The sequence below is a fragment of the Panthera onca genome, chromosome A1 (genome assembly GCF_046562875.1).
Source record: "Panthera onca isolate mPanOnc1 chromosome A1, mPanOnc1 haplotype 2, whole genome shotgun sequence".
Lineage (NCBI taxonomy): Eukaryota > Metazoa > Chordata > Mammalia > Carnivora > Felidae > Panthera > Panthera onca.
Window position 1 is genome coordinate 121,467,732 of NC_138339.1, and position 142,974 is coordinate 121,610,705.

At 45.0% G+C, this 142,974-nt stretch overlaps 4 protein-coding genes and 1 long non-coding RNA gene across 16 annotated transcripts; 2 read left to right on the forward strand and 3 right to left on the reverse strand.

Moving 5' to 3' along the window:
- Positions 1–45,458: 45,458 nt before the first annotated feature.
- Positions 45,459–56,957, forward strand: GNPDA1 (glucosamine-6-phosphate deaminase 1). Its single transcript, XM_060635869.2, has 6 exons — positions 45,459–45,582; positions 49,194–49,295; positions 50,945–51,127; positions 52,154–52,338; positions 53,992–54,166; positions 55,762–56,957. The coding sequence occupies exons 1-6, from the start codon at positions 45,459–45,461 to the stop codon at positions 55,860–55,862; spliced, it is 870 nt and encodes a 289-aa protein (XP_060491852.1). The 3' UTR covers positions 55,863–56,957.
- LOC144616937 (uncharacterized) lies at positions 45,577–61,474 on the reverse strand. The gene is made up of 5 exons (XR_013556859.2): positions 59,025–61,474; positions 53,897–57,406; positions 51,058–51,234; positions 47,315–47,450; positions 45,577–45,798 (listed from the first exon to the last, which is right to left on the reverse strand). It is a non-coding gene; the product is annotated as an uncharacterized LOC144616937 (long non-coding RNA).
- A 5,260-nt stretch (positions 61,475–66,734) lies between these two features.
- On the reverse strand, positions 66,735–85,010 carry RNF14 (ring finger protein 14). 10 transcript variants are annotated; one of them, XM_060635878.2, is made up of 11 exons: positions 84,546–84,891; positions 84,091–84,168; positions 83,851–83,986; positions 82,362–82,537; positions 79,963–80,130; positions 78,743–78,894; positions 75,347–75,874; positions 74,247–74,475; positions 71,314–71,486; positions 70,302–70,432; positions 66,735–68,150 (listed from the first exon to the last, which is right to left on the reverse strand). In XM_060635878.2, exons 5-11 carry the CDS (start codon positions 80,114–80,116, stop codon positions 68,093–68,095), a joined length of 1,425 nt encoding a protein of 474 aa, XP_060491861.1. In that variant the 5' UTR covers positions 80,117–80,130; positions 82,362–82,537; positions 83,851–83,986; positions 84,091–84,168; positions 84,546–84,891; the 3' UTR covers positions 66,735–68,092. The 10 variants fall into 10 exon arrangements, with proteins under 10 accessions (XP_060491861.1, XP_060491860.1, XP_060491862.1 ...); XM_060635877.2 differs by lacking the exons at positions 84,091–84,168; positions 84,546–84,891 and adding an exon at positions 84,898–85,010; XM_060635879.2 differs by lacking the exon at positions 84,091–84,168.
- Positions 85,011–95,143: 10,133 nt separating this feature from the next.
- Positions 95,144–108,428, forward strand: PCDH12 (protocadherin 12). Its single transcript, XM_060635871.3, has 4 exons — positions 95,144–98,332; positions 101,362–101,459; positions 103,321–103,472; positions 107,935–108,428. The coding sequence occupies exons 1-4, from the start codon at positions 95,453–95,455 to the stop codon at positions 108,426–108,428; spliced, it is 3,624 nt and encodes a 1,207-aa protein (XP_060491854.1). The 5' UTR covers positions 95,144–95,452.
- A 3,613-nt stretch (positions 108,429–112,041) lies between these two features.
- On the reverse strand, positions 112,042–127,936 carry DELE1 (DAP3 binding cell death enhancer 1). Of its 3 annotated transcripts, none has more exons than XM_060635873.3 (13): positions 127,477–127,936; positions 126,708–126,822; positions 126,488–126,611; positions 124,377–124,524; positions 123,276–123,437; positions 122,933–123,021; positions 122,735–122,831; positions 119,904–120,046; positions 118,707–118,865; positions 118,513–118,605; positions 115,851–116,016; positions 115,087–115,317; positions 112,042–113,012 (listed from the first exon to the last, which is right to left on the reverse strand). In XM_060635873.3, exons 1-12 carry the CDS (start codon positions 127,505–127,507, stop codon positions 115,088–115,090), a joined length of 1,557 nt encoding a protein of 518 aa, XP_060491856.1. In that variant the 5' UTR covers positions 127,508–127,936; the 3' UTR covers positions 112,042–113,012; position 115,087. The 3 variants fall into 3 exon arrangements, with proteins under 3 accessions (XP_060491856.1, XP_060491855.1, XP_060491857.1); XM_060635872.2 differs by lacking the exon at positions 112,042–113,012 and adding an exon at positions 113,771–114,348 and having other exon boundaries at positions 127,477–127,935; XM_060635874.2 differs by lacking the exons at positions 112,042–113,012; positions 118,513–118,605 and adding an exon at positions 113,771–114,348.
- Positions 127,937–142,974: the final 15,038 nt, after the last annotated feature.

The following is a 142,974-nucleotide window of genomic DNA, read 5'->3' on the forward strand; positions in this document are numbered from 1 at the left end:
AACAAGCCACCTGGCTTTCAGTAATATAAAGATAATGGCTCTGCCAGGCCTCCCTGAGGGCCTATTTGGATTAACCAGTTAATGGTTATATACTAGTTAGAGTAGGCAAAGGGCCCAATAAAATCTCTACCCAAGCCTTTTTAATATAGAACTGAGCCCCTGTAGATGATAAAAAATGTTAAAGGAAGATCAAGTTCTTTCAGTTTTACTGCTTTAATTGAACCCTTTGGCAGTCCTAGGCCAGTCAAGAAAATAATAGCATGCCCATGTTAATTAGACAAATTGACTCTGAAAGACAACACTAATAATGTTCTTAAAACCTGAATTAATTTTGGTAACCTCAAGTGGAGGGCAGGCATTGGATAAATATTTTTTGAAGGACTAAACGCACAGATTCAATGTTTAGCCAAGCACCTACTACGTGCCAAACAGTGGATTACAAAGATCAGGATTTAAAAAGCTACCTTTCTGGGGCACCTGCATGGCTCAGTCAGTTAGGCATGTAACTTCGGCCCAGGTCAAGATCTCATGGTTTATGAATTTGAGGCCCTCATCAGCCTGTCTGCTATCAGCAAGGAGCCTGCTTTGGATCCTCTGTCCGCCCCCCTCCCTTCCCCATGTGTGCACATTCCCTCCCTCAAAAATAAAATAAACATTAAAAAAATAATAATAAATAAAAAGCCACCTTTCTGATGTCAATATTTTGCCTGGAGATTGGGAGTGACACCATATCACTCCAAATGTGGATTTCTCCATCAACAAGTTCTTGCACAATCAGCAGTATAAAGCAAACTATCAAAGTAAAGAAAATTATCAAAAAATTTCTCAAAGCAAAGAGAAATTGAAAATTTGATAGCAGTTCTCTTGGCAGAATGGCCCTGGAAGACAGAAATCTACATTTGCCAAACACAGGAAAAATCACAGAATTTTCAGGAGCTATTTTGATAACAACTATAAAATTTAAAATATGCAGAGTATTTTCATCCTTTAAAGGACTATATCTACCCAGATTTCCACAAGGCAAGAATAAATAAGTTCCCAGTTGGAGGTGAAGGTCACATCTCAATTACGTAACACTCTCTTGTCAATACTTACCTGTTTGGAAAAGTATGTGAAATGTGCAAGTTTCCGTAGAAATAACCAGGCATTTGTCCAGCTGGTTTCCAAACTGGCTAGACCTTGTCAATCAGTTAATGCCTTACCTCCTGTGAGATAAACACATGAGAAGTCACTGTCAGGCTACTGTATTTTCTCAAACCCTAATTTGTTCATGCTTTTATTCATTCAACGAAAATAAATTGAGGGCCTACTGTATGCCAGACGTTGTTCTAGACATGAATGAAACATGAACAAACCAAAGGTCACCTGTCTTCCTAGAACGTACATTTTAGCAAATGCTTTCAATTCCTAATAGAACCTAATAGAACCTAAAGTGTGCTTCAACTGGTAGTTTTAACAAAATGAAATAGCCTTTTGGGCTAGTACTCAGATTTCCTTATGTTGATTCACTCTCTTGGCAAATACTAACTACTGGGCTATCCCGAAACAATACAAATATCTATTGAGATGGCAATCATGATTTCAAGGGAGCTGACTGTCTAAATGGAAACACAAGACATTTACAACAACGACAACAACAACAACAAAAACAAAGAAAACACAACCCAACACTACAGGGCATTAAATGCCATGAGCAAAGTGAGTAGAACACTGGGAAATTTCAGAGAAGAAAATTCATCTTCATGGAGAAGGTAACTAGGAGGCATCTGAATTAGGATTTAAAGGATGAGTATGATAAGCACAGGAAAACGAGAGGAGGGTGGGACACACTAGGATAAAGGATTGTCTGTAAATGATCAAAAGTAACATCTTATTTTCTTGAGGCGCCTGGGTGGCTCAGTCGGTTGTGTCTGACTCTTGATTTCACCTCCTGTCATGATTTCATGGTTCATGGGACCTAGTCCAGAGTAGGGCTCTTCACGTTGGGATTCTCTCTCTCCCTCTCTCTCTCTGCCCCTCCCCTGCTTGCAGGCACGTGTTCATGTGTGCATTCCCTCTCTCTCTCTCTTCCAAAATAAATAAATAAACAATTTTTCTTTTTAAAATAACATCTGTGGGGCTGGGGAGGGGGGAGCTCAGTTGGTTAAACGTCCAACTTCAGCTCAGGTCATGATCCCACAGTTCGTGGGTTCGAGCCCCGCGTGGGGCTCTGTGCTGACAGCTCAGAGCCTGGAGCCTGTTTCAGATTCTGTGTCTCCCTCTCTCTCTGCCCCTCCCCCACTCCTGTTCTGTCTCTCAAAAATAAATAACATTTTAAAAGTAACATTTTCTTAAATATGTGATGGTGAAACAAATCTCTGAAAGCTGCTATGGATTGAATGGTTGGGTCTCCCCAGAATTCATATGTCGAAGCTCTACTCCCCAGTGGTCCTGGAAGTGGGGTCTTTGAGAAGAAATCAGGTCATGAAAGTGGAGCCCTCCTGATAGGGTTAGTGCCCTTACAAAAAGAGTCACAAGAGAGAGACGATCTCTCTCTCTCTCTTCCTGGTGAGGATACAGCAAGAAGGTGTCATCTATAAACCAGGAAGAGGGCTCTCACCGGAACCCTACCATGCCTGCACCTTGATCTTGGACTTGCAACTTCCAGAACCCTGAGGAATAAATATCTGTTACTTAAGCCACCTAGTATATCTTGCTACAGCAGCCCAAAGGGACTGACACAAAAGCAAACACTTCAACCTTGCTTTCAAACTTTTTTATCCAAATCAAGTTTAGAGCAGTTGTTGTCTTCAACTCAACTGAATGCTCAGGGTCAACCTACAATGAAAAGTTAAGGGTGGAAAATGGGTTTCTTTCTTTCTTTTTTTCTCTTCAGTTTATTTATTTATTTTGAGAGAGAGATAGAGAGCAAGCAGGGGAGGGGTAGAGAGAGAAGGAGACAGAAAAGCCCAAGCAGGCTCCACAATGCTAGCACAGAGTCCGATGCTGGGCTCGAATAACTGTTGAGATCGTGACCTGAGCGGAAACCAAGAGTCAGACGTGAAACTGACTGAGCCACCCAGGCGCCCTGAAAATGAGTTTCATCTCACATGTTCACTATGGAACTGGCAGCTAGAAGTACTGTGTGGCAAGTAATTCTGAGGCTTCATTAAGAGGCAGCAGGAAAGGACCTGTGATTGATTACTGATGTCTGCTGCAGGCACAGGCTTCAGATGTGGTGGGTGATTTATTTGCCATCCCTGGGTTAAGGTCAGACATCTGATTTGCTTAGGGAGGAATGCTGTGTCATAGTGGTTTTTAAACTGTTTTAGCAGCAGAACCCTTTGTTCAAATGAAATCTTACTCAAATTCCAATAGTTTGAAGAGGAGAGCAGTCCTCATTGAACAGGAAAGTTGGATGTCTAGAGTCCCAACCTCCCCCTCCTCATTCACAGTGGCACCAGGAGCACAGCCTGAAAAACCACCACTTTATGAGACTGTTGCTTTCTGGGTTACAAGACGAACAGCATTTAATTTGTTTGGCTCATATTCAATTCCACCAGAAGGAAGATAATCCTATTTTACAGATGCAAAAACTGAGGTCCAACGAAGTTAACTGATAAACCCGAGGCTGACAACAGAAGGTTACTAATGAAGGCAAGAACCAGAAGCCAGGCCTCCTCCCTCTTACAGGACCGTGGTGTCACCGTCTGTGACTCGGCAGCTCTACCAGAGCTTGCCATGGGCTGAATACCAGAGACCTCTGAGGAAAAGAGCTGGGTTGAGTTGAAATAAACATGAGAAAAAGAAGATGGTCCTGCCTCTCTGTCTGAAATTCTGCCTCGCTCTGCCCTCCCCTACATATCTTTTCCACCAGCCCTGTTGTCAGTGACACTTTAGAGGTCTGTATCCCTGAGCAGCTCAGGGCCCCCGGGGGCTCAAGTTTCCTTCTCACTTCCTGAGACTTACAGGAGAGGTAACAACCTGAGCATGACCCCTCCTCCTCTCTCCTCAGCTATTTCTTTTCTTTTTTTTAAGTTTACTTATTTATTTTGAGAGAGAGAGTGCGCATGCGTGCATGCACGAGTAGGGGAGGGGCAGAGAGCGAGGCATAGAGAGAATGCCAAGCAGGCTCAGTACTGTCAGCACAGAAGCCCCAGGAGGGGCTCAAACTCATGGACCTTGAGATCATGACTTGAGCCAAAGTCAGACGCTTCACTGACTTAGCCACCCCGGCACCCCTCTCCTCAGGCCCCAAAGGGCTGACGTAGGGTGGTCACAGTGGGTCCCCCACGTAAGCCACTTTACAAATTATACAGCGCTTTTCTCGTCTCCCCAAGCCCACCCCACCACCTCATCACTTGTAGCCTGGACTACTGTGGCAGCCTCCCTCCCCACCTCTTCTCCCCTCTTGGGCTCTGGCCTCACCATGTTCCCTTCAACTTCCCACACTGCAGGAAGCCATCTTTGAATAATGCAGATCCGGTCATGCCTCTGTCTAAAACCCTCCAGCAGCTTCCCGCTGTCCTTAGTTCCTCATGGAAAGACCATTTAATTAGGACAAAGCGTGTGTGTGCATGTGTTGCAGTGTGTGCATGCACTCTCAAAAAGGAGGGTGGTTTACGATATTTAAACTGGGACACGAAAGTACTATAGGCAAAAAAAAAAAAAAAAAAGTACTATAGGCTCCCTAGGATACACAGCAAAGTATATTTATTTAGGTCCTGACTCATTCCACAAAGGAACTGGAGCAGCTGGGTATATAATATGTCTCCTGGGCAAGCAAAAACAGGATGCTTTCTCAGCTATGTTTTGGAAACGTCAATTCTGTGGTATGAACCAACTACAGTGTAAAATAAAAACAAATTAGCGTCTTATTCTCTTAAAAGCCCTGAAAGGAAAGGAAAGGGCATATATCTGCAGAGGTGCTCTATCACAGCATCAGGATGATTTCTGGATCACTGAATGGGCATTCTGAGGTGCATTAGGAGAAACGGAGTCAATACCTAACACAGTAGGCTGTGTGTCAGTATTTTCCTAGCACTGGCTGGCCCCTAGGTCCTAAGTCAAGAGGGCTGCAAAAAAGCAGTTGAATTAAGACATGGGCAGAGGATCTGAAGAGACATTTTCCAAACAATACATGCAGATGGCCAACAGGTCCATGAAGAGAGGTGCTCAACATCACTCATCAGCAGGGAAATACAAATCAAAACCACAATGGGATATCACCTCACACCTGTCAGAATGGCTACTATCAAAAAGATGAGAAAAAGAAAGTGTGTTGGCAAGGAGGTGAGAAAAAGTGAACCTTTGGCACTGTTGGTAGACATGAAAATTGGTGCAGCCACTACAGAAAACAGTATGGGAGTTCCTCAAAAAAAATGAAAAATAACCACTATATGATCCAGCGATTCCAGTTCTGGGTATTTATCAAAAGAAAATGAAAACACTGACTCCTCTTCATTGTAGTATTATTTGCAATAGCCAAGACATGGAAACAACCTATATCTATGGATGGATGAATGGATAGAGAAAGAGAATGGGTGCGTATGTGTTTGTATATGTACACACAATGGAATAGTATTCAGCCATAAGAAAGAATGAGATCTTGCCATTTGCAACAGCATGGATGGAGCTTGAGGGCATTAGGCTAAGGGAAATAAGCTAGTCAAAGAAAGACAAATACCATATGCTCTTACTTATGTATGGAATCTAGACAAAACAAAACAGTAAGTTCATAGACAAAACAGAATGATGGTTGCTAGAGGTGGGAGGTGGCAAGCTGGGCAAAATGGGTGAAGGGGGTCAAAAGATACAGACTTTCAGAAAAAAAGCACTTACTATAAATTAGGCAATACATAATATTTCAAAATTCCAAAGGTACAAACATGCCTGTAATAAAGCCTCCTTCTCATCCCTGTCTTTCAGCTGCCCTGTTGCCCTCTTCAGAAGCCCTCTTCAGAAGCATAATAGTCCATGCATACATTAGCCTGCATATTCACAGTTTTTATTTTCATTCAAATAGTGGAATTATATTCCCAGTGTCCTTTGCCTTGCTTTTTTCCCCCTACCTTGCTTTTTCACTCAACCATTTATCCTGAGACCCAGTTTCATTACATGTGACTGTCATGAACAGTGACTGGGCTGTGTCCTTGGGATTCTTCTTGGGCCTGAGGGATTTTGTTCCCACTAAAACAAAACTGTCTGACTTGGGGCTGGGGACTTGGGCCCATATTTACTCACATTCACTGACCCTGGAGCTCATCATCTAGAGAAAGGCAGTTGCTGTGCGGGACCAGCGGGGCAGTACTTGGGGTCAGACAATCAGAACCAGCCCTCCTCTGCACATCACTCAGGGACACTGGCTTATTTTTTAGAGCTTTTAAATAATTTTTAATTACATAGGAAATGCACAAATATATTTCTGTGGAAAAAAACGTTTGAAGAATTCAGTTGAAGTAAAAAAGCCAGCCCCTTTGACTCCCCAAACACATGTTCACTGTCTACACAGAAGGGTCTACCGTAGCTTGGGTGTTTTAAGACTTTTGCTCTGTGGGGAAGATTGTTTTGGTGTGTTTTCCTACGTGGGAATCATAGTCTTTACACCATACAAGTTGCTTTTCTCATTTAACATTTTGTCTTGGCCCTATTTCCACTTCAGAGTATGGAGTGGGTACTTTGTCCTTTGTAACCACCACATTACGATTCTATTGTATGAATGTATCATAGTTGATGTAAGGATCTTCCCTCTGATGAGCATTTAGGTTGTTACTAATTTTTCAATATCCACATCAACTGGCTTCTTTCACAGCATATGGGAAGGCAGCTCCCTTTCCAGGATTTCTGAAGATTCCAAGCCACTTTCTGTGACCAAGTCCTGGTCACTTTCTGTCCCTGTCCTGTTCTTGAATCCACTAGGGGCTTCTCTATTCTTGCCTCTCCCCCCATGCTCATTATTGCAACTCTTGCTTCTTTATCATCCCAACACCAACAATTTCACTAAGGTTTGCTGGTAAAGGAGAGGGGTCACAGCACAATATTGAACAGGAAACACATTACAACAAATACCAGGCATCGTTCTTCTGGAAAACTCCTTGACCACTGTACCTTGGGGAGGAGCCACTGGCTGAACTTCTCGGGCCCCTACAACTTGCCAGGTTATCTCCTCTCTCACAAGGGCCCTCTGCCATCTTTTAAATTTCATTGGCCAAGGAATAGCTGCTCAATTCCTAGTGCTTTATTCTTACCTGGCATGGAAATTTTACAGCATGGTTAACAGTAACTCTGCTACTTGCTTCCTGTGTGACCTTCGATAAGTTACATAGCCTCTCTCAGCTCCAGTTGCTTATTATGTAACAGAAGCTATATTAGAATGTATTTAAAGCCCTCAGCACAGCATCTGGTACATTAGCTCATATCATATCCCTGAGGCTATCACCTCTCACACTGGGAAATGACCCATCAAGGTGTTTCCCTCTCGAAAGAGCAGTTACTGGCCTAAGTGAGTTCTACCACCAAACTATGACATCCAGCAGGTGTTGTGTGGTTGTTTTTTCTTTTTAATATTTTATTTTTAAGTAATCTCTACAGCCAACGTGGGGCTCAAACTTATAACCCTGAGATCAAAAGTTGCACACTCTACCCACTGAGCCAGCCAGGAGCCACCCCCTCTGCTTTTTTTTTTTTTTTTTTTTAGATTTTATTTTTACCAGCAGCAGGTTTTGAAAAGAAGTGTTTTCTTCTCCATTAGTGGGTTGTAGAAAAGCTCCCTTTCAGCTTTACTCCTTACAACTGTTGCTTATGCAATGCATGAGTTCTTGGAGGTTCATGGCCAGCATGAAAAGAGGTCTTGGGCAACTTAAGTGTGCTGTATCCAGGCCACAGAACCGAGATTCAATGCAGTCCCTCCCCTTCACTCTCTGCCATCATCCCTCCTCCACCCAGGGGTTCAAGGCAGACATCTGGGAGTCACCCTTGTATTCACTCTTCCCTTACCCCCACCCTTAGGCTCCCACCAAACCTGGCTGGGGTTACATGCAGATTCTACAGCCCCAGTACTCTGAGCCAGGACACCGTAGGCTCCCCCACCCCCACTCCCACCGCTGCGGCAGTCCATCGTCCGCCAGGCTAGCAGAGGCATTCGAAAACATAAACCAGACCATTTCCCTGTCCTGATTAAAACCCATCAGTACTTCCTGTGGCCTTCAGAGTGAAATCCAAGACTCTGGCCAATCCCCTCCTACTGTTTCTCCAGCTCCGTCTTCTGGGGCCCTTACAACTCACCCCCCTTCTCCTCCTCTAACCACCATGCCACCCGCTCTGGGCCTTTGCACCATCTCCTTCCTGGAGCACACCTCACGGCCACAGCTGCCGCGGTGGGTCCCGCTCAGCTTGCCAACTGCAGGGCAGAGAGGCCTCCCCTGACCACCCACTCTAATCAGCCCACCCCTCCAATTTCTCTGGCTCAAACCACCCTGTGTATCACCTTCCAGGTCTCTTCTTGTGGATGTGTTTACTGTCTGCTCCCCACAAAACAGGGGGCTCCGCGGAGGCAGGCACGTTGTCTTGTTCACTGCCCTGCACCCCGTGGGGTGCACAGTAACCACACGGTATCTAATGGTTGAACAAACGACTACATTTACAAAGAAAATGAAGAGGAAATCTCCAGAGGAATGTGTAATTGGAAGACACACGCCAAAGGAGGGTCCCGTGGGAGCTATCTCTCCATACTGGAGCCTGGAGCCTCACAGTGAGACAGGTGTAGGTTGGAGCCAGGAGTGAGGTCCCGAAGTCCCAGGGCCTCCCATGGCCTCCTGAGACGGGAGAGGGAATGTCTCCCCACCACTCACAAGTGCCTTGATTGGCACAGCCAAAGGGCAGGGTTGCTGCCTCCACTGCTGATTTCCATGCAGCGCGGCCCTTCTTCCACCCACCAGAGAGCCCACTGAGTTGCCATAGCAACAGAGGACTGCACCAGGTCCAACAGGGATGTGTGCATCTCCCAGCACTTCCGTGAGGGCGAGGAAAAGGGGGGCTCAGTCCAGAGTTGTGCCCTTGCTCTGTCTGCCTCTGGCCTGACCTGGTCTAAGCAAAGCACTCTCCTTGGCCCCTCCAGCCCTACCTCATGGGAACATCAGAGGAAGCTCTCCCTTCACAGTCCTCTCCTCTGTTTTCTCTCTCCCGCTGTGGAAGGAAGGCCTCATCTCTGTATCCTGTCCAGGCCCACAAATTGGCCAGAAGAACAAAGGAGAAGGATTCTCTGATGGCACATAACCCTCAAAACAGTCTCAAGTATGTTTTCTTTTTAAATACAACTTTGTTAGTCTGAACGGTCATCTCCTGGAGTTTTCAAGTCTCTGTTGGCTGTCTTTTCGGTCCCCCTGAAGAAGGCAAACTGGCTTTTTAATCCCCAGACGCTAACAGCCCTTTGAGCAAGCTGCTGTGAAGCAGTTTGTAACATTCGTCAAAATAATGACAATATTATTTACCACTCTCTGAGTGAGTATGGGGCGTGCCTCACCTCTCTCAATCCTTACATCCACCCTGAAAGAAAGGCATTATAGTCCCTCTTTACATGCAAGGAAACTGAGGCCTGATCTGTCCTGGAGTCACACAGTGGCCGAGAGGCCAAGCCGCTATCTGCACACTGCACTCTCAGACTCTGAAACCCAAGCCATTGGCCACCGCTCTGCATCGGGAGGCAAAATCAGCAACATGGAGTGACACATTTTGTGTCCCCAACTCCAGCCAGCCCCGTTAGTCCTCACGTGGCCCCCTCCCGGCCACCATGGCCAGCAGTTGTTGGCTCTGGCCCCATGCCACATCACCCCCACAGGGATCTGACAGCAAGTAGCTCAGAGTGGGAACAAAGGCAGCTTTTTCAGCCCCTTCTTTAGAAACCTTGACTCCTTGCCACGGAAGCGCTCCGTGGATTGGCTGCTACCATGGCAACTGGCTGCTGGTCTCTGTCCAATTATGTCAGTCCAGAACTGCGGTGCCTCCGTGTCCATTTCCTGCCCAGGCTCCCAGCCTGCCAGTCCAGCCCTTCTGACCTCCAGGCAGTTTTGAATGCCTACGCTTTCTAATTACAGCTGCCTTTCAATTCCCTGCTCCTGATGAAACCTTTGTAATCTGCATTGAACTTCTCCTCCCCGCAGCCCTTTGTCATGCTCGGCTGCTGGCTCTTTATCTGTGGTTTATGAAGCACCAATTGTGTGCCCAGCCTTGCCTCCAGCATACTTGTGCACCTGATGGGCAGATAACTTGGACACACAAATTTCAAACATCCGGGACTCAGTGTCTAGCACCAAGCTCTGCTGCAATTGTGACCTGGTAGGAGGTCTATGGTGGCCTGATTTTAAGCCCAGATTTCTTTGTTCAATGACTCATGAGCACCTACTATGTTCCAGGCACTGGGGATACCATGTTAAACAACTCAGCATGGAACTTCACGTCTTCCTAGAGGAAAGGGGTGATAAAAGTAAACAGGTAAACAAACATGACTTGGGGAGTGGGAAATGTAGTGAAAATAGAAAGGGGCTGAGGAGCTCTGATCCTGGGATGGACATTTTCCTCTGTCCTCATCTAAGCTTCTCACTTCCAGAGGGAGGGGCACACCTGAGGAAGCAGGGGGTAGGAAGTGGTGCTTGGTGCCCAGGGGGCATTTCTGGATGCAAGTGGCAGAGACTAAACTTAGGGAAAAGGATTTTTATTTAGGCAATGATGCAACTGGGAGTCTGAGGCCCCAAAGTCATCAGGACTCTATCACCATCTTTTCCCTCTCTCTGGCAGCCAGCTTCCTTCCTTCTCTTTGCAGTGGCTTTTCCCACAAGACAGGCAGCATGGCTGCTGACAGATCCTGTGAGCTTTACTTTTTCCAGCCGCAGTCATGGAAGACAGCCTGACCTCAAGCATTCTCCCATTTCAAGACCATAAGACTGTAACTCCAGGCCACTTGTTGGCCTGGATCAGAAGTTCCCAGCCTGACTAAGCAGCCAAGGCCAGGGATGGGATCAGAGTACTAACAAGGAGGCTCCTGAGTTCTTTGTAGTTAGGAAAGGCAGACAGTACCAGGGTCCAGACCACCCTCACAGAGGGAGACCCATCAAAGTGTGTGCCCCTCCACCCCCTTCCCACACTCCTGGTTTCTTATTTTTATGGTCTCAGTTCTGTTCCTGAGAGGTAACTTTGCCCCTATGGCCTGGTTCAGTCCCAACTCAAGGTCACACTCTGCTCCGGGGACTTCTCTGCCCATCTTATCTTTGTTACCCTCATGTGTAGTCCCACCAAACCGATGCAGGACCCAAAGTCACCACTAACTCTGGTTGTTGTGTACAGCAGGTTTGACTGAAGGCCTAGGGGGTAACAGATGGGAAACACTCCATAGCTCAGAAGAAGACCAACATATGCACCACACATTGAAACAATTCTCAGTGCCTTCTATCCTTAGTGCTTACTATGAGGAAATCACATGATTTCCCTTCCTCTTTGACCTTTCTCTTGGAACTCCCAGCAGGAACTGTGAAATTCCTTATTACTTTCTAACACAGAGGTATTCAGCTATCTACCTCCACTCAAGTCAGATTCCTGAACTGACCCTGGTGTCTCGTAAAAACACGTGAAGGTGCTTTGCTAAATAAAAGAACCTTCATTCCAGGGTGCCTGGGTGGCTCAGACAGTTAAGTGTCTGACTCTTGTTGGCTCAGGTCATGATCTCAGGGTTCATGAGGTCGAGTCCTGAGTCAGGCTCTGTGCTAGACATGGAGCCTGCTTGAGGTTCTCTCTTCTCTCTCTGTCCTGCCCCCTGTTTACACACTCTCTCTCTAATAAAGAGGAAGAAGAAGAAGAAGAAGAAGAAGAAGAAGAAGAAGAAGAAGGAGGAGAGGAGGGGAGGAGGAGGAGAGGAGCTTACAGAAGTCAGGAGAGGTTTTCAACAGTCATTATTTGCTTAGCTTATCTACCAGCAAATTCTTAGGGATCCTATTCCCAATGGCCAGAGCAAGGACAGGAGGTCGGGGTGGAGGGGTTCATTCACAGAGCCGAGTTTGGCCTCAGGATAACGTGCTATCCCCCTCAGTGCTGAGCTTGTGTAAGGTTAGGAAAACTTGCATGTGGTATATCTTACCACGTCTCCTCTGATGTTAGATGGGGTTGCATGCTTATCCCTCAGATATCTTTTGAGGGATGGGCTCAGCAGGTCATACACTGGCTCAACATCCTGACGGTGACACAGAGGAAGAATGAATGGCTCCCAGACTATAGAGGTTAGTGATGCCTCAGCAAGGGACACAAGATCCCATTCAGAGAAAAGAAAGGGTAGCACAGACCCTCTCACCCAATGTCAGCTATATTTTCCAGCTGAGAAAGTGCAGTTCCATGCTTGCATTCCCAGGACCTGCTTTTTTCACTCTCGCTGGGGTGGGGATCCGAAAATGCTAGAATTCTGACAGAGTTGCTGCCTCTGAATCTCCCTACTGGATTTGTGAAGATTCAAAGATGACAGTCATCTGGGAAGCCGTGCCCTTACATGTTTCCCGCTGCCTGAAGCTATTTCTGTGAACAATCAGAGCTTTCTTTCCCTATGGCCTCAAAAAACCTACACAGGGGTAGTCTGCCCACGTAGGGCACTCATGTAGCAAGCCTTGTCTTAGAGACCAGTTTGAATGTTCTGGAGGGATGGGAGCCAGAGACAGGGAAAACAACTGTCCATTCTGCTTCTGTCCTATTCTCCCCCAAAGATTTCACATGAGGAGAGTTACAAATATCTTGATGTTCACTCCTTGTAAGTCTAGGTTCTTCTCATTATCTCAGACTTCTTGGAGCCTGACCTATTAGTGGACTCCTTCTGACTTTGTGGTCTCATCAAACTGCAGGCTGTTTCTGCAAATGCATTTGACTTTGAATATAGGGGCTAGGCTACATAGTCACTGAGATCCTTTCCCCTTCTTACAAAAGGGAAGTACTAAGTTCATAGAATGAGCACTGGGCCACAAACCAGGTAAGTTTGGGGATCTGGTCCTAGTTCTGATAAGGTGTGACTTTGCTCAAGTCACTTGCATCTTGGGGCCTTTGGTTTCTCATCCATCAAATGCATGGCTCAACAGAGACAGTTTTCTAAACCCTGGCCTTTCCTCTGTACCTTTGTCCTTTTTGCCACACCCGTGTATCACCTATGCTATCATACATGGAATTCAACATTAATATGTTGAATTACCTTTTTAACTTGGCTTCATGATACGCAATATATCCACGATATCACATATTTAATGTGCTATTTTAATTTTTTTTACCATGTGCTAAGACAAATACTTATTTTTAATTATACTCATCTGTATAATCCCTGAAACCTTCCTGAGTACCATACACATAAACCACCTTTGAGAAACACTGAATTGGAACATAACTTTGAGAATGCTCTTTACCCTTATTGTGAAATGCTAATAATCCTCAAAAGGAAAAGGAATTTCAGAAAGGAAAAAATTTGTCATTCCTAAGCCAACAGCCAGCATGACCCTTGGAACAAAATGGTCATGTTTTGACAACTTTTTCTTTCCCATCGCAGGTAACAGGACCCAACTCTGATTTTAGTTTCTGGAGGCTGAGGAATCTATAGAGCCCCGCCCACTGCTCTCCCCTTGGATTTCCACATGGCCTACTGAAGACCACAGTCCCCAAGTAGCCCAGGCCTGCCCCTGTACTAGGTGGTGGGACTGCTGTGGCCAAGTGGAAACGGCTAACTCAAATGACAGGAAGGTTGGCCTTTCATCCTAAGCACGCGATCCCAAGGTCAGAGCAAGTCTTGTTGGCTGGCAGCCTCCTCCAGTTCCCTTCACCGGCACTGCTTCCTGGAACTATTTGGATGACATAATGCAAGAGACTCACGGGGATCCTCGGCTGGAACTCTCTTCTCTGGTAAGGCACTGGCAAGCAAGAGAGAGGAGGGCTGGGCTCCTCAGGTGAGAGAGGGAGAAGAGATAACACTTCCCTGGTGAAAAAGGATACTTGCACAATGAAAGAAAAAGTGAACAAATCATCAGTCGTCAGGGGTGACCTTCCCCACTACCTCAGGGATTCCCAAATCTGGCTGATCATCAGAATCACTTGAAGTGCTTTTATAAATAAAATTCAACTATCCCTATGCTATTATACAGCAACTCCACTCCTTAGTATTTACCCATGAGAAATGAAAACATATTTGTGGCACCTTTAGTCATATTAGCCGAAAACAACACTAAAAGGCCCGTCAGTAGGTAAAGAGAAAAACAAACTGAGGTATAGCCATAGGGTAGAATACTACTCAGCAAGAAAAAAGGATAAATCCCAAAAACTTTATGAGAAGTGGAAAAAAAACAGACACAGAAAGTGAATACTGCATGATTATGATTCTACGGATATGACGTTCAAGAACAGGAATGACTCATCTATGGTGATAGAAATCAGAACAGTGGCGATCTAGGCAGGATGGGGATTGATTTAACTTTCTGGGGCTGTGGAAATGCTCTGTACCTACACATTTGCCAAAATTCACCCAATTATACTCTGAAGATCTGTGCATTTCCTCATAGGTAAATTTTACCTTAATTTAACATACATATAGATTAAAAAAAAATATATGTGGATATAGATATAGATTATATAGATTATAGATAATATATAGAGATAGATTATAGATTTTATAGATTATACATTATATAACATAATATATATAATAATTATATTATATATTATATATATTATATATATTATATATATATATATATCTCCTTCCTTTGGCCCCCATCCAATTCCTAGTAAATCAGCATCTCCAGAGGTAGAATCTGGAAATTTATATTTAAAAAAGTGATTAATCAGGTTTGGGAACTTTTGGATCCTAAGAAAGCTTTGACTGACTCTCAGTTACCAGATTTGGGGTAATCTGCTACTAGAAAGAAAGACTAAAGTAACAGCTACTGCTTATTGAACACTTATTATGTAATAACCCCACAAAGCAGGTATCATTTTCTCCATCTTACAGATTAAACAAAACAAAACAAAACCGAGAGCAAGGCACTTGCCCAAATCACACAGCTGGTAAAGAGCAAAACTACTTAGCCTAAGTCCTCTTTACTACAGATACCTCATTCTTTCCACCATTCATTCATTTATTCAAATAATCCAAGCCAAGTAAGTATCGTGTGCCTTCTTGGAGCCAAGCACTCGGCCGGGCATTATGCCATGTCAACCTCTCTGAGAAGATAGTAAGGAGGACTGATGGGTGAGCAAGATGAAGTCTATAAGGCAGCATTTACCTTTGCTTTATAGACTTGGGGAGGAAAAGGGATCCAAGTCCTCTTCTAATTTTCATTATTCAGATGGTCTAGGGAAAGTCCGGGGGTTTATGGTTATATAAGCATAACTAAAGGAAGCCTCTGTGCTGCTTACTTTGGGAACATTCCAGAGCTAACACCAATAGCAGGTAATGTTAAAAAAATGGGCTAAAATCATTACGGGATTATGAATAATTCACAGGCACCCCCTTTACCCATTACATTTTGTTCTACATAATTGCTTCCTGGGAATCTGCTCCCAGGGCAGGGAATTGGGACTATGCATGAAATTGAATATTTCTGCCTTTGACAAGTAAATTTAAACAAAATTGTGAATTAGTTTCAGTCCCCTGCTGCCTATCCCCTTTGAGTTGATAAGACAGGTCCTTTACGGAACAAAATAACCGTGCAAGCAAAAGAGTATAGTTCTTTTGAAAGAGAAGTGAGCCCCCAGTTCCTATTCATACGCAGGAAATGTTCCGAGGGTTCTAAATATGCTGGAGGATTTGGGGTATGATGGGGGACTAGAAGAGGGATGGCTAGGAGAGAATTAGAGTCAAACCAGAAAAAGTACTCTGGATAGTATAAAGATGGGACTGACCAGGATAAGAGTAATCCTTCTTTAAAAATTGAGATGGGGCACCTGGATGGCTCAGTCCATTGAGTGTCTGACTTTGGCTCAGGTCATGATCTCGTGGTTCTGTCCCCCTCTCTCTGCCCCTCCCCCACTTGTGCTCTCTCAAAAATAAATATTTTTTAAAAATTGAGATGTAATTCACATACCAAAAATTTACCTTTTAAAGTGTACAAGTCACTATATCCCAGCCCCTGGCAACCATTGATCTACTTTCTGTCTTTGTGACTGGCTCCTTTCACTTAGCATATTTTCAAATTTCATTCACGTTGTCTCACGCATCAGAAAGAACTTCATTCACTTTTATTGCTGAGTCATATTCTATTGTATGGATATACTACACTTTGTTTATCCATTCATCAATTAATGGAAGAAGTTTGGGCTATTATGAATAATCCTACCATGAACATTCATGTATAGGTTTTTGTGTGAATATACGTGTTCAATTCTTTTGGGTATATAGCTAGGAGTGGAATTGCTGGGTCATAAGATAACACCTGTTCAATATTTAACTTTTAAAAAAAATTTTTTTTAATAATTATTTATTCTTGAGACATAGACAGAGTGTGAACAGGGGTGGGGCAGAGAGAGAGGGAGACACAGAATCCGAAACAGGCTCCAGGCTCTGAGCTGTCAGCACAGAGCCCGACGCGGGGCTCGAACCCATGAACTGTGAGATCATGACCTGAGCTGAAGTCAGACACTTAACCGACTGAGCCACCCAGGAGCCCCAATTTTTAACTTTTTAAGAAAATTTATTTATTTTGAGAGATAGGGAGAGAGCAAGTGGGGGGGAGCAGTGGGGGGGGGGAGGGGGGAGAGAATGAGAATGAGAGAGAGAGAGAGAGAGAGAGTATCCCAAGCATGCTCTATGCTGTCAGCGCAGAACCTGACACAGAGCTCCGATCCCACAAACCATGAGATCATGACCTGAGTCAAAATCAATAGTCAAACGCTTACCCTACTGAGCCGCCCAGGCATCCCAACGTGTTCAATTTTTTTTAACATGTATTTATTTTTTGGGGGTGGAGGGACAGAGACAAGAAGCTGGAGGAATCAAAATAGGCTCCAGGCTGTGAGTGCAGAGACCAACAAGGGGATCAAACTCACAAACTATGAGATCATGACCTGAGCCGAAATCAAGAGTTGGCTGCTTAACTGACTGAGCCACCCAGATGCCCCACATGTTAACTTAAAAAAAAAATTATTATAATTCCAGTATAGTTAACATACAGTGTCATATTAGTTTCAGGCGTACAATATAGTGATTCAACACTTCCATACATCACCAGGTGCTCCTCCGGAGAAGTGCCTTCCTTAATCCCCATCACCTACTTCACCCATCCTCACCTCTCACCTCCCCTCTGGTAGCTATCAGTTTGTTCTCTGGAGTCTGTTTCTTGGTTGTCTCTCTCTTTTTCCCTTTGCTTGTTTGTTTTGTTTCTTAATTCCACAACACAAGTTCAATTTTTGGCGGGAAGTATCCAACTGTTTTCCATACTGGCTGCACCATTTTACATCCTCCCAACAGTGTATGAGGATTCCCCCTTTTCTAGCAATAACCTCTAGCAATACTCTTGCTTTATCTTCTTTATCAAAATTTATGTTCTATGTAGTAGTCATAGCTTATCTGAAAACCTAACCTACATTACTGGTCTCATGTGTCATCCCTCTGGATAACACCTTTACAATTTAAGAGAGCTTCCTGGAAAGAGCCTAAATGTCCATCAACTGATGAATGGATAAAGAAGATGTGGTCTATATATATAATGGAATACTACTTGGCAATGACAAAGAATGAAATCCTGCCATTTGCAGCAACGTGGATGGAACTGGAGGGTATTATGCTAAATGAAATAAGTCAGTCAGAGAAAGACACATATCATATGTTTTCACTCATATGTGGAACTTGAGAAACTTAACAGAAGACCATGGGGGAGGGGAAGGGGGGAAATAGTTACAAACAGAGAGGGAGGGAGGCAAACCATAAGAAACTCTTAAACACAGAAAACAAAATGAGGGTTGATGGGGGGAGCAGGGAAGAGGAGAAATGGGTGATGGGCATTGAGGAGGGCACTTGTTGGGATGAGCACTGGGTGTTGTATGTCAGCAATGAAACATGGGCATCTACCCCCAAAACCAAGAGCACACTGTATACACTGTATTTTAGCCAACTTCACAATAAAAATTATGTAAAAAGAAAAAAAAGAGCTTCATGGAGGTACACTAGTACATTATTCAGGACACTTCCAAATTCAAATTATCTGAAGCAAAGAGAGGATTTATTTACTCATGTAGCCGGGAAGATAATCAGGTAGGCCTACAGAATCTTAAGGGGAAATTATAGGAACCAAGGTTTCAGCTTCAGGAAGAAGTTGCCTCACTTTCTCTCTTGCCCCTCCCCCCTGAATCTCCCTCTTGTTTCTCGTTTCTTTGGTGTCTTCTTTCCATGACACTCTCTCCACCTCTCATCTCTGTCGCCTCCACTTGGCCTCATTCCATATCAGGTTCTTTCCATGTACGAGAAAGACGGCTGCCCGCTGCTCAGACCTACATCCTCCCAGTTTAGCAGCAGTGGGGATAGTTTAGACTTAGGGACGGAGACCTTCTCGCCCACCATCATGTAAGTCATGCCATCCTCGTGTCAATAGCATGTCCAGGAAGATGAAGTCTAAAATGTGTGGCCCCCACTGGCTCCCACACCCACATCTGGGGCCGGATCAGAAGAAGGGGACCTTCTCTGAGACTCACCACCTAAGCTAACTACCGCCTCCTTAGTCATTTCACCCTGTTGCAATTTTACTTTTTCCAAATGAGTGGAATGGAATCTTTTTTTAGAAAATGGAGGAACAACTTCAGTAATTGAAAGCACTTTCTATTTTACTCTCAGTGGATTCCAAAATCTGAAAAGGACTCTCAAGGGACTTCCAAAACTTCTCAAGTTAGGTTAAACACCTATTAGAGCCCACATGTTAAAAAAAAGAAAATGAGCTGAATCCTTGAATGTTAGAGCTGGAAGACTCTGTGGCGACCACCTAGTCCCCCAACTCATTTTACACTGGGAGCAACAGAGGCCCAGGATTGGTAGGGTTCTGTCTGGTCACACAGATGAAAAGTAGTAGAGCTAGCCCCAAACCCTGATGTCCAGGCCATGCCCTTTCTTCTTGACCAGGCTTCTTGTCTGCACCCTCCCTTAGGCGCACACTCAGATAAAAAAAAGTGGGGGTGGGGGTACTCCAGATTCATAGTAAGGGCATAAGAAGGACGTGCTGAATGTATGTACAGACTTCCTAGTTGCAATTTACTCTGGGCATCGCAGGGACCCAATTTATGCTGTGGGGAGGATTTCTTGCTGAAATCAGCACTGCCTGGGCCATAATCTTGCTGTGAGTCACAAACTGCACAGGAAGTATCTGAATGAGATTTCTTTAAGTGAGAGAGAAGTGAAGGGTGAGGAAAAGAAATATATGCAGGCATTTTGGGAACTGAAATGAAGAGCTGCAATCAACAGACTCACCCAACAGGAGTCCCACCCCTGTGTAATGCTCTGTGGGCAGTGCAGACGCCGTGGACACAAGCTTCTCCTTGCACACATGCTATTCAGAGAAAAGACAAACTTCTGGGACACATTTTAGAATCTTCCCCCCCCCCCCCCCATGAATGTGTAAGAGCTCTTTATACGAAGAGTTTCATTCTTGTATATCTTGTAAGTGTCCAATATTTCTGCCCAGCTTTCATTTCTCTTTTACTTGTTTTTATCTTCTGCAGTGTTTAATTGTCATATGTGATCTTATCAATTAATTATTTCTTTTGTGCTGGCTAAGCTTTGATGTCATAATTCAATATCCTTCTCTACTTCATTTTTTTTAACCGATGAAAGTCATTTCTTATAAACCCATTGAAACTTCCCTTAAAAGCCCGAGTTTGCAATAATTTGAACAAGACAGACTCCCATATCCATTCTACTTAAATGTATCCAAATTTTCTTCCAGTACTTTTGATTTGTTTGTTTTGTTTTTAATGTTTACTTATTTTTGAGAGACAGAGAGACACAGCATGAGCAGGGGAGGGGCAGAGAGAGAGAGGGAGACACAGAATCTGAAGCAGACTCCAGGCTCTGAGCTGTCAGCACAGAGCCCGACGCGGAGCTCAAACCCATGAACCATGAGATCATGACTTAAGCCGAAGTCAGGCGCTTAACCACCCAGGTGCCCCTCTTCCAGTACTTTTGTACACTTAACTATTTCAATTATCTGGGATTCAATTTGGTGCAAAATGTGAGATAGGGATCTAAGTTTTTGTTTTCTTGTTGTTTTTTTCCAAATGGCTAATCGGTTATCATAATAACACTTACTAGTAACTCTCTTCACTTCTAACTAGTAATTCTCTTCACTTCCAGTAATGTTTTCTAGCGGTACAGACTGTGAGGATGCATGCTTGGTTGCTGTTGTTTTAAAATATGTGCATAAATCCATGCCACTTTTCTCTTCAAAGGATGGAATTTAACTCCCCTCCCCTTGAGTGTCAGCTGGTCTTAGAAACATAATAAAGTAGGGGCGCATGGGTGGCTCAGTCGGCTAAGTGTCCGACTTTGGCTCAGATCATGATCTCACGGTTTGTGAGTTCGAGCCCCACATTGGGCTCTGTGCTGACAGCTCAGAGCCTGGAGCCTGCTTCGGATTCTGTGTCTGTCTCTCTCTCTCTCTGACCCTCACCCACTCATGCTCTGTCTCTGTCTCTCTCTGTCAAGAATAAATAAACATTAAAAAAAAAGAAAGAAAGAAAGAAACATAACAAAGTATAATGGATGGTGTAAGTGCTGGTGTGTGACTCATGAGGCTAGGTCATAAGCGACATGCAGCTTTCTTCTTGCTCTTTCTTAGATCATCCACCCTAGAGCAGGGCAGCTACCAGATTCCACAGCCCCCACAAGTGCAACAGGGAACCTCTGCTCCCTCAGAGCGCCCCAGGTCTGTCGGGGAGGCGCTGAGAAGAGCCTCACAAGAGCACACAAACCAGCCTATCTCTGTAGTCACCAGGCAGCTTCTTGCCTTTTTTTTTTTTTTTTTTTTTTTCTCTTTAGCACCACTGCTTCCTGACTGTGGCTTAGGAATCCCGTTGGAAAAGCATCGCTTCTGCATAAACCATTGAGAGAGGCCTTGGAGCAGAGTGTGTCCTGGAGGCTGCGGATGCAATTGCTTCTGAGCTACAGCAGGCCACGTGGGTCCTTGAGTGTCTCTGCTTTGCCCTGAATTTTGGGGTGTCCAGCTTGAATTGCTCTATCAGTTTCTTTCTATAAGTCCCTCTCTCTGTAGAGTGCTCAAGGCAATCCAAAGGAGTAGGTAGGGACACAAGTCCTTGTATCTGCTTCCAGACATTTATCGTCTCTCCCACAGAGAAATGTCCCGTTAATTAGATGGAGACATGGAGCTCCATGGAGATATGGATTAGAGCCCTAACAGCAACCAAGACGCAATGCTCTGTTATTCCCCAAACCCTTTTTATAGACCTCACCTAAGAGACTCCTTTGGTCTCTCTATCTCACCTAGTTAGCATTTACCTTCTCACAGATACACATTCCCCTTCCTTGGTCCAGATCTCGCTTCCTTAAAAAACCCAGCAGCTCCCTCTCTGCCCCAGGCACATGACCTGCCTGAGTTTCTGCATTAATAGCTGACCTAACATTCTTAGAGAACCAGTGTCTCTTGAGCATCAGATCTAGGAAGGAGCCACTCTGTGTTCTAGAGAATATTCTCTTGCCCTCTTGCCTTCAAAATGGCATTCACTGAAAAGAGATAGGGTTTTGCTGTCAAGACTGGGGTCGAAGCCGCTCAGAGAGACAGACAGGCAGCCTTCAAAACATGCATACAAGCCTTTTTAACAAGCAACTCCACTGTTGGAAAAAATTTAAAGACAAGAACAAAGATTTAATGGCAAGGGTGCTCATTACAACACCGTGTATAAGAGTGAAAAATTGCTAATAGCCTAAACGCTCAAGACTAAGGGTACTGATAGATTATGGCACATCCATAAAATGGAATACCATTTAGCTTTTAAAAACTGCCCTGTAGATGAATGTTCATGGGCATGTAAAGATGGGCATTGTACATTGTTAGCAAAATTTACTGTAGCATGTCATTTTTTTCAGTATACACACTAATAAATGTAGGATGGATATTTATCAAAGATTAACAGGAGTTGACTTGAGATGATGGGTATTTTTATTGTCTTCACTTTGCCTGTGTATGTGTTCTACACATCCTCTAGGTGGGTGTCTGTCACCTTGTAAAGAGAAGAAAATTGTAAGAATTATTTTCAACTCAAAATCTGACTGCCTCTCTACTAGACCAGCTAAAAGCAAAAGGACTGGCAAGACCAAGCGCCAATGAGGATATAGGACTACCAAAACTCTCATCCACAGCTGACAGGAGTGCAAAGTCTAACTACCACTTTGAAAAAATGTCACAGGATATTACTACAGCAAAACATGCATCTACCCCATGACCCAGCCATTCCTTTCCTGGGTATATACCAACAGAAGTGTCTGTTTATGTACACCAAGTACACACACAAAATCATTACAGCTTATCAACAATAACTTTACTAACAACAACCCAAATCTGGGAAAACACTAGTGTTCATCAGCGATAGACTGGGTGAAATAAACTGTTGCCTACTAATACCACAGAGTACTACAGAATACTGAAAAAATAAACCTCTACAACATGGTAGAACATGAATGAACTTCACAGATCTAACATTGATCTGTGTACACACATTATTTTATTTACATGAAGGCCAAGAACAGGCCAAATGAAGCTACGATAGAGATCAGGATAAGGGTTACCTGGGGGGTATTGATGGGAAAGGAACATGAGGGAGCCTTCTGGGACGCTGGGAATGTTCTATACCAGCACTGTCCAAAAAACATATAATGCAAGCTGTATATGCAATTTAACATTTTCTAGTAGCCATATTTATTTACTTTTTATTTTTTATTTCAGAGAGAGAGTGTGAGCCGGGGAGAGGGGCAGAGGGAGAGAGAGAGAATCTTAAGTAGGCTCCACACCCAGCACAGAGCCCGAGGTGGGGCTCAATCCCACGACCCTGGGATCATGACCTGAGCCAAAATCAAGAGTCAGACACTCAACCAACTGAGCCGCCCAGGTGCCCCCAGAAACCAGTGAAGTTTAATTTTAAGGATATATTTTTATTTAATATCCAAAATATTGTCATTTGGACATTTAATCACTAAAAATTATCAATGATATATATTCGTTTTTTTGTACTAAGTTGTTGAAAGTGTATTTTATACCTATAGCACATCTCAATTCTAACTAGCCATGCTTCATCTGCTCAATAGCCACACATGGCTGGTAGCTACCATATCAAAAGCCACAGGACTGTAGCTTGATTTGAGTTGTAGTTTCATAGGTATATACTTACATAAAAATTCATGATACTGTACATTTAAGATATAAAAGTGATACTTCAAGGGTGCCTGGCTGGCTCAGTCAGTTAAGCATCTGACTTCAGCTCAGGTCATGATCTCCTGATTCGTGGGTTTGAGCCCTGCATTGGGCTCTGTGTTGACAGCTCAGAGCCTGGACCCTGCTTTGGATTCTGTGTCTCCCTCTCCGTCTGCTCCTCCCCCACTCATGCTCTGTCTCTCTCTCTCTCAAAAATAAACATTTTAAAAAATGTTAAAAGTTATACTTCAATAACATAAACAAATACATTTTTATTTTATTTTATTTTTATTTATTTATTTTTTTTAACGTTTATTTATTTTTGAGACAGAGAGAGACAAAGCATGAACGGGGGAGGGTCAGAGAGAGAGAGGGAGACACAGAATCAGAAACAGGCTCCAGGCTCTGAGCCATCAGCACAGAGCCCGACGCGGGGCTCGAACTCACGGACCGCGAGATCATGACCTGGGCCGAAGTTGGCTGCTTAACCGACTGAGCCACCCAGGTGCCCCAACAAATACATTTTTAAATAAACCTTTAAAAAAAGAGGGTTTAAGAGACACTTCGAGCCAAGAGAAGCAGCCTACGGCTGCCTAGCTCAGTTGACCAGCCCTCTCTGGAACTGAGGATACCGGTCAGAGTTCTAAGGGCAACCTTGCAAGTCAGCTGACTTGACTGCACTGCACAGGCTAGATCCACGGTGTGGTGGAGCAGGGTGAAACCAGCAGGGTAATAGAAGGAAAAACAGAAACTTGTGGAGAAGGCTCCAATGCTAATAGGAGTGTGGGATGATTCTCATAAACAGAGTGCCTTCTTGCTGGGTTTGCCCCCCGGAGTTGAAGAGCATGCTGTGGGACTCACATAGAATATGGCCAGGAAAGATCCCAACCCACTGGCCAGGAAGGTCCCCATGGCCATGGCTGACATTGGTTCCACTCAAGCCTGACAGAATCTACCTCTAGAGTTTTACTTGGAACACCATAACTTACGCCTGTGCTCCTGAGATAGAGTAAATATACCTGATGATTTCTGTAACATTTTTCTCACTAGTTATGTACTTATTTAAAATTGTGTGTATAGGGGCTCCTGCTTGACTTTGTTGGTGGAGCCTCTAACTCTTGATCTTGGGGTTGTGGGTTCAAGTCCCACAGTGGATGTAGAGGTCACTTAAAAATAAAATCTTTAAAAAAATGTGTGTATATAAGTACGTGTGTATATAATGGAACATGAAATCTATGATTTCATAGATAACAACTGATTAGAATAATGCTAAAGTTTAAAAAATGACTAAAAAATATTAAGTAATAACACAGACAGTACATGGATAATAGCAACCAAAAAACTAACGAAGTGGCATGCAATCTTTGAATTTTAGAAAACAGTGCTTTATATACAATCCTCCCTTCATGAAATGATACTGGATACCCAGGCTTTTTGGGGTGGGAGAGGCAGAGGTATTTAAGGGACTGGTCCATGTGGATGAGTCAAGTAGAAAAAAAAGATGAACAATTTGTTTAGAATGTCTGTAAAGAGGCATCAGAAACTGCCTAGTTGGGGGCTGCCTGGCTGGCTCAGTCGGTTAAGCGTCCAACTTCGGCTCAGGTCATGATCTCAACCGTTTGTGGATTCAAGCTCAATATAGGGCTCTGTGCTGAGAGCTCGGAGCCCGGAGCTTGCTTTGGATTCTGTGACTCCCTCTCTCTCTCTCTGCCCTTCCCCTCCCCTGCTCATGCTCTGTCTCTCTCAAAAAATAAATAAACATTAAAAAAACAAAAACAAAACCCACAACTGCCTGGGTGGAAGTCAAAGGCAATTTTCTAGGCAAACCCAGGCCTCAGAGAAAACAACCGGGGCAGGTTTCTCCAGAGGGGTTTATGTTGTAGTCATGATAGAAATTCTTTGTTCTCCTGGGGCAAAGGACAAGGCTCCGACTCCTCACCCAACCAAAGCCCAGAGCCATGCGTTTTCCAGATCAGCAGATCTCTAGACATGGCACTTCCTGTTTGTCCGGGAGCCCTCAGACAAAACGACTGCTTGCAGGACTGATCCACGGCTGAAGGTCTGACAGAGAGCAAAGTCAGGGGAAGTGCACATCCGTAAATACTGAATTGGTGAGCAAAAACAAAGAGCAGTACCCTAACTTTGAGTGGTTGCTCCCTTTTTTAGTCTGTTAGTACATCGATTTTGGGAATTTGTCTTTTCCTATCAATATTCTGAAAGTCTTTTCTTTCTGATCTTTTTTCCTGGTTCTGACCAGAATGCTTCCCAACTTGGAAAGAACTAGCTTTGTATATCAGGGCCAACCTGCAGGGTCTTTCGAGGAAGCAAAGAAGTAGGGGTTTTAACTGGCATTGAGTTCCTCAAGGGCCCTCAGCATCCACTGAAGAGAAGCCTGTCCACCTCCAATTCAGAAAGTGCACAGGGGTTTCCGCTCTATTTCTCCATGCCCTTTGAGTCTAAAGCCCTGTGTGGAGGAGCCGCTGAAGGAACACAAAGATGTCACCACCTTGTTCTTAAAGAAGCTCAGTCCAATTGGGAGCAGAGGAGAACAAAAGTGTAAAAAAGGCAGAAGGAAGCCAAGAAGGAAGGAGCGGGCTGAGGAAAGAACCAGCCACCTTCACAGCCCCAGTCTGGTCCACAGGACAGATTTGGGGGATGAATTTTATATCCCCTCCTCCGAGCTCCCCGCCATATGGAAGAGCCCATAACAGTCGTGAAAATTTGTTTCTATTCATTGTCCATTTACAGTGTGCCAGGCACCGTGCTGAGTGCTGTCCATGCACTATCCCATTTGGCAGAGAGGTTGCGAGCACAGGCTCTGGAGCTACTCATTCAGCCAACATGTTTTATTGAGAAACTACTATGCACCAGGTGCTATTCTAGGTACACCGGAGAAATGGCAGTGCCAAGGCCAAGTTCCTACCCTAAGAAGTTACAGCCGAGGCTTCACTTGGACCAGATCTGTGTTTCAAACCTGTCTCTGCTTTTCAGCGGATGATTGATCATTATTAGCTCCTTGAGCCTCAGTCTCTAAATCCATGAAATAACCAAAAAAAAAAAAAAAAAAAAAAAAAGAAGAAGAAAGAAAAAGATTTGCCTTAAACGTCTGTGTGAGGATTACATGAAACACATGTAAAGTTCTTAGAGCAGCACCCAGCAGATAGCACAGGCTCAATTAATACTGGCTATTATTTACAATCCCTGAAGTAGGTACCTTTATTGCCCCCCCCTTTTTTTTACTGTAGTAAAATATACATAAAATTTACTATTTTAACCATTTTTAAGTATACAGTTCAGTGGCACTAAGTACATTGACACTGGTATGCAAATGTCACCACCAGCCATCTCCAGAATTTTTTCCATTTTCTCAAACTGAAACTCCCTTCCCCATTGCTTCCCGTCCCTGGCAACTACCGTTCGACTTTCTGTCTCTGAATTTGACTACCCTAAGTACCTAATATAAATGCAATCATATAACATTTATCCTTCTGTTACTGGCTTATTTCACTTAGTATAATGTCCTCAAGATTCATCCATATCGTAGCATGTGTCAGAATTTCCTTCCTTTTAAAGGCTGAATAACATTCCACTGTGCGTACAGACCTCATTTTGTTTAACCATTCATCTGTCAGTGGACACCTGGATAGTTTCTACCTCCTGACCATTGTGGATAATACTGCTATGAATGAAGGTGTACAAGTGTCTTTTTGAGTCCTTGCTCTCAATGCTTTTGGGTATATGCCCACAAGTAGGATTGCTGGTTCATATGGTAATTCCATTTTTAACTTGGAGGAACTACCATACTGTTTTCCATTCCCACCATCAGTGCACAATAGTTCCAATTTCTCCACATCTTCATCAACACTTCTTATTTTCTTTTTCTTAAAATAACATCCCATGGGTATGAGATGGTATCTCATTGTGGTTTCAATTTGCATTTCCCTACTGGTTAGTGATGGTGAGTATCTTTTCATGTGCTTATTGGCCTTTTGCATATGTTCCTTGGAGACATGTATATGCAAATCCTTTGCCCATTTTCCAGTTGGGATTGTTTGTTTTTGTTGTTGTAACCAAGTTGTAGCAAGGTGTTTTACATGCATTTATTCCTTTCTTCCTAACAATGCTCCTAGAGCCTCCTCTTAATCCTCCTGCCAGGCACAGACTCATGCCCAGCCTCCTCTCCTGGCACCCCAAAGCAAGCCAGACTGATAAATGAAACTTGCAACAGCAGCTGGAGAAAAGAAAACAAAAGCAGAAAGAAGGGAGGGAAGGTCAGCCAAAGAGATAAATAAACAGGCTTCAATTCTCTCAATCCAGGGCATGCTAAATTAGGTCCAAAATAACAGCACCTCAAATCCAAAGGAAAACTGATTCATGTGAATTTCATCTTTGAATTTCACAAGGGAAATGGGTCTTTCACATTCTAGGAGCATTCTCTCTGCCTCCCCTATGATGAAAGAGTAGCAGCAAAGACCAAAAGAAATGAGAAAAAGGGTGAGGGGCCTGGAAGGAGGGTAGGTCCTATGCAATCAGCCCCTGTGAGCAGAATCGTGTCTGGTGGAAGGAGGAGGGACAGTGATCGCTCCCCCATTGCATTCTCCAGAGGTGGACCCTTAGAGCACTAATGTAATAATTAAATTGATGTTAAAAAGTCAAGTGAGGCCATGATGAAAAGCTGTTGCAAGGAAGACATGTAAATGCAGAACAGAAGACCCCTAGGGGGTGCCTGGCTGGCTCAGTTGGTAGAGCATGTGACTCTTGACCTTGGGGTTGTAAGTTTGAGCCCCACACTGAGTGCAGAGACTACTTTAAAAAAAAAAAGAAAGAAAAAGAAAAAAGCATCTAAAAAGATGGCCATCCACAAAGGATTTTTTAAACATAATTGCTCCTCGTCGTGCCTGGGTGGCTCAGTTGGTTAAGCATCCAACTCTTGATTTCAGTCCAGGTCATGATCTCATGGTTCATGAGTCTGAGTCCCACATCAGGCTCTGAGCTAACAGTGCGGAGCCTACTTGGGATTCTCTCTCTCCCTCTCCCTCTACCCCTCCCCCCTGCCTCAAAAAATAAACTAAAAAAAAATAAAAAATAAAAATAGTTGCTCCTCTTGTGGTAGGGCCCCCTCCTTAAGGAAAGAAAAAAGAAAAAACAAACCTCAAGGCAACCTGGCTATATGCATATGTGACAACACCCCTCATGACCTTGTAACATGAGACCACTTAATCAGACTACATGTTTGTGTGTTACTATACATGGGAGACAAAGAAGTAGCAAGTATATAAAAAACTACACCACATGACATTCCGGGCTCAGTTCTTTGGGTACAAACCCAACTGAGCAGTGCTGGCCCGAATAAAGTTGCTTCCTGGAAAGAAAAGACTCAGTGTCACGACTCTGTGTGAGAATCCTGCTACACTCTGACAGTGACCCCAGCCTTACCCTAGTCTCTTTGTTCTTGATATTAGAATTAGACTATAGCTCTTCACCAAAAAACATGTTAAATGCAGGTTCATGGGCACCATCTCCAGAGATATGGCCCCCGTGTGCCTGAGATGGGGCCCAGGAACCTACCTTTTGGCCGAGCTGCCCATTGTGACAGTGATGTCAATGGTCAGAACCTGTTCTTTGAGCCCTTCTGGCTACTTTCAGCAGCAGAGACAACCCTGGGCTTTCCCCAGTCTATGGGACAGCCATCATGGTCTCCACATCCCCTTTCTCTCCCCAGATCCCAGATTCCTGAGATTGCAAACAGAAAAATTAGGGGCCGATCACTTATTTACCCCACGACAACAGCATTTTTTCCTTCTTTTTTTTTTTTATTTTTTTTTTTTTTAAATTTTTTTTTTCAACGTTTTTTATTTATTTTTGGGACAGAGAGAGACAGAGCATGAACGGGGGAGGGGCAGAGAGAGAGGGAGACACAGAATCGGAAACAGGCTCCAGGCTCCGAGCCATCAGCCCAGAGCCTGACGCGGGGCTCGAACTCACGGACCGCGAGATCGTGACCTGGCTGAAGTCGGACGCTTAACCGACTGCGCCACCCAGGCGCCCCCATTTTTTCCTTCTTAAAAAAATTTGCTTAGAGATGCTTTTAATTTTTAAGCACTGCCCCTAAGTCTTTGCCGCATAAAGAGTGTGAGGGGAAAATTTGGCAGATGGCATTTGGGGGAGAGATGGAAAGCATCTAAGAGCCATGCAAACTGATCATCACTGAGCAATGAAGATAAAGGGAGAATCATAACCTAAAGTTACAGTAAGAATAGGATTCTACATACTGGTCAAGGTCACACCCATTATAACTGTAATAATGGCTCATGAATCTCATGCCAGGCCCTGGGCTAAGTGCTTTTCACTAATTTATTAAAAATATATTTAAATATGGGGGCACCTGGGTGCCTCAGTCAGTTAAGTGTCCAACTCTTGATCTCTGCTCAGGTCTTATCTTAGGGCTGTGAGCTCAAGTACCACATCCAGGGTGGAGCACACATAAAAAAAAAAAATATATATATATATATATATATATATATATATATATATATATATGAAAAATATATATATATGAAAAATATATATATATGAAAAACTACATAAATAATTATAAAAATGTAAACAGAGGCTGCATTTACAGATGGTCTCAGGTCATTCAAGCAATGTAGCCTTGTGGTTTTAGCACATGAGCTGTAAACAGCCTTAGGTTCAAATCTTGGTTCTGTCATTCATCAACTATGTGACCTTAGCAAGAAACCTCTCCTGGCCTCAGTTTGCTCAACTGTCAAATAAAGAAGCATGTAGCTCACAGGGCTGCTCTGCTGATGAAGTGAAATGATAAATGCAAAACTCTTAGCATGGTCTCTGGTACATGGTAAAGCAACTTAAGAGTGTTTATTACCATTATTGCTGCCAGAGTAGAGTGCAAGTCCTGACCTAAAGTAGGGTGTGTTGGGCCAGTACCCACTTCTAACTTCATACATCTCCAACAAAGATCTAGAGAGATCCAGGGAACACTGCTAGGCCAGAGTAGTCACTGAGGTGGCACCCAGAGCTGGAAGCTGGCAACCTCTCGTCTTCATGCTGGATGACCCTCCCTTCACAGATGGCATGGCCCAGAACTGGCAGAAGACCTTATAAAATAGGTTGCTTCAAGAATTAAATAAACAAGCAATGCCTGGCACATAGCAAATGCCCAATCACCGTTAAGCATTATTATCATCTATAATTTTGTAAGACATTTGCTAAGAACACGACCGCAATAATAACAATTAGCATGATTGTTAGCATAGACTCTTAGAGTTTGGATGTCTTGGGTCTGGAAGCCCAGTCCTTTCACTGTTCCCTAATAACAGCATTCCACCTTGTTTTGGACGAACTTCAGCCCTCCATCCCACGGTCCTGGCAGGGCTGCCAATCACAGTCCTCTATTCCAGACCCTGACAGTCCTGTTAAGCCTCATCAGCCAGAGGCCACCAGGAAGGAGCCTGCAGTGATGCAATCATATCTCTTGCCTTGATGTGGTGAGGTGGGGCCTTCCACAGGACTGCTCGTGTTACTCTTTAGGACTCAGGATTGAGAAAAGCAGAGTTAACTGGGGATTGAAAGCTGTTGTGTCATGAGGGTGGCTGAGTAGTTGGTTGTCCTCCGTAATAGATGAGAATGGCAAAGAAGGCCTTTGTCACAGATCAGAAAGCATTGGTCACCCAAAGAGAGGTCCTTATGACATTTCATACTTTCTACGTGACTTTGGGAGAAAGTGTTTCCTGTTGGCTTTCCAGCTGGCTTTATCTTCTCTGTCCTCCTGGCTTCATTCTTGGGCAGTGCAAGCTGATTTTCACTGTCAGTCCCAGACCCAGTTTTGCTCTTTCAGCCCCAGGAGTGACTTCAGACAGAGACACTTTTGCTCAAGACATGTTACTGGGATTTGCTAGAAAATTGTCATAATGAGAATTCAAACCTCTGATGACCATAACATGAAGAAACCCGCAGGAGTCGTGCAAAGACCAACCTACAGTGACAGGCAGCACCTGTAGTGGCACTCAGGCCCTGAGCTGTGGCAGGATGCTCCCGGAGCCGGGCAGGGCGCCCTCAGGTGGAGACAAGGTCGGAGCATGGGAGCAGAGCCCCAGGGGGGTGCAGATCCATGGCTGCTGGTGCTAACATGCCTATAACGGCCTGGTGTCTTCCTGGCCTCCTGGAGGGCTGAGTGCTTAGTTACTTTTTCGATTCTGGGAGCTATTGTAATCTTTTTTCCAGGAATATCTGTTAAACCAAGCCACTCAGTTTCTGCTGCTTTCCACTCCAGAACCCTAAATGACATATCTCTTTCTGTAGGCCCTGTGTTTGCTGCTGGGGATAGAGAGGAATGGGCTGCAGTCCTGCTTGGACATACTCACTGACTACTTGTGATTAAAGGGAGTCATTATGCTCATGACAAAAAGATTCTTGCTTTCGGGGCCCCTGGCTGGCTCAGTTGGTAGAGCATGTAGACTCTTGACCTCCGGGTTGTAGGTTCAAGCCCATGTTGGGTATAGAGATTATTTAAAAATAAAATCTTTAAAAAATAAAGATTATTCTACTCCTGAAATCATTGTTGCACTATATGCTAACTAATTTGGATGTAAATTTTAAAAAATAAAATTAAAAAAAAATTCTTGGGGCATCTGGGTGGCTGAGTCGGTTAAGCATCCGACTCTTGATTTAGGCTCAGGTCATGATCTCACAGTTTGTGGGTTTGAGCTCTGTATCAGGCTCTGTGCTCTCAGCACAGATTCTTGGGGATTCTCTGTCTCCCTCTCTGTCTGTCCCTGCCCTGCTTACTCTCTCTTTCTCTCTCTCAAAATAAATAAGCTTACAAAAATCCACTCCTGGGTCCTCCCCACTCCACCCCATTTTCCTTCCATAGATTCGATGAAGGCTTTCTCTGACCCCAGCACCTGGCCCACAACAGCCTCAGCAGATGCAGTGAAGGGATGGATGGATGGACGATGGGATCATCTCCATTTCTACACATAAGGAGACAGTCTCAAAGAGGCTTACAACTAGCCCACACACCTAGTATCAACAAGTGGTAGAACAGAGATTCAAAACTACGCCAGCCTGTGTCTTCACTACACCACACTGTGTTTCTCTTGTTCGCCCTGGAAAGGAGCTCTCTTCTTTGCTTGGATAGGAGAGAGCCAAGGTACCAAGAAAAGACTCCAATGTCAAAATAGCACATTCCAATTTGGGGGTTCCTCAAAAAGGTAAACATAGACTTACCATGTGACCCAGCAATTCCACTCCTAGGTGTAAACCCCAAAGAACTGAGAACAGCTACTCAAGTACGTGCACACGCATGTTCACAGCAGTGGTTTGAGTGGTTTTTTATTTTTTAAAATTTACTGCACTCCAGCCCGTCCTAACAGTTAGCTTGCTTCAAGCTTATGCATTCCTTGCTTGCTAGCCTGTCCCTTGATGCACAGCAGAAACGACTTACTTTCCTTGACATTTGCAGACCACTGGTTGTGGGGCACGAAGAACCAAATTTTCCAGAAGATAAGCCTTCGAAAACAGCTGCCACTGATCCAGCAAGTCTGTGAAGGGTCATGTCCACATATGAGTAACCACCTGGGCACCTGCTTCTCTTGGGTGTAGCCCCCCCCTACCCTTTTCCCATGCTTTCTCCTTTAAACCCTACAGCTTCCCCTGGACAGGGAAGATGGTCTTTGACACATTAGTCTACCATCTTCCCAAGTTGCCACCTTCCTGAATAAACCAAACTTTCCTTTCCTTCCATCATTCCTCTCTTGATTTTCAAGCGGTGAGCAGGTGAACCTAAGTTTGGAACTGGTTCTCTGTCCTGTAACATTTATAATAGTCAAAATGTGGAAATAGCTCAAATGCCCATCAATGGGTGGATAAACAAAGGGTGGTATATGATATTATGGAATCTAATAAAAGAAAAAAGCATGGAGTACTGATACCTATTACAATGTGGATAAACCCTGATAACAATATACTAAGTGAAAGAAGCCAGACACAGGTCATATATTTTATGATTCAATTTATATGAAATATCCAAAATAGGTAAATCCACAGAAACAGAACACAGATTTGGCGGCTAGAGGGGCTGAGAAGAGGGAAGAATGGAGGGAAACAGCTTAATGAGGAGGTGGGTCCTTTTTGGGGTAAGGAAGATGTTTTGAAACTAAATAGAGGTGATGGCTATACACTGTGATTGTACTAAATGCCACTGAATTGTTCATTTTGAGATGGTTAGTTTCATGTTATGTGAATTTCACCTCAATTAAAGAAAATCACATTCCAAGAGTCACACTAACACTCAAACATCAAATGTCTCCCATGGTACCTCTCCCAGTCCCAGGCACACAGTAGGTGCTCAATGAATGCTTGGTGCTTTTTAACTGGTTTTTAGGCTGTGTTGGATAAGCCCTCTTTTGGAGGAAGTATGATTGAATGGCTAAGACTGCCGACAGCTGGGTTCAAGCCCCAGATCATGACCTCAGGTGAAATTCTAAACCTCTGTATACTAGTTTTCTCGTTAGTAGAATTGGAATAACTGTGCCTACCCCATAGAGTTGTTCTAAGGACTGACATGATAATGCATGCAAAGCACCTAGCACAGTCCACATAACACAATACCTTCTCAGCGAACATCAGCTCCTAGGATGACAGTGATTATCTGCTACAGTGGGTTCTGCTCCCAAACTCTGTTTTCCAGTGCTTATCATACTCTAACACATTCTGTGCTGTAGAAAACTGGTTTTGCCAGGAAAGAAGCTATTCTTCTCAAGTCAGACTGACTCTCCAGGGAGAAGACTTTCAGCTATGAAATCCCAAGGAGGCTACGGAGTACCCTTCTTGTTTGTTTGTTTGTTTGTTTCTCTCCATCAGCAACAGAGAGCTCCCAGGAAGTGAACTCTACACAGAATAATGAGAATGGTTCCCGTTTCCTTTGGCTGCCTGTGAAATTTAGTGCATTTACTGTGAGCTCTGTTTCTTGGTCATATGCTATGTGGGATGACATTGCTCTCCTTCCAGCCCCAGGCTGCTTCCTGTGCTCTGTGATGTGGAAGAGACTTGGAGATGTGGGAAACATCCCACACAGCTGGTCCACCAGCCTCAGAAGTCCACCCTAGAGCAGAAGGGTCACCAGGCTCAGGAAACATCCTGTCCACACCCTCAAACGTATCAAACCTGTGCCTTTTGTCTATGCCCAGGTTACACACTTGATTTTTGAAACCACTGTTTTAAAAATAATTACAAGTGGGACATCTGGGTGGCTCAGTCCGTTAAGCATCTGAGTCTCGATTTTGGCTCAGGTCATGATCTTGAAGTTGGTGAGATTGAGCCCTGCATCGGGCTCTGCGCTGACACCGCAGCACCTGCTTGGGATTCTCTCTTTCCCTCTCTCTCTCTCTGCCCCTCCCCTGCTTGTGTGCACATACACTCTCTCTCAAAATAAATAAACTTAAAAAAAATAAAAATAATCAGAAGCATTTAGCATAGGTGATGCACTCACAAAGGATAAAAAAAATCAAACAAGGGGCATCTGGGTGGCTCAGTCGGTTGAGCATCTGACTCTTGATCTGACCCTGGGTCATGATCCCAGGGTCATGGGATTGAGCCCCACATCAGGCTATGCACTGAGCGTGCAGCCTGCTTGATTCTCTCTCTCTCTCTCTCTCTGTCTCTCCCTCTCTCCCCAACTCATGCCCACACACACTCTCTCTCTCTCTCTCAAGGTAAAATAGATAGAAAAATTTTAAAAATCAAGCAGTATGAAAAGGAAGACTTCCTGCTCCTTTTGCTTCAGTTTCCCAGCTTTTCAGTTCTCCTCCCCCCAAGGAGATCACCACAACTGTTCTAGAATATCATTCCAGAGATAGTCTATAGGAACATGTATTTATTCCTACCTCCATGACCCCCATGCATACTTCAGCACAAATGATACCATACCTGGAGTTCTGCACCTTGCTTTTTTATTTATTAAAAAAAATTGTTTTATTTATTTATTTTGAGAGAGAGAGAGAGCAGGGAAGGGGCAGAGAGAGAGGAAGAGAGAGAGAATCCCAGGCAGGCTCTGAGCTGACAATGCAGAGCCCGATGTGGGGCTTAAACTCACAAACCACGAGATCATGACGTGAGCCAAAATCAAGAGTCAGACACTCAACCAACTGAGCCACGCAGCTACCCCTATTTTTTTTAATGTTTATTTTTTGAGGTGGGAGAGGGGCAGAGAGATGGGGACAGAGGATCTAAAGTTGGCTCTGCACTGACAGCAGAGAGTCCAACGTGGGGCTCAAACCCACGAACAGCAAGATCATGACCTAAGCCAAAGTCAGACACTTAACTGACTAGGTCAGCCAGGTGCCCCGTCCTTGTTTTTTTTGTTTTTTTTTTAAACTTAACTATGGGGGTAGTCTTTATAGCAGTTCACAGAACTCCTCCTTTTTAACTGCTGCATTATATGCCATTGTATAGATGTGCAAAACTTTATCCAACCAGTTTCCCCATGATGGGCACTTATGTTGTTTCCAGTATGCTCCTTTAAGAAGCAGGGCTATAATGAATGACCTTTTAGGAGGAAATGAGAATTACAGTTCCTTCTGTTGGGGGTTGGGGGTGGGGATTCTTCTGTTACTCTTGAACTTTCCCCAGAGTTGCCAGTTTATACAGGACATGTTCTGTATTTTGTCCTGCACGCTCTATTAACTATCTATTAACTTTCAGGATGCCCTGAACGTATTCAGCTTTTTTCTTAACCTATTTTTAAAACTAATTTATTATCATTTTATTTTTTAAATGTTTTTATTTATTTTGAGAGAGAAAGAAAGAGCATGAGCAGGGAAGGGGCAGAGAGAGAGGGAGAGAGAATCCCAAGCAGGTTCCGCATTGTCAGTACAGAGCCGACACGGGGTTCCATCTCACTAACCAGGAGATCATGACCTGAACTGAAATCAAGAGTGGAACGCTTAACCGACTGAGTCACCCAGGGGCCCCCATTTTTTTTTAATTTTAGAGACAAAGAGGGGAGAGGGGCAGAGGGAGACAAAGAGAATCTTAAGCAGTTTCCACGCTGATTTGAGCTGAAATCAAGAGAAGGATGCTCCACCAACTGAGCCACCCAGGTGTGCCATGTACTCAGCTTTTTAAAATTAAGTTACTAAAAAGTTTCAGAGTTATTTTTCCTCCACCATAATTGGTATTTAAATCAATTAAATGGCCACACTAACTGAAAAGCATAACTCTACCAATATAGATCTGGACAACCCCTTATGGTCTCCGCAGGTTTAACTGAGGTTATTATAAAAGGGAAGGCTGCAAATTAAAGGTACTTAATTTCACATTCAGGAAAGGAAAATACTGTTCTTTGGCTAAAGTCCCAAGCGGTGAACACTACCGACCATTATTAAAAAATAGCGATTTTTGTTCTGAAAATCAGCCAATCAGCGATACTCACCCCGGTAACCAGGCTTCCGAAAGTGAGAGATTCGAGGAAGGAGAACCCCATGCCTCTGAAAGCCAGCCAATCAGTGACAGCCCTGTGCTCCTAGACAACAGCCAATCAGCAGGTCCCTCATTCCACAGTCCAGGCTTCAAAGTCAGCAAGTCAAAAGCAGCCTTGCCCTAGCGATACACGAACGCAGCTGAGGGTCCTTAAATTCCTAAATAATTCCTCTTCTGAAAGTCCACCAGCTCCTTGTCACACTCCCCCCCCCCCCCCCCCCTTACAGAAAATCAGCTCTAGCTTTGTTCGGGAGACTTGGCCGTAAAAGCACATGTCTCACTTTCAAGCAAACATGAAGTTCATCTTTGTGCGTCAGACATAAAGTTCAATTTAATATTAGTTTGCAAGTATGCAACCCTTTTAACATCTGGACCCCTGTTTATGATTGGTTGTGAGATCAGACTTCGGAGTGCAGGTGCATTGTTGCACCTGTGAGCTCTTCACATTCAATCTCTTTGACTCTTGGACTTGTTTCTATTATCTATTTTTTATTTGTGTATATTTGAACCCCCCACAAACCAAAGCAACCATAAATTTTGTGAACTTTCTGAGCAAAGTCATTTAGTGAGCGAGGAAAAATTCCTTTTAAGGTTTGCACAGTGTGCAACTGGTCATTTCATATTTTAAAAATGGTGGAAAGCCACATATAAACCAGCATATGGTAACAGCTACGCATAAGAGATGTATGATTTCCTCAACTAGTGTTAAGGGGAGTGATAAACAGATTTTTTTAAAAGAGAGATTCAGGTTAAAATGATAAAATACTTGCAGCAGAAATGTAATGGACTTCCACACTGTATATCATCATCAGTCTTCAAGCTCAAATAACCATTCAAAGATACTACTGCTGAAAGGGTTTTCTGATTCTAAAATTGTAAGAAAATTTTCAAATAGTAGCATCCACTTCTATAATAAAATTGTAAAAGCTGTATTTAGTATTGTTGAAATGATGAGAGATCTAAATGTCTCACCTTATGGCATAGCCACAGTGCAAGTAATCTCAAGGCAGAAACAACTTTTCTTTCGTGCAATATTTTTCTGGTTAAAAAAGCTTGCTAATAGGGCTATTCTGAGTAGAATCTCTTCCAGATAAGACCTCAGAAAGTTTCTGCAAATTTATGCAGAAACTCTTTTACTGAGTTCATCACACACACACAGTTCACACACACACACACACACACACACACACACACACACACCCAAAAGGGCCCAGGAAACTTCTGGAGGTGATGGAGATGTGTATTACCTTGCCTGTGGTGATGGTTCACAGAGGTATGCATATGTCCGAACTCATCAAATCACATACATAAAATATGTACAGTTTTATTGTGTATATAAAAAAAGAACTGTTGAAAATTTTTTTTACTGCTTTTGTTGGAGATAATATGAACATAACTTTTGGTGAATGTTTGTATAAGGGTATAAATCCTGCTTATTCAAGGTTGAAGCACAACATAAATAATTCTATGGTTAGTTATCCTGCTGATATTCTGCATAATGCTACTCAACAGTACCTGATGTCTTTTTTTAAAAAAAAATTAATGTTTATTTCTTTTTGAGAGACAGAGCATGAGCAGGGGAGGGGCAGAGAGAGAGGGAGACAGAATCTGAAGTAGGCTCCAGGCTCTGAGCTGTCAGCACAGAGCCCAACATGGGGCTCGAACTCGGGAACCAGGAGATCAGGACCTGAGCCCAAGTCGGATGCTTAATCAACTGAGCCACCCAGTCACCACTCATGTCTTTTTTACTGAGATTGGAGTAACTGTCATGAAATTTCTCTCTTACTTCAGCATTGATACTATTCTAAGTGAGCAATTTAAGGATTTTGATTTTATTGGCATTCAGTATTCTTCATTTCTCTTACATTCAAAAACCATTAATTCTCGTTAACACACAGTTGAGAAAATCCTCCATTTATGTGAAGGACTGAGATGATACTTGAATTCTAAAGAAAAGGGTTTTTTTCTCTAAGAAATACTCTCTAAGAAGCCAGTTGTTGGTTCAAAATTCCTGTTGGCTTTTTTTTTAAATTTTTTTATTTTAATGTTTATTTATTTTTGAGACAGAGAGAGACAGAGCATGAATGGGGGAGGGTCAGAGAGAGAGGGAGACACAGAATCTGAAACAGGCTCCAGGCTCTGAGGTGTCAGCACAGAGCCTGACGCGAGGCTCGAACTCACGGAGGGCGAGATCATGACCTGAGCTGGAGTCGGACGCTTAACCGACTGAGCCACCCAGGCGCCCCCTGTTGGCTTTTTAAATAATGCATTGAATGAAGTTTACTTCTTTTTCTTTCTTTCTTTTTTTTTCTTTTTTGAGAGAGAGAGAGTAGGGGAGAAGCAGAGAGAGAGAGGGAGACAAAGAATCCAAAGCAGGCTCCAGGCTCTGAGCTGTCAGCACACGGTCCGACCCGGGACTCAAACCAATGAACCCTGTGAGATCATGACCCGAGCTGAAGTCAGTTGCTCTACTGACTGAGCCAATCAGGTGCCCCTACTTATTTCTTGTTCATAGTTTTCAGTATCAATTTGGAAGTAGGATTGTGCAAATTGAAAGAACAGCTAACAGTGTAATGGAGGTACTCCATTACTAAGGAACTTGTTGAATGTGTTAAACGAGAATTGATGAAAAACTTGTCCCTTTTATTATCAAAAATCTTCTTAAAAAGGGCATTATGTATAAACCAGAAAATAAATTTCAGTCCAGTAGATAACTATTTCAGCACCTGCCATGATTATCTTTTGAAATGGGTTTCATCCATTACAAAATTTGATTATTTTACTTGGATGTTACTCAACACTCTTTTAGCATGGGAACAAGTAGAATCAACATGGGTAACACAGAAGAAAAAAGGAACAAAAATTGAAGACCATGCTTCTTTTTGCTGGTGGACATTTTACAAAATTATTGATCAAGAGATGCAGTGGAATCCTGCAGAGTTGGAAAAGCAAGTTACACTGTGAAAGATGGTATTATGTGCTTCAGCCAATCACATTTGAAGAGCAACGCTCAGGGTTGGTAACATTTTACAAGTAGATGTTCCATATGCTGGCTCATAATGCTAATGCTGAGCACGATTTCTCATTAACAAATGTTCACTGGTCAGGAACAGAATAAGTTGAATGTGGGGTTTCCTGGGGAGCTCAGTCGGTTAAGCGTCCAACTCTTGATTTCAGCTCAGGTCACGATCTCCCAGTTTGTGAGTTCGAGCCCCGCATCAGGCTCCGTGCTGACAGTGTACGGCCTGCCTGAGATTCTCTCTCCCTCTCTCTCTGCCTCTCCCCTGCTCTCGCTCTCTCTCAAAATAAAAAACTTAAAAAAAAAAAAAAGAATGTGATCACTGCAGAAATCATGTTAAAATGTAAATGGAACAAAGACTGTAACTTCAGGGAATTTTATAAGCAAATTCTGCAAAATGAGGAACTATTAAGGAGAACCAAATAACCAGGGAAATATAATGAAATAAACAGGTGTGTAATTTAGATACTTAGAATTTATTTCAGATAAACAACTCTGTTTTTAGAATAAGTATGTCTCATGTAATTTTTTTTATCTCAAAGTATATGCAAATAGGCATTAGAAATAATTCAAATTTAACTGTGTCCTGTGTTTTTACTTCTTGAATTGGTGAACAACTTACCCACAGCCTCTGTGCCTCTGTGCCTTTGATAATCCCTATCTATAATGCCTTCTCCCTCTTCTTCAATGACCAAATCCTAATTCTCTTTTGAGACCTATCTCAAAATGATCCCTTAGCGATGGCTAACTGTGCCAAGCACTGTTCTAAGTGTCTTACATCTATTAAGATCATTTGTTCCTCCCCAAGGTAATTATTCTTGGTTATAATAGTATATACTATAAGGAAGATATTTTTCATATTTTATGAATGAAGCAATCAGGGCACAGAGAAATTAAGTGACTTACCAGAAGTTACCCAATCAGTAAATGGTAGAGCTGAGATTCATAGCCAGAGAGTGTGGCTCTGAAGTCCATTCCATGATAAGCCATTCACGTCTGTAGGATATGGTTGCCCTTGGAACCCAGCCACCATGTTGTGAGGAAGCCCAGGCCACAAGGAGAGGTCCTATGTGAGTGTTCCAGCCGACAGCCAGCATCAACCACCAGGCCTGTGAGTAAATGAGCCTCATGATTCCAGCTCCAGCCTGTGAGTCTTACATTTGAGGCTCCACTGTACCCTGTCTGAATGTCTAGCACATTAGAAATCATGAGAGATGATTAAAAATACATGTTTTTAAAAGGATTCTTCAGAGCAGTTTTAGGTTCACAGCAAAATTGAAAGGAAGGTACAGGGGCACCCAGGGGGCTCTGTCAGTTAAGCTTCCTATTTTGACTCAGGTCACGGTCTCATGGTTTGTGGGTTCCAGCCCCACACTGGGCTCTATGCTGTCAGCGCAGAGCCTGCCTCAGATCCTCTGCCCTTCTCTCGCTCTGATGCTCTCCCACTCACACACTCTCTCTCAAAAATAAATAAATGTTAAAAAAAAAAAAAGAGAAGGTACAGAGAATGCCCATATACCTCCTGTGCCTACACATGCACAGCCTCCCTGGTTATCACCATCTCCCGCCAGAGTGGTACGTTTGTTGGAACCGATGAACTTACACTTATTCATTGTAATCCGCCAAAGCCTATAGTTTTCATAGGGGCTCATTCTTGCACATTCCATAGATTTAGACACATGTATAGAGACCTGTATCCACCATTATAGCATCTTACAGAATGGTTTCACTGCCCTAAGAGTTCTCTGTGCTCCACTTACTCATTCCTTCCTCCTCCCTAACTGCTGGCAACCACTGATTTTTTTTTTTTTTTTTTTTTTTTTTTACCATCTCTCTAGTTTTGCCTTTTCCACAATGTTACACGTTTGGAATATTACAGTAGACATAGCCTATTCAGACTGGCTTCTCTCACTTAGTGATAACACACTTGAGTTTCCTTTCAGGTCTTTTCGTGGCTTGACAGCACATTTCTTTGTAGCCCTTACTGAACTTACTGTTTTTAGTCATTGAGTTTTGGGATAATCTATTGTGCAGCAATAGATAAGTATCCTTCCAGAATTTCCTCTAACTAGCCTCATCGTAAAAAAAAATAAAAATAAAAATAAAAATTACCTATGTTTTCACTCATCCATTCACCCGGTTATTGAACTTAACGATATATCTGGCTTCAGACATGGCTCAAATGATGTCATCAGGGTTCGGTATCTGTTTTAGATGGTTCTACTTTTCTCATTGGCAGTTCTAAGCTTTCCTGGATTTTACAGCTCCCCCAAATGTATATCCTCAAAATACCAGCATAAACCCCAAGGAAGACCTGAGTCATCTGCTGTAACAATGAGTCATGTCTTCAATTTCAAGTCACAGAAAACTCTAACAGTGACTTAAAGTTTAAACCATAAGGATATTTGTTATTTACTTAGGAGAAGTCCAGAAGCAGGAGTCCCAGCATTGGCCAAATATTAAGAAGTTCTTTCTAGCCCTCACTCTATCCTTACACTTATTGCCTCATGGTTATAACATGGCTTTTCCAGCTCCAGGCATCACATCTGCCTTCACGGCAAGAAGAAAAGGCAAGGAACAGAGACTGTTTGGCAAGCATGTCACTTTTCTCTGAAAGTAAAGTAACTTCCTAGAGCCATCTTTTTACTTCATTGTCCCGAACTAGGTTACCAGGCCACATCCTGGCTGAGGAGCTGGGAGAGTAGTTAACTTTCCAGCGGCCACAGTGGGAAGCCACAAAAGAGAAGGGAGCCTGTGAGCCGCCCTTGGGTTAGTATCTTCCCTGTCTGCCTAGCCCTGAATCAATCATGGCCAGGGGCATGGAGCTCTCTAATTGATTAGATCTTAGGCCAAAGGGCAGGGCCAGCTTCACAAAACTCACATGAACCCTGGGGACCCAGCAGGATTTTCTGGGCCTGGGGGCCAGATGTTTACTCGGAACAGGGGCAATGAAAGAGTAGAAAAACATCTGTCACAGGAGAGCTGCAGAATGTTCCACTCTATGGGTGAATCCACAATTCTTTTAATTAGCCCATTTTGGTTCTACAAGAGGACTGAAGGCTGGGTGTGGGTAAGATGAACCCCAGGCATGCAGTGGGAGGAACATGAGGGGGCAGGAGGTTAGGGTAGAGAACATTTGGAGGGTGGAGAGTGGGCTGTAAGGAAGGTGGGAGGAAATAAGGGGTAATGATGGCTGGCCATGAAAGCCAAGCTATACTACTGTATCATCGAATACTTCCAACAGATACATAAGGTCAATGTTACTAATCCCACTCAAACCCCTTGTTCCAGAAGAGAAAATTCAGAGCTGGAGAGGTTGAGTCCTTTGAGTCACTCACTCAAGAACTGGGAATTGACTACCAGATCTTTCTGATCTGTCCCTAAGCTCTCTGATTCCAGAGCTGCCAGCCTTGATATGGACCTGGAACTGGTTCCCTACAAAAAGGTAATGGGGGTTGGGGTGGAAGGGACAGGCCCGCTTAAAGTCACATGAAGTCATTCTTCCTGGACAGACCCGAAGGCAGCTGCTGATGAGCACCCCCCCTCCCCCATTTATCTGATGCGTTTGGAGACGGGGGTTGTGAAACATCTACGGTCCTCATGTGGAAATGAGATTTCTGACTGCATTTTTTTCCCCCTGCAAATTAGCTCCACCACTCCTTCTCATCAGGGCCTCACCAGACTAACACCACCTCTATCAAGCTGGCCTGGAGCTGCAGGTGGGCCCACGGGGAGCCGTGAGCCCAATGACGGGAACTGCAGGAATGTGGCCACCTAGCTCATTGTGTGGTGTGTTCCCATTTCTGTAAAATAGAGTACATTCAAGGAAAAACAATTTGGAAATGTAGTCTAAACTGTTAGCAATGTTATCTTTTTTTTTTTTTTTTTACATCCAAGTTAGCATATAGTGCAACAATGATTTCAGGAGTGGATTCCTTAATGCCCCTTAGCCATTTAGCCCATCCGCACCCCAACAACCCCTCCAGCAACCCTCTGTTTGTTCTCTGTATTTAATGTCTCTTATGTTTTGTCCCCCTCCCTGTTTTCGTATCATTTTTGTTAGCAATGTTACCTTGAGGTGGAGACCTGGGAAGACCAGGGACCTTCCCTTTTCTCTAGTATAGATTGCTGAAAAGATTAAGCTTTAAAAATAAAGCAAGAAAAATCCAATTATATTTAAAGCAAAGAGGTTGTAATATCTAGGTAAAACCATGACATCTAAAAGTTAACCTGAAGGCAGAGCTAGGCCCAACTCTAGGAGACTCGAAGGAAGCGATTCTGCTCTTCCTGCCCCCACCCTTCCCCAGCACTAAAACTCAGGCCCCAACCCCAGGCCAAGCACTGCATTCCTGGGAGTCACCTGAGGCCCCCAAGTCCCCGGCCTCCTGCACGAACCCAGTCTCCAAGCCTCGCCTCCCACGGCTGTTCCCAGCCCTGCGCGTCCCTGGAGCGGAGATGAAAGGGTGGCTGGCCCCGGCCAGGGCACAGTCCACCAGGAGCCAGGGCCCCGCAATCACCCGGAGGAGTCAGCCCCTCCGGCTGAGAGCTGCTCCGCGTGACCCGGTGCCACGTGACCCGCGCGGGGCGGGGCCGCCAGCACAGTTGCAGCCGCCGCGGGAGGTGTCGGAGTAAGTGGGTACCGGGCTGGCGGGGACCCTCCTCGCGGGTGGGCGCGGGCGGGGCCCGAGCGTTGCCCCTGCCTCTGGTCCCCGGGGACCGTGAGCCAGCGAGCTGCTGGGATCCCTTCCCCATGCAGGGCCGGAGGGGCGATGGGATCGCCATCGGGGTCGGAAAGGCACACCCGTATCCTTCGGATGGGTGATCCAGACACTTCCGCCTCTCACTCTAACTGACCGCAGTGAGAGGGTAGCAGACGCCCTCCTTGCGGAGCGGTTGCATTTTCCCCCGTACGCTGTGGGGGAAACTGAGGGTCCACAAAGCAAGCCAGGCCGGTGGGAGCACCCACTCCAGCACTGATAAGAGAACACACCTCTACAGGCAAAACCCGTGGATCTCACCTGCTCTAGCGTCCCAGTATATCACTACACCTCCGTTTATTGAAGAAGAGGCCGTAGGTACAAAATATCCAGCGGATGGGGGAAGAGGGGTCGGGAAAGAGGGCCGGGTCGAGCTACAAGGTAATTGCCAACATATTAAACACTATGGTTTACACGCATCCTTATTTATTATTCACCATCGTGAAATTTGTCAGGGAGGTACTGTCCCCATTTTCATGCCTGAGGAAACAATCTCGAAGATCTTGAGTCCTTTGACTAAGGTTCTGCCGTTGGTAAATGGAGGAACGGAGATGAGAACCCAGGTCTGTCTCACAGCAGCGCCTTCTGGTGGGTGGTGGAGGCACTTGGCCCAGCGTATTAATTCCTCTGTGAGCTGAAAGTTGGGATCTTTTCCTCTTCCTGGTTCATCAGCCTAGGCAGAGGGTGTTGCTGGGTGAGAAGGGCTTCTCCCCTCTCCCCAGCCACCTGCATCCCTCCCTTTATTCCTGTCCCTTACCACTGATTCCTTTTGTCACCTGTCCCCTACAGGACAAGATGAAGCTCATCATCCTGGACCATTATTCTCAGGCCAGTGAGTGGGCAGCCAAGTACATCAGGAATCGCATCATCCAGTTTAACCCAGGGCCAGACCAGTACTTCACCCTGGGACTTCCCACTGGTGCGTTGTGGGATAGAGAAGGTGCCATGGACTGGAGGCAGGGGGAGAGAGTGAGCATCTGGGGTTTTTAAGGGACCAGGTTCATGGGCTCATTAAGCCAAGAGACTCTGAAGGAGGGCTCTGAGGTGCTGGTGCTATGAGTGAACAACCTTGTTTCCTGGACATGCAAAACAGAGGACAGTTTCCTTTATGGTCTGGTTTAGTTGCTGCCTTCTCCTAAAGAGTTCTGGTATAGAAGGGATCCTGGTTAGGCAGGAATAACCTGATTTTTAGACTCCATTCTAAGTCTTCCCACCAGAAGTCCTTAACAGAACTGAGTCGTAATGTCTTCAGGCATACATTTTATGTAATGAATGAATTTCTGTGCATCTAAAGCGCTACTAGCTGAGCATTATCCTTGGGAGAATTGAGAAGATAGTCCACTCAAAGCATTTTCTATAATTAATTAAACACAGGACCTAAGTGAAAAACAGTCCCAGTTTCTTCATTCATTCATTCATTCATTCATTTTTAATGTACATCCAAGTTAGTTAGCATATAGTGCAATAATGATTTCAGGAATGGAATCCAGTGATTCATCCCCTACGTATAAACACCCAGTGGTCATCCCAACAAGTGTCCTCCTTAATGCCCCTTGCCCATTTAACCCATCCCCCTGCCCACAACCCCTCCAGCAACCCTCAGTTCTCTACATTTAAGAGTCTCTTATGTTTTGTCCCTGTCCCTATTTTTATATTATTTTTGCTTCCCTTCCCTCATGTTCATCTGTTTTGTAGCTGAAATTCCACATATGAGTGAATCATATGTTTATTTTTCTCTAATTTCACTTAGCATAATATACTCTAGTTCCATTCATGTTGTTGCAGATGGCAAGATTTCATTCTTTTTGACTGCTGAATAATACTCCATTGTGTGGAGTATTACACACATTGATGGACACACACACATTGATGGACATTTGGGCTCTTTCCATACTATGGCTATTGTTGATAGTGCTGCTGTAAACATGGGGGTACATGTGCCCCTTCAAAACAGTTTAACTGTATCCTTTGGATAAATACCTAGTAGTGCAACTGCTGGGTCGTAGGGTAGTTCTATTTTTAATTTTTTGAGGAACCTCCATAAAAGTCCCAGTTTCCTATGGAAAAAATCAGAATGTTGCCTTTATGGGAGGATATTTTGACCTCAGCTCCTTAAGGCAAATGTCCTGATTCTTTCTTTCTAAGTTTGGGTGGATCTGCCCCTCATTGTCCCATCCACTAGAGCAGGGACCTTCACACCTTTTCTGTAAATGGTCACATAGTCAATATTTTACACTTCACTGGCCACATAGCCTTTGTTGCAACTACTTCACTGTCCTTGTAGCTCAAAAGCAGCTGCAGACAATACATAGATGAATGTGCATGGCCGTCCACCAATAAAGCTTTATCTGTGGACATTGAAGTTTGAATTTATATAATTCTCATATGTCACAAAGTAATATTCTTTTGATATTTATAAGCCATTCTTCACTGATGAGCTGCACAAAAAGAGGGAGCAGGCTAGTTTGGGCCTGTAGTGTGAAGTTTGCTGACCTGTGCACTAGAGGTTTATGGGAGCAGTATCTACATGTATCTGGAAAACCACCAATGTCTCAAGCCCCGTGGGGGCTGCACTAACATCCTGTTTTGTAACTAGAGCTATTCTAGGTCAGAGTCTATGCTGCTGAAATCCCTCCCTAATTCCCCATCACCTGCATAATCAGATCCCGGCTCCTCAGTGTGGCATTCAGGGCCTTCCAAGAGCTGGCTCCTTCCTGTCCTGCTTGAACCAGCATGGCATGTCCATATAAGGGTTCCTTGGAACATCCCTTCTTTTAGGTGAAACATCTAAAAGGTGAAAACATCTTTAATTGGTGGAAACCAAATAAACCAACTCTAGCTAACTCAAGCAGAAAAGGAATTTATTGGTTAGATATTGGGGAGCTCACAGAATTGATGGAAAAGCTAGAAATTTGGAAAATGCACATGATGAAGCTCAGGGGAAGGATAGAGAAGCTGTGTGGCTCAGGCATGGCTGAGGCCGTGTCACAGGGACAGATTGATTATGGGGGCAGGGAGGGAACTTTCATTCATTCAACAGGTTATTTAGTGAATGCCCGCTGCATGCCAAGCTGTTCTAGGCACTGGTGATACAACAACAAACAAAAGAAACAAATTCCTTCCTTCCTAAAGCTTTAAGTGTAGTAGGAGAGACAGATAATATACAAGTCGACAAATAAAGTATGTTAGATGGTGATGAGTGAATGAGAAAAATGAAACAGGGAAAGGGGTTAGGGTGTGTCTAGACAGGGGTGGGGGTTTGCAATATCAGATATGGTGGTGGGGAAGGTCCATCTGAGAAAGTGATGTTTGAGTAAAGGCCAGAAGTGAGAGTTATGCAAATATCTGAAGGGAGAGCACTGCTGGCAAAGGGAACAGTATGTGCAAAAGCCCTGAGGTGGCATTGCAAGGAGCAGGATCAGTAAGGGTGAGAGAGGTAACCAGGGGCCAAATTATGTACATATTTTGTTAGGATTATTACTCAGTGAAATGTGAAGCCATTAGTAGTTTGTGAAAAGAGTGATCTGATTTGGGTGGGTCATTTTTCTTTTCATCATCTTATTTTTAAGAATTTCAAATATTCACAAAAGCTTAAAGAATAGTGTAGTACCATTTTCCTGGGCTCACCAGTTGTTAACACTTGCCACAGTTTCCTTCTTCTCTTCTGTCTCATGTTCTCTCTCTCTCTCTACACACACACACACACACACACACACACACACTTTTTTATGAGCCACTTGAAAGTAAGTTCCCAACTTCCTGACACTTTACCTTTAAATCTTTTGGCATGTATCTCCTCAGAATAAGGACATTCTCTTACATAACTACAATGCTATTATTATCCCTATTAAAAATCCTTCCATAATATCATCTGATATACAGACTGTAGTAACATTTCTTTCCACATCATCGACATTTATGTTTTATAGTTTTTCCCCCAATAAGCATATATCCAGACTTCATGAATATTTACTTTTTTAATCTATGGAAGTCCTGCCTTTTTCACGTGCTTTATGACATTGGCTTTTTAATGACCCTCAACTCACAGGAGTTTGCTGCTCCTCAGGGAAATCTTCTGTGAACCTACAGGCTTACCCTGATCATAGCTGACACTACTGTTTCATGTTCCCAGTCCTACAGGGTGAGCTCTTCCAAAGCGGCTGCTGTGTCTCCTGCTCCTGTGTTCTCATCACGTGGCCCCCTGCCTCACATGCTAGTTGCTCAGGGAATATCGTGTCAGTAAGTAAGGTGATGTTCACTCAGGTTACTCATCATGGTCATTTCAGTCAGCCGTGTCCTGAGCACTGGGATTCAGCAGTGAACGGGACAGACACGGCCCTGCCCTCCTTGAGCTTACAGTCTAGTGGGGAAGTAGGCATTCAGAAGCAGTTAGGATTGGAGCATTGGGATAGGACTCCATATCTGACATGTTCTCTCAGATCTGATAGGTTCTCCTTGCTGAGTAGCCCAGCTGGGCATCTTCAGGAGCTGGGAGCTAAAGGGAATTCATGGCTGTGGCCTCTCTTACAGGGAGCACCCCAATTGGCTGCTACAAGAAGCTGATTGAGTATTATAAGAATGGAGACCTGTCCTTCAAATATGTGAAGACTTTCAACATGGATGAGTATGTGGGTGAGTCTGTCTCTTTCAAGGTGTTTCCTGATTCCAGGAGAGTTGTACTCCTCCCCTTTCAGGCTCAGCCCAGGAGAAGAATAGGGAAGTCCCAGGGAGCCGGTGATGTTTAGTGATAAGCTCAATTAGCAATACCTGTCTCTTCCAGGCCTTGGTGTACTCAGCTATGAAAGCTGACCTCCTAGCTTGTAAGCAGTAAGTGATCAAACAGATATGGAAGCCTCTTGTACAGAGCAAGCATTTTTTTTTTTTTTTATGTTATTTTTGAGAGAGAGACAGAGGGAGCACGTGAGCAGGGGAGGGGCAGAGAAGGAGACACAGAATCCAAGGCAGGCTCCAGGCTCTGAGCTGTCAGCACAGAGTCCGATGTGGGGCTCGAACTCATGAACCGTGGGATCGTGACCTGAGCTGAAGTTGGACGCTTAACCGACTGAGACACCAAGGCACCCCCAGAGCAAGCATTTTAAATAAATATTAAATGAGTATCTCCTTCTTGTCTGCCTCTTCCCCAACTCCATGCCATTTCTTTCTGGAGCCAGTAATTACAAATGGGATCGTGGCTGGGGTGTGTCCCTCAGTGTCCGTGTCCTGTGTTTCTCTCCAGTGTTCATCCTCCAGCTCCCCTTCCTGCGAGGTACACTGGGAGAGGAACGGACGCTGGTGTCCCTTCCAAAGCTGAAAAGCTACACCTTGGTCTTCTATACCCGCCCCCTCCCCACCCCCCGCCAGGCCATCATTCCATTTGGCTTCTTTTTAAACATCTTTTTTTTTCAATTGTGGTAAAATCCACAAAATTCAGCATCTTAACCATTTTTATATGTACAGTTCAGCAGCGTTTAGTCACACTGTTGTGCAGCCATTCCCCAGAACTCTTTTCATCTTGCAAAACTGAAACTCTACCCATTAAACACCAACTACCCATTTCCCACTTACCCAACCCCTAGCAACCACCATTTTACTGTTTCTGTGAGTCTCACTACTCTAGATACCTTATATAAGTGGAATCATAGAGTAAATGTCTTTTTTGTGACTGGTTTATTTCACTCAACAAAATGTCCTGAAGGGTCATCCATGTTGTAATGTCAGAATCTTGTTCCTTTTTAAGGCTGACATTAAACATCCACCTTAAACATTCTTTTTCTTGGCTAAAAATCATTTTGTGAAGCCCTGAGATAATTCTGTCCAAGCACCTGGCATTGAAGTTGGGGTTCAGGCTGAGCGGGGTATAACTGTGGGTGAATGGTGAGGTGGGAGGCACGGGGGAAGGGGCATGCTTACTTCCTTTCCCAAATGGGCCAAGCCCCACTCCCAGGTTGCTAGGCCACCTCCAAAAGCGCAGAGTGGCCCTGGCCTCCAGCCTACAATTACTCTTTTGTGAAAAGGAGATCCAGATGAGGGGATTTCTCAGGTTCCTGGTGTGTAGCTACCTTGGCCCAGTCCTGTCATCACAGCAGTGGTGGAGGGTGGACACAGGGAGACCAGCTCAGACTATCCTAAGTGTCTCAGGGCCAGAGGGGTGGTGCCTAGGGCTCCCTGATGAGCATTTCCCTGAAGGAGTCTGTGAAGGTCTGGGGGTATCCTGGCATCCTCTTTGGAACGAGAGCTGTGGCCCAGCCTGGGAATGACTTAGTGTAGCCATGGCCCCACAGGCCTTCCTCGAGACCACCCGGAGAGTTACCATTCCTTCATGTGGAACAACTTTTTCAAGCACATTGACATCTGCCCAGAAAACACTCACATCCTGGATGGGAATGCACCTGACCTGCAGGCCGAGTGTGACGCCTTTGAAGAGAAGATCAAAGCCGCGGGAGGGATTGAGCTGTTCGTTGGAGGTGAGCTTGACACTCTGCAGCACGTGTCCAGGGCAGGCCCAGGGTGGTGAGGACATGTGGGAACGGGACGAGACCCATGGCTGTCTCACTGCAGCTCCTTCACTGCACTGAAACAATAGCGATCATTTATCACCCTGAGTCAGGGAAGACCCTGGAGTAGGAGCCCTCACCTTAGCTGTGCTGCTCAGTGACTGTGTGATCCGCACTTCAGTGCCTTGTTGGTAAAGTGAGACGTCTGGATTTGGACTCTCAGATTCTATTCCCTAGTCTTAAGGTTTTGTATGGATCAGTCCATGGGACTTACCTAAACAGTTCAGAGCAAAGACTCTATGTAGTTCCAGAAGATTGCAACTTGGCCCCCGCACCACTGTAGCTTAGCCATTTGAACACCAGAGAAGTTTGGTGACTTCCCCAGGGTCAGCCGCAACAGTGGAAAGAAAGGAAGAATCTAGGGTGGCCCCTTCTCAATTTGAGGTTTGTTCCTACCCTGGGCTGCCCTCTTCCATTACCGTCTGTCGCCACCTCTGGATTCACCCATGGGGGTGATAAGTTGGGACTTTTACTGCTTTAGATTTAACTCTTCTTTACTTCAAGGCAGGGAGGAAGAGGCTAATATTCTCAGCACTCATGTTCTGAGATTTTATAAACCTTGCAACCCCTGACCAGGCCATTTTTTATTTGCTGTAACTCTATCTCAGCAACAGGACTCCTGACTACTGGGAAGGAGAGAGAGAAGTTACCCATCAGTAATCTTGCAAAGCGGAAGCTATTTGGAGTGCTGCTTACTTAGCTTTCTGAGGGTGGTAGTGAGGCCACGACATCTGTGTGAGCCTCAAACAGAAATGCCAGGAGGTGGGGAGAGGAGAAGATCTTATGCTTAAAGTGTACCTGCCCAGGGTGAATGGGAAAAGAGATATGATTTCAAGGATTTTTTCAGACCCCAGGTGGGGAAAAATAGATTGTCCATTCTTGAAATCTTGGATCCCTGGGACTGACAGGCCTGTCCTCATTGTTTCTCCTGGGCAGGCATCGGCCCCGATGGACACATCGCCTTCAATGAGCCGGGCTCCAGTCTGGTGTCCAGGACCCGTGTGAAGACTCTGGCCATGGACACCATCCTGGCCAATGCTAGGTTCTTCGATGGTGACCTCACCAAGGTGCCCACCATGGCCCTGACGGTGGGTGTGGGCACTCTCATGGATGCTAGAGAGGTAAGGGCGCAAGCCGTCCACAGGCCTTCCTGGGGGGTGGGGTGGTGAACTGGCCTTTTTGTTGTTAACTATACAGGGTACCACCTGGGTACAGTTATTAAAAATGAAGACCTTACAAATAAGGCTAAAATCCTAACTGATCCCATCACTGCTCCCCCTTCCTCTTTGGAGGCAACCATTGTTCTCAGTGTGAGGGAACCCTTTTCAGCACCGCCTACTTACAAAAGGCTGCAGGTCCCCCCGCCTCTGCCTGCCTAGCTTCTCCCAGGCAGAAAGGAGCCTGGCCCTACTGATGTCAGAATATGAATTTGCACCTGCCCGGGTACTGAGAGGGACTGCTGGTTCCCTGCAGTTGGTGGAGGTCACTGTTCGAAGGGAGCTCCTCCTGCCACCCCAGGATAGTCGTGGTTCTGGGCCTGTGTTCGGGGATTCATAAATGTGGGGAGGTGTGATTTGAACTCGGTTCAGTGTGTTTTTCCCTAGAAAGTGGAGTATCATTTGAATTTTTGGTGGTTCCAATTTCTTTACTGTCTTTCATTAGAATTTTAAAAACATTTTCTCTTCCTTTCAGGGGTATATTCAGTGGGAAGCAGCTACACATTTTAGCTTCAAGTTTCTTTGCCTAACAAACATCTACATCAGTGAAAAGGGCTCCCTGTTTCGAGTGAACTTTTGTGAAATGAGTGATATTACCCACTTTCTCTTGGGTAACCTTGACTCAGTACCTAGGAGGTCACCCTGCTATTTTTGGCCTTGCAGCTTGTAAACCCTACGGTTTGAGAGCCCTCCCTGTCACGTGACGGTATTATGATCTGGGAAAGGACCTGGGTCTGGAAATCAGGAGTTCTGGGGTCCTGAACAAAGAGTCACATTCTCTCTGTGCCTCTGGTTTCATTTCTTATGAGAGAGGAACAGTAAATCCTGTTCACAAGTCCATGGTACAGTGGAATTATAATGAAAGAAATCTAGAGAGCAGAGTTCTTTACAGTCACTTTCCAGCACTTCTGTTCTTGATATTTGAACTGTTGAGGGGAGGCTGTGCCTTTGTTTTATTTGAACAAAAAGCATCACCCCAAGTGCTATTAGTCAGTCTAATACCCGGAATTGAAAGTGACCAGATTGAGGGGCAGCCTTTCTGGGCTTCAACCTTAGGAGCCACATGTATAACTATTACCATCACTTCCATGGCCCTTTGTAGATGGGGCATATCGGGACCCCTCTTGTTCAGACTGTGCTTGTGAAAACTCACCCAGCCTAGGACTCCTTGGGACCCACTGTCACAACCATTGGGATAAGGAGTGTGGGCCTTTGTCCTGCATGTCTATTCATAGTCATCATCAAAGGCATCAGGAGGCACCATCAAGTGGTGGCCTTTGGGTCAGAAATGACCTGGAGCAAGGGACTTAAATCTCCTGGAGCCCTTTTCCTCGTTCCTAGAACATGGGGATAATGATGCCCCTGCCTCAGGTTATTTGTGTGATCAGGCGCATACAGCAGGGAGCACAGTGTGGTGCAGGCTAACAATTTAAAATGGTATATTAAAAACAATGATTCTTACAGCTGGTTGGGGAGACTGGGCCAGAATTCAGGTTTCTGGACTCTGGGTTCCACTGCTCATTCTCCTCCATCACAGGCTTGTTTTCTGATCCCCAGGTGATGATCCTCATCACAGGTGCTCACAAGGCATTTGCTCTGTACAAGGCCATCGAGGAGGGGGTGAGCCACATGTGGACCGTATCTGCCTTCCAGCAGCATCCCCGCACGGTGTTTGTGTGTGACGAGGATGCCACCCTGGAGCTGAAAGTGAAAACTGTCAAGTATTTCAAAGGTGAGGGGAGGGCTGGGGCTAGGAGTTGGTGGCCAAGTTTAGGGTGTGCCAGGTGTGAGGAGTGGATCTACTTTTCTTGCTCTGGCCACTTTCATAGACAACTCTGATTTTAACAAAAATGAAACCTTAGGATCTCAGAATACAGTCAATGCTCTTCCATCCATGACTGCAAGGGTCTGTTTCTGGAAGCCTCTTTGTTCTGAGGAGGCAAAAAACCCAGTGAAATGAAAAGTTGTAGTCCAAGGGCAACGTGGTGATCTCTTGGCAGTGATAGTGAGCCTCAGGGTGTTTTAATCTTTCAAGGTCTTCTGCAGGCCTTCCCCTCTAGGTAGGCCACTGAATTCTTAGGAGGATCTTTTTCTCTTCCACTTTAAAAAGGACACACTGGGGGCGCCTGGGTGGCTCAGTCGGTTAAGCGGTTGACTTCGGCTCAGGCCATGGTCTCGCGGTCCGTGAGTTCCAGCCCCGCGTCGGGCTCTGTGCTGACAGCTCAGAGCCTGGAGCCTGTTTCAGATTCTGTGTCTCCCTCTCTCTGACCCTTCCCCGTTCATGCTCTCTGTCTCAAAAATAAACGTTAAAAAAAATTTTTTTTAAAAAGGACACACTGCTTTAAACAAACTTACGTGAAAACCCTCATCTACTAAGCAGGCATATTGGGAATTTATTCTTTGGTTAAAAGATTAACCTTTGAGACTGTGTGCCGTCATAGCGGTCACGTCATGCTCTGTACTGCTCCCCACCGTTGCCCTGTAGCAGCAGCTACAGCGCCCCATGCCAGCCCCAGAGGCCTCCCGTACCCAGCTCCAGGTCCCGGCTCCACCGCCGCTGCTACTCCCGGGGGGTCTCATGAAACAGATGGGGAGTTTGATGCTCACCGGGTGACATACTTCAACAAGCCAGATATTGACACCTGGGAATTGTGTAAAGGGATGAACACGCTTGTTGGCTATACTCTGGTTCCAGAACCTAAAATCATTGATGCTGCTTTGCTGGCATACAGATGGTTAAATGATTTTGCTAGTGCAGTTCGCATCCTAGAGGTTGTTAAGGACAAAGCAGGACCTCATAAGGAAATCTACCCCTATGTCATCCAGGAACTTAGACCAACTTTAAATGAACTGGGAATCTCCACTCCAGGAGAACTGGGCCTTGACAAAGTGTAAAACCCCATGGATGGCTTCTCAAGGATTTATTCATAATGCTACTTGATTATAAACAGCCACCTGGAATTACTGATGATAACGTATTACCTTATTTGAACAAGTTTTCCTTTATTGAGTACCAAACCATGTAATGGTAACTTGGACTTTAATAAAAGGGAAATGAGTTTGAACTGAAAAAAAAAAAAAAAAAAAAGATTAACCTTTGAATGGCCAACACCCCCAGAGACTGGATTTAAAAGTCCTGTGGATTCTAGCATTCTTTGGAAATAACAAGTTCTTTTCCTACTCTAGGGTTTTTGTCATTTGGAGCCACAGAAAAAAGATGATTTTCAGGAAGAGGAAAAATTTGAGAGCTCTTGGATATGACTGTTCATAATGGTGGAACTTGGCTTCTACCTGCCTTAACTGCTTTTCGTTTTTAACTTTTCACAGGCCTAATGCTTGTTCATAACAAGTTGGTGGACCCCTTGTACAGCATCAAAGAGAAAGAAACAGAGAACAACCAGTCTCCTGAGAAACCGTATGGTGATTAGCCCGCGCTCACCCTAGCATCAAGGACGTCCTCAGGACAGGCGAGGCATTTCTGGTGATTGCCTTTAGGAGGACACAGTTGTATTTCTCTCACCCAGTATGGTTACTCCAGACGAACGGGCATACAAATTGTTCTTGGCTCTGCAGCATGGAGCCTAGTAGTCAGAGTTTAGGGACAGGGAGAATGACTTGTTTTCTAACTTAATCAGAAAAAAAGTCTCTGAAAAATGTACTCCATAATTTTTGATGTCTGCCCTACACAAATTAGGGTTTTTAGCTTTGGTTCTCCCTCTGGCACTGTTCTCACATACAGCACACTCCCAACAGGAATTTCTATCATTTGTATACTGATTCTCAATTTGGGGGGTGGTGGGAAGGGACCTGTGTATACGGGCCAGACCTCTCTGGAGAGGCTCTGAAAGCCCCTCTTGAGCAGGTCTGCTATTTGAGGATCACTACTCCAGATGAAGGAACAAATTCTCAACCTTATGTTCAGTTCCAAGTGCCGTGGCAAGAAAGAAAAGGATTTCTTTCTTTCCCTTCTTGTTTTTCTCTGCTCTCACAGTTGGCCTTTCCGTGAACTCGGAGGATTCCTTGGGGGAGAATCTGGGTGGCCCGGGCTAAAGAGAAGGCTTTTGCTGATAAACTCAGAGCCTCAAGGGGCATGGCCACGTCACACTCCCCTCCCTCGGGGACCCTCCAGCACGGAAGGAAGGCGGAAACCCTCTTCCCAGCAGAGCCCATGTTTCTGTTCCAAGGTCTCCCTGGGGTGACAGATACCGGCACCATGTCAGTGTGCCCAGCTAAGGAGACAGGGGCCAGGGCAAGCAGCTCGCTTCGGCCTAAGTTTAGTCACAACACAACTGACATGTTCTCCTGCTTCCCTGAGAGCTGAGTGCCAAGACAACATACCAAATGCTTCTAAAGGCGCCTAATAATAGCCTTTCCTCACTTAAAATACCTTGCCCTTCCAGCCCTCTCAGGTTCCTGTGGCGTGTTCTCGTGTTCCCAGAACACCAGGAAGCACAACCGTTTTGCCCCTTTATCCTTCACCCCGTGTTCACAAAATGAGTTCATTGCTCTGCCTTTCAACTCTCTTAAGCCTTCGTGGAGTGGATGCTGCCTTCCCCTCCCTATCTCTGTGCCTGTTTGAAGCTGCTGCTTCCTTTATTTCTGGGAAAGATCTTTCAGAGACCGGCTCAGGCCTCTCCTTGAGTGCTGTGTTTGGTACCTGGTGTTCTGTCTTTAGCTTTTATACGTGATCGTGCTGTCATTCTGTCTTAGGCTAGTGGATCGATGGGCTTGTTTACAATGTGATATTTTCTATTAAATCTGATATTTTCAAATAAAACATGTCTTTATGGGTTTGCGCCCCCAGGGGTCAGAGGGTGGTCTGCGTTGATACTTATGTATTTTGGCAATGGCTGGTGAGCAAGGCTTCACATTCACTCCTCACAGCAGTTCCATAGGAAGGTGCAGTCACAGCAACTGCTCACCCTCTTCCGTCACCAGAGGGAAAAAAAAGTCATTCATAGACATGAAGCACCTGTGTAAAATGGCAGGTAGGAACAGATGAGCAATGAATTGTCATGTTCTGGCTATGCCTGGGATCCAAACAAGGATACGGCTTCTAAAGAGAATAAGGAGATTTGTGACCAAGGGGGATATAAACATTGCAAGGTATGAAAAAATAGGTTTGGATGGTTTTTTTCAGTTAGAAAAGTAAACATAATGGAACATCTTGGGTCAATATAACTAGTTGAGGTACAAGTGGAAGTTGGCAGAAGGGTTTCAATTTTTATCACTTGTATTGAGATATAATTTACGTGCCTGTAAAAGTCATCTATTTTAAATTCAATGATTTTTATTAAGTCTAATAAACACGACAACTAAACTGGAGATGCCTGAATGAACTCAGGACCTTAAAAAGATCCCTTTCCGAGGCCCATGTTTCCCTGGTGGCCCAACAGCAGTGTCATCCTGCTACAACCAGTTCTTCTGCAGGTCAAGTGGGATGTATGCCAGATTGGGCCTCTGACACTACTCAGGCCTCCTTGGAAAAGAGCTAATTACGTTTGGGGGCGGGGAATCACAGCAGGCCTGGAATATCTTGTTGCCAAAAGTAAGGGTGCTTTTAAAAAGGTTTGAGGCAGTAATGAAAGGACAAGGCAGCCAGTTTAATGGAGCTCTGAATGGCCAGGTTGTGACAATCTAATCAGTAAGTATTAAATACAGCTAGGTAAAACAAGTTCAATCTGTAAAACCCTAAGTCTGATACTCAAAGAGAAAAACGGTAATATTAAGTATAAATGGTATTGCATTTCAGGAAGAAAGGATTGAATGCGTTCAAGGTTTTATTGCATTTAGTAAAAAGTGGCAGCCTGTTGACATAAATGGGTATCACGTCTTCTACTAAATCTGTTTATAAAGGAGAGATGGATACAAAAGCCAGGCCCACTATTTCCCTGATACATCTATGGCTTACTTACTTACTTCCTTGAGGTCTCTGCTCAAATGTCATTTATCGGAGATCATCCCTTACCCTCCAATATAAAATAGCAATCCACACTCCCTATTTCCCCTTTTCCTGCTCTTTTAGTGCCTGATGTGTATTTTGTTTCCCACTAAAATGTAAGCTTCCTGAAGGCAGACCAAATACTGTTCTAACCCATCTCTATCAGTGCTTTGATATCTAGAAGGTGTCTGTTTTCGATTGAACTATAAGCCTGATAGTACCTCCCAAGAGTAAGGACCATAACAACAACCCGGGGGAAATAAGAGCATATTATATGATAATAAATTAGCCAATTGGCCTCCTAAGGAGATCTAACTTTGTAAACTTGATTCCTCATTCAAGAGAACCCAAATCCTTACTGTGAGGAGATGCTAGTGAAACATGCACATGTTTCCAATAAAGTATATTTTAACAAAATACAGAGTTATTCAAGAATGATAAATAAAACAGAACATAATAATTCAGGCTTAAAGGGAGCCTTAACACCGGCTGGCAACCACACGATATTCCCCTAGTCTGTTCGGTCTCCTCTAATTTATAAGGCCTCAAGCCTCCAACCACTCTTCCTCTAGCCTTTCTCTCAGCTGTGACCTTGAAAATCAAAGTAATCAAGACAACGTCCATAAGCTCCACCATCACGCGCACCCACCTGCCAGCCCTGCTCTCATGGTTTCCCTTCTTCCTGTTATTCGCTGCTTGTCCAGTCCCTCCACTTGTGCACTAGATCCTTCTCTTGCCTCCTTGAGGGCATCGTTCCAGCAAGACTCTCGCTCACCTGCAGCATCAAACTGTCCTGCTTTCCTGGGTCACTCCTATCAGCATACAAAACAAGCTTTAAATACAAAACTCTTCACCAGATTTGCCCCATCCTGGAGTCACCTGTACTCTAGCTCTCTCCTCCCTCCCTCTCTCTTCCAGCATTACCACCATGTATACCTTATACCTCTGTAACTGTCTCACAGTTCTGGGATATTCCGTCCCTTTAAAAAATTATTCTTTTTCTTCAAATTTCCGCTTGGAACATTTCTCATGACATACTTGCAAGTTCACGGATTCTTTCCTTAGCTGTTTTAAGTCTACGGATGGACCCCTTAAAGGCATTAATTTCCATTGTTTTTGTTCATAGCATTTCTTTTTGATTCTTAGTTTCCATATTTTGCATACATGACTCACCTGTTCTTGTATGTTGTCCACTTTTTCCATCAGAGACCTCAGTATATTAACCATAGTTACTTTAAATTCCCAGTCTGATAACTCTAGAATCTCTGCCATATCAGTCTGGTTCTGGTGTCTGTTTGGTCTCATCAGATTTTTTTCCTGCTTCTGAGCATCCTTGTATATTTTTTATTGGAAGTTTGACATGATATATATTGGGTAATAGGAACTGAGGTGAATAGGCCTTTAGTATGAGGTGTTATGTTTATCTGGCTCACAGCTAGGCTGTGTTCGATGCCTGCTGCATGTGTCAGAGGTTTTGATTTCCTTCAGTGTCCATGTTTTCAGTCTTCCCTTTCTGGTTTTCCCTAGAAATTCCTTCTTGAAATAGAGTCGGTGTGTTGCAGCTTCTTCAAAAGCTGTAATCCACTATTGTAACACTGGAGTCCTACTGATGGTATGGGACTAGGGAGAATTCTTCTGTATCTTGTCTTTTTTATGAGCCAGAGTCCTGGGCTGAGAACTTTAGAAGTTTCTTAGCCTTTTTTTTTTTTTTTTTCCTTATGTGAGAAAGGAAGGAAGGGGCTTATGCTATCCAACAGCCCTTCCCCAAGGTCAGAGAAGACAAGTAGTTTTCCCTGAGGGCAGTCTTCTGCCAAGTTAACGGAAAGCTCTGGGTGTGTTTTGAAATGGCTACTACCCCCCAGCCCCCTTACAAGAGGAGAATTTTCTGCCATCTTCACAATGAGAACCTGGGGAAGCTCCTGGAGGTAAAACCCACCAAAGTGTGGGCAACCCCTTAGAGTAACTCCCAGGAGTTTTAAACTCTCAAGCTAGCCCACACTCAGCCCCCAGCAATTCACTTCAATCCTGATTACTGGCTCTAGCTTCTCCTTTAGGTGAAGTGATCTGTGTTTTCTGCATATTTTTTCTCTAGTTTTTGTGGTGGCTTGCTCTATGATCTCTATTCTTTGATGGGTCAAAGAGAAGCTGATTTTCAGTGTGCTCAGCATTTTTTCTTGTTGTGAGGCAACCCCATTTCTTCTCAAACACACTCCAGATTTCCCCCTCCCTTCCATTGAAACATCACTTGTCAAAGTCACCAATGACTATGTAGATCGCTAATTCAATGCTCAGAGCTCCTGTTACTTGACCTATTTGCAGTATGTGACAGCTGACCACTGCTTCCTTCAAACTTCACATGGCTTCCAGGATATCACAGTCTGCTGATTTCCCCTGAGTAGCCACTGTCTACTCTGATGGGTCCTCCACATCGCCCTGAACTCTTGGCATCTGGAGTGCTCCAAGACTTAGCCTTTGGACTTCTTCTCCCCATGTAACTCACTCTCTTGGTAATTTCATCCAGTCCCGTGGCTTCACATACCATCTATACACAGACTCCCATATTTCCATCTTCAGCCAGAGACTCTCCCTTGAACTCCAGACTAGAATACCCAACTGCCTACCCAACATCTCCATTGAATTAACTGCCAGGTGTCTCAAACTCATCTGTCCAAAACTAAGTTCCTGATCTTCACCAGAAAATCTCTGCCACCTAGTTTTCCCCTTGTCAACCTGAGACAAAAAGAGCTAGGAATCAATTCTGACGCCTCACTTTCTCATATTATATATCCAATCTATCGGTGAATCCTTGAAGTTTTACCTTTAAGGTAAGTACACAATGTGACCACTTAAGAAGATTCCAACTGCAGACATGCCGGTCCAAGCCACCTGCACTTGTCACCTGAGTGCTGCAATAGTCTCCCTTCTTTTTTTAAAAACATTTTCTTGGTACTTTTTTTAAGTTTATTTGAGAGAGAACAAGCAGAGTGGGGGGGGGGGCGTGGGGTAGGGAAGGGGTGGAGTGGGAGAGAGAGGGGGAGGGAGAGAGAGGGGGAGAGAGAGGGGGAGAGAGGGGGAGAGAGGGGGAGAGAGAGGGGGAGAGAGAGGGGGAGAGAGAGGGGGAGAGGGGGAGGGGGAGAGGGGGAGGGGGAGAGGGGGAGAGGGAGAGGGGGAGAGAGAGAGGGGGAGAGAGAGGGGGAGAGAGAGAGGGGGAGAGAGAGAGGGGGAGAGAGAGAGGGGGAGAGAGAGAGAGAGAGAGAGAGAATGAATGAATAAATCCCAAGCAGGCTCTGCACTGTCAGCGCAGAGTCTGATGTGGGGCTCGAACCCACAAACCGTGAGATCATGACCTGAGTTTAAATCAAGAGTCAGATGCTTAACCGACTAAGCCACCCAGGCACCCCACTGCAGTAGTCTCCTAACTGGTCTGTTTCTACCCTTGCTCACACTCTCCTAAAACCTAAGACCCTATCACACTTCTGCTTGAAGCCCTCCAAAGACTCCCATCTCAGAGCAGAAGCCCAAGTTCAAGCAGTCAGCCTCTGCTATCCTAACTCCTCCTACTCTTTCTTCGGTTCCTACTGGCTCCCATGCTGTTCCTGGAGCACTCCAACAAGCTTCTTACTCCAAGAGCCCTTGCCTCTGCTGCCCTCTCTATCCAGACTCTCTTCTCTTAGGTGCCCACATGGTACACTCCCACACTGCCAAGCCTTTGTCCCAGGGCTATCTTGATGATAAGTCTTCTCTACTCTTTTAAAATTCCAACATCACTCTGCCTCCCCGATCTCCCTATTTCCTCAACCAACTTCACTTCTGATCAACCATATTAGTTCCTTAGTGTCTGTCTCCTTCTACCAGAATTTAAAGTTGCATAAGGAGAGAGATCTAGGTCTGTTTTATTCACTGCTACATTCTCAGCACCTAGGAAAACAGGAAGGCCCATCATAAGGTGTGCAATAAATACTTTGTAAGTAAGTGAATGAATACTAGGAACATAGTAGGCTGCAAGAAATGGAGTGGGAATGGGAATAAGACACGCATCATCTAAATTTCCATGCACTGACATTAATATTAGTTCAGTTTGTTGGTTCAGCGAAGGGGGGAAAAAGCCAAGCAAGGGAAAAAAGTAACTATGCTGACTTAGTATTTACAACTTTGGGATCAGAATCTCACTAAGTTTTCAGCGTGCACAATCCTCTCCGAGGTGTCCTGTGGCTCAGAGAAGTATGCGAATCCTTGGGAGTGGTAAATCTTTAGGCGACCTGAATCACTGCGCAAGGACTGGACTGTGAATGCTGCAAGTGGATAATTAGCATTAACCTTCGTTAAGAACATCCTCAAAGCCAGGTCTCTGACCACAAAGGCCCAGCCTGGTTTGCTGGCTGATTTTTTCATTGAGCCAAAGTTCAGGGAGCAGACTATTTGGCTCTTCTTCCCAGTATCAGATGGTGCCGGTGTTATGACTTATCCATCACACTTAGGAGCTTCAGATATAATAGTCTGTTTACCAAGGGATGCACAAGTGACACTTTCTATGTAACAACTGGATGCCAACTATGGTTCAAGTATAGTTTTAAGTGGCCTCACAGTTTGGATAATACTGCTGCTCCTGCCTTGCTGATGTCGTTAAGTTGCCATTCTACCTCCCCGTGTGGATAGCGGACTACAATCAAACACAATGAGGAAAATGAAAATCCCAGAAATAAGCCTGTTTCTGTAGCAAAATAAAATACTGCTCCTCTCTTCATCATGTACTGCATTTTTAGAACATGGAAACTGCTGCCACCTGCTGGCGATGCTTACGACAAAGTAATACTTGGTGGGCTCTCCAAAATTTCCTTCCAAAGCAGGCAGCCACATGGATTTATGATTATTCTATCTAATGAACTCTACTTTTCTCCTAACAACAACAAAAAATGAATCTTAAGTATATTAAGGGATTTCTAAAGTAAATTAGAACCATCTACTCCAAAAATATAACCCCGCTGGGGCACGTGGCAGGCTCAGTCAGAAAAGTATGCGGCTCTTGATCTCGGGGTTGGGATTTCGAGCCCCACGTTGAGTGTAGAGATTACTTCAATAAACTTAAGAAACAAAATGACCTTGCTGACAATAGTAGAGGACTGGGAGAGTGGCTGCCAAGTCTCTTCTCCGTTATCCATCTCCTTACTTGCTGGCTGCGGTATTTAGCTGAGACTGCAAAGCATGCCCTCTCAGGCCTGTGGGTCCGGATGACCCACAAGTCTCATCACCTTGCCCAGTTTAGGGGTACCTGGCTGGCTCAGTCAGTAGAGCATGCGACTCAATCTTAGGAGTTTGAGTCTGAGCTCCACGTCAGGTATAGAAATTACTTAAAAACAAAATCTTTAAAAAAACCCAAAAAACAACCTATCCAGTTTCACGATTTCCTCAATAAGCTGATTTGGAAAATGACCATAACAGGTACATTGCCTAAAATTCCATACAAAGCTGATTTGGAAAATGACCATAACAGGTACATTGCCTAAAATTCCATACAAAGCCAGTGAAATGTCCTGAGAAATAACAGATTTAAAGCTACAAAAAGGCCTCAAACAAAATGTTCAATGATTTGGTGAGCCTGCTAGACTTAGGTCATCAGTCTTCAAGAAAAGGTTTTCAGGGGTACCTGGGTGGCTCAGTCAGTTGAGTGTCCAACTCTTGACTTAGGCTCATGTCATGATCTTACAGTTGTGGGATCAAGCCCTGCGCTGGGCTCCTTGATGGGCACGGAGCCTGCTTAGGATTCTCTCTCCTCTCCCTCTGCCCCCCATCCTCTGCTCATGTGTACATGCAAAAAAAAAAAAAAAAAAAAAAAAAAAAAAGAAAAAAGAAAAGGTTTCAGCTCGTGACCAACCCAGGTACATCAAGATCTAATGGCTGTTTAAGTAATATTAACAATAAAAATGGATGGGATCTTGACTGTGCCAGCCAAGAGGAGCCTAAGAAAGCGTGATGACTAAATGTAATAGGCGGTATTCTAGATGGGATCTGCAAACAGCTCAAGGTCATTAGGAAAAAAACTAAAGAAATATGAAACAAGTATGGACTCTTGTTACTAATAATCAATATTTGTTCATTATTGTGACAACTGTATCATACTAATGTAAGATGCTAGTAATAGGGGGAAGCCTGTGTGGAATATAACAGAACTCTGTACTATCTCTGCAATTTTTCTGTTAAATCTGAAACTTCTAAAAATGTTTACTTCAAAAGAGAATGGGACAAGATGCAATTCAATTGACAAAGTGGGCCCTTAAGTCTGTTCAATCACAACCTTAAGAAGTCACAAAACTTGTATTTTGACTTTGCAAGTTATTCTGTAGCTTATTTTCATTTATCTGTTCTAGACTCAAACCTTTTATTTAAATCAAGAGATGCAGCCTCTTCAAACTACACTTTTGAACATGATGACCTGGCAGTCTGTACAGGGACCCTTTGCTCTCTCGTGCCCACCAAAAGGATACATGAGGTTCATGTCAATTTATGACAAATCTCGGCCCACTTGTAACAAAAGGCCTTCATGAAATTAAACTAGGTACAACACTCCTTATTCTATCATATAGTTTCTTGATATACCAACCTTCCACAAAGTCATGTATTTCACACGGCATGTGTGGTTACCCCAATCTTTCATTTTACTCAGAGACAAAAGTACTCTACCCAAGGGGCACCTCGGTGGCTCAGTAGGTTAAGTGTCCAACTCTTGATTTTGGCTCAGGTCACGGGATCAAGCCCTGCATCAGACTCTGCGCTGACAGCACGGAGCCTGCTTGGGATTCTCCCTCTTTCTCTACCCCTTTCCCCCACTCACGCATGCACTCTCCATCTCCAAATAAATAAAATTTTAAAAAGTACTCTATTGTGGTCGCTTTGGCAGCACATATATTAAAAAAGTACTCCACCCAGAACTGTACCATCTTTTTTTTTTTTTTTTTAATTTTCCTTAATGTTTTTATTTATTTTTGAGAGGGAGACCGAGTGTGAGCAGGGGAGGGGCAGAGAGAGAGAGAGACCCAGAATCTGAAGTAGGCTCCAGGCTCTGGGCCGTCAGCACAGAGCCTGATGCGGGGCTCGAACTCGTGAACCGCGAGATCACGACCTGAGCTCAAGTCGGTCCCTTAACCGACTGAGCTACCCAGGCGCCCCAGGAGAACTGTACCATCTTAAAATTACCTCATAACACATGCTTCAAAAATAAGACTTTATAAGCCCTATTGTCTTTGTTATAATTGGATGGTGAAAATTTTGGGCCTAAGGAAGAAAGGATGGAACATTCAGATGAACAAACAAGTCTAAGACTAACCACCTGTGTTTTTTAAAATTGTAAAGAGAAACCTCCCATTTTTTACAGAAGTGCATTATAAAGCTTTCTTTCCTACTTCCACTTTATCAACAACATAATGTGCAAAACCCTAAAATAAAATAGTCTCTAGCAAATACCAACTAGTCCATGAACTAAAGAACTTCTGAGTGGCTACTAGTGAAAACATCTCAACTGAATTCCCATTCCATCACAGAGCCACTCTTCTTAGGTATATGCTGTATAAGTGTTTTAATTTACATTTATTATATTCAACTTATTCTTTTTTTTTTTTTATTTTCAACTTATTCTTTAAGAAATTAACTTTAGTTCTGGGGCACCTGGATGGCTCAGTAGGTTAAGTGTCTAACTCTTGATTTCGGCTCAGGTCATGATCTCGCAGTCTCATGGGTTCGAGCCCCACATCAGGCTCCATGATGATGGTGCAGAGCCTACTTGGGATTCTCTCTCTCCCCCTCTCTCTCTGCCCCTCTCAAAAATACACAAGTAAGGGGCACCTGGGTGGCTCAGTCGGTTAAGCGGCCGACTTCGGCTCAGGTCATGATCTTACGGTCCGTGGGTTTGAGCCCCGTGTCGGGCTCTGTGCTGACAGCTCAGAGCCTGGAGCCTGTTTCCGATTCTGTGTCTCCCTCTCTCTGACCCTCCCCCATTCATGCTCTGTCTCCCTCTGTCTCAAAAATAAATAAACGTTAAAAAAAAAAAAAAAATACACAAGCTTAAAAAAAAATATATATATATACACGTATATATATATACGTGTATATATATATATATATATATATATATATGAAATTAACTTTAGTTCTTATATAAAATGTGCAAAACGAAAGCTCATGAACCATATGGTTGAAACAAAATATGGGCCCTAAAAACCTAAGTTCAGTCACGAGTCTGGATAAAAGAACAGGTGCTATTCCATGACTTTTTTTCTGTTCACTTTAAGAATATGTGTTACATGCCATCAAGTTTTTTAAAAATGTGATCAGTTGCCTTGGAGACAGAACAGCAGCAACTCTGCTCTAATTATAAGACAATTTTTAAATTATTTTTATTTTTAAGATTAAGCAGCCTCATTGACAATCCAGAAACAGTCTTTGCTGACTCTGGATACACACACATAAAATGGTTAAAAGTGATTCCCCAATTTTCAATGACAAGTTGGGAAAAAAGAACATGTTCACAGCTGCAGCTGTATCCCTCTGTCCTCTTTTTCAAAAAATCATTTTGCTACCAAGTCATTCACCAAACCACAAGGAAAGACAATTTTTCAAAAAGCCATCAAAATCCAGAAACAGGGATCTAGGAATCAAGCCAAAATTATCCCCCAAAATAGTGCTGTTGCAAAAAAAGGGTAGGAAGCCAAATTTCCATAGCTCATTAGAGAAGACCTTTAAAAAGAATTCAGAAAATTAGGACTCGAACTACAATGGTGGGGAGTTCAAAATAGAGGTAATTTTAAAAAATGCAGCTTGTTCAGCTTGGGAATATATTAGGCTTTCTCCTATTCCAGCATAAATAAAAATATGAGCTGGAGTTAATATTAAAATTGTCCTTACTAATGCAAGGTAGGGCATGAGTGAAGGGAGACAGCATAGAACAAAGGGTAGCAAAGACAAGTCATTTTGAATCTAGGCTCTACCACCCAGAAGAGCTGAATAGGACTGAAATTCTTCTGAGCCAGTATCATTAAATTCTAGACTGGGCTCAAAACCAGTGAACTATACACCACTAATAAATACCAGCTGGCCCACAGTGTTTTTGGCATTAAAAAGATTTTTTAAATTATCTATAAATTTCTATTCGGAAAAGCAGATCAAAATGACACTGGGTCATCCAATCAGTTACTGAGTAAAAGGGCTTCCTCAAAGACAAGTCACTTGGCAGAAACTTAGGGTGAAAGGAACATGACCTGGAGTAAATGAGATCAGGCTCTTGGTACAATTTTAATAAGGCTTCTTTCTACCTACCCCAGTCATAAGGAGCAGTACTGAGGGGACTTCCCCATAATGTCTTAGAGGGATGCTTTCAGATAAAAAGGTCTATAACTTTAACTCTTGACTCCTCTCTTCACCTAAAGCTTGGGGAAGAAAATAAATATTTACTTTTTAACTATTCAGAGCTTCGGGCACACTGTAGTATTTAATATTCTCTAGTTTTCATTGAACCTTTGGCTTATAATTTTCTCTATGTTACACTGAAAAACGTGTGCATGTGCCTTTATCAGTAGTACCACATGGAAATATAAACCTTGTTCTTCCACATCTTCTACAAAGGATGAGTGCATAAATGGTACCCTAAATATCCTGCAAAACTATTTTGTGTACTTGACACAAGATTTGGGTAAACCATTCCATTTCCTTATCTTGAGCAGGAGTTAACTAGTCTTCAATCTCATCTTCCCAAATATCTCCATTAACATCCACAGCATGGAACAACCTGGAAGTATAAAATAAGGTACATTTTTATGCACTTGGAAAAAATATAGTCTCTTTCCTTCTCTCAAAATTACCTTCTGCACTCTTCTGATAACATCTTTGAACAGCTTTTCCTTTCTCTCAATCACTACACTGGGGAGGGCTGAAATATGGGTCCCTCTGAACAAGCTGTCTTAAAGTTTACAAGAATAGCCCTTTTCGGATCCAGACAAACTCTTTAAGGCCAAGGATTAACAATAAGGGGAAATGGGTATCAAAAACCTGATACTCAATGTATACAGTAAATGGAATAAACCAGGATTAGGGAAGTCAGGCAATCCAGAAGAAGGTGAACTCTTCTAAACCACTGTAACTCTATTACACGTGAGTCACTCTACTCTGCCTCATCACCCTTGCATTCTCCACTGGTAGAATGCTTTATAGTTGCCAACTCGTTTTTCTTTCCAATGTTACCTAAAATTCATGTAATTTTCAACACTAGATTTACAATGGTTCACGGAGAGAACCTGTTTCTTCAACTTTTCTTACAGTTAGGTAACACCAATGATTTTAGGTACTATACATATGCCTCTTAAGAAAGATCATAAACTGACACTGAAATGATAGCTGTTGAAAAACAGGATATTTTCACTGTGCCAAGACATCACCCCAGATATTACTTACTAATCACACACACAAAAAAAACCAAAACCTTACATTTTTTAAAAATATATTTGAGAGAGCATAGCAGGGGCAGACAGAGGCAAGATTCCCAAGCAGGCTCCACAGCACCAGCGCAGAGCCCAATGTGGGGCTCAAACTCAGGAACCTCAGGAACTGTGAGATCATGACCTCAGCTGAAGTCGGACGCCTAACCCCTGAGCCACACAGGCATGCCAAGAAAACTTACAATTACAGTGGAGCAAGCAACAGAACTGAGCAGCATACTAACAATGGGAGAGCCTGACATTATGGACCTAATGCGATATAAAATGAAGTACACAAGTATTCTTGTCAAAAATGTTAACTCTAAATATATTCAAACTCAGTCTAGACCTAACTTCCAATCTACAGGAAAGAGAGAGGACAGAGTAACTAAAAGACAACATGGAGAAAGAAAACTCTAGAGACTAAGATGTTCTATAGGACAAGTGGCCTGGACTCTCTAAAATGTCAATGTTTTCCTCAATGCATCCAACAAAAAAGGGTGAGCAGGGCCACCTGGATGGCTTAATCAGTTAAGTGTCCAACTCTTAATTTTGGCTCAGGTCATGATCTTGAGGTTGGTGATTCTGAGCGCCATGTCAGACTCTGCACTGACAGTGAGGACCCTGCTTGGGATTCCCTTTCCTTCTCTTTCTGCCCCTCCCCTGCTCACGTGCACACTGTCTAAATAAATAAATCTTTAACTTTTTTTTTTTTTTTTTTTTAAGTGGAAGGGGCCCCTGGGTAGCTCAGTTGGTTAAGCCTCCGACTTTGGCTCAGGTCATGATCTCGCAGTTTGTGGATTCCAGCCTCAAGTTGGGCTCTGTGCTGACAGCTCAGAATCTAGAGCCTGCTTCAGATTCTGTGTCTCCCTCCCTCTCTCTCTATCCCTCTCCCGCTTGTGTGCTCTCTCTCAAAAATAAATAAACTTAAAAAATAAAAAAGTGGGAAAAACTCTTCTCTATTAAGAGACTATAAAGACAAAGCCAAATAAAATGTTTGAATTTGATTATATTGTGGCTCAATAACACAGCTTTAAAAGATATTTTTAGGAGTCATTGGGAAGTTTTAAATATGTTTATTAGGAGATAATATGCCACCATCACTAAATTTCTTTAAGTACTATGTTATATAGAAGAATTTTCTTATTTTAGGTGATAATGTGGAAGTATTTAGAGATAAAGTATCCTATCTCCAACTTAGAGTCAAGTATTAGAAAATAAATACGGCAAAATACTATCAATTGTTCATTTTGGTAGAAGATATCCTATTAACCATAGTCTTTCAACTTTTATTTATGTTTGAAATTTTTCACTGAGGAGGATAAAAAATAAAATTTCCCAGTGGCATATTTTCAACATAAACTCACAATATAGAAGTCCATATATGTGAGAAAATATATAAGAGAATTCTCTACGAAAAATGGTCCAAAATCTGTTTCTGAGACTACAGGATTATGTATACATACCGATTAAAACACGGGGAAGCAGGATCAGTGAAATGTTTATAAGGGTTTGCTCTAGAGAGAGAACCCATGCAAATCCAACAGAAATATTGCATACATCCAGTACATGTCATCTTGTTACAACCATCTAATTTCTGGTGGGAAGGATGGAAAGAGAAAAATACCAGGGCTATTAAAGCAAGAGGAAAGCACATGCCAAAAAGATTCAGTACAATGTCCTCCTCAACTTCTCCTTTTACCCCGTGCAGGGTTTAAATACACAGGGAACATGCTGTAACTATTACACATTACAAGTAGAATATAGAAAATATTCAGCAGGTGTACCTACAACTAGATACTTAGCAAAACTTTTCTGTTCAACAGGAGATACAAACCAAATGTGTATATTATACATGGAACGTGTAGTTTAATCTAAGTAAACATTTGGTATCAAGTCCTCGACTCTAACAGAGGGCTGAGGCATGTCTGAAGTGGTTCAACAGAATGCCAGTTTCCTTAGTGGAATAACTGGAAAATCACCACCAGGTTCAGTTCAGGTATAATGGATCAGAATGGGAGAACCAAATGCAAAGATAAATTCTGATTTTAAAACATTAAGATTGTGTCAAGAAGCAATACATTTAAATGTCTATTTTGGCTCAAGTTAATAGGAAAATGTCGTTTCCTAAGTGTTTACTTCGTACGCAGGTGTGTTAAATTCCCGGATAATTAGTTCTAAGAAGCCAGGCGTGAGTTTTTATATCCTGGAGATGAGGTAAGAGTTTATTGTAGCTCTACTGTGGCTTCGCCATAACCCATTCCATTTTGATGTGAAACAATGTGAGAATAATTTTCACTTTGTGAAAGCATTTTGAAAAGGAAGTCTACAGCCACTTAAGATCAATATTTAGTAGTGAATTTGCATGTTCCAAGTAAGGTTTGATAAATATGTTTCCCTAGTCATAAACAATGGGCTTCTTCAGGCAATCGTAACGAGCTTGCAAATCTGTCTGCCAAGTCTGTCCCGAACCTTTACCTCTATGGGAGTCCCACAACATGGGCAGCTCTTTGAGTTCTTTTCTAGCCATTCCTTACTTTCCATCTCTTCCAGCGCCTTCTGAATCACCCTCTTGCCATACCTCTGTTCCAAAAATCTTTTATTGGCCTCATCTGCTTGCAGGTACTCATTTCGTAGGTCTATTAATTTCTCTGGAAAGTGAAATGGAAAATTAACTTTTATACAACTTTGCAAAGCTGACTAAAAACCATTTAAAAATGGTCATAACCCTTTGATTATTCAATAATGTTATTACTGGGACTTTAATCATAAGGAAATAATCCAAAATGAAGTTATATGCACAGAGATGCATGTAACAATGGCAAACAAATTAAAGTCCAAGGGAATAACCACAAGTGAAAGGGCCAGTTAATGACATCATTTTTAGTTATTAAAAACTTATAAATGAGGGGCGCCTGGGTGGCTCAGTCGGTTAAGCGGCCGACTTCAGCTCAGGTCATGAGCTCGCGGTCCGTGAGTTCGAGCCCCGCGTCAGGCTCTGTGCTGACAGCTCAGAGCCTGGAGCCTGTTTCAGATTCTGTGTCTCCCTCTCTCTGACCCTCCCCCGTTCATGCTCTGTCTCTCTCTGTCTCAAAAATGAATAAACGTTAAAAAAAAATTAAAAAAAAAAAACTTATAAATGAGATGGCTACAACTCAACTAAAATACTCATTACAGAATCCAGAAAAGGGCATATTTTAGGTTATAACTAGGTAAAAATGACACATGTACAAATAACAAAGAACATAGAAGAATCCTCCAGCTAGAGAAGTTGGACTTGCTCAAGGTATTAGAATAAGAGGCCATCTTTCTCGTTGACTTTGAGTTAATAATGTTGACATGTTTGTGCAACCAGCGGCATACTGTTAAAGAATGACTTAGCTAAAAGACACAAAGGTTGAAACACACACTCATTTTCCATGAAGTCAGCATCATTCACCCTTTGATAATAACAAGGCCTACCAAATAAACAAAAGTATCTTTGGCTTAAGAGCTAAGACTCTTCGATTCTGTATACAACAAAAGTCAACAAATAAAACTTGCCACCCACAGGTACTGCAAAGTCCCTCCTGTCAACGTTTCCCCTTGATATTCTTCTCTCTGGCTGCACAGCTCTAGCACTTAACTCAAATGTAACAGGCAGCCAGTCCCAAAGGCTTTACTTGCAGACAAAGGCTTTTGTTCACATTCTATTACCTTAGTTTTTCAACATTTTCATTGAAAACCTCTCTCAATAACGTTATAATTATTTTATTAGTTTATTTTCCTCATACTCATTAGAGGTCTTTTTATGTAGTGAATCTTTTGGGGAAGCTTTCTCTCTCTGTATCGTACATTCCCATGGCTCCATCACCTCTACTTAGAAGCTGCAGACCTGTATCTTTTTATCCTGTCATTTTTATCCCTCTAAAAATTCAAAGCACTTTTTTGTTCCCAGATATCTTAAGAGCAAAGATTATTGCACTAAAGTTCTCAAAATAATTGTTAGTATTTTATGTATTTTATATAGTACTATCCGATATATAGATATACAGGCATGAATAGATACAGAAAGGGATTCTTAATTTTGCTGAAGCCCCCAAGCCCCTTTGATTTCTTCCACAAATGTTATGAAACACCTGAAACACACCTCAGCTCCTCAGTGATAAGGTTATACAAGTCTAAAGCAAAGGCTTCTATTATACTCTGGTGAAGTCTCCATCCCATCTGCCCATATCTACTATAATACTCTGCTCTAGGCAAACTGGAAGTATTCACTCATTCTCCCCTTAGGGTTACTTTCTTGGAGATACTGACACTCTGTTTACGATAGCAATTAGGAACCACAGTAATAATGGCATTAATGGTTACCATTTTGCATTTTACACATATTAGCTCGTCATTCCCAAACTATGTTGAAGAACCAGTATTTCCCCCACCACTCTGCCAAGGACCAGTATTTTCACAAAATACAATCAAATGAATTATTAGACAAATAATAAGACAAAAAAACCTAAGCTTAAATTTTTATTAGATCGGACATAAAATTACTCTGTGAAATCACTGTACCTTTCTAGACCTCTCAATTTATTTATCTTGTCACGGACCAGTTTAACAACAATACCAACTTCGAGGAGCACTACAATAGTTTATTTTATCCTGACAATAGCCCTCTGAATAGTAGCTATTATCATTATCCCTGTTAGTCTGAGAAAGACTAAGCCATCAAAGTCCAGTCAAACTGAGGTCAACGCCTGATTTCTCAATCCTTATTTAGATCAGAATTAGCAAACAGGTTCCACTTCCTGTGTCCACTTTAATAAATGGTGGCTTTCTGAAGCGTTATGTGTTGAGGAAGATTCTGAGACTTTCCTGGGCTCAGTGACAAAGAACTTGATGACTGATCAGATGTATGTGCCATGGAAACAAGAGTGGCAGCTAAGATGGTCTGCACTTGCCAACTAGGAGCTACATTATTCCACGTTCATAGATAGAAATGACCTTGCCATTCCTTTTCTGTAATGGTCCCCTGGTATCTGCATGGCCGTTTCCTTAGTTCCTTCTTCAAGTCTTTACTCAAACCGCTTTGCCAGAGAGGCCTTCCCCTGGTTTCCCTAAGTATAAAACCTCAAGCCACTTCATATTCTGTTCCTGCTTTATTTTTTTTCCTCCATAGCACTTATAACCATCTAATATCATTATTGTTCTGTTTGCCTACCCATTAAAATATAAGTTCCATGAGGGTATTTGGTCACTACGATACCCCAGAGCCTAGGACAGTAACTGAAACAAAAATATCTGTTGAAGGAACACTTCCAAATGGAAGGACTGAAGTGATAAGGATTTTTTTTTGGCGGGGGGGGGGGGGGGGGGGGGGGGGGGGCCGGTGGCATAGAGGATAGGAGGACTGAGTTGACACAGTTAACACTTACCAGCAGTTACCTTACATGGAGAGACCCCGTGGTAAGTCAATCTGCACAAGGTACAGAAGGCAAAATTGCAACTAGAGCAGATGCCCATGGTGCAACCGGGCTCCTGCATCACAGGCAACTGGCAGCAGGGGCGGGGACAATACACCACATCTGCCATCAAGTCCAAGGTGGACTGGAGGAGAAGGCGGTCATAGCGGGCAAATAACTCTGTTTCCACTAGCTCTTTGACCTGGAGGGAAAAATAAACCACGCAAGTTTAATGATGCCCAAATGGTTCTGATTCTGGGGAGATCCTTAAAATGCCGGTGCTAAGTTCACATGAATCAAAACACTCTATCTCACTTCAAAATCAAACCAAATGTGACAAGTCTAGACCCTGACTGAGGTGGTAGTTATATGGGTCTACACATGTGTGAAAGCTGAGCCAACGTACACTTTAAATGAGTATAGTGGGGGCGCCTGGGTGGCTCAGTCAGTTGCACGTCTCACTTCGGCTCAGGTCATCATCTCACGGTGGTCTGTGAGTTTGAGCCCCACGCTGGGCTCTGTGCTGACAGCTCAGAACCTGGAGCCTGCTTCGGATTCTGTGTCTCCCTCTCTCTCTGCCCCTCCCCTGCTCAAGCTCTGTCTCTGTCTCTCTCAAAAGTGAATAAACATTAAAAAACAAAAAATGGGTATAGTGATGGCTTAACAAAGTTGATTTAAAAAAAAGAGTCAAGCCAAGTACCCTGTCCCTGATTGTTACCCATTCCAAGGATATGCTCTTCAGATCCAAACCTCACACAAAGGCAGGCTAGTGATTCTCCAGGGTTGATGGGATCCCAGCAGATAAACAAAGTAAATCACCAGAACACTTTATAATTACTTTTCTAACACTCATCTCTGCCAAGAACTGCCCATTCCAAGTCCAGCAAAGGAAGCATTTACACTGGCTTCAACAATAAGACCCCAGCATTCTTGATGGATAGAGTGAAACTATTTGTGGGCTGGCTCCAAGGCCTCAGCCTGGCCTGATGAGCCCTAGCAAGGAAAATCCTGAGAAAACATCTCCCTTTGGGAAAGAGAAACGGGAGGCAGCTTTGAAGAGAGTAGAGGATTACCTGACCAGGAGTGGCCACCGAAGGGCACTTGGGTTCTGGGCAGTTGAGGCACTGAACTTGGCCATCTCTGATCTGGATTTCAAAGTAGTCCTTTAGACAGGCTTTGCAGTACACGTGCCTGCACTCCAGGAAGTACATGCATTCGCTACCCAGCTTCTCACAGAAACAGATATTGCACAGGAACAATTTACTGTTAAAGCATTTAATCTGCTGAGATTGATCGAAGTCCAAGATTTCCTGGATCAGACTCGACAGCGATTCCACATCCTGCACCGCTCGCTCATCCACAACTTCCTCTTGGTCAACATCGGATCCAGCAGCTCCTCCAAAAGCTAGCTCTGTGCTGGGGGAGGCTTGAGCCATCCTTCTCTGCACCTTTTTCTGAGAACCCATCTTGAGCTCAAAAGGAGAGACAATATTCAGGTATGCTAAGGTCTCTTCCTTAAGAAACTGCATCCAAGCGAACAGGACCACGCTGCCACGGTGTTCTTCCCACAGGTTGTCTAAGTGCTTGCAAAGAGCAGACAGCTAGGAGGAAACACACGAGGGTGCTGGTGAGTTTGGAAAGAGGAGGATACTGTCAACTCCTCATTTCTCTTGAAATCTTTTTAACCTCTAAGTTAGGCCCTTACAATTCCAAACATGTTTTTTGTTTGTTTGTTTTACTGCTGTGATAAACTGTGCTGGAAAGAGAGTAAGAATATTCTTATATTCTTAAACTATCCAACAATGTGAGTCACAGCAGAAAACAAAGTCAAAAACTAAAAGAAGTACCATGAAAACAAGAGACATGGCAAGGCTGTGAAGGGCACAGGTTTACATAGGGGCCACTGAGGTGGAGAAGTTTTCGATTCTTTATTTCTTCTTTGTTTTAGTGTTGCTACATATCTCATGTAGGAGAAAGAGAGCTAATTTTAAAATGAACTATTTCTATTCCTTTGGAGTCCTAGCCCTGTAGGTACCCTGCATAATAGAAAGAGGGCAGTTTAAAAATATCGTCCAAGTTTTTAATTCTAGCTTTCAGTCCTATCAAACAGCCAACTCAAGAGAAAGAGTCACTAACAGAATCCAACCTCAGAATCCTTGTTATTCAGATTTATAAGCTGGTTTTAACTAAGCAATCTGAGCTTACACCAGATCCTGGTTAACGAAGGGACACAGAATGCTATGGAACCTGGACACGATTATAAGCCCTCAACATGATTCGGCTGCCATAGGGAAAGCTCACACTCTCTAAGCTGAGCAACCAAATTTAAACTACTTCGACTTTTCCTCTTTAAAGGTGGTGTGTTCAATTTGAAAGGCAAATGTAAGAGGATTTTCCATTAGAAATGTAAAATATTGGTAAGTAGAGCTCAGGAATTATAAGCAGCTTTTCTTTTTAGCTAAACACAAAAAAATAAGCCTTCCAGATGCAGACAAATTTTGTAAATTTAAATAACAAGTGAAAAAGGACCACATTTTCTGTTCCTTGCTCTGCACAGTGCCATTCACTAAACCCTATATAAGCAAGAACTTAAACACTTCCTGAACTTGAAAACTTAGGATGTTAAATACCGTTCAAAATGCTTTTTCACATGTACATGAATATGCTTATAAGATCAATCATACTTTTGAGAAACCTGCTGAAATGTGTAAAATGTACTAAATACGAAAAGGGAAACTCTGAGTGCTATTTGGGCCACCAAGTCCAATGAAGAACCATTCTCAATCCTCTTTTTTTCTCCACCCCTTCTCAAAAGGGGCAGCTGGGGTACACATAAATGTAAGGAGGAAAGAATAAGAGAGAGACTGTGTATGTGTATGTGTATGTGTATGTATATATATCAGGGGAGGCATAATGGAAAATACTATGAGGTTAAACCCACTTCCCTTCTACCAACCCCAATCCAGTGACAGACAGGACCATGTGTCAACTTCACTATCAACAGGTGACATTCACAATGTCAAGGAAGCAGGGCCCAGCAACCAACAAGAATTGAACCAAGAAGGAATACAAGGCCAATTAAAAGATCAATTATACGCATAACAATTTATCTGACAGGGAATCCTACTGTTATTTCAGCTGTAACACATAAAATAACAAACAACCCTCCTCTCCCCACACTCCCAAAAGCCAGCAGTAAGGAGATGCTACTTGGCTGGAATCTGAAACTGCAGCCATGCGCTCAGTTTATCTGTCCTTGTTCTGTGCTTGTGTGTGAGTGTGTGCACACAGGCATGGATACAAAGTATCAAAAGCTCTCTGGAGAAATGTGATTATAAATATCTAAATAATTCAGTCAGCTTTCAGTGATCTAAATGTCAAACAGCCTTGACATTCTTGGGCAAATAATCCACTGTCTTGCATGTATTGCCTCTGGCCCAGATATCAGAATGTAAGGTAATAATACTCCTTTCTATTCTACATGTATTATCCTTCTGTAAAATTTAATTTTGTTTTTAAACCATAAGCTCAATTTTACAAAAGCACTCAAAGATTAGACTAGTCAGTGGGGTGGAATAAAAACTCCATGATCAAACAGGAAAAACTGACAAGCTGTTCCTTGAGGTCAAGGAACTCTGACAGCTTTTGTCTTAATATACATCAGCCTATCAATCTTCATCACGACTTGTAGAAAAGTAGCTGCTATTGATCCATTATCTATCTCAGAGGGCTTTATATTAGCTTCAAGTCATACTTATGTCTCAATCAAGAGTCAAGGTTATTACTTGAAAAGGATATATAAGCCGGAGGAAAGGAAGGCTTCATAATACAAGGTTCGTAATATAAGGTCTCAAACCTTCGTGAGATAGAAGGTACAGGAAGAGATAGGAGACCTCTTCGTGACATTGGAGATACATACACATTTCTAGTTGTGTGTATTTACATCCATGTGAGACCAGTCAACAATTATTTGTTATTAACATACAGATCTCTAGAAATAAAAGCACTTATTCTGTTTACGTAGCTAATTTGTTTATTGTAACTACATCAGCACAACTTTAGCCCTCCTAATTACAGTTAAATCTTTGATTTAAGGAATGGATAAGAAACTAAGAAAAAAAAGGCATACCAACATCTAAGGAAAACGAGAAGGACCTTATAGTCTCTATTACAATACAGATTAGATGGGAAAAATAGCAAGAGAAGAAAAAATATATATACTTGATTAAAAATTACTCATACTGCAATTCACAATGATCAGTCATCCTAATTACTGCCGTTCCTTTCTAAAACACCACTTTCAATTCATTAACATTAGGTTTCATGAAGGCAAGGGGAAAAAATTACAAAATCAAAGCCATTTGTTCTTCATGCACTGAATTCAAGATCATCAAGGTAGTAGTCTTCAATTAAAGATGATTTTTTAACTTTCTAAAAATGGATAGGAGAAATTAAGTTTCGGGTCTAACCTGAGTTGGTGACAGCCATTTGCCACTAAGTGTGAATGAAGGTGGGGAGGAGGATGGATAATCTGGTGGCAGTTCAAAGTTCAGCACAAGTGGAGGCAGAAAGCAAATGGTGTATTCAAAGCCACTATTCTGGAGACACTCATTTGAATTGCCTGAACCAAAAACAAAAATTAGAAAGAATCAGTCGGTCAACACTTGAGTGTCCATTACTATTGAGCAGGTGCTCAAGAAAGACTAACGCTTTAGCGGAGGGGATAAAAACCCTCCCCCAAAGCACCTTCTATTTCCTAATTATAACTTCATAGCCACCACCTTTAAAAAAAAGAAAAAAAAATCTTATAAGCCCCTGAAAAATCTAAGCACCATGACATTTCTAAGGAAGACACATAACTTACTCTTGTACATACTTGTGAGTACAATTCCTAACACTAGTAAGTAATACACAATGTTTTCTTTTGTTGTTTACAGTAGATGATTAAAGACACTATCTAGAGAAAAGGATTTTTATTTCTATCCAAGAGCTATGACCTACTTAGACCAGCATGTGCCAACTTCCCATGAATCATAGTTGGGACAATTTGTGCCAACACAACGATCTCAGGCTCGAGGGCAAGATACAGCACACAACACTCTCACGAAGTTTCATTTTAGATTATTACACTTACTTTCTTTACTCAAGGCCTTTATAGTAGAAACATTTTGAGAAAGTGTGCATCAAAGTCTTCTGTGAACGTCTGTATCAAAAGCAGCAATTTTTTATTTTTGTGTGTGTTTTTTTTCTGAAGCAAAAGGTCACAGAGTAACAGCACGTCACAGGCTTATGGTAGTTGAAATGATTCTGGAAACCAAATAGTATTGACAACCACCATGGTACTTTAAAACTTTCCAAGCGTTTTCATGTACATGATGTCATTTTCTCTTTTATTATTCCTGTTTAACAACTAATGACTCATAGCTGATAAACTGCTAGTTAGAAGATTAGGATGCATGAAATATGCGGGATAATATCCCAATTCAGTGGTCAAAAGGCAAATCAAATTGAAAACTATGCACCCTCAGTCCAATTTTCAATTAAAACAGGAACATGCATTAAATCTGTAATACTACCATCTATCACCAATGCCTATAAACACAAGATGGTAAATAATTTAGGGTACACTAAGAAATTGAGAATAACTTTTATTTAGAAAAATCTGTTTAAGAGAGTATTATTAACTAACCGCTCACGAATATCTTGAAATTCTGCGGCAAGTCCAAATAGATCCTGGTTTCTCCACCTTGGACAGACTCTGCTTTCCTAAATTCATCTCCATCGTAAATACTCGCCAGGGCCAGCAACTCATCCTCCTGAGCTTCTCGGTCTTCTGACGACATTTAATTTTCTGGAGCTGAAGTTAAGTTAATCCAAATCAGTTAAGAATAGAAAAGGCAGAGAGTTTGGAAAAATCTAGGGGCAATCCCCACCCTCACCCCCCAAAAAAAGTTAAAGTTGCACCCAAAAAACTGCAAAGAATTAACCAATACTATCAATCTTCTGCTCAACTAAAAGTGATAGACACATCTAATACTCCAGTACCTTTGCAATAGTAACAGCTTTTTAAAAAATGATGATTGTGGTGCTTCTAAGTGCTGACTGTAACAGACATCAGAAATTTAGGGAAAAAAGGTATGATCTAAAAATTTTTTAAAAATTTTCAAATTATTCTGACTTGTCCACCAATCCTAGCAAATTGCCTTGCTCACAAAATTAGTCAAAGTAGGGACCCCTGGGGGGCTTAGTCGGCTGAGTGTCTGACTCTTGATTTAGGCTCAGGTCATGATCCCAGGGTCATGGGATCAAGCCCTGTACTAAGCATGGAGCTTGCTTTTGAGATTCTCTCTCTCCCTCGGCCCCTCCTCTGCTCACACTCTTAAAAAAAAAAAAAAAAAAGTCAAAGTATAGGTAATATACTTACTAAAAACAAATGAATTATTATTTTTTTTAAGTTTTATTTATTTAAGTAATCTCTACACCCAACGTGGGGCTTGAAGTAGCAACTCCGAGATCAAGAACCATAAATTGCTCCAACCAAGCCATTCAGGCACCCCTAAATGAATTTTCTAAATCCCTAAAAGTCTCTAGGGCAGGTTTTCTTCAACCTCGGTACTACTAACCTTTTGGAACAAACAATTCTTTGTAGTAGGAGGCTATCCTGAGCCTTACAGGATATGTACCAGCATCCCTGGCTTCAATCTACTAAATTTTTCTTTAATGTTTATTTATTATTTTTTTTTTTTTTTTTCAATGTTTTTAATTTATTTTTGGGACAGAGAGAGACAGAGCATGAACGGGGGAGGGGCAGAGAGAGAGGGAGACACAGAATCGGAAACAGGCTCCAGGCTCCGAGCCATCAGCCCAGAGCCTGACGCGGGGCTCGAACTCACAGACCGCGAGATCGTGACCTGGCTGAAGTCGGACGCTTAACCGACTGCGCCACCCAGGCGCCCCAAATGTTTATTTATTATTAAGAGACAGAGAGAGACAGAGCATGAGCATGGAAGGGGCAGAGAGAGGGGGAGACACAGCATCTGAAGCAGAGACTCCAGGCTCTGAGCTATCAGCAGAGCCCAACACAGGGCTCAAACCCACAAACCACGAGATCATGACCTGAGCTGAAGTCAGACAGTTAACCAACTGAGCGACCCAGGCGCCCCCCAGCTTCAACCTACAATATGCCAACAGTGTGCTTCCCCCTCAACATAGTCAAATGTGCCCCCCAGGGGTGCAGTGGGGGATGGCTCCCAGTTCAGAACACCCTGTTCTAGAGAATGCTACAGGGACAGATACTATATAAGAGGGTTAGATAACTGAGGAAGCAGCAAAATAACATCAAATTTTTATATTTTTTAATGTTTATTTATTTTGAGAGACAGAGAGCACACACGTGCCCAAGTGGGGGAGGGGCAGAGAGAGGGAGAGAGAGAATCCCACGCAGGCTCCACACTGTCAGTGCAGAGCCCAACAGGGAGCTCAATCTCACTCACCAGGAGATGACGACCTGAGCTGTTATCAAGAGTCAGATGCTCAGGTGCCCCTAACATTAAACTTTTAAAATACCACCAGACTTATTAAAAATAATTTTAAGATCTACCATTATTTCAGGTGAAACTGAGAATGAAAATATGCTATAATTAAAATGTAAAATCGATACTTTTTAATTGTAGCAACTGAAAGATGCACCACAATTTCAGATAATTTAAATGTGAAAAAATATGTAATGAGTATCTGCGAAAATTACTTTATTAAAACAAAAAATTACCATTCTGTCAATTAAAATACTGGACTATAACTGGATTTGCAAATGCCCCCTCTTGACTAACATTTTTTAATTTAAGCATACACAATTGCAAAGTTAGGACATTATAAAAGGTGACACTTCAAAATTTGAACAAATTCATTTAAAATGATTCCATTTAAAAAAAAGATGACACTTCAAAATTTGAACAAATTCATTTAAAATGATTCCATTTAAAAAATTGTTTTTTTTTTTTTTTCCCCAGATCATCATGGTTCTGCTTAAGCTACATTCCCATCCCAAACAGAACACACTAACATATTCTAGTTGAGGTGAGTTAGTACCTGTTATTAACAATCAGAAGAAAAGGCTATTAGCAATGCAGTCTGTCTTTCAATTCAGAATGTGGAATTCATGCAAATCCCATTTATTCTCCAGGAGGTGGAGATAAGAGTGTCGAAGCTGGATAAAATGCCAAGATCTGGAACTCATGCTAGATATACTATAAAAATCCTGCCATCTGCAGAAAAAAAAACAAAAACAAAAAAACCCAGAAGATGGTGTCAGGACCCTCACCAAATTTTAATTCCAAATTTCCATTATTACCAGCTAAGTCAAACACATCCTAACATATAGTCAATCAATCTACAGCTGCCTATTACTTTCTTTAGGACAGCCTAACAGAGCCATGTGGTTAAAGGAGTGTTTGCAAGGCCCCAGCAGTGTGAGAAGCCTTATCTGACTGCCCTCACCCCCTGGGAGGAGTCAAGGTGGAATACCAACATCATATCAGAGTTGAGCACACCATGTCTCATAATAAACATCTAAGCATCTTCTTGGATTTGTTTTGTTTTTGTTTCTCCCTTCTTCTTTCGCTTCTTCTATTCTTTCATTTTCTATCCCCCTCCAGTTCTTCCTCTTACCTGCTATGAAATTAATCCTGCTAGGGACACTCAACATTAGGTCAATTTAAGTGTGACAGCAAGATATTTAAAAACAGAACAAAAGCGTGCAAAGGTACACATATACACACACTTTCAAGTTCTACTTTGAAAATTTTAGAGCCAGACTTCTCAACTGGGAGTAAATGGAAGTGGAGGGTGGTCGATAAATGGGTTATGGAGAATCCTAAGAACACTCTGAAATTTTATGTAAAAATCCTATAAGAAACGGTAATTCTGAAACCAAATTCTCAGATGTGTGACTCCCAAATAAACTAAGAATGAAAGTCACAATCAATTTACATTCATTGAGCGCCTATTACATATTGTATTAGGTCCTTACACATTACCTTATTTAATGCTGAACAATTAAGTTTGTTTCTTCCAGTGTAAACATTTGTAAATGGGGTGAGAGATGATTTTATAATGATTCAGGTTTTAGGTTACTCTTCTCCATCTTGTCTGCACATGGGAATCACCTGGGGAGCTGCTTTTTAAAATCTCAATACCCAGGCCATTAAATCAAGCAATTAAATCAAGCATCAGTAGTTGCCCAAGCTCTCCAGGTGATTCTAATGGGCAGCTAGGATTAAGAAGCTCTACTTCAACCAGAGTTTCCCATCCACAGCTCCTCAAAACCTACCGCACAAACCCCAGCTTCTGAAGCTGCCACCAGGTCCCAGTGCCTTAATTCACATGACAGACCTACATTTCATTTTCATTCTATCCACTCAGCTTTCAAGACTCATCTCCAAAGACCCTATTATATGTAGAAATTTTCAATTAGATGTCCTGTCTTTCTTTAAAAATCCAACAAACTTTTTTTTTTTACGGTAACTTTTCTATGACATTATCACATCCCACTTTGCATTACAATAGTTTATGAACTTACACTTTCAGGCCACATTAGCTCCTTAAGGGCAAGTTTCAAGTCTTTTGCATCAGTGTGTTGCTCTCAGCATCTAGCAGTGCCTTGCGTTTGACAATGGAGACAAATATGTAACTGAACTGGTTTAAGATGCAGCGTGCTGAAAAGGGGGACCAGAATTCTAAGGTTCAGTGACTGCTTTGCTACAGCCCACTAGAAGCAGGAGTCACAATAACACCGAGAAAAGTAACACTGAGTTCTTACCGTGTGTCAGGCATTGTGCTAAGCACTTTAAATGCATTAACTCCTGGCAGATTCCCACAGCCCCACGCAGCAAGTCCTCTATTTGCATTACACGGATGAGAAAAATGACAGTTTAAGTCCGTTTCCGGACCAAGGTCACAAAGCTAATATGTAACTAAATCTGGGTTCAGACCACTGTTTCTTCATCTGTAACCCAGGAACGAGACGAACCCCCGCGCCACCCGACAGATATTAAGTTTACTATTAGTCTCGGCAAACGGAAACTGCTACACCAGCGAGGGAAGCCCTCCTCCGCCGGGTTTCCCTTCGGCCTGCGAAAATCCTCCTCATTCTCCCAGGCCACACCGTGCAAAGTGTCGAGCTGGGGTCAGCCCTGGCTCCGGAATGAGCACGCCGCCGAGTGTGTCCCCACCGCTCACCACCCGGGGTGCTGAGTCGTTGTTGGTACGACTCACCTACAACCCGGGGGCAGGCCCCAGCCTCGCTACCTGCCCCGGCGCTCGGACACAGAGGACGCTGCAAGAACGTGAGGTGTGAGCGAGACCCAGGTGTCCCGAACCAACAGGGCCTGGGCCTTCCCCTTCCTCCTCTGAGCGCCCCGGGTGGGAAGAGGGTTGGGATCTTAGCCGGACCGGGCTGGGGACGCCCTGTCCCAGGTCTGGGAGGCTCAGGCCCACTGAGCAGTCCCGGCCCGGCCGTTCTTCTCTGCCTCGCGCGCCCGGAGCTCGGTCCACACCGTCGCTTCAGGCCACCCCGCCGCGCCGGGCCCAAAAGTTCCGCCCTCCGCCCTAGCCCTCGTCCGCTCACCGCCACCGCCGCCCCGGCCTGGAGACGCCCGGCTCAACTAGCGCTCAGCACCGCCTCTTCCGTGTTTGGAACTGTCAGCTGAGCCGCGCGGATCCGGCTGGCGGCCCGGCGAGGGGAGGGCTTGCGCAGCCGCCGTGACCGCCCGGTCCCTCGGCCGCCCCCTGAAGGCCAAAGGCGGCGGTGCTTGGGCGATCGCCGTCACCACTCTCCCCGCCTCGCCTGGTAAATTTGTTTGCCTCTGGAGAAGTGGGTAGAAATGCAGATTCTGTGACCAGGAGGTTCCTTTCCGTAGTTCTGGGATGGGCCCTGGAATTCGAAATTTTGCCAATCCCTAGAAGTGAAAGGGAGACAGTTCTCTATCCAAGACAGACACTCCTATAACAATCTCAGACGTGCTCCTCCAGGTAGAGTAAGCAAGGTTCCCCCATCCAAACTTCTCAGAAATGCTGCCCATCTTTGGGGCACCTCCTCCATGAAATCATTCACTCACTGTTCATATTAGAACACTAATAACTACCATGTTTATTGAGCCGTCAGGATGCTTCTCTTCACCATAACCTTATGGTTTTAGAGACTATTTGTTATTCCTACTTTATTAATGAGGAAATTCAAAGTAGAGAGGTTCAGGAACTTACCAAAGGTCACATGATTATTAAGAAACTGAGTGGGAATTATAATCACATGCCCTCTACCTCATACCATATGCATAACTCAAAATGGATCAAAGACCTAAATGTAACGCTAAAACTATAAAACTCTTAAAAGAAAATGTAGGAGTAAATCTCCTAAACTTGGATTAGGCAATAGTTCCTTAGATGTGACACCAAAAAAACACAAGAAAAAAATAGATAAATTGGAATCAACACAACTAAAATCTTTTGTGCTTCAAGTACACTATCAACAAAGTGAAAAGACAATCTACAGAACAGGAGTAAATATTTGCAAGTCGTTGATCTAATATTCTGTATATATAAAGAACTTCTGTAACTCAACAATACAAAAAGCAAATAACCCAATTTTTAAAAATTTTGTTTAAATGTTTATTTATTTTTGAGACAGAGAGAGACAGAGCATGAATGGGGGAGGGTCAGAGAGAGGGAGACACAGAATCTGAAGCAGGCTCCAGGCTCCAAGCTGTCAGCACAGAGCCCGAGCTCGTGGGGCTCGAGCTCACAGACTGTGAGATCATGACCTGAGCTGAAGTCGGATGCTTAACCGACTGAGCCACCCAGGAGCCCCGCAAATAACCCAATTTTAAACGTTTTCAAGGTTACCCATGTTGTAGCATGGGCGAAGGATCTGAATACACATCTCTCCAAAGAAGATATACAAATGGTCAGGAAGCACATGAAAAGATACTCAACATCATTAGTCATCAAGGAAATGCAAATCAAGACCGCAATGAGAAACTACTTCAAACTCACTAGGATGGCTATAATAAAAAGATAATAACAAGTATTAGTGAGGCTGTGGAGAAATAGGAACCCTCATACACTGCTGGAAATGCAAAATGGTGTAGCTACTCTGGAAAACAGTTTGACGGTTCCTCACAAAGTTAAACATTAAAAAAAAAAAAAAGTTAAACATAGGGTTACAATAAGACCCAGCAACTCTACTCCTAGGTGTATACCCAAGAGAATTAAAAACATACATTCACACAAAAACGTGCACAAATATGCAACTACGTTTGTACCTATTTCTTTGTGTATAGTGTACATAAATGTTCACTATAGCAGCAATATTCACAATAGTCAAAAAGTAGAAACAACTCAAATGTCTGTCCTTGGATAAGTGGATAAACAAAATGTAGTATATCCATATGATGAAATATTATCCTGCCATAAAAAGGAATGAAGTACTGATCAATACTACAACATTGATGAACTTTAAAACCATTGTACTGAGTGAAAGAAGTCAGACATAAAAGGCCACAAATTGTATAGTTCCAGTTATATGCAATGTCCAGAGATGGCAAATCCACAGGGACAGAAAGCAGATTTGTGGCTGCTGGGGGCTGAGGCAGGAGTTCATGGGAAGTGACTGTTAATGGATATGGGGTTAGTTTTGAGGGATGAAAATACTGTGGAATTAGATAGTGAAGAAGACTGCACAATTCTGTGGATATACTAAAAACCACTGGACTGCACACTTTTAAAGGGTGAATTTTATGAAATGTGAATTATATCTCGATAAGAAAGTTTTAGCTACAAAACACTAAAGTTCTCAGCACTTAAGTGGGATGCTAAAATGTTGGCTCCAATTCTTGGAAACCATCAAACTAATGTGCCCTAATGGTCTAATAAGCTCCTGTGTCCTCTTTATCATATACTTCTCCCCCGAGAAAAGCAACTTGCAAGGGTAGTCCTCTAATGCAAACCTACAGGATTCTAAAAGTCTTTACTGCCACTATCTTCCAGGCAGGATTGGCTTCAGGGGCCAGCCACCTGTGTACAAGCCACAGGGCCTTGTTTTCAGGAAGGCCTCAGGCTTACAAGGGTCCTGCTCTTGGTCTAATGCTCTCCTATAGCCATCTTGAAATTCTTAATTTTTTAATAAGAAGCTGTCCATTTTCATTTTGCATTTGGCTCCACAAATTATGCTGCTGGTCCTGCACCCAGAAGAGAAGAAAAACCAAGTGAGTAAATCAAGGCTTTGGAGGGGTTTCCCTGACTGTCACCAAAGGGAAACTTTTGAATTGCAAATAACCACTCCTAATTTTCCATATTGTCACAGACCAGAAACCTAACCAACCCCTGTGATAGATACCCAAACCAGAAACATATTCCTTAAAGATGCAAAGACAGAAGAAGAGTCTCTATAGTCACTCACTAATATCATTATTCATGTTTAGCCAAAGGAAATAAAACCAAAAGCAAAACATATGATAACCCTACCTCACTTTCCCACAGGTGAGACCATGAATCCTGTCAGAGACCTTCCAGATGCAAAAAGTAAGGGAGCCTAAGAACCAGTTCGGGAAATTCTCACAAATCTGAGCAGGAGGTGAATTGTGACATCATGTCATGACCTCATGTCAGAAGTCACAGGATGGAGGGAATAGAAGAGAGAATTTCAAAGCAGTGTTAATAATTTGGACTCAATGCTTAGCGTCCAGAGACAGTGTTGTAATAAAATTTGGTTTTGGACTCCATAAAAATAAAAGACTTTTGTATCTTTGGTTTCATGTCCTTTATCATTTTTCAAATGAGCTTTCCCCAGGGGTGCCTGGGTGGTTCAGTTGTTTGAGTGTCTGACTTTTGATTTTGGCTTAGTTCATGATTCCAGGGTTGTGGGATCGAGCCCCATGTTGGGCTCCACACTGAGCATACAACCTGCTTAAGATTCTCTCTCTCTCTCTTCCTCTGCCCCTCTCCCCAACTCGTGTGCTCTCTCGCTCTCTAAAATAAAATATAAATAAGTGAATAAATAAATAAATAAATAAATAATTGAGCTTTTTTGCATGTGCCCAGCCCTATACTGTGCTAAGCACTTTACGTGCATTATCTCATTTAAATACCCAGGACTCCATAACTGAGGCAATCTTGTCTCCCCATTTTACAGATGAGGAAGTTGGGGCACTAATGGGTGAAGTAATTTCACCAATGTCAAACAGTGGTGACATTCAAGATTAGGACCAGTCCCTCACCAATCTGACACTCTGCTGTAGCCTATAAAAGAATTAGGTTTGTTGTAGCAGAAATACAAAGAGAACAAAATAGTACTTGCCATAATAATTAAAAGGGAAAACCCTAAGGAAATCAGGATTAGATTTTACGACATGATGATAGGTGAGAATGAGAATACAGAGGGAAAGAAAGAGACTCCCCTCCATCACTGTCCCCAAGCCTAGTAGATGATGGAGCCATCCTCAATTATCATCCCTATTTTAAAGCTAAGGAAACTGATAACAGAGAAGTTAAGTGACTTTTCACTGTCACACACATGGTATATTATGGAACCGAACTTTGAATCCAGGCGACTGGAGCCCTGAGCCCACATCATTAACCCCAATGCTACACTTAGATCAAGTTAACACTTCACTCAAGGGAAATGGTCAGTTGGGTGTGTAAGGAGAAACAGCCAGATCACCTGTGAGACCAGCTTCTTAGTTGGGGCAGCTCATGCAATACCTCAGGTCATCCCACGGTTATATAAAAATAGACTCCTAAAAAGGCTTGAGGTGGCTGACAGCATAAAATGTTTTCTGTGCTTCTGATGCAAGGTAAAATTTGATTTACAATAATAGGCACAGAATGATCATGTTTATACTTGCAACCTGGCATTTTATTATTATTCCCCTGAATAACTGTGAAAAGGGTTTTGTAACCCCAAGGTAACATGGCTCTGTAAGAAGGAAAGGGGGTGAGATTTAGCAGCAGCTGCCAACATAAATCAGTGTGTGGCTGTTTCTCTCAGAGCTCCAGGCTCAACTCCTGGCTGTCATAAACTTACAAAGGGAAGCCCCATGAGAATTTATGTAACGATAGGAAGACTCATTTTCCTTCCTGCAAGAACCTTTCTGAAGCAAGGCAAGAATTAGGTTGATTAGATTCTGGGTGAAGAAAGAAAACCAAACCAATGGTTCAGAGGAAGGGAAAATGTGGGTCAACTTGAGCTACTTTCCTTGCCAAAAAAATTGACCTTGTAAATAGAGACGAACATGCTGAATTCCACCAAATAAATGAGTGACTGGATGACCGAATAAGCTAATGAATGAATGTGATCCAGGCTTCCCCCTGGGGTGGTTCTGTCAGTGTGAGAACGGTTCGATATTGGAGTCACCCAGCAATGCTGAATATATAACAAGGCCAATCAACACAGTCAGCTTCTGAATATTCATGCACAGACGATGCTTCCAGTCAATATGTTTGATTTTTGTGTTCACTGATAGATTTTCAAACTCGCTGTGTAAATCAAAATTCTAAAGAAGAAGGAGAAGGCCAAGAGGAAGGGGAAGGGGAAGAGATCGGGGAAGAGGGAGAAGAAGGGGATGAAGGAGGAGGAGGAGGAGAGAAAACAAAGTTAGAAGAGAAACTTGTGTTGAGACTATATATCACTCTGAGTAGGACTGCCAGGTAAAAATACACTAAAAAATTGTCATCATTTGTCTAAAATTCAAATTTATCTGGGCACCTTGTATTTTTATTTTTTAAATCTTTACAACCTGTTTCTGGGCTAAGAACCCTATGGAGAAGAGAAGGTTGAGGACAGTATCTGGGGACATGCCCACACCTGGGAGTCAGAAGGAGGGAAAACCAAGGATGGAATCAAAGAAGCAGACAGAAGAGTCAGTCTGCAGAAATATGGGGAGAGAACCAGCTATGCACAGAGCTTCTACTGAGTAGTGACACAAGCATGGGGGAGAGTTGCGGACCAGGAGGACACACAGTAAGAAAGGCCTGATGGCTGTAGAATTTGGCTCTGACAAAGTTGTTAGTGCTTCTAAGGAGTTCTAAGTCAGTGGTTCTCAGTGAGATTGGTGTGGAGATGGGGTGTATGTCAGAGTGACTTATATATCAGAATTAAAATCTACGTGCTAGAAGTAGCCCACTCTCCCTCTGAGGTTGGGGGAGAGAGACAAAACACATGTGTAACATGGGATGCCTGGGTGGCTCAGTCAGTTGAGCGTCCAACTTTGATTCAGGTCATGATCTCACGGCTTGTGGGTTTGAGCCCCGCCTCGGGCTCTATGCTGACAGCTCAGAGCCTGGAGCCTGCTTCGCATTCTGTGTCTCCCTCTCTCTCTGCCCCTCCCGCACTCGCATTCTGTCTCTGTCTCTCTCAAAAATAAATACACATTAAAAAAAATATGTGTAACCCTTATCAACTCAGAATTTATGTGCTCCCATTGTGGTTACTAAAGCTAATAAATTTTAAGTCTTTTCTTGCATTTTTCTTGAAAATCATGAAGGAGACCCATGGTTCACAACAATTCATTCACAAGTCCTCAAATTCAAGTTGCTACCTTCCTTCACAGTACTCCCTCCATCATTTCCTCGGCCTTCATCAACCCCCCTCTCCTATTTTCCTTTTATTATGTAGATCAATTAAGCCTCTCTTTCCAGAACCAAGTTCCAATCAACTTCCCCAACTCTGTCCCAAATAAAAGGTGAAGACTTTTTGAAGGGATGGTAGAGGGAATGGAGCTGGCAGTTATAAAACTCTCTTCAGCCGGGTGGGAAGGGGATACGTTTGAATTTTCTTGCCCTGTCTCTGGAATTCAGAAAAGTGATTCTGACACCTGGCCCTTTTTGAGAGCTATCACTCTTAACCAAGACAACCAAAACACAAAGCCTTTTCATTCCTTGAAAAGTTCTATTTCTTGGCAAACTTTCCCCTACAAAGTACATCTTTCTTTCTGCACTGGGCCCAGAAAGAGGTGCCACTGTGTGGGAGTGGACATCTGTCATCTGTCCCAGCAAAGACCACAAAGTGCCATGTCAGGGGCAGGAGACTCAGAACATCTACCTGAGTCTCCCCATCAAGATTCCTGGCCAGACTGACTCTAATTTCAACAAGGCCTTGCTAAAAGAAAGAGGCTGCCCTTGGGTGGTCCTGTCATCCTCCCAACAGGAATGATCCCAAGGAGGATGAAGCTTGTGAGCTTCACCAAGTGGCCTTGTGATGGTGACTGTGGCAGCTGCTGGGCAGATTCACAAGGAGCCCTGAGGGTGGGAAGCCAGCCAAGCAGCACGTTCATAGCATAGAGTATGATCCTAAGCCTGCATCCAGCTGAGTGGGGAGTCCCCTCAAGGGTCAGAGTCCCACCTTGTTGGTCTGACTCAAGTCTCCTCAGGACACCAAGTGTTTTGAAAAAATCCCGACTCCACCCCTCCCACTTCGTCCCCCAACCCCTCCCCATAGCCAAGGGCCCAAGTGTGAATGACCTCAAAGTTGGTGGTGAGCAAGGCTTTCAAACACCAGCCCTGATGCTGCCCTCTTTAAAAAAAAAAAAATATTTCTGGCATAAGGGAGGCCATCCTTAGCTTTCCCAAACCTATTTGAGAGTACCTGCATGACTTCAAACCAATTTTCAAAACTCAGAGTGATGAGGGCTCTCCAGACAAACTCCATTCACCTCTTGACATATGACTGCTAAAGAACAACTGATCCCCACAGCCAGAAAGGAAGAGAGAAAATCACTAAGTAGAGATCTCATTCCCAGAGAGAATCACCTTGTTTGCTGGCTTTGGATTCTTATAGGGTTGTCTCAGCTTTGTGCCCCCAGTGTGAATAAAAGAAACAACAATCATAAAAACCATCTGTGAAATCTAAATTCAAGTTTTCTTGTGACCTGTGAGACCACTTTTTGCATCCATGGTACAGCCAAGGCAACACATACAAACAGAGCATAGATATCACAGTGTCCCTTCAAGAATATAAATATTAACACAGGTAAAATCATGAATTCCATAATTCTTTCAGTGGGCCTTGGGTGACATTAGGTTTCTCCTGAAAGGAAGCGATTGTCTTCGTGGATAAGCTCCTTACGTTGTGTTCCATGAAGCATGGGTCTAGAGCTATGGATGTGGATATTCGTGAACTCTAGCCACGCACCTCTCTGCCTCTGTACCTTTTTCTCTGCCTTTGGCCACCAGATGGCATTCTGGAAACATTCTTTGCACCAGAGTTTTCTGCACCAAAGCTCCCCTGCATTACTCCCAACTGCCTCCCCCTCTCCCTCCTCTGTTTTCTTCCAGTCCATTTTCCAGAGTGCAGCCCAAGGGGCTTTTTGGAGGTCCAATTTGCGTGATCTTGGGCAAGTTAGCGAGCCCTCTGTGCTCAGCTTCTTTCTTTGGTATGAGGGTGGCACAGAAGGATGTAGGTAAAGACCTCAGGACAAGGCCTGGCCTATAGCTACTGTCCTCATCATCCTTCTCAGAGCCATCTGATCCATCTCCATTCAAAAGCTCCCCTGTGGCCTTCAGGACAAGGTCCAAATTCTTACCATGGGACCCCAGGCCCTCCAGGATCTGGCGGCCCCTTCTAACGTCCCCAGACCACCTTCTTCCTCCTCTTTCTTCACACAGGCCCTCTTGAGGTACTATAAGGAGCCAGATCCCTCACCTCTGGCCTTTGTCCACTCAGCTCTCCCTGCATGTTCAGTCTCTCCCCTGTTCACCCACCTTCCTCTGACTAACTCCTCCATGTCTTCAGGATTCGGCCCAGTGCCCTCCATGAGGGAGCCTCCCCTGATCCCCAGGCCCGAATGCAGAGCCACTGGACCCACTTCTTTCCTTTTCCCCATGCCCTCCTTAGACTACAAGCCCCTTGTGGGTCACTTTGTCTTGCTAGCTGCCTTGCACATGATAGGACACATGAGGGCCAAGAAGCGAGGTTGCCATGCAAGTTATCACCCAGGGGCAGTGAGCACAGGGCACGTCTCTGAACATGGGGCCTGTGCTGGCTCACTCTGATGCACAGGCAGCATGGCCCAAGCCTGAGCTGAGGAAGCCCTGGAAAGTGAGCTTTCCTGGCCAATGAGGACGGAAGGGACAAATGCAAGGCCATCTTCACCATTTGCATCAGAGGCATAAAACCTGGGGAATAATACAAGCTACAGTAACAGTCCCAATGAGTGCCTTCCCTGTGCCCTTATAGGTATCATCTCGTTGCATCCTTACCACAACCTCAATAGGTGGGTGAAAACTACATTCTACAGAGAAGGAAACAGACGCCCAGAGAGGTTAAGGGACTTTTACAATGTCTCCAAGCTTGTGAGTGTTCTGTCTCTAGGACCATACTGTAGGAGATGGCCCCATGGATTCAGGCCCTTGCTGTGTGTGGTTCAACAAGTGACATGGACGGGAAACCTCCAGGAGTGGAACATGGACCGGGTGTGGGGAAGAAAAGATGAAGGGAAGGGAGGGGGCACAGATGGCTCTAAGGCCACGGGGCTTCCTCAGCTGCCCCTGTCCTACAGGCCCACAGGCCCATGTCCCAATGGGTACCTCCAGCTTTAAGGACTCAGCAGCAAACACCCACCTCAGGGAAGCTGGCCTTAAATTCCCATCATTTCAAATCCTTTACAAACCTCTAGACTCAGCCCAAGGCAGGGTGTAAGACCAGGACGGTGCTGGGGCAGCAAGTGATCCTGGGGGCCTCACTGTTGTGAGGAGGTGAATGGGGGGAGGGCACACCCGAACACATCCACATCCTTAGGAGTGTCGGGGGTAGAGAGGAGTACTGTTCGTGGGACTCTGTCATAAACAGGAGTGGGGAGACAAGAATCAGGGGAAGGGAGGGATAAGGAGAGGAAGGCGTGGGAGAGGGAAAAGTATAAAAATCTCCGAGGCAGGGGAGCAGGAGGCCGGGGATTCCCCTAGACAGGGACTCAGGCAGGACCAGATGCAGAAAACAATGGGCCTGAAGGCTGGGGAGCAGGAAGGGAAGGGGGAGGAAGCCACGTGGTCAGGTCAGAGAGATTCCTGCGCTTCAGGAGCCAAGGCCATGGGCACCCTCCTGGGTTTGTGTGGGCAGGGGCTGCCCCAGGGCCAGTGGAAGAGCCAGAGCTTAAGGCAGGACCAGCAATTCAGTTCTCAACACCCACTGCTCACAAACTTCATCGACTGTGACTCTGAGCCAGGACTCAGCCCTTCACGCATCATTTCATTTCGTCTTCACAATTTCCTGTTGTGAGTGCTACTGTTCTTATTCCCATACACACTTTAAAGATGAAGTGGAGGAGGCCCAGAGAGGTTTAGTGACTTGTCCCACATGGCCCAGCTGGTAAATTGCAGAGTCAGGATTAGAACCCAGACAGTTGGGCTCTGACAGTCACTCTCTTAATCACAGTTGTTTCCCAAGAGACAAAAATGGGTGATCCAGGCAGAGCCAAGACTTTGAAGTAGATGAGTGTAAGGAAAAGACTGGAATGGGAGAGGAATAATGGGAATATGAGGGAATCAAAGAGAGCTGAGGAAAGGAGAGACACAGGGTGCATGACACGGCCAGGAAGGGTATCAGGGGCAGGCGGAGGCTCAGGCTTTCTGCCCACTTGTTTGCACAGCAGCCTTTCCCTCGGCGGCCACCTTGAGTGGATAGCACCTTTCCATTGGCCTGTCCTGGGACTCCCATCCTGCTCAGCCACAGGCCACTCGACAGTGGGGGAAACACTCTTTCTCTAATTGGCATTGAAACTTACAGCCCTCCCTTTTCCTGTAGGTGGGGTTTCCATAGGAAAAAGCTGCTTCTCCGTTTCCCCAGCCCAGCAACTGTTTGGAAGTCAGATCCCCACATCCTGCTTTACTGGGTCAAGTCCCTCTTGGACCGGCTCTTTCTATCATTTACTGAAGAGGACAAATGGGTGCCCCTGTGTGGGGTCTCCCTTAGCAATTCCACTTCATCGGTGCCTGGACCTCTGAGATCTCTTCAGATGAACATGGCCTTGCCTGGGAATCCTGCTACTTCCATCATCATCTAATTATGGGACAAGGCTGTGACAACAGGTTTTGGAGAACGGGGCTAATCAAGCCCCCCAGGAAACACTGGAGGACTTGCCTACCCTTTGAAGAACTCTAGTGGTTTCTGAGTCTAGCCCACTCTGGCGGTAAGCATGATACAACTTCTGCCACTTCTGCTGGGGCTTTTGGGGCCAGGTGGCTACTTGGTCCTTCCAGGGGGTTGTCAGGAGGTGGCCACTCTCACTGTGAGATACCAAGTGTCAGAAGAAGTGCCGTCTGGGACAGTGATAGGCAAGCTGTCCCGGGAACTGGGTTGGGAGGAGAGGCATGGGCAAACGGGGACTGCCTTCCAGATCTTGCAGCTGCCTCAGGCGCTCCCCATCCGGGTGGATCCTGAGGACGGCCTGCTTAGCACAGGGAGGCGGCTGGACCGAGAGCAGCTTTGCCGGCAGCAGGATCCCTGCTTGGTTTCCTTTGACGTGCTTGCCACAGGGGATTTGGCTCTGATCCACGTAGAGATCCAGGTGCTGGACATCAATGACCATGAGCCACAGTTTCCTAAAGGCGAGCAGGAGCTGGAAATCTCTGAGAGTGCCTCTCTGCGCACCCGGATACCCTTGGACAGAGCTCTGGACCCAGACACTGGCCCCAACACCCTGCACTCCTACACGCTGTCTCCCAGCGAGCACTTTGCCCTGGATGTCATCGTGGGGCCTGATGAGACCAAACATGCGGAACTTGTGGTGGTGAAGGAGCTAGACAGGGAAATCCACTCATTTTTTGATCTGGTGCTAACTGCCTATGACAGTGGGAACCCCCCCAAGTCAGGCACCAGCTTGGTCAAGGTCAATGTCCTGGACTCCAATGACAACAGCCCTGTGTTTGCTGAGAGCTCACTAGCACTAGAAATTCAAGAAGATGCTGCCCCTGGTACTCTCCTCATAAACTTGACTGCCACGGACCCTGATCAAGGCCCCAATGGGGAGGTGGAGTTCTTCCTCAGTAAGCACGTGCCTCCAGAGGTGCTGGACACCTTCAGTATCGATGCAAAGACTGGCCAAGTGATTCTGCGTCAACCCCTAGACTACGAGAAGAATCCTGCATATGAGGTGGATGTCCAGGCAAGGGACTTGGGTCCCAATCCCATCCCAGCCCATTGCAAAGTACTCATCAAGGTTCTGGACGTCAATGACAATGCCCCAAGCATCCACATTACATGGGCCTCCCAGCCATCGCTGGTATCAGAGGCTCTTCCAAAGGATAGTTTCATTGCTCTCGTCATGGCAAATGACTTGGACTCAGGAAATAATGGTCTGGTCCACTGTTGGCTGAGCCAAGAACTGGGTCACTTTAGACTGAAAAGGACCAATGGCAATACATACATGCTACTAACCAACACCACACTGGACAGAGAGCAGTGGCCCAAATATACCCTCACTCTGTTGGCTCAAGACCAAGGACCCCAGCCCTTATCAGCCAGAAAACAGCTCAGCATTCACATCAGTGATGCCAATGACAATGCACCTGTGTTTGAGAAGAGCAGGTATGAGGTCTCTACTCGGGAGAACAACCTACCTTCTCTTCACCTCATTACCATCAAGGCTCATGACGCAGACTTGGGCATTAATGGAAAAATCTCATACCATATCCAGGAATCCCCAGTTTCTCACTTGGTAGCTATTGATTCAGACACAGGAGAGGTCACTGCTCTGAGGTCACTGGACTATGAACACATGGCTGGTTTTGAGTTTCGTGTGATCGCAGAGGACTGGGGGCAGCCTCAACTTGCATCCAGCGTCTCTGTGTGGGTCAGCCTCTTGGATGTCAACGATAATGCCCCAGAGGTGATTCATCCTGTCCTCGTTGATGGAAAAGCCAGCCTCTCAGTGCTCGTAAATGCCTCCACAGGCCACCTTCTGGTACCCGTTGAAACTCCTAATGGCTTGGGTCCAGTGGGTGCTGATACAACACCACTGACAACCCACAGTTCCCGGCTGTTCCTTTTGACAACAATTGTAGCAAGAGATGCAGACTCAGGTGCAAATGGAGAGCTCCTCTACAGTATTAGGAGTGGAAATGAAGCCCGTCTCTTTGTTCTCAACCCCCACCTGGGGCAGTTGTTCATCAACATCACCAATGCCAGCAGTCTCGTTGGGAGTGAGTGGGAGCTGGAGATAGTGGTAGAAGACCGTGGCAGCCCCTCCTTGCAGACCCGAGCCCTGCTGAGCGTCTTGTTTGTCACCAGTGTGGACCACTTGAGGGACAGGGCCCGTGAGCCTGGGACCCTGAGCACATCGGTGCTGACAGTGATTTGCCTGGTCGTACTTCTGGCCATCTTTGGGTTGGTCTTGGCTCTGATCATGTCCATCTGCCGGACAGAGAAGAAGGACAGTGGGGTGTACAACTGTCGGGAGGCTAAGTCTACCTATCGCCACCAGCCCAAGAGGCCCCAGAAACACATTCAGAAGGCAGACATCCACCTTGTGCCTGTGCTCAGGGGTCAGGTGGATGAGCCCAGTGAAGTTGGGCAGCCCCACCAGGATGCAGGCAAGGAAGGGACGATGGAAGCAGGCTGGGACCCCTGCCTACAGGCCCCCTTTCACCTCACTCCAACCCTGTACAGGACCCTGCGTAACCAAGGCAACCAGGGAGCACTGGCTGAGAGCCAAGAGGTGCTGCAGGACACTGTCAACCTCCTTTTCCACCATCCTAGGCAGAGGAACGCCTCCAGGGAGAACCTGAACATTCCTGAGTCCCAGCCTGTGATGGGCCAGCCACGCTCAAGGCCCCCGAAGGCTATGGGCAGCCCCGCAGGGAGGCTGCCAGGAGACGCAGGCAGCGAGGAGGCTCCACTGAGTCCACCGGCCTCCTCTGCAACCTTGAGGCGGCAGCGGAATCTCAATGGCAAAGTGACCCCTGAGAAAGAGACAGGTCCCCGTCAGATCCTGCGGAGCCTGGTCCGGCTATCTGTGGCTGCCTTTGCAGAGCGGAACCCTGTGGAGGAACTCACGATGGATTCCCCTCCTGTTCAGGTACCTTGGGTGTGGGCAGCTCTCTCTGTGGTCACCCCTGGACCACCACATCAGACACCCCCATTACCCTCACATTCATCACATGCATTCCTTGGGCTCACTAGGGACTTTACGGTACATTGGATGCAGTGGGTCAGGGCACAGTTCTGAGGGCAACAGAATTTAGCTGTTGGGCACCTTACTTGCTATCTCTGAGTCTTTGTTTTCCTCTCTGTAAAGCAGAGATCATGGTAAGAGCATCTGTCTTGGAGAGCTGTCCTGAGGACTTAATTAGTTCTTATAAAAGCACTTACTTAGGGTCTGTCAAGTAGACACACAGCAACAGGCACGCTTAAGAATACATGCTTTGGGTTCACACTGCCTGGGTTCAAATCCTGGCCCCACCTCTTCTTAGCTGAGAACCAAAGGAACATTACTCAGCTTCTCTGTTGTTGAAGACGTCTGCGTTAATTGTACCCATCTCCTAAATTTGCTTGAAGATGAAATGAGTGCACTTAAAGCCTAGAATAATGTCTGGCACATAGTGAGCACTCAGCAAATGGTTACGATTACTTCTGCAAAAGCTCTTCATCTCTTCTTATCTGGGCAGCCTCCCCATGAAGCAGGCCAGCATGGGCATCATTGCCCCCGGGCTCAAAGGCTGCATGTGACTTGCCTAAGACTAGACTTTGCTGGCGAGGCCTGTAGAATGGGGCAGTGGAAACAATCTCAGAACTTGGGAGTCTGGCAGATCTGGGTTAAATTTCAGCATAGCGGCTTAGTAGCTGGGCAAACTTGGGCAAGTCTGTCAATATCAGAGCCCCCCTTTCCTCATCTATTAAATGGCAATTATGATGCCAAAATTACCCTGCGTCTACCTCCCAGGGGTTGAGGATCAAATGGGATAATGAAGGACAAAGTATCTAGCGACCAGGGATTTGCTAGACAAAAATGGGAAATCTTTTTCAGAGACTGTAACTTATCTCACACCCATATCTGTTCCTCTCCACTTCAGATAACTTTCCCTGTGCCAGGCTGCCCACTCAAGGCACACTTCTGTTTGGCCAGGCCATTGGCTCAGGTTTCCTGTGGAGCAAGGACACAGCTTCCTTCCCCTACACCCTCCCCAGGAAGCCACCTGGCGAGAGCCCGGCTCCTCTCTTAGGAGTCTTGCCCTGGGACCTATGTAGCCCCAGAGGTTGCCCAGAGCCATTCATTCGTTTGTTCATTCATTCATTCATTCGTCAAATGCTTACTGAGGGAGCTTTTTGAGCCAAACACTGTGCTAGCAGAGATAGCAGAGAACAGGGACTGTGGTTGAACCCACCGGGATGATGGAAAGAAGGGTGCCCAGCTGGGATCAACTTGACAGAAAGAGGCAGCTTGCTTAATGCTCAGGTCTTTCCAGCAGCCACAGCAGAGCCAGATCTGGGATCAAATTGTAGCCCGGCTTCTAACTGCTATGTAGTCCCTGTGAGCCTCATGTTCCACATCTGCAAAATGGGTGTAATGGTGGTATCTCATCCCTAGGGTTATTGTAAAAATTAAATGAGATTATACACCACCCCTACAGTTTTTAAGTGGTTATCATAAGATCTATTAATAAATGAATTATAGGGGTGCCTGGCTGACTTAGTTGGTAGAGCATGTGACTCTCGATGTTAGGGTTGTGGGTTCGAGCCCCATGCTGAATAGACAGATTACTTTAAAGAAAAGTAAATAAATGAATTATATATCTTCACTCATTTAATCCTTATAACTACAACCAACTGGGCCTCATTATTATTCCCTTTTGACCGCTGAGGAAACCGAGACTCAAAATGCTTAATTCTCAAGGCCATCCAGTTGGAACTGGAACAGGGGCAGATTTAGAATTTGAATCCAAGTCTGACTGATTCCAGAGTCTGTGCTCTAACATTGAAGTGACTCTGAATGACAGCACTATGTTCAGGGCGTGGCAGTTGGGGACTGTCCCTGAAACATCAGCTAACCCTTGGAAGAGTGGCAGGTGCCTTAGCAGGGCTTCTGGGCCCGGGCAGAGAGGTGGGATCTGCCCTGAAGCAGGCAACTGGACACTGACTCTCCCAAGTCACAGTGAGACCCCAGCTCTTACCACCTCCTCTTCCAACTGTCCTCTGTGGTTTTGGCACTTTCTAGCTGGAGCTGCCCAGAGAGGCCAAGTGGGCCTTCTCAGGGAAAAGTGGGGGTAGGCCCAGGAGCCAGAGGCAGTGTTTCTAGGAGCAACAACCCTTACTCCTCACATTCTCTGAGCATTTAAAATTTTAAAACCATTGGATTAATCCTGACAACCCAGTGAAGAAGGCTGGGTGGGTATTTCCAGCTCCAACTTAGAAATGAGGGAACTGAGGTCTGAGTATGTCTAAAAACCTGCCTAACGTTACACATACTAGAAATGACCTTGAACTAGAACTCCGCTTCCCAAGACTTGGTCTGTTGCCTTCTCTTTCACAAGTCCCTGCAGGGTCTGGTCCTGACATCTCATTCACCCCCTGCCCCACTGTCCAGCCTTTTTGAACCTCTACCGTCTCCTCTGGGCTTTCAGCTTGCCTTCTGTTCTCATTCTTACTCTTGCTAAATGAATGAATGAATGAATGATACATTTTGCTTTCTCCACAGCAGAGTCTTGCGGTCTGAGTGTTTGAATACTGCTAAAGGCATGGAAATAACACCTTCAGACAACGCTTATCAAAGTAATAATGAATTTATGGTCAGGAAATGCCCTTTTCACCCCCATCCCACAGATTCCAGCGGGAGCAGGTCACTGAGAATGAGAATGAGGGGATGGGCCCAGGGGGTCCCCATTCTCTCCCTCAGACACCCATGTCCTCTGGTGACAGGACAAAACAAGGAACCTGCCTGCACAGGTCCCTGCCTCCGTCACTGGTCACCATCCCCCATCTGATCACACAAACATCTGAAGCTGGAGGAAAGACTATAAAAAGAAAGCGCCGGCATTGAGGGAAACATCCGGCAAGGAAGTGTGCTGGGTCGGAATTGTGTGGAGTCAACAGATTTTTCCTGTCTTGCAGCAAATCTCCCAGCTGCTGTCCTTGCTGCATCAGGGCCAATTCCAGCCCAAACCAAACCACCGGGGAAATAAGTACTTGGCCAAGCCCAGCGGCGGCAGGTAAGCAGCACATGTACCCACAGGCTTCTCGAGCCCCCCACTGGCTCGCGTGCACCCCTGCGGCCTCTGTGATCTGAGGAGGGGTGAGCACATCCCAGACAGCAGTCCCCTGGGAGAGCACCGGACTGCATCCATCCCCCCATTCCAGGCAGCGTGGTCCCGGAGCAACTGTATTTATAGTATTTATAGGACCCAGAGTCTCTAAGGAAATGACTTCATCCCTGAGGCTCTATCTATCCCCTGATTGCAGAGGTGCTAGGCTAGGGCTTTAAATGTGTAACTTTCAGCTTTCTTTCTCTTGACCCTTAAACATAATATAAGGACTCCCCGGCTAAGGATATGGGTGTGTGGATGTGTTCTTTTGGACACTCCTAGAATTAAAGAGACCTCAAGGGGACATCTAATATAATTCTTTTTTGTTACAGATGTAGAAACTGGAGCTCTAAGTGGTTTGATCCGACCTCGCTGTGTTAAACTTGAGCAAGCCAGATAAATCCTCAGGGCCTCAGTTTCTAATCTGTAAAATGGAGGTCATCAGACTTCCTTGCAGTGATGGGGTAAAGATTTAATGATCAGATTTACTCGAGGCCCACAGCCCAGTGACTGGCACACAGTAGGTGCATAACCAATGCTCAATCCTTTCCTCCTAAAGTGACTTTGCTCAAGGTCACATAACCAGTGAGTGGCAAAGCTGGGACCAGCTCAGGGCACCTGACTCCAGGTTCGGTGCTCTTGCCTTGACAACTCATACCTTCTTCTTTGCAAAGATGGTGGGAGGTGGTGGAGAGCACCACTGATTGGTTTTCTCATTTGCAAAATGGGAATAATAACAAGAGAACCCCTTACAGATGTGAAAAGTCTGAGAAGGTGCACATACCTTGCAAAACCTAAGGCCTGACTCCGAGTAATTGCTTAATAAACATTAGTTGTTGTCATCATTATTGCAAACTTGTCACCTCCCTGCTGATTGCTTCATGACAGCAGGAATGGTCACAGAAAAAAGGCAGAAAAGATGCCCAGACCTTAAAGCTCCTCAGGGAGCCTTCCCACCTGCTGGAATGTGGGGCCAGACCTGTCCTGCCATACTGAGGCAGTCCGGAGAAATAGCCTCCCCAAGTGGTAGGCAGGGTTTGCAGGAGGCAGAGGCCAGGATAGGGACAGCAGGAGTCAGGTAGAGTCCAAGTGGCTTTTGGATTTCTCACCTTAGCTACATCTTCTGCTGCCCTGCTCTTCTGGTCTGGGATTTGGCTTCAAATAGGGAATATGGAATATTCAGTCACTTTGTCCACAAAGTATTTATTAAGCACCTACTTTGTACTTAAGCCAACCCTTGCTTTGAGCACTGGTGAGCGGGGAATGAGGTGGACAAAAATCTTTGCCCTCACTGGAGCTCATACTCAGATGGATGGAGGTGGATGGATAGATGGATGGATGGGTGACTGCATTGTCTCAACCAAAGTTACTCTGCTCCTACTTTGGGCCAGGCATTGCAAAGGAGTGGGAGGGACAATGGTGAGTAATGATATCAACGCATTCATTGTTATTTCTATTTGCTGAGTGCTTGCAAGGCACCAGGCACTGCACTGATTTCTTTACATACAATGTCTCATTTTACCCTCACATGCCCCTTGAGGTGGGGGTTATTATCCCCATTTTAGAGATGAGGCAACAGAGTCAGAGTAGTAGCGCGAGGCCTGGGACCAAGTTATCCAGTTCGTCTGACTCTGAAGGCCGAGCTGTGTATCCAGTTCCTTATGTGAAGGAATGAATGCTGGCATGAATAGAAGAATGTTCATGAACGGGAATGAATGAATCTATGTGTGAATTTCCTCACTCATGGACTGGTTGGCTTCCTTTGTAGGAGCACAGTCCCAGACACAGATGGCCCAGGTGCCAGGGCTGGTAGCCAGGCAGAACCAGACCAGGAGGAAGGGCCCCTGGATTCTGAAGATGATCTCTCTGTGAAGCAGCTGCTAGAAGAAGAGCTGTCAAACCTGTTGGACCCCCACACAGGTAAGGAACTCCTCAGGATCACTCTGACCTTGCTTCTGCCTCCAAGGTCACCTTGCATGCCCTCCATGGGAGAACACAGACATTCTGTTTCTGGGCAGGAATATCAGCAGCATTTAACTTTCCCTAAAGCTTCAGGCAATCTTCATTTGTTTAAAGACAAGATGCTACTTTGATTATTCATTTTAAAAATCATATTAATAGCAAATGAGCTCTTGGTATGTGCCAGGTACTGGGGAGTGTCTCATATACATTATCACATTTAATCTTCCAGTCTTTGGAGGCAGATGTTATGAGCTCCAATTTAGAGATAAGCAAACTGAGGCTCAGAGAGGCACCGCAGCCTGCCTAGAGTCACTTAGCTCATCAGTGACGGAAAGGGAACCAACCTGGGCCTGCATGCCATCAAGGAGACCTCCCCTAACTTCCTAAACCACTCATTTGTGTTTCTTTGGTGGGCTTAAATATCCTTTGACCCTGAGAACTGAGTCAAATCTTTAATGTGTTAATATTTCTAATTGAAACAAAAATCACATTTTCTAGAGAAACAGTTAGTTTTGATATTAAGTACATAATCTGGTGCTAGCTGGACATTGGTTAGCCTCCTTTAGGTAACATAGCATACCTCTGTACATCCCTACGCTGTGGTTTTCTGTTTCTGTGGTTAATAATGTTTCTCAGCTGGACGTATCCTATGTGCTCCATTTGGCTGTAAACACATTGAAGGCATGGCAAGGACTATAGCTAACAGGCGCACCTGGGTGGCTCAGTCGGGTGAGCGTTGGACTTCAGCTCATGATCTCATGGTTCATGGGTTTGAGCCCCATGTCAGGCTCTGTGCTGCCAGCTCAGAGCCTGAAGCCTGGTACAAATTCTGTGTCTCCCTCTTTCTCTGCCCCTCCCCCACTCATGCTCTGTCTCTGTCTCAAAAATAAATAAAAGCATTTTAAAAAATCTTAAAAAATAAACATGGGGAAAAAATCTTTACAAAAGTATAGCTAAAATTTATGGAGAGCTTTCTATGTACTAGTCCCTGTTCTGTGCTCCTCACAAGAAAATCTTACAAGATAGAACATCTTAAGAGAAACTATTCGTTATCACCATTTCATAAAGGAAAAAACTGAGGGGTGAGGGTGTTTAATAATTTTCCCAAGGTTGTGCAGAAAATGGTTACTAACACTGGCAATGTGGCTCTAAACTAAAATTAAGGAAAGTTAAATCTAATTAAAATTAAGTTAAATGAAAAATTCAGTTCTTCAGTTATAGCAGCCACATTTCAAGTGCTCACTAGCCACTTGTGGTTAGTGCATATTGCTTTGGGCAGCACACATACAGAAAGTTTTGTAGGACAGCATTGTCTAGAATCTACAACCGTGAGGTCCAATATGGTAGCCACTAGCCACATTTGAAAAAGGCTAGTCGGAATCAATTTGGGATATATGGGGGCCTGTACCTGGCTCAGTGGGAAGAGCATGCAACTCCTGATCTCGGGGTTGTGAGTTTGAGCCCCATGTTGGGCACAGAGATTACTTTAAAGAAAAAAGAATCAGACATCTTTAAAAAAACAAAAACAAAAACAAAACCTGGAGCGCCTGAGCCAGCTCAGTCAGTAGAGCATCTGACTCTTGATCTCTGGTGGTAACTTCTAGTCCCGTGTTGGGCATAGAGCTTACTTAAAATAAATAAATAAATAAATAAAAATGTATTTTAAAAAGTGTAACTTATTATTTTTTTAAAAAGGATGTGATAGGGGCGCCTGGGTGGCTCAGTCGGTTGAGCGTCCGTCCAACTTCAGCTCAGGTCACGATCTCGCGGTCTGTGAGTTCGAGCCCCGTGTCGGGCTCTGGGCTGATGGCTCAGAGCCTGGAGCCTGCTTCCGATTCTGTGTCTCCCTCTCTCTCTGCCCCTCCCCCGTTCATGCTCTGTCTCTGTCTGTCTCAAAAATAAATAAATGTTAAAAAAAAAAATTAAAAAAAATAAAAAGGATGTGATAAACATATAAAACACACTTCAGATTTTGAAGACTTAGTATGAAAAAACTGTAAAATATCTCATTAATTAAAAAAATTACATGATAAAATGATATTAATTACAAAAATGTTTTACAAATCAATTTCATCTTTCCTTTTGACTTTTTTAACATGGCTCCTAGAAAATTTAAAATGACCTCTATGGCTCGCATGAATCTCTACTGGCCAGCTCTGGGCTGGAACCTGTGGGCATTGCTGCCACACGGTCCTGCTTCTCCACAGCACAGAGGGCAAAGAGCACAGGAGCACTGTAAGAAGTAGGGGGGGTGGTGACGAGGGCAGCAAGGATAGAAAAGCCTGCGCTGCTCACAGGGCAGGGCTGAGAAGGGGTGAGCTTGCTGACCCCAGAAGTCTGGGGAGCATCCATCTGATGATATGATAAGGACAATATTTAACTGGTCACACGAGCTCACTGAATGCTCCCAGCAACCTGACAAGATGAGTCCTACTATTTCACCACTTTATGAGAGAAAAAGGAGGCTCAGAGAGGTTACGGGATTTTCCCAAGGTCACACTGCTCATAAATGGCAGAGGTGGGAAATCAAGCCCAGGCCAGCCCAGCGTCTACCTGCCTCGGGGTGGATTCACCACTGCTTTTCAGCCATTCTTATACACTCCAGTGATTTTCTCATTCCAAGCCTCATTCCTTCTGAAGCTCTCTGACCCTGGTACAAAAGCCTGATTCTATAACACCAAAAAAGTTTCAACCTTATTACCAGAGTCTCAGGGAACTAAGGTTTACATTTCCCAAATGCCCAGGGTTAATATTTATGTTCACTGAGTCATTCAAGAGATGCTTACTAAGTCCCAGGCAGGGGCTGGACCAGTGGGGAAGAGGTCTGACCCTGACAAGGCAAGACTAAGACTCATTTATCAATATAAACAGTGATTAGCTGTATTTTGGAATAACTTTTCCAAATTACAAAAGTAATATTTGGTTAAGGTAGGAAAATGTAGGCAAACAAAAAGAGAATAAATCACTTCTGCCTAGGGGTAACTCCAGTTAACATTTTGACATATCTCCTTCCAGTCTTTTATTATATGCATAGATTCTAAAGCAGCTCACCTGAAGCAAACATTAAATACACACTAAAGTGGATGTTGTACCTTTTTTTTTACTAAACACAGTTGCTTAAACATAAGACTTATACTTTTTTTCCTTTGACTTGGCCTCTACCATTGGGCCCAGGGCTAGTTTTCTTTTTTTTTTTCTTTTTATTTATTTTTAATAGAGACAGAGACAGTGTGAGCAGGGGAGGGGCAGAGAGAGAGGGAGAGAGAGTCCCAAGCAGGATCTGCGCTGCCAGCACTGAGCCCGATGCAGGGCTTGAACACACAAAACTGTAAGATCATGACCTGAGCCAAAACCAAGGGTCAGACACTTAACTGACTGAGCCACCCAGGTGCCCCCAGGGTTATTTTTTTGAGATAGTATTTTTGTTCAAGAGATGTGAAAAGGAAAAGCGTGATGGTGGCATTAGGGATCTAGGGGACAGTTTTTCACTGTCCCTTTCCTGGGACAGCCCTTAGGCAGACAGCCCTTTCCCAGCCTCGAGGCCAGGGTTTCCTGCAGCTTGAGAAGTAAAGTTTGAGGAGTTTAGGGCATGCTGACAGTACAGACCTTAGCAGGCCTGGGGATTCCAGAGGCCACAGGGGGGCACCCGGAGCACCCAGGGGGATAAGGGGCCGGCTCCTCAGACAGTGGGTGGGTGGTACAGTCACATGAGGCTTCGAAGTCATCAGATTTGGTATCAAACCTTGGTTTGGTTGCCTAGTAGATGTATGATTCAACTTCCTGGAACTTGAGTTTCCTCATCCATAAAATGGGATAGCACTCTTAACTTCAAAGGTATGTGCAGAGGTTAAATGAGAGAATTATATAAATTGCTTGGCACGAAAGAACTTAAGAAGTGGTCACTATTGTTATGAACACAGGCAGATGGCAGGACCAAGTCAGGAACTCCAGCCTCGGCTAAGAAGAGGGATGTCCCCTCCTGCCCCCCCATCCCCTCACCCCCCCCACCCCACCCCCACCCCACCCCCACCCCACCCCCTGGCAATGCCATCTTCACCTACTAGTGCCCTGAGGGAGCGAGGATCCCGACTACCCGGGTAGATGGAAGACACCCAGCCTGAAACACACCAGGCCCAGGAAATTCTTCAGGAAAGGGTCAATTTCTAATTCAAGGTCTTCTTCCTCCTCCTGCCTCCTCCCTACTCACCTCGTGTGGGTACTTCAGTCAGCAGCCTTCCTGCCCAGCAAGCTTCCCTGTCAGGGCCTCTTCCTTCCCGTCCCGCTCTGGCCTCCCCGTCTGTCCCCCGCCATTTCCCTTCCCTCCTTTGTCCATTGCCCTTGCCCTGCCCACAGCCCCACCCTGGCCTGCCTGGCCCTTCCCCGGGCCCAGCCCTCACTGCGTCCCCTCCTTCCCATGCAGGCTTGGCCCTGGACCGGCTGAGCGTCCCTGATCCGGCCTGGATGGCGAGGCTCTCTTTGCCCCTCACCACGAACTACCGTGACAACGTGTTCTCACCAGACACTCCGGCCATGGAGGAGCCGAGGACCTTTCAGACGTTCGGCAAGGCGACGGGGCCTGAGCTGAGCCTGACAGGCACGCAGCTGGCCAGCACCTTTGTCTCGGAGATGAGCTCACTGTTGGAAATGCTGCTCGAACAACGCTCCAGCGTGCCTGTGGAGGCTGCCTCCGAGGTGCTGCGGAGGCTCTCTGTCTGCGGGAGAACCCTCAGTCTGGACCTGGCCACCAGCGGGGCCTCGGGCTCAGAAGGACAGGGGGGCCCAGGTGGAAAGAAGGGGGCCGAGGGCAGGACTGGCAGCAGCAGCAGCAGAAGCAGCAGGGGGCTGTGGATCCAGGAACCAGGGATGTTAGGGAGCCCAGGCGCTAAGGATCCTGGGACACGAGCTGCTTTCTAAAATCTTTGAATTCACTGTTGAGAGGTGGCCCAAGAACTTTAGGGCGACCTATGCTGCCCCACAGAGGAGGCAGGGGAGCCACAACTAACATCTGACTGACCAAAGCAGCCCCTTGTGAAGGGCTGGCTCTGCCTGTGAACTTTTTGGAGTGAATTTTTTGGCTGAAATGAGTGTTTGCTGGCAAAACACATGTAGAGCACAGAGGGTCAGGCCTCCTGTGGAACAGATGCCAAGGAGTGTCATAAGCAGGAAAGGATGGCCTCATCGCATAGTTGGGGGTGGGGTGCTGGTCCTGGGGTGCCAGGCAAAGCTCTCTGACCTACTAATAAAGGAAAAGCACTGGCTCATTCTCCTGTTTGCACCTGTCAAGAGGGGGCAGGGGAAGGGTAGCAGAGTGAGGTGTCCTTGTTGCCCATTTCCTGGCAAGATGGTATGCTGGACGTGGACAGGAATAGGGCACATTAGTACACAGTGCTAGGTACACAATGATGAACACGTGTGCTCTTGACCCTACTTCCCTATTGCTACCTTATCAAATAATCTGCTTCTCAGCTGGAAAATTAGGGCTAAGAAAAGCATGACTATTTATAGAGCATTTATGTGAGCCAGTAAAGCCCTGGGCTTTACGCTAGGATTTAGTTTAATTTCCCAACAACCTTGGGAGGGAGGTGTTATTATCCCCATTCCACAGGCAAGGACGTGAGGCTTGGAGAAGCAGAGTGTCTTGCCCAAGATCAAGAGTGGAGGCAGAAGCAAGCTTTGAACTAGTCTTGAACACCAAAACCTCTGCCCTCCACTTTGACACTACACTGCCAGCCAAGGAGAGGGAAGGAAAAGGCCCCGCAGCTGAGCTCCTGCCAGGTGTGGACTTACCTGAGCTCCCCTCATGAAACACTGTTGAAAAGAACGTTTCTAGGGGCGCCTGGGTGGCGCAGTCGGTTAAGCGTCCGACTTCAGCCAGGTCACGATCTCGCGGTCTGTGAGTTCGAGCCCCGCGTCAGGCTCTGGGCTAATGGCTCGGAGCCTGGAGCCTGTGTCCGATTCTGTGTCTCCCTCTCTCTCTGCCCCTCCCCCGTTCATGCTCTGTCTCTCTCTGTACCAAAAATAAATAAAAAAATAAATAAATAAATAAAAAAAAAAAAAAAAAAAAAAACGTTGAAGAAAAGAACGTTTCTAAAGCTGCTCAGGCCTCCACAGCTCTGCATTTCTGAGCACAGAACAAGAGGGACTTGGATCTAATCTGACACAGGCCTGAACTTCTGCAGGCTCCTGTGCTTTCCCAGCGATTAGCCCTTCAGGTACAGACATCATCCTTGCAGACGCACCGTTCATGGGTAAATCTTCCTCTGTCACAGCAGGTTTGGGCCTGTGAATTCAGGCCCTAGAGAACAGTGTATGAACTGGGTCTATGAAATCGATACTGACAGCAGCAAAACTTCCAGGGCAGGAGGGAGCAAAGAAATAGCAAATATTTTTCCAAGTCTCAGCCTTATAATTTTCCTGGAAATTTCCAACCAGTCAGTCAGCTAGCCATTCAGCTTCTCGGTAGCATGGGGCCCTCCTGGACACTACAGGCAAAAGTTCCTCTCTGTGCTCCCCCTTTCGTTCTCTGTTGGAGGCCAGTACTTATGTTCATTGTCCACAGTAACGGGCCAATCATACTCCCAGCCAGGGATAATGAAAATCATATATATTTGGAATCCAATGTGGCACCCTTATCCAGTTATTCCATTTTACAGATGAGGAAAATGAGGCCCCCAAAAGTTAAGTGCCCCAAGAGCAGGGTCTCTGGGTGTGTGTCACCTCACTTCAGGCCCAAGTGATCTCCTTATAAGATCTGTGAGTTTTAAGCTGTTGGGTTCCCCAAGTAAATGAGAGAGGCCAGGGGAAACTAAGCAGACAGGGTCTCGAGCCTGACCAGCCAGGTGACTGGCACAAAGCAACAATGGATGTATACTTAACTTGTTGAATGAATGAGTAAATAAATGGATAAATCAGTGCTTCAGAGTTTCCTTTTATCTGTATTGGAGCTGCAGGTAAGACGTCATTACAAAGAAAGAAAGAAAACTTCCATTATGGGAAATCAAAGTCTGAAAACCACAGAACTAGAGTAAACTACGCTGACCGCCACTCTCCACCCACAATTACTAGTGGATTTTTGATGCCGAGCTCATGTTGGGAGGGTGGAGAAAAGAAGAGATGGGGGAAGAGCCAACCTAAGAAACCCGGAGCCAAATTAATTAATTAAAAAGAAAGCTGGAACTGTGGCTGTCAACTGGATCACTGGATGCCCTTGATCACTGCTTCACTCTAGTTCAAAAATCCCTAATCTGTAGCTCTTGGACCTTGAGAATACTAGGCAAAGCCTTGTGTATAGGTGTTTTTCTAGGCAGAAGATGCAAAGTCCTCATCAGATTCCCAAAGTAACAAGTAACCTATGAAAGGTTATACTGCACCTTGTCTAAATCACTCCCTAAACCTCCACAAACACAAGCAATTTTACTCGTAAGGAGCCAGAACATTTTATAGCCAAGAAAAAAGCAAGACACTTCTGATCTGCACAAAGCTGCACGGCGGGCTTGTGGCAAGGCTAGGATTTGGATCTGGAATTTGTGTGATGTTCTTTCTAACAAATCAACAGTTCTTAACCTGGAGTCCATGGTCGGGCTTCAAGATCTATAAATCCACTAAAGTGCATGAAAAATTGAAGGGCTGCATACTTTTGTATGGGAAGAAGTCAGTGCTTTTGCCACATTTTCAAAGGGGGTCTGGGGCCTCAATAAGATTAAGGACCACTGTGATCCTCTCTGTTGGTCCTCGGCTCTGCCTTCTCCGCAGACCCTAAGGAATTCATGGGTAGAGCTGTTTCTGTTCTGAGGCAACTGATCTCTGGTCAGAGTGGGGATGTATGTAGCTGCTCTCGTCTGCAGCATGCAACCAACTCCTAGCATGGGAACACCCAGCACTTTCCCATGAACAGGCTGAGTGACACAGTGTGTATGGCGACAAAATTGAGCATGCTGAGCAAAAAGGTTACGGAAACTTCTTCGCATCAGCCAAAATGTCAAAGCTGAGACTTCGGACATGCTCAGAACAGTTTTCACCAAGATGGGCTCAATCCCCTGGGATATCGAGGGAGCAGGCAAGCCAGCAAGCACTCAGTTAAATGTCGTCTTAATTTGGAAAGCGCAGAGGGACTTTTTTTTTTTTTTTTAATCAACAGTCAGCCGGTTCTCCAGCACGAGGAGTGTGATGCAGTGCTCACTTGGAGCCTGGGGGCAGCTCAGAGATTGACAGGCAGCCTCCTTGTCTGTCACCCAACTTCAGCTTGGCAGCTCACTGACCCTACCTCTCCTCTGGCTAAAACAAGAGTGAGATGGCAACCAATACCCATGGGACTCCGGAGAGAACCATATCCCAAAAGGAAGACAGGAGGGGGAGGGAGGTGTTTTAGCACGGGCTCGGCCTGGCACATAGTATGCACCAAGAAAATAGGTCAGCCTTTTCCAGCTCCTACTAAGTATGGAGTCTGACGTAATGGGGCAGGGGAGGACGGAGGCATGATCAGAAACACTCATTCAACAAACACTTTGTATTTATTGAGCACTTACTAGGTGTCAGAAGTAGCACTGGAAGCTACTTCTTCCAGTGGGGAGTATATAGAATCATGGACTCAACAAATATTTAAAGCACTTACTATGTGCTAGGTAGGCTTGGTGCAAGGAACTGGGTGGAAAGGGGGCAATGCATAAAATCACTCATTCCCTCAATAGATATTTACTGAACATTTACTAAGCACCCTGCACTGTATTAGCACTGAAGATATAATGAATCGAACAGCCTTGTCTGTACTGTGTCACGGATCCCTGAAAGCAACATCTCTGGATAAGGGAACTGAGTCAGCACAGCCTCGCACAAAAGTCTCACTGCCGAAGGGCACCAGGTCCTAAAACTTGGGTCACCCTGTACCTAACCCAGGCAGGGGCCACTCCCCTGTCCTCCCCACCTCATATTTCCTTTCAGGGCACTGATGACAAGTCATTAACAATGGAATTGTAATGGCGAAAGCACAGCAGTGCCTGGGTCTGTGGATGAAGGCCCACCCCTTGGGGATGGACGGAGACCACAGTGACTGAACAGCCAAGGATTTCTGGTCCCTTGACAACATTGCTCTCACGACTCTTCCATCCTGCCTTTCCACAAGGAGAGCTTAAAAATATCCTACCTCCACGTTTAGCACCCCAAATTGAATCAGTACTTAACTTGTAATTACTGAGGGGGAAGGAGAGCTGCATCTGGCCCTCAACACGGGACGCCCGCTGTCCCACGGCTGTCTGAGCTGCCACTCCTTCCCCAGAAGGAATCGGTAAGCCAAAATGACAAGAGGAGGGGAGGAGACTGGAGAGTAGGGTCCCACAGGAGGGCAGGAAATGACATTTTACAGAAGTTGCCCCAGGAAGTTTGATCGGCAATCTGTGTGTGGCTGGGCTCTGTGCTCGGCTCAGGCTGGCAAACATGGGGTTAACCAAGTTCTTTACTGCAGGACTTCTTGGAACCTTAAAGATGCTGATGTACACTGTAAATCTATAAAAAAAGGGATGTCTGGTATAGCGTTTCCCAAACTTATTTGACCACAGAAACTTTTTTTTTCTTGCAGAGATTAGTGCATTGTACAGCTTAAAAACCTAACCTTTAACCAATGTGTGTATTGAGCTCCTACTAGCGTGGGCCTTGTGCTAAGTGCTGAGGATACCAGAATACAAAGACAAGGTCCCAGATCCCAAGGAGACATCTGTGGGAGGCAGCCGCATGAGGGGATCAGTGTGGGGGTGGGAAGGCCAGCATGCAGGGCAGCTCTGGAAAGGGAGTAGCAGTCAGGGGAGACACTAAAGTTGAAAGAAGCTTAGGGCCCCCATGACAAGAGGAAAGTGCTAGAAAAGTGTGGCAGGAGCCACTGGAGGTTGGTGAGAGGGGTGGGCAGCAGAGAAGACAACCTCCACCCCCAACTCCTTCCACTGTTGAACTGGCCAAGCTGGGTGATCTTTCACATCTGAACAGTTACTAGAGGGTTTGGTCCCTCCCACTCCCTACCCTCAACCACATCCATGCTATTGAACTTGGGCTAACATCCAGAAGCCAGGGAATAGCTATTCACAGATTCAGTAATTGGAGTCATTAGCGTTGACTCAGAAATCATTTTTTCCTAAGTCTCTCCCTTGGAGAAGCTTTTAAGACCCTTCAAATTGGTTAATGGAGAGTTTAGAGATGAGGTTGGAGCCTCTGCTTTCAGCTCCCCCTGCCCCACCCCCGGCTCTCCCCAACATACTCAAAGGCAAGAGTGATGAGATAATCCAGTATCTATTTTATTAAACTCCCATCCATTTCTGGCACACCCTTCACAAACAAGGATCTCAAAATCTACACTTTCCTGCTCCAAGCCTCCACTTACTCCCTCACATTGGAGAGATGTGACAGTAACACATAAAGCTAGTGTGAACTGGCAAAACAGAGCCCTGAGCCAGGAGTCAGGGGGCCTGGTCTTCTCCTGGCCTGGTGACTCATAAAGCCATACAACCATGGGCAACAGTCTGCCTCATTGGGCCTAAGTGGTCACCAAGGGCCTTTCTGCAGTGAAATGCCCCCCATGAGCTCTGTAGGGTCAAAGGACATACACCAATGCCTTCGGTCAACAACTGAGAAAACAATGTAGTGGGTCAGGTCACTGCTTCATAAGGTGACACGGCCAGGCAAGGTGACATGGCCAGGACCTGGGTCTTTACACACTTTCTTCTTCTTTACTATGCTGGGGCAGATGCTTAAGTTTCTTTGGGAAGTTGTGTAGATATCTGGCCTCTGCTTTGGGACTCAAGTTGTAACAGAGAAGCCACAGGCTCCATCTTTAGGGCTGAAGTGAGAAGGTCTGAAAAAGTCAAGCAGACATATTAGGTATGTAGGCAAGAAACTCATTCCTCCCAAATCAGTGATGAAGATGATCCTAACTCCACTGGGGATGAACAAAAGTGAATACGGAAGCCCATCTTGGAAATGGCCTGACTCAGTGCTCCTCAAGTTTTAGCCATTCATGGAACCACCATGGGTGGGACCTGTGCTCCCTTTTATCCAATTTCACAATGTTTTTCTTTAAATGGATCGTTTTTAATATCTGTGAAACTATAATGTGCTAGTCACATTTTTACATTATATATTAAATATACAACTACTAAGATAGAAAATATTAGAGTACCTAAAATCCTCTTATGAACCACCAGAAGCACATACATCAGATGTTGGCAAACATCTGTCATGCAGTCTAAGTCTAAGGAAACTGAGACATGGGAAAGAATATGTAAGTGGTTTACTCAGTCACAGGCTATGGTAAGACTCTGGAACCTTCAGGAGAGTTTTTTACAGGTCACTGAATGAATCCCTTTCGTGCACAGAACCAGAAAAAACTATCAATGTTTCCACTGCCCACCTGTGAGGCTACCAACTGGAGGAAAGGTCAAAGTCATTTATTAGCCATGCACTTGAAATTGCTTGAGAACCTCAGCTCTCGCTGGAATGTCCACCTCAGAAAGGGACACTGACACCTATTTTTGTTGCCATCCAACCTGTGCACCCTCCCCACCCCAGCACCAGTAACTATGTCTTATCTTACCTTAGCCAAAACCCAGTCTGACGAGACTCCTTTCCAAAGGGTAGTTGTGTGGGGGAAGAGCTCCCCTGGGACTGGCTCCGAGATGCCCACTTCTACAGAGGAGGCCAAGGTTCCCTGTGCTCGAGGCGTGTGGGAGGCGTGAGGCTCCCGCCAGCAGGGTGTTGAGGCTGCAGAGGGAGGGGCTGGAGAAGGACTTCAATCCTTTAACTGCCAAGTCGCTGGGCCCCAGGGCTGTGAGGAGAGGTGAAAGCAACTCTTACTCATACTGTGGGTTCTTACTTTGGAGCAAGGACTTCTTAAAGGGCTTGGTTGCCCCTGGCATTGGTAACCCCGGCCAGCCCGAGTGACTCAGGAGTGAGCACTCAGAGCCCTCGAAGGGTAATTCAAGGAACTGAGGCAATCTCAGGATACGGTCTCTCCTGAAAAATCCTCAGGGAGGCTACCATTTATTCAACACCTGCTGTATGCCAGGTTGTGCCAAGCCCTCTAGAACCATCTCATTTAATCCTTACAACCGAACAAGTAAGGTACGAGTAGTACCCTCATTTTCAGAAGTGAAGAACCACGCAATTTTCAAAGACATGGAGTCCGAGTTCAGTGACATAGCAGGGTTGTTAAAGCTCAGGTGTGTCTGACTCAAAAAGCTGTGCTCTTACCCATTACTGGGGCAAGAAATGCCAAGGAGACCAAAGACTACTGCCACCCCCTTCTCTGTCACAGGGCACTGAGCTCAGGGAAGGGAACTTGTTGGCTCTGACATGCACCTTTAACCACTGCTTCCGTGGAAAAGAGGGTCCGCAACCTTTCCTGGGCAGGTTCATTGCCCAGAGCCGCTGACTGCTGGTAACATCTTATAGCCTCTCCCAGATTCCTCTGCACACCAAGGCCCTTCTCATAGCAAATTCCCAAGTGGTATCTGCTCTGTGAGTCCTAAAAGGGAAAATAGACAGCTATACAGATATGCACACATGCAGGAGAGAAGAACTGAAATGCTAAGGCAAGAGGAAGGTGGGGTAGTCGGGCAAGCTGGGGCTTCATCCATATAGGTCCAGTCCCAGTCCCCCCTGTACCAAGGGATCTCAAGTATGAAAAGCCAGAGGCCCAGAGTGTGCCCAACACAGAGGAGCGGGGGATCCCTCTGCCCAGGGAGATTCGAGTGGCAGTGTGGCAGCCTCTCGCTGAGGCTGATGCTGAAGGCAGACAGAAGTGACGGCCACAGGAACTACCACCCAACTGTGGGGAACCTGGGAGTCAGGCTCCTAGTTAGGCTAGAAGAGCCAGGAGCCAGGGTAGAGGCTAGGCTTCTCAAAGGCCCCAAAAGCCTTTCTGAATCTCTGCCCAGGGGCTGCAAAACATACACTATAGAGAGTGTCCCTCCTTTTAAAGGTTAAAAGTCTAATAATCCCTTTGCCCAAAATGCTGGATCCTCTCTCCTCTCACTGAAAACTATGATCCTCAGAGAGGCATTAGCAGGTAGGGCTTAAGAGAACAACCTATATAGCCAGACTGTCTGGGTTCCAATCTTGGCTCTACCACTTACCAGCTACGTAACCTCAGGCATATTATTCTATGCCCCTGTGCCTCAGCGTCCTCGTCTATAAAGTGGGAAATAATAATAACACCCACCTGATTGAATTGTTATGAAAATTATATGTGTTAATACATTAAAGTGCTTACTGTTATTATTACTTTCTTATTATTTTAGTTGCCCTAAAGAGATTTTATTTTTTATTTTATTTTATTTTTTAAAACTTTTAACATTTATTTATTTTTGAGACAGAGAGAGACAGAGCATGAACAGGGGAGGGGCAGAGAGAGAGGGAGACACAGAATCTGAAACAGGCTCCAGGCTCTGAGCTGTCAGCACAGAGCCCGACGCGGGGCTCGAACTCACGGACTGTGAGATCATGACCTGAGCTGAAGTCGGACGCTTAACCGACCAAGCCACCCAGGCGCCCCTCCCTAAAGAGATTTTAATCTCTCCCTCTTTACTGGAAAATTATTATATTCAAGCGCCCAACTTAAAAACAAACAAACAAACAAAAAACTCTGTTGATCCCCAACCATGGTCTCATTTCTCTTCTAATTTCCAGAGTCCAATTTCTTGAGAGAGTTTCTGTAACTTGCAGGGCAAAGTCTATGTAATAAATATGGTGGACTCATGACCGTAGACCAGCTCAGAACACAGCGCTGCACATTCCTAAGGCCAAAACAGCCACCCTGCAACACTGCTCAGTACAAACCTACAAAGACACAATTACTCCCGGGGGGTGGGTGTGTGTGTCAGGACTGTGCCCAACACCCTCTGTGCATTTCTCCCAGCGTCCTGACCGAAGTGGACCAAGGTGCCCTCAGGCATGTCTAGCACATGAGACGGTGAAGCACACTCAGCCCGAGATAGAGCTGGGACTCCATCAAGGAAGACAGGCACAGAGGCAGTTCTAGTTGGTGACACTGGTCCCCTTCTGAAAGCTACTACAGGTAACAGAGTAAAAACAAAAAAGTATTCTGATGCCCAAGAGTCCAATCAGGTACCACTGTGTTGGCCAGAATACACCGAGAATCAGCAGCCCCAGTGCATGAAAATTCCAGTACATGCACATGGCTTGCTTTAATCCACTACTCCTGATCTTTCAGCATGCAGCGCCCAAAAAAGTCCTGCTCCAGTACATTTCAGGAATACAGCAAACCACAGATGCCTTTTTGGTGATTCACACTGAGGTGAAGCTTTGAGATCACCTGCACTGAAGACACCTGTTTAGCGCAGCATTTCCCAAACCCATCTGACCATGTTTTCCTTCCTATTATAAACACCCCATGAAACTAACACTCTGGGGAACAAACTCACGGTCCTGCAGCCTGGATGCCAAGGCCCCCAGACACCTGCCACCCCTGAAACTGTGCAGTGTCTTCTGACTTCCCCAAACTGCACTGTCCATGAGGGTGCACCTTCCCTGTGCTCAACTGACCAAGCACTCACACACCTGCTACCTCAGTTAGATTTTGATCCTCACAACAACACCCCTGTGAAGCAGTCGACAGGTGAGGCAGTCATTCCATCGCAATTTTCCAGATGAGGAGAACAAGAAGTGACCGGCTCAGGAATATGCTGGTAAGCGTAGCAACTGGCTCCGCAGTGAAACAGGCCCTGCTATGGAGCATGCCGACATTTCTGTGGTGCAAATACTCCACCCACAGCTGATTTTAAACTACCGACAGCTCTCACAGATTGCTGTCAGCCAACTCCAGGGCCCCACTAGACCTGCTCAAGGGTCACACAGTAAGTCAGCAACAGTTAAGACCTGAAGCTGGCCCAGCGTTCCTGTCAACCCTCTCCTATGCGCAGCAGAGCCTGGTACCAGTTCCAAGATTCCCTCTTTCAGCAGACTCGATCCCCAACATGTCTGGACACTGGCAATCCCATACCCCATTGTTGGCCGCAAGCCAAAGGTATTTCACAGCTCTCTGCTCATCCAGGTGTGGCTCCTTGGTGAAAAGCACCCCGAGGAAAGCTTGAGCCTGTGGTTCAGGAGGAAGGAAAAAGGCATTTCCATCACTTTCAGGCCCCGCATACTACAGGAGCCCAGGAGAGACTCCCCACACCCACCCTGGGCACTCACCTCTCTCAAGCCCGAGTGTGCAGCCTGCTTAAGCATGGACACTGCCCTCTGGCACTCAGGATCCCAAGTGGAGGCTGGGCCTTGCAACAGGCACCTGGCGTAACGGTACTGAGCCAGGCGGTGACCCTGGCTGGCAGCCAGCTGGTAAAAAAGAACTGCCTGGGACAAAGGGAGAGACACCTAGTCAACTGATACCTCTGCAAGCTAGCCTTCTCTTTGAGCGAATTTGTAAAAACTATTTTAATTAAACAATACATCATCATTACAGATTCATCAGAAAATAGATAAGCCAAAATTTCAAAATAGATAAACCAAAAATAGAAACATAAAATCCCCCCCAAATCCTGCCTCCTAAAGATCATTCTCTGTTCACTTTTACTTTACAGCTTTGCAAATTTCTTCCCACATATATGTGTATTTATACATGTACACATATACACGCACATACACATACACACATAAATGTGTGTATGTGTGTGTGTGTGTGTATAGGGAGAAATAGTGAGAGAGAGAGAACATTCACACTTTTGTAACCTGTTTTTTCACTTAACAATACACCATGAATGTCTTTCCCTGACAGTAAATATAGATCTAGTGCATCATTTTTAAAAAATGTTTATTTACTTATTTTGAGAGACTAGGGCAGGAGCAGCTAGAGAAGGAGAGAGAGAATCCCAGCACAGAGCCTGGTATGGAGCTCAAACTCAGGAACCATGAGATCATGACCTGAGCCAAAATCAAGAGTCATATGTTCAACCAAATGAGCCACCCAGCTGCCCTTGGTGCATCATTTTTTAAGGCCCACATAGATATTATTAACCAACTTACTATTGAATAACTTTCAAGTTGCTTTCCCCTTTTTTTTTTTGCCATCATATACAATTCTAAGAAAAGTACATTCTTATATATATATAACATCTTTGCGTACTTATCCTACATTTTTACAATGAATTAATCCATTCATCAAGGTAAGGTTCTAGGTCCTGAGGATACAGCTGCAAAGAAAAAAGACAAGGTCCCTGGCCTCCTTCTGAATCTAAATTCCTGCAAGTTAGGAGCTTCTGTCTTCTTTTTCCCTCATGGCTGGGAGAGAGAAGGTGAACTCTCCCCAAGCCCTCCTGCCGCTCATTTCTGGAGGTCAACTTTGGGCAGGGCAGCTCAGGAGACAGGCCTGGGGACAAAGAGGAGGTGCAGTACCTTGCCAAGGTCCCTGGGGGTGCCTCTGCCATGCTCATGACACAAGCCCACATTGTACTGTGCTTTGCTGTAGCCACGGTCTGCTGCTTTCTGGAAGTAAGAAAAGGCTGCCGTGTAGTCCCCATTCCTCATGTTCTCTGTCCCTGTAAGAAAGCACAGAGTGTAAACACAACTTCCTCTGTGAACCTCCCCACATCCTTGGCCAGATCCTCATAAGCTGCTTCCTTTCTTTTTTGTGCTAGACACTCAGCATATGTTTCCAGCCTCCGAATATTTCACTGGTTTGCCAGAGACATCAGTGGGTTCTGCCCTCCTATACAACATCCTCCTCTTGGTACCAGCACCCCAGTTTTCCTTGGAGAGCAGCCCTCCTCCCCGCTGCCCAGTGCTATCAATCATTGTGCTATGCTCTTCCCAACCAGTAGGTCCCTCACTCAGGAATCTGAATCCTGATCTGGTTGAGGCAGGAGAGAAAATAGCTTTTGCAGGTTTATTCTGACAGCAAAACTCTGAAGACACTGTCCCTCAGTTACTGCCCCCTGGATCCCCGGACCTTCTCTATTCCTGTCCTGAGATTTGGCAGATCAACAGATCCCAGTAGATTCCTTTTGTGCTTAAGTTAGCCAGAGTGGGCTTAGGCTGCTTGTAATGAACTAGATCGAATTGATAACAGCTGATACTGTTAATCCTGCTTTAGGAGGAAACCGTGAGAGAGAAAGTAAGACAGCTGTGACCAGAACTCAGGTGTGTCCAACAGCAAAACCCACGTTCCGTTTTATCATCCAAACAAATGAGCAAACAGGAAACACAGACGGGGCTGGGCACAGCCAAGTCCCAACTCAAACCTTTGCTCAAGTTGTCTCTCCTCCCTGGGCTATCTTTCTGCCTCCACCATCAGACTTTCTCATTCTGCCTCTGCTCTGGAAGCTTCAGACCACACTCAGGCTTCAAACACTCTTTTGGTTTTTACTCAGGATACAAGCCTTTTTCCATGAACTAAACTGTTTCCAGAGTACAAGCCCTGTCTCCTCAATTAGACTGCAAAATCCTGGAGGCAGAAGCAGAAAAAGAATGTAGAAGAAATAACTTCGCATAGGGTGAAAGCTCTATACAAATGCAAAATATGATGATGGCTTGTGCTCCCTTTGTGTTCTGCCACACTGCTTAGCATTGCTGAATAAATGAATATATGAATGAAGGAATGGGCAAGAAAATCCTCAGAAGAGACTGTCGGCCCATCAAAATCACAAAAAGCTAATGAGGTAGAAGCCAGGTTCCATTCAGCCAGCAGTGAATTAAAGTTACCTCCCTGCTGCCTGAAAATTTGCTGTCCAGGATGCACAGAGCCATCTGTCCTTGAGAAGACTCAAGAGGGCAAAGGATCCCACCCCTGTCCCCACTGTCCACACTGGCTCCTCGATCCATCTCTCTTCTCTGTCCCCTCTGCCTCTAACCTAGACCAAGCCACCATGACGCTTTGCTATGCCATCAGTAACAGCTCCAACCCAGTCTCCTGTTTCCTCTGGCATGCCTGCACTCCACATTTGTCCACACAACAGCCAGAGAAATCTGAAAAAGTACATTAGATCATGTGACTGCCCTCCTCTTCTTCCACTGTAAAACCCTCCAATGGCTTCTGATCTCCCTTAGGAAATCCACACTCCACAGTGGCTCAGAAGGCGTTGCCTGACCTAGCCCCTTCCTCCTTCTCTCACTTCATCTGTTTCTACTCTCCTGGTGATTTCTAAGTTGCAGCCACACTCACCTTTCTTTTATTCCTTTCACAAGCAAAACTCAATACTGCCTCAGGACCTTTGTACTAGCTGTTCCCCCTGTTTGGAAAGCTATTTCTCTATACAGAAACAAGACTGGCTTGTTTTTGTCAGTCAGGTCTTGGCACAGAGTTCTTCCCATCAGTGAGGACTTCCAAATCAAAAGCTGCTCCTTCCCCGAGTCACTGACACATTCCCCTGTTTACAATTCTAACATTTACCATCATCTGAAATTCTTTTTTATTCATTTGGCAATGTTTTATTCTTCTCCCCCTCAATTCACACATCAGCTCCATGACAGTAAGAACTCTGTCTCATGAATCACTGTATCCCTGACACCTAAAATAGGGCCTAGAAAAGGTGAATGCTTAACAGCTTTGTGCTGAAAGAATCCCACCTTCTCATGCATCTGCCCATTACACTCCAACAGATGCTGTTGGCAGTCTGGGTTGCTGCATTAAAAGGCCTGAAACTTAAGCCAAGTCACTGCAGAGAACAGAACAAATGGTGGAGGGGCATCTAGAGTCTCCAGATGTGGTAAGAGTTCCTGTCTGTGCATTTGAGAGCCTGCTCCAGACCTTAGGAGTCTCTTCTCACCTAAACGTGTCAGAAAACGTAAGGTATCCTCCCAGATTTATTTTCTGCTTCTTACACAGTAACAGAATGTTCAGGTAAGCACATGGACATTCAGCTAGAGACTACATTTCCCAGGCTCCTCTGTGACCAGGTGTGGTCAGAGGCCTACATCCTGGACATTGATTTGTGCAACTTTCTAGGTGGGGAAGGAGTAGTCCTTTAGCTTTCCCACCTATCCCCTTCCAGAAAGAAAGCTGCAATAGCCAAACAGGACCTTGAGACGGAAGTCAGTTTTAAGAATGGCAGAATCATGAGGATGGGTCCCTGACACCACTGTGCCACCATGCCAGGTCTAGTCTACCTACCCGGGAGAAGATAAATTCTCTCAATTTAAACCACTCCCTGCCCTAACTCTGTTTGACCAACCCCATACCCTTTCCGTTCTCCCATCCGCCTGCCTTGATGCAAGGTCCACCCAGTTACCCAGGAAGTTGAAAGCAATGGAAACACTGAGCTGGAAGAGCTGCTGAATGGAAGTCACAGCCTCCTCGAGGGAAAGAGTTTTTGATTTATCTTGTTCCTGGGGAAGAAATATAAAGACTCATCATGGGAGGGTTCACTCAAACTGCAACCTGCCCAGGGGAATGTGATGAGGGTCTGGAGGCCACATCTGAACCATACCTGCTTTTGTCCGGTGGGCACAGGCTGGGCTGGCTTTGCCCCGGATCTGAAGCTACTGCTGGCATGCAGGAAGCCGAGATCACTAGGGTCTGCAAGGGAAATGGGTGACACCCAGCCAGGGTAAAGGAGAAAGTGTGGTTTCTCCTTTTCTCCCACTGCCCCAGTCTCCCGGCCCCTCTGGCCAGCACCACCACCAGGAATCAAAATCATTCAAAGGACCCCAGAAAGCACGGGCCCTCACAGGAATGACAATTTCCTCATTTGGCATAAGCAGCAACAAATGTCCATCTGCCCAGTCCCCACCCCCTCTACCTCTGGCTGACTCTAGGTGGTGAAAACATACCTTCTTCAGAGAGACCCTGAAGACCAGATGCCCTCAAGGAGCTGTACGAAGAGAGGTTCTCAGGCCGAGTGGAGGGTTCTTCCTGGCCCAGCCTGGGTTCCCTAAGGCCATTGTGCCTGGGAGCTGGGCCATCAGGGCTGGGGAGAATGTGCCTCCGGAGTGCTGGAAAGACCCAGTAAGAGTAGTCACATCAGAAGGGGATCAGCTCAGTCTGCTCAGGCTCGACTGAGTGTTCCCTGAGGTTTGGGGGAAGAATGTGGAATTTCCTCCTTCACATACCTCTACCTCCTCCTCCACTTCCTTTGCTGGGGTCAAGAGGGGCCTACATTTATGCTGATCTCCTGTCCTAGGTATAAATGCTTCATTTGCCTGAATTCTTCCAGTGGCAGGGAGGCATCTACCTCACTCACAGTTGTAGCCCCGACACCTGGCACTCTATTTGATAGTAATATTGATAATGATTATAAGCATAAGAACAAGACCTTAAACTAATACTTGCTGGGTACTTACTGTGTGCCAGGCACTGTTCTAACTCGTTGACAGGTATTAACTCATTTAATCCTCCCAAGAGACCTATGAAGTGGGTTTTACTATTATCCCATCTTATGGATGAAAAGATTGAGGCACGGGGGAGTTAAAAGTGACTTGTTCAGGGACACAAGACTAGTATGCACCAGCTATGGGGCCTGAACCCTGACACTAACTCCAGGGCCTTAACCCCTGGGCTGTATCGCCTGTGTACCATGGTACATAGTAGTTATTCAATGAAGATTCACTTAGTAATGAATGACTGACCAGAGAATGACCTGAAGGGTCATGGGTGAAGGGTAAGCAGGAAGCCACACCCAAGATCTAAAGCAGCCTCGATCCCTGTGGGGCTCCCTTCATGGAAGGGGAGGGGAGGACATGGGAAGACACTGAGGGGCAGGGGTGGTCCACACCCTGGGTGGGTAGAACTTCCTCACATTCCCCTTCCTCTGACTTCAGATAGGAAAGGCAAGGAGCTGCTGATGGCTCTTTTCCTGAGGTGTGTCCAGAGATGCTTCCTGGCCTAGAAAAACTCCCAGCCTAGCCCTCCTGTCCCTGGGACTGAAAACTCACAGGAGCGCGGATGCCACAAGGGAGATGAGAGGAAACAGTCCAGGGGTCTGCGCCAAGAGCAGTGCTCTGCTTGTCGAGGTCCTGCTGGCAGGGACGACTGGAAGTGGATCTGCCTTGCCAGTTGCAGGGCCAGCACGGCCAGAGTGCCCTGGGAAAGACAGCACACTGGGGACCCAGCTTTGCACCAGTTACCTCCTTCAGTCTCACCCTTCAGCTCAAACGCCACTTCCTTGGGAAGCCTTTCCTGACTCCTGGCTGAGGCCAACTAATACCCTCCTGGTGCCCAAACTTGCCTGGTAGAGCCCTGATCACACTGGTACGTAAGTAATCACCTCGACAATTATTTGGCTAAGGTCTGTCTCTCCTGTTAGTCTCTAAGCACCATGAGGACAGGAATCATGTCTGTTTTGTTCACCCACGTATCCCTGGAGCCTAGGAGAACGCTAAGATGTAGCACTAATAAATACACACATGTATTTATTACATGCATAAGGAGTGAATGAATAAATAAAGTTTAAGCAGGCAAAAAGATAATGTGGTAAGCTGGGGCTTGGCCACAAATGCAGTGACAGGTCAGGGCTCACCATCAAGTTCATTCTCTTTCTCTGGCCTGAGGCACAACTCTTCCTTTCTCTCTGACCAAGCCACCCCACCACAGACACATTCAAACATACAGGCTTGTTAAAGGTATCTCTTCTCTGACAGGTGTGTGGAAAACCTAAACTAGCTCCTAGCTCAGAGACTGCTTGGTTTTCCCTGCCCCTTCCTGTCCACACCCAAATACCTGTTTATTACAACAGGCGCTGGGTACACTGGGAAAGATGATAGTCACGTCTCTGTCCTTATGGACTTTATATCTTCACTGAGGGAGAAAGACAAAATTCACGTACACAGAGAAATAAATATAATAACAACAAATTATGCTAAATGTAAAAAAAAAAAAAAAGAAAGAAATCAGAGGAGTTTACACAGAGCATAAGAGGGAGGTCTGACAAAATAGGGCATTAAGGATAGCCTCTCTGTAGGCGTGATGTGTGAGCTGAGGCCAGAAGGAAGAGAAGGTGCCAGCATGCAAATAACAGAGACGTGTATCCAGAATACTGGGACAGCTCGTACCCTTTCACAAGGGCAACAGTGACACAGCTGAGGGACAGCATCAGGACCCCCAGAATCCAAGCCCAGATTCTAGAAGGACTCACTGTAGAATAGCTCTAGGGCTCAGATCTTTGACAAAATGAGAAAATGCTCCCCTCTCCAAAGTATGTTATACCCCTAGTCCACAGCACCAGAGAGAAGTGGCCCTACCATGGAGACATCCCAGGCTCCATTCCGCTGATGACACCAATTTACAGATAAGACAACTGATGCTCGGGGAAGTCAAGTCTTGCCTAAAGCACACAGCATGAAAGTGACAGGGAGGAGATGTGACAGAAATGAGACTGATGTGTGCAGAACCTGGATGACAAAGATTCTGCCTTCTTGGACCTAATGTTCACTACTCAGCACCTAACTTTATACATCAGAGTCAACAAATATTTATTGTTCTGTACTGGGATCTGTAGTAGGTGCTTTTACAAAGCCACACTAAGTATAGCAACCAAGCTGTAGAGCATGGTAGCTAAGAGCATGAGCTCCAAAATAAAACCTGGTTTCTCTACTTAAGAGCTGTATGGCCTTAAGCATGTTACCTAAAGGTCCAGAGCCTGAGTTCCCTTATCTATAAAACAGAGATTATATTTCCCTCACAAGATTTTTACAAGGATTAAACAAGATAACGCATACATAATATTCTACATTAATATATAACATGTTAGCTATTTAGTATTATTCATTGATAACATCTACCCTTGTTCTCGGCTGTGTCACAAGTGCCTAACAAAAATGCCTGGCTCAGAGAAGGTGTTAAATAAATGTTTACTGAGTGAAAGGAGAAATAGGACTGAGGGGAAGAGGAGCCGCAATATCTCCCCCAAATATGCCCCAATGACATGGGTTACTCACATTTTGAGTGTGGGGACAATGATGCCCTAGCTCTTGTTTCTAGGCTTTATTACCATGCAGGATCATTCTCATCCACACAGAAGGTCAAGGACAGAGCTGGGAAGACTTACCCATGATATGGCATCCCACAAGGTGTTTGGGGAGACACGGGCAGACATCCACTGGAAGGCATCCTTCCATCCATGAGACCTTGGGCCCCTGTTCGTGCCTGGGCCTGGGCCATGGGGGCCTGACCTAGATGAGGCAAGAAAAGCTATCAAGTTATATATCCCAAGTGGAAGGAGTGGGGGGTAAGGGGAAGGGATGGGTGACGGAATGGTAATATCTCACCTGTCAAAGCTGGGGACAGGGACCAGCAGAGTGGAGGAGGCAGCCTGAGGCTCATTTGGGTTGGTAGACTTTGGAGTCAGCCCCCGGAAGCCGGGTCCCAGCAGACGGGGAAGAGCTATGTATAATAACAAAGATCAACCATCTCAACATGAACGGCTCCACCAATCTTCCCTCTGTTCCTTGACAGAGCCCCACTCCTGGAACCCAGGAATCACTGGCATCTGCCACTGCGTCAGTTCTTAAACAAGGACATAAGTGGGAATCTTTTGCCTAGTACAGTTTCTGAGGTGCCACCCAGGCCAATAAACCAGGATCATCCAGGGCATATTCTGAAAATGCTCCCCGGGTGACTCTGATGTCCTCCCAGGGCTGACAACCACCATTATGAAATTACCAGACATTCCTACGCAAACTCTCGCTCAATGTTTGGAGCGCCCTGACTCTAAATCCTGCCTCTTTTCATTGGTTCCGCACTCCATTGGCCACTACCCACCTTTCACGAATTCGGAACACCAGCCACTTGACCCCTCCCCCTTTAGATAGCCCCACCCATCTCGGTGGTCCTAAGCTCCACCCTCTTCCCCACGAGCCCCACTCACACCTCAAATTCTAGCAGCCCCTGACCAGCGGGCGTAGCCCCGCCCCTGTGGGCCCCGCCTTTCCTCAGCTTTAACCCGGCCCGCTCGGGCTTCGGCTCAGTCCTCCGGCCCGCCCTTCTCCAGCTCGGAGTTTCAGCTGCTTCTCGACACGCGGCTCCGACGCCCCCTACCTCTGCCCAGGAGTCCCGGGAGGCGCCACATGTCGTCGCCAACAGCATAGAGAGCTCGCAGTCCAAAGAGCGAGGCCAGACCTACGGGCGGCGGCTAGAGAGGCCGCTATCGCGCCCTCCGAACGGCCGAGTCCCGAGGAAGCTTCCAGCCAGCCAATTAGAAAGGAGCCTAGCCGGAAGACCGGCGCTGCGCGAAAGGAAGTGGGGGCTGGCGGGGAGGTGAACTGCGGCAAGGGCATGGACGTGGGCCCGGCCTACCCTGGAAGAGGCATCGCTTGCCGCCCGCAAGGGAGTGGGGAGAACCCTCAGCGGTGGGGGGGTGGGGGTGGGGTCGCAGGTGGCGAAGCTGAACCGAGTCGGAAACTGGACTGTGGAGAGGCGGGGCTAAGGGCGGCCTCGGTAGCGCGGGACGACCTTGCAGACACCGTGGAGACGCGAAAAGGGGAATAGTGTACCCCAGCCCCGCGCCTGGACGAGGCGGTAGTAAGCAGGGCCAGTGGGCGGAGAGGAACGCTAGGGTCTAACGAGAGAGGCCCGTAGTCCGCGCTTTTCCAGTCCAGGGCCCTCGACTAGGAGATTCGGGCTGGGACCGACGGGGTAGACGTTAAAAAACTGTGCAGGCAGCGTTGTGATTCCGGGGTTCTAGCTCTGGCTCATCTTGTGTGTACCGTGCAGCCACCGGACGACCTTTTCCTTCTGGGCCTCAGCTTGCGCCATGATAGGATCAGATAGATGGAGGGATCTCGAGTAGTCCTTCCTGGCTCTACGGGAACAACTTGAGTTGCTTTCGAAATACCTAAGAGGAGACCGACCCCCCACCCACCCCCCAACACCTGTTAATCAGAGCCCTCATGCTCAGACCCAGCCAGTGTTATCTATGCGTTCTTTTGTGTGGAAGAGAATGGTGCTTTCACCAAATGTGAATATATGAAATAAAGGACTTCAAGTTCAAATCTAAGGTTCTTAGACATCCTTCCTCCTTCTTTCCCCCAGGTACATGGCTTCTGGTTGGGAAGAAGTCTACACCTGGGCTAACAGCTTACTGGGGTCACCTTTTAGACCTGGTTTTGTGATAGGACAGTTGTATTTGTTCACCAGTTTTTGAGCCATGTGGCAGTCCCCATCGTAGAATCTGAGAAGACAGATGAGTAAAGAGTATTTGTGGCCTCAAGGAACACTTGGTCCAGTGTTTTAAGAATGGCCTCTGGAGTTCCACAATTGCTTTGAATAATAGCTTTCTTACTTCCTAGCTATGTGTTCTATAGCAGTTAACAACCTTAAGCCTCAGGTTCTTCATCTATAAAATAGGAGGAAAAAATACCTCATGAAATTGTTGTGAGGATTAAATAATGCATTTAAATGGTTAGCAGAGCCCCTAGCACATAGGAAGAGCCTAATAAATATAAGTTGATATTAATTGCAGTGGCAGAGGAGGTGAGTAGGGAAAAACAATAGATCTGTTGCAATAGAATCGTGAATACTGGGTTATGGGATACTGAGGAAAGATTCAAAAAAGTCATTGCATTTGAGCTGCATCTTTACATATGAGAGTTTCCTAGGTGGAGAAGGGAGAAAGCCATTGCAAGCAGAAAAAAACAATAAATAAAGGCCTAGGAGTACAAATACTGGGAAACTGTGTTCAGAGATACCCTTGCTTTGGGATTTGGGGCAGGCACCTTTCACATTCCTTGTGTTGCTGCCCCAAAATAGCTGATTTGGGTCTGTTCTTTCTCCCTGGACTTCTGCACCTTTCTTCCTGCCAGCTTGTCTGCAGTTGTTTTCATGCCCTGAGGCTCGGCCACATCCAGCTCTTCAGTGAATACTCCCCAACTGTTGGAGCCCTCACTGCTCTCCGCTTTTCCCAATTCCTTAGCACTTAATTTCTTGCCACACAAATTAGCAGTAATTATATGTTGTCCTGTTATTTAATTGTCTCATTTGTGTAAGTCTAGTCTCCCCAGTTCTTTCCCCCGGGGCAGGGATGGCATTTTCCCATTTTGTGTCCCGCATAGAGCTTGACACAAACTGTCAAACCATGTCTGTTGACTGGACACCTTGTGCTGATGATAGTTACAGACAAGAGCACCAGACCCCAATCAGGGACTTATTGATTTGGGTAGGAACGTATTCATTCCATATACAAACATTGAAGGGCCCTTCATGTTTGAAGCTGGTTGAAAAATTGTGAAGATGAGGTGTCTGTTTCCACGTGTAAAATGACATTATGACATCTGTTGTCCCTAGAAATCTAAACAACTAACCACTGTGTAGATGGCAAGGGCAGCTGAAGTCTCACTGGCACAGCAGATCACCTGTTCAGTGTTGCCCAGAGGAGCCCCATCAGAATGACAACTTTGTTCCCGTGCCTTTGGCTTTGCTAAAACCATTGGCCATTCTCTTCTTCAGCTCCCAGGGTTGCTCCCCGTTGTTGGCTTGTGGCCCAGTCAATTTGACCCAGTCCTTCTACAGAGATAAGCTGTCTAACTTAACATCAGGAACCTACTGCCAGATAGCCACTTCATTACCTTTTGTTCATGACACTGTATACTCATCACAGCCAGTGTTCCAGACATTTTTTGTTGTTGAGTCTCAGTTTACATTAATCAAATATTTTCGTGCTTATTCTGTGCTAGAGAATGTCCCGGTATATAACAATTTTTAAAAAATGGATGTGGTCCCTGCCTTCACAGAGAAAATAGTCTAGCAGGGCAGACACACTCAGTAGACAAATAAAATACAGAATGGTGTCTTGGTACAGCATACAAATTCTCTGAAATTTAGTGGCTTAAAACAATTATCTCTCACAGTTCTGTGAGTTGACTGGGCTCAGCTGGGCAATTCTGCTGGTCTCACTTCAGGTCTCTCGTGAGGTGGCAGTCACACGGCACCTGAGCTGCAGCTGGAGTCCTATGAAGGCTCAGCCAGGACACTGGAACAGCTGAGCCTCTTTCCTTCTCCATGTAGTCTCAGGGCCGTCCCAACTGAGTAGCTGAACTTAAATGGTGGCTCAGAGCTTCTGAATGTACAAAGTGTAAGCTGCCAGGCTTCTTGAGTTTTAGACCTGGAACCTGCACCTATACCCTGTTGGCTAAAGCAGTTCATAGAGTCAGCCCACAATCAGTGCAGAGGGGAAGACAAATGTTAGGAAGTGTGGTTTTTTGGAGACCAGCAAGAGCTTTAGTGGGGAGAGTACAGGTGCTATGAGAACACCTAGGTACGGAAGCTGGGAAGACTTCCTGGAAGCAATGACATCTTAACTGATGAGCCTGAATGATGAGGTCTGGGATCTAGCGAGATGAAGAAGGGAAAGGGCAACCGTTCAGGCAGGGAAAATTGCTGGTGCAAAGTCTCAGAGAGGCAAAGAGAGCACAACTTAAGATCAGTGTGGCTGTAGCTGGGTGGGGAGTGGGACAGTGGTGGGGAAGTAGGCGAGGGGGTGGTATGGGATAGGGATAGCCCTTTAATCTGGAGAGATAAATAGCCTGATCATAACGTCTAGTAAGCCCCCCTCCCTGAAGATGTCTGGACTCTGTCCTGAGGGCATGGGACACCAAGGAAGGAAGCAAGGGCATGATCAGACCACAGAGCTCCTAAAGAGGCTACCAGCTACTGTGTGGGGAATGGATTAGAGGAGTTAAATTCTCATTTGCATCCAGACCCATCCAGTGACCTCACCTGTCACCAAGAAGACTGAGTCATCACCTCAGCACTAACATTAGTTCTTGTTGCTTTTTATTAGTGGGAATGTTTTTTAAGATTTAAAAAAAATTTTCTTAACATTTATTTACTTTTTAGAGAGAGAAAGTATGCACGCGAGCATGAGTGGGGAGAGGCAGAGAGAGGGAGACAGAGGATCCGAAGTGGGCTCCATGCTGTGAGTGCAGACCCCAATGTGGCCTTGATCTCACAACCGTGGGATCATGACCTGAGCTGAAATCTAGAGTTGGCTGTCCAACCGACTGAGCCACCCAGGCACCCTTAAGATTTATTTTTAAGTAATCTCTACACTCAATGTGGGGCTTGAACTCATAACCTCAAGATCAAGTGTCACATGCTCTACTGACTGAGCCAGCCAGGTACCCCTATTAGTGGAAATTTTTATTAGAAATGCCAGGTCCTTTGTACAAGTTTTTTGTTTTTATTTTAAAATGAACATGTCAAAGGAAATCTTCTACCTGGTAGAATTTGGACATAAGGTTGGCCAGGTGATCAAACAATTTGTGCTTAAGTGTAAAGTGTGTTAAGGAAGAGCTTGCCTGCCAAGGAGAGGGAGCAGGCCAGATTCAGTGGATTTTACCCCTCAGTTAAGTAATGGTCAGTTAAAAGAGCCCCTATTCTAGGAAAAAGTCAAACAGTACTAAAAGGCTTAAAAAAATTATAAAATCTTTTCCCTCACTCCTCATCTCTAAGATGGGAATGACAATTGTAGGCTTCTCGTGAGATAACGGTATATAAATTGCCTGGCACATGGTCAATAAAAGGTGATGAAGAAGGTTCTAACTTGAGAGCTGCTGTGAGTACAGCTGTGGATGTTTAGTTGCACACTAGACAAATAAATGTAAGGCATGAATAGGAGTTAGAGGAAATGACAAGAACATAGACTCATTTGGAGAGGTCTGTCTCTTCCCTTTGTTCTAAGGCCAAACTCTGCTCTGAGTCCCATTCTCTTCCTGCCTCTTCTAGAACCTTGTCACTATAATTAACCTGACCCTCATGACAAAGCATATGTGTCTCTACTGGTTATTTTCTTTGAGCCTATGAAATATACAAGCGCCTTTCCTATCTTGGGAGGAAAATCCTTCATTTGATCCTCCTGCCCTTTTCAGCTACCATTCTGTTTCATTCTCTCTACTGCCAGATTTCTTAATTAAGTAGCACACACACTGCTTCCTATAACTTCACGACTCCTTTGCTTTTCAGTTTTGTCTCCCAGCTTCCATCGCTGTTCTTCTGACACAGCTGTCAGTGCGGTCGTCAAAGACCACCTCATTAACCACCAATGGGCCTTTGCTCAATCAATCTCCTTGGCCCAGAGCACTTGACTCAGTGGACTGTCCACTCCTTAATTCTCACATACAAAACCACCTCATCATCCCACTTCCTTATTTCTGTCAATTGTATCATTTCCCCAAGCCATTCAGGAAAGAAACCTTGAACTCAGGGTTGGCTCAACTCCCTTCTCTGCCCTCCCCCACATAAGTTTTGACTTTTACTGCCAGTATTAGAAATTCATTAAGATAGTTTTTGGGAAAAATTTGATCAGGATATGGAGGAGCGGAGGGACATTTAATGGACCCTAAAGACAGGATATAGTTGGAATCCAGGAAAGACCAGGACTGTAGACTTAGGAGTCGATGAAGTGAGCCTTCTCTCTCTAGCTTTCTTTCTGGAATTCTCATGATCTTCACAGACACCCCAAAGGTGCTAGATACTCCCACACCTACTTAGTCCCCAGGGCCCATCAAAAATCACCATCTTTTGCATCAGGCCCTTGAATCTGTCTTCTCCCCAGCTTCCCTTCTACTGCATTTCCTGTGTTGGTTTACCTTCTGATCATTCTGTGTCTGCCATTGCCTCTTCCTCCTCCTGTCCCTGAGTCCCAAGCATTGCCCATGTTTCAGTTCTCTTTCCAATGCCCTTTTCTTGAACTCTCTTCTGTGTTGTTGACTCCTAAAGGAGAGGAGACTCTAGGGGTGCAGGGGTGGCTCAGTTGGTTGAGCATCTGACTCTTGGTTTCGGCTCAGTTCATGTTCTCATGTTTCATGAGATAGAGCCCTCCATTGGGCTGCAAAAAGACAGTGCAGAGCCTGCTTGGGATTCTCTCTCTCTCCCTCTTTCTCTGCCCCTACCCCCCTCGTGCACGCACACGCGTGTGTACACGTGCCCACATGTGCACGTGTGTGCACTCTCTCAAAATAAATAAATAAACTTTATATTTAAAAAAAAAAAAAGGAGAAGAGAGTGGTTAAGAGTTTGGATTCCAGAGTCCTAGTGGCCTGCGTTTGAATCTCCCACCATTTTCTAGCTGTGTGAACTTGGGAAAGTGACTTGAATTTTTTGAGTCTAAATTCCTCATCTGTGAAATGGGGATACGGGGATAGTACCGGTACCTTCCTGACAGGGTTGATGTGAGGATTCACTGAGCCATCACATGTAAAGTGCTTAGTTAGCATAGCACCTGGCACACAGAAAGAACTCAATAAATGGCAACAATTATTAGGCTTAGCCTTAGCCTTGTTCTTTTTCCTGAGTTCTAGCCTGACATCATCTGCTAGACTTTTCCATTAGATGTCCTGCTGTGACCTCAGATCCACCTGTCAGAATTCTCTGGATACTGCTGGAAGATGCAGATTTCTGAGAGCTGGAGGGTGGAGGGGACCTGAACAAAGAAAGGTGGTCTCATCGAGTCTTTGAAGGAACCCCCACCTAACCTCAGTCAGGCCTCAGCAGAGAAGACTCTGAACAGTTTCCCTGTAAGCCTTCAGACCCTTTGCCAGCTGACTCTTGGAATCTAGGAGAGCAGGCAGGGCTGCCATTAAGAGAGCAAATGAAGGCTGTGAATCCAACCTTTAAAAAAAAAAAAGCCCTGGGGGTGGTGAGAGGAGATGTAGCGGGATCAGTAGAGCTTTGAGGTGGGTGTGAAAGGTGAGAACAGCACCCTCAGGGCGCTGAGACTGGCTTAGGCAGGGGCCTCCCTCCACTGCCTGGGATTTGGCAGCTCAGAAGCCAGAGGCACTCCTGTTTTTAGCTGAGCTTTTGCAGATCTCCTTTGCCACCCTTGTGAACATTTCTCATTAAGCTCAGCGTGGGGAGCAGGGTGTACAGCTTTCACCCGCCCTTCAGCCCCTTGCTCCTACCTGCCTCTCTGCTTCTGGGTGGCAGCATTCCTACTGCATTCGTGGGCAGGGGACGGTATCCTCAGAGCTGTTTGCTCTGAGCCAGAGTGGCCGAAGAGGTAAGAGCTCTGACCCTAAAGCAGAATGTGTCTCTATTTGAAGGCCCCTGTTGGAAGGAACTGGTGAAACAGTATAAAAGACTCAAGATTCCCTCAGGCCTCAGGGTCCCACCAGCCATGCTGGGTGATTCACAACAAATAGAGGTCCTAGGCCAGTCACTGTTCCAGGGCTTGGGCTTGCAATAGGAGAGGCTCCTGGCCCCATGGGGCAAACTGTTCAGGGGGTGGTAGACATTAAACATAACAAAACTGATGATACATTCCATCTAGGAGCACTGCTAGCAAGGAGAAGCCCAGCTGCTATGAGAACAGAGGGCAGAGATTACATTTGGGGAGGGGAAAATCAGGGAGACTTTCCCGGATGATGTGACAAGTAAATTCAGGCTCAAAGAAAGGACAGGCTGGTTTGAGGTGGAGGGTGGAAAACAGCCTTCCAAGCAGATGAAACGGTGCATGCAAAGGTCCTGAGGCAGAAGGGAACTAGGATTTTGGGTGGTTAATGCAGCCAGCCGAAGCTCAGTAATGAAGGCAGACAGTGGCCTCTTGAAGGCCGCAGAGCTACCAGCATGGGTTATGCAGAGCTTTGCAGACTATGATGAGAATTTGAGCCTTTATCCTAATGATGATAATGAGCATTCAATTTCATGTATACGAGTGCTCTACTAAGTACTTTAGGTGCGTTTTCTCATTTGCTTTTCATAAGTCCCCTAGGAGGCTGGTGCTATTATTCCCATTTTACAGATAATGAAACCATGGCTCCGGGAAGTTAAATTGCTCAAGATCACACAGTTGGCACGGCAGAGCTGGGATTTGAACCCGGATATCAGGATCCAAAGGCTGCCCTCTTAATGTCTGCACGGCCCTCGGCTGAGAGCTGAGAGCTAAGGGTGGCCTTTGAGCTCAGTTCCATCTTCCTCAGACCTAGGTTCCTCTATCGCCGCACGGATGTCCCCGATCCTTCTGCCCAGAAACCCAGGCAGAGGTTTGTTTTGGCCAAAGGAGAAGCGGGCCGCGCCGCGGATTCGCCCCCCGCCCGGCCCCCACGGAGGCGAGGGGCTGGCTGGGGCGCGGGCGCCGCGGAACCACCAAGCGCGGCCGCAGTGCGGAGGGCGCTGGCGGGTGCGCGCTAGCGCTGCCTGGCAGCTGTGAAATCTGGAGGTAATGGACCCCAGAGAGGAGCGGGGGGCGGGCGCCCCTCCGCGTCCGGCAGGGGGCTCCGTCTCCCCGTGATCCCGGGGCCGAGCGCCTCAACCCCGCCGCCCGGATCACGTTCCCTCCAGCCTTGAGGGGGAAAACAGCGTTCATTTCTGATTAAAAATGACTATTTTTTAAATGGGCTTCATTCTTTATTTCTTTCTGTCCTCTCCCAGGGCCAGAAAGAGGCGGAAAGCGACACTGAGAATCCATTCCAAACGAGCAGCCAAGAGGAGACGCGGCAGCTCCCAGATGTTGATGTTTTGTTTTTTGACATAAATCTTTGCACTCATATGGGAGTTTTCATTGATTCATGTTCCCATCTGCTGAATTTCCTCTTATTTATTTAATATGGCTTTTTGGGGAAATCTTGCTCCGAAGCTCTGGAGGAGCGTAAACTGTGGCAACCGCTGCACCCCACCCTCCCGCCTCCAAACATTGGCTTGCTGGGGGGAAGGGAGAGGCAGTGGCACCCTGCTTCATGTTCTCATCTTGGGGGACAGGAGCCCTAGGCACGTGCTAACGTGACTGTTCCCGTGCTTGGGGCCTGCCTGAGGCTGTAAACCCGAGAAAGAAACAGCATGAGACAGTCACATTGAGTCTCCCTTCCTTTTGCTTCCTGCCCACCCACAATACCGCGTTCCCTTCAAGCTAAAACACTCTCGGTTCAACAATTTGGAAACCAGGAAACATTTAACAGTGGATGTCCGCATAAAATTTACACTATCTCCTCCTCCCCGGGCTCATCCTGCACACCCCCACCCCTGTAGTAATTCCTAGTAATGAAGAGCTTCTATTTTAGAGTCAGACCACCTAAGTTTGAATCCCGAGTCTATGAATTCTTGAGCCAGATAGCTTCTCTGAGTGTCAGATTCCTCATCTATAAAATGGGGATGATTATGACTTCTTTTTCCAATACATTTTACAAATGAGGAAACTGAGGCTGAGAGTAGTTAAGAGGTTTGCTCGAGTACAACAGAACCAGGACCCGGAGCACATGAGTGGTTCAGTTGGTTAAGTGCCTGACTCTTGATTTTGGCTCAGGTCATGATGCCAGCTTCCTGGGATGCAGCACGGTGCTGAGCGTGGAGCCTGCTTCTAAGATTCTCTCTCTCAGGGCACCTGGGTGGCTCAGTCAGTTAAGCGTCTGACTTCGGCTCAGGTTGTTCGGTTCAGGTTGTTCATGGGTTCAAGCCCCACATCAGGCTCTGTGCTGACAGCTCCGAGTCTGGAGCCTGCTTTGGATTCTGTGTCTCCTTCCCTCTCTACCCTTCTCCCACTTGCTCTCTGTCTTTTAAAAATAAATGTTTAAAAAAATTAAAAAAAAATTATCTCTCTCCCTCTGCCCCTCTCCCCTGCTCACTTGCTCTTTCTCTACAACAAAAACAAACAAACAAACAAACAAACAAACAAAAAACCCAGTACACACTTCTCGGCCTTTGTCTTCCTCATCCCATCCCACCTCCACCCCTTGCCCAGCTGCTCCTTCACGTTCCCCAGGATAGGCCATCTGCCTGGCAGAGAGAGGGTACTTTCTTTTCCATGACACACAAAGACTAAAAATTAGTGATTCACAATGTCTGACACCTTAGAACAGTATCCATTTAAACTTAGAACATAGGGCCAGATGTGGAAAGGACCACAAGTTCATCTCATCCTGTCCCCTACCTCATCCCTGCAGGCTTCCCTGACAGGTGCAGAGAATTCACCCCCTTACAGGACAACCTTGTCCTCTAGGTATTAGGAGACCCACAGACCAATGAATGGGACCACTTGAACGTAAGAAACCATGGTTGCCACAGAGCAAGCCCCATAAAACCTATTGTTGCTAAGACCCGAGACTGTATCTCCAGTCCCAAGTGGAATGGAGAGATTACTCACAGTGTGAGATTATTGTACAGCATCATCCTTTGTGAAGCACATACTGAATACACATTCCTTCCTGATGTATATCCCGTCCAGTCCAAGCTTCTCTGCACATGCTACATGGGAGTCTCCTTGCAGGGCAGGGTATGGCTGTATATCTAGGACTTTGTGATTTGGTTCTTAGCTCACCCTGTAAATGCACGTGCCCTTAACTCTCATCCATGCAGGCTGTTTTCTGGAACTCCCGTGTGTGGTAAGCAGATATGATTGACAATCATAAATTTAGTGCAGAGTCAGAGAAGACACAGAGGGGAGGGGGAATCTGGGGACCTGGACGAGAGAGGTAAGAGCAGTGAGGAGAGAATCGCATTTGTGCAGGCCCCCTGTGGGAGGCCCAGGCATGAGGCTCCAGCCAGTCCCTGAGATGCCTCACTGACACCCTCTTGGCTACATCACGCTTCCCGCAGTGTGGATTTAGCCTCGGAAGTCAACACAGGACACAGTAGGATGGCCCAGGCCCAGTTCAGCGACAGTGAGGGAAGCCATTCTGCTGACTGTATGCTCTAAGGCACCGTGGAAGCAGCCAAGAATAAGAGCTGTCACCCAGCCAAAAGGCACTGGGATTAGCCAGGAGGCCAAGAAAACCTGGCCAGGGTCTTCCAGCCAAGAAATGCCTACAGGGGTGTGCACCTCTGAATGCCATGTCCACAGGTCTTAGAACAGAGACTTGTGCCCAAGCTTGGCCATGAGCTCCTTAGATGTACCTCCCACGAAGAGCCCAGTAGGGGGTACTGGGGAAGGCCTTTCCAAACCAGAGTGTGCTGATTTCCACACCAGGGACTGATATACTTTGTCATTTGATAGAAGTCCTAGAGAAAGGGGTGTTCAAATGCTGGACTCACTACACAGACTATGGGTTCCTGGGCTAGAGACACCTTGGGATTTTTCCCTTTTACCCTTCCATTTTACCCTGGATTACCCTTCCAGCTAATCCAATTCAGTAATTCAATTCATCCTATATCTGCTGAGGACGTGCAATGCCCAGATGCTTTTCAAATGCTGAGGATCTTATGGTGAATGAGGAAGACATGGGCCCTGCCTTCAGGGAGTTTACAGTTTAGGGGGAAAGAGGTTCAGGATAATTACAATTACAGGTGGCTTACAAAAGGAGAGGCTCAGGGATCTACGGGATAGGATCAAAGGAAGTTTAACATAGCTTAGTGAAGTTTCTCAACATATGGTACCTGGGCCACCTGCATCAAAGGCATTTGAGGTACTTGTACAACATTCATATTCTTAGCCCTCATGCCAGTTGTACTAAGTCAAAAGCTCTGAAGGTGGGGCCAGGAATCTGCCTTTTATTTTTATTTTTTGGAGTAAAATTAACTAAGATACAACTAGCCATTTAAGAGTATATACTTCACTGGCACTTAGTACAATCACAACATTGTGCTGTCATTGCCTCTATCTAGTTCCAAAACATTTTCATCATCCCCCAAAGAAACCCCATACCCATCAAGTAGCCACACCTCATTCCCCCTCCCAACATCTGGCAACCACTAATCTGCTCTCTATCTCTATGGATTTACCTATCCTGGACATTTCATATGAATGAAATCATACTACATGACCTTTTGTGTCTTCCTTCTTTCCCTTAGCATAATGTTGTTGAGGTTCATTCATGTAGCATACATCAGTACTTCATTTCTTCTTATTGATGAATAATATTCCCATATATGGATATACCACATTTTGTTTATCCACTTATCCATCAGTGGAGATTTGTGTTGTTTCTACCTTTGGCTACTGTGAATATTGCTACTGTGAACATTCTTGTACAAGCATTTGTTTGAGTACCTGTTATCATTTCTCTTGGGTATATATCTAGGAGTGGAATTGCTGGATCATATGGTAATTCAATCTTTAACTTTTTCTTAAGTTTATTTTTATTTATTTTGAGAGAGAGAACACAAGAAGGGGAGGGGCAGAGAGAGAGGGAGAGGGAGAATCCCAAGTAGGCTCTGCACTGTCAGTGCAGAGAGCCCACTGCGAAGCTTGATCCCACGAACCTTGAGGTCATAACCTGAGCTAAAATCAAGAGTCAGAGTTTTAACACCCGCCCAGGTGCCTCCCTATGTCTAATTTTTTAAGGAACTGCCAAACTGTTTTCCACAGTGACTATACTATTTTACATGCTGACTAGGATTGTATGAGGGCTCCAATATTGCTACATCCTTGCCAGTACTTGTTATTTCCCTTTTATTATTATTTTTTTGAGTTTATTTATTTATTTTGAGAGAGAGTGTGTGTGTGATCAGGGGAGGGGCAGAGAAAGAGGGAGAGAGAGAGAGAGAGAGAGAGAGAGAGAGAATCCCGGGCAGGCCCCACACTGCAGGCAGAGCCCAACTCTGGGCTCATACCCATGAATTGTGAGATCATGACCTGAGTCAAAACCAAGAGTTGGACGCCACCCAGGTGTCCCTTATTATTATTTAAGATTTTATTTTTAAGTAATCTCTACACCCAATGTGGGGCTTGAACTCACAACCTTGAGATCAAGAGTCACATGCCCTACCAACTAAGCCAGCCCCAGACACCTCTATTATTTTTTATTATAGATATCCATTCTAGTGGGTGTGAATTAGTATCTCACTGCATTTCTAATTTGCATTTCTTTAATGACTAATGACACTTAGCATCTTTTCATGTACTTATTGGCCATTTGTATATTTTCTTTGGAGAAATGTCTATTCAAGTCCTTTGCCCATTTTTAAATTGTATTATCTTTTTGTCATTGAGTTGTAAGAGTTCTTCATATATTCTGTATATGAGAATCTTATTGGGTATATGATTTGGGAAGAAAGAAAGAAAGAAAAGAAGGGAGAGAAAAATGTCTTTTCACTTTTTTGATGGCGTCCTTTGATGGACAAAAGTTTTTGAATTTGGTGAATTCCAATTTATCCATTTTTTCTTCTGTTGCTTGTGCTTTTGGTGTCACTTTTAAGAAGCCATTGCCAAACCCAAGGTTATAAAGATTTGCTTTCACATTTTATTCTAAGAGTTTTATAGTTTTAGCTCTTACATTTAGGTCTTCAATCCACATGGAGTTATGGAATTAATTTTTGTATATAGTGTGAGGTAGGGATCCAACTTCATTTTTTTTGTTTTTTGTTTTTTGTTTTTTTGCTTTGTTTTGTTTGTTTTGGCATGTGGATACCCAGTTGTCCAGCACTATTTGTTGAAGAAACTATTCTTTTCCCATTGGGTGGTCTTGTCAGTCTTGTTGAAATAGCAATAATAGTAATTTATTGACACCATATGCCAAGCACTGGTAAGCATTTTAGAACATTATTTAACTAATTTTTCACAACAGTCCTATAAAGTGGGAAACATTATCATTTCCATTTTATAGATGAGGTAACTGAGACTTGAAGGAGAGATGTAACTTGCCCAAGGCAATCCATCTATCAGGTGGCAAAGGCAGAATTTGAACTCAGATCTTTCTTTTCCAATTTCTTTCGTCCCGCCCCCCCCCCCCCCCCCCCCGGCCCCGGTAAACTTTAATCATTTCTTTGCAACAAAAAGCAAAACATCAGGGGCACCTGGGTGGCTCAGTCGGTTGAGCATCTGACTTTGTTTGGCTCAGGTCATGATCTCATGGTTCCTTCCTGAGTTTGAACCCTGTACTGGGCTTTCTGCTGTCAGCACAGAGCCTGCTTTGGGTCCTTGGTATTCCTCTCTCTCCCTGCCTCTCCCCCCAGTCACGCTCTCTCTCTCTCAAAAATAAGCATACACACACACAAAAAGAAGTAAAACATCAAACATGTGCCCTTTCCGGCCCCTGGTCCAGTCTTTCCACATTCTTCCCAGGCTATTCATTCTTTAGGGCCCAGAGAGGTCTTCCCATTCTAAAGTTGTTCCTTATTGTTATTCTCTCCCGTTGAATTGATGGTTGAATTAATGCATAAATAAAAATAAGTAGCAATGAGAACAATTTGCAATTATATACTTATTTGTGTATTTTTTTTAATTGATTTATTTATTTTGAGAGAGAGAGACAGAGAGCAAGGGAGGAGAAGAGAAAGAGGGAGAGAGTGAATTCCAAGCAGGCTCCATGCCTAGCATGGAGCCCAACTTGGAGCTCAATCCCATGACCCTGGGGTCATGGCCTGAACCAAAATCAAGAGTAGGGCACTTAACTGACTGGGCCACCCAGCTGCCTTTGTATATTTGTTAAATCTCTCCCTCTGCCACTAAACTGTCAACCCATGTAGGCAAGATTCCAAACTATTCAGTTCACCTAGTACCAGCAGGTGCTTACAAAGCATTTATTGAATAAATAAGGAAAGATAGGAACTCAAATATTTTGGGGACATTAAATGAGTTATTTTTATTTTGAGAAAGAAAATCAAGTGGGTTGTGAAATGTCATTTAAGATATTAACTATAGATTCCTTCTCTCTCTGGAAAAAATCTTATACCCCATTGAAAGTGCCAGAGGTTTTAATTCCTTGGAAGGAAATACAGAAGAGACCTTAGTCTGATCTAAGAAGCATCTCCTTCCCCATTGGCAGGTTTGAATGCTGAGATGGGGATGAGAAAGTCTCTTTTCAAGAATATCATTGCGCTTGGCTGGCTCACTCAGTTGGAAGAACGTGTGACTCTTGACCTCGGGGTTGTACATTTAAGCCCCATGTTGGGTGTAGAGATTGCTTAAAATCTTTAAAAAGAAAAGAATATCATCAAGAAGAAAATAGAACATCATCCTAACAGCCTCAGAAGGTCAACTGCCTGCAAAGAAAGAAAAGGGCAAGTGACCTCTCCAGCCCATTTCCTACTCTGGGATTCTGCTTTTCACTGTGGCACCAGAGAGTTAGCAGCGACTATGCTGCAGGTGAAGGCATAATTGCTCCTTACCTCCCCTGGCTCCCCCAGTGTTAAATTAGCTTTATATCAATATCACATTGGCAGCTGGGATGAATTATTGAAGCTCATTTACTGCAGTGGGCCCAGGTTCCACTTACTTTACGGAATGGAGGTGAATGTGAGCATATTATTTCTGTTTGCCTTGTTGTGGTGAGTACATCTTCAGACTGTTGTTAATATGAAGGTACTCAGCCCTGACCAGCAGATAATCCTAGCCCCTGTGGAGACAGGCATAGTGGGAAGGAAGGTGCACAGGAACATGTCTGCTGGCCCCAACCACACAGGGGCTTTTAGTTATCACAATTTATACTGTAGTCCCCAAACACCTATTCATCATATACACATACATTATATACATATACACACATAAGCACATACAATCAACATTCACACACATATTTATGCACATATACATTCAAAGTCTCAATAAAGGTATGCTCGCCAGGAACCCAGGAACAAGAATACATAGGGTGCCAACATTTTAAATAGTGACTTTCAAAAGCCTAGGCAAATTAAAACCCTCTCCTCCTCCCTCACCGTCAACACCAATGCTTCCCT

Excerpts from the sequence above, each read along its gene's own strand:
- GNPDA1 (XM_060635869.2), top strand. The coding sequence starts at position 45,459 with ATGAAGCTCATCATCCTGGACCATTATTCTCAGGCCAGTGAGTGGGCA. Across the intron at positions 51,128-52,153 it reads GATTGAGCTGTTCGTTGGAG|GCATCGGCCCCGATGGACAC; the intron begins GTGAGCTTGACA and ends TCTCCTGGGCAG. Across the intron at positions 54,167-55,761 it reads AACTGTCAAGTATTTCAAAG|GCCTAATGCTTGTTCATAAC; the intron begins GTGAGGGGAGGG and ends AACTTTTCACAG.
- RNF14 (XM_060635877.2), bottom strand. The coding sequence starts at position 80,116 with ATGTCGTCAGAAGACCGAGAAGCTCAGGAGGATGAGTTGCTGGCCCTG. Across the intron at positions 75,875-78,742 it reads AATGGCTGTCACCAACTCAG|CTGTCTGCTCTTTGCAAGCA; the intron begins GTTAGACCCGAA and ends GTTTCCTCCTAG. Across the intron at positions 71,487-74,246 it reads TCCATGTAAGGTAACTGCTG|AGAAATTAATAGACCTACGA; the intron begins GTAAGTGTTAAC and ends TTCACTTTCCAG.
- PCDH12 (XM_060635871.3), top strand. The coding sequence starts at position 95,453 with ATGATACAACTTCTGCCACTTCTGCTGGGGCTTTTGGGGCCAGGTGGC. Across the intron at positions 98,333-101,361 it reads TGGATTCCCCTCCTGTTCAG|CAAATCTCCCAGCTGCTGTC; the intron begins GTACCTTGGGTG and ends CCTGTCTTGCAG. Across the intron at positions 101,460-103,320 it reads GCCAAGCCCAGCGGCGGCAG|GAGCACAGTCCCAGACACAG; the intron begins GTAAGCAGCACA and ends CTTCCTTTGTAG.
- DELE1 (XM_060635873.3), bottom strand. The coding sequence starts at position 127,507 with ATGTGGCGCCTCCCGGGACTCCTGGGCAGAG. Across the intron at positions 123,438-124,376 it reads CTTGTGGCATCCGCGCTCCT|CACTCCGGAGGCACATTCTC; the intron begins GTGAGTTTTCAG and ends GGGTCTTTCCAG. Across the intron at positions 116,017-118,512 it reads GGCTTGCGGCCAACAATGGG|GACTCACAGAGCAGATACCA; the intron begins GTATGGGATTGC and ends TTTCCCTTTTAG.